Source organism: Dipteris shenzhenensis, chromosome 23 (assembly GCF_047967505.1).
Source record: "Dipteris shenzhenensis isolate YYH24624 ecotype China chromosome 23, Dip_SZ_1.0, whole genome shotgun sequence".
NCBI classification, from domain to species: Eukaryota; Viridiplantae; Streptophyta; class Polypodiopsida; order Gleicheniales; family Dipteridaceae; genus Dipteris; species Dipteris shenzhenensis.
In genome coordinates this window covers 50032732-50176910 of record NC_141618.1, presented here as the reverse complement: position 1 = coordinate 50176910, position 144179 = coordinate 50032732, and the positions used below count along the sequence as shown (strand labels likewise).

The 144179-nt window shown below is 42.5% G+C and overlaps 2 protein-coding genes across 2 annotated transcripts; both read right to left on the bottom strand.

Annotated features, from left to right (window-relative positions):
• Positions 1–55386: 55386 nt before the first annotated feature.
• On the bottom strand, positions 55387–85571 carry LOC147887496 (ALA-interacting subunit 1-like). Its single transcript, XM_087394118.1, has 10 exons — positions 85387–85571; positions 85160–85230; positions 76971–77071; positions 68573–68631; positions 68380–68454; positions 64456–64578; positions 64203–64273; positions 56756–57068; positions 56337–56626; positions 55387–56120 (listed from the first exon to the last, which is right to left on the bottom strand). Exons 3-10 carry the CDS (start codon positions 77047–77049, stop codon positions 56066–56068), a joined length of 1065 nt encoding a protein of 354 aa, XP_087250244.1. The 5' UTR covers positions 77050–77071; positions 85160–85230; positions 85387–85571; the 3' UTR covers positions 55387–56065.
• Positions 85572–123593: 38022 nt separating this feature from the next.
• On the bottom strand, positions 123594–141662 carry LOC147887495 (integral membrane protein (Protein of unknown function DUF92, transmembrane)). Its single transcript, XM_087394526.1, has 5 exons — positions 141015–141662; positions 140806–140922; positions 140392–140614; positions 123924–124172; positions 123594–123803 (listed from the first exon to the last, which is right to left on the bottom strand). The coding sequence occupies exons 1-5, from the start codon at positions 141161–141163 to the stop codon at positions 123672–123674; spliced, it is 870 nt and encodes a 289-aa protein (XP_087250652.1). The 5' UTR covers positions 141164–141662; the 3' UTR covers positions 123594–123671.
• Between the last annotated feature and the right edge of the window lie 2517 nt (positions 141663–144179).

The window sequence follows — 144179 nt, the reverse complement described above, 5'->3', positions numbered from 1 at the left end:
AAGAAGGCTCCCCGCAATCAATAAGCATCACATAGTCTTCCCCTGGAACAAACCTATCAGGTGGTCTAGACACTCTAGATAATCTTCTCAAGGGCATTTCAGCTTTCTGTCGCGCGTGCATATCAACCACATTTGGCTCATCATTTCCACCAATAGATGATGCATCATCTACCCTTGATTGTATACCCATGGGAGTACTTGGTGGTACCATTTCTTGCACATTTGGTGCATGGACAACTTGCTATCTTTCAACATATGCAAGTGGATTCACATCCTGGAAAGTGATTCTCCTCATTTCAACATCCCTCATGGGTGCCTTATGCATCTTCTTCTCATTGAAGGCTACATCATGACTGTGTATGATCTTCCTTTGCTTTTGGATCCCAAAGACGATAGCCCATCTCTCCACTTTCACCATAACCCAAAAAGATGCATTTCCTAGACTTAGGATCTAGCTTCTTTCGAAGCTCTTTTGGCACATGTCCATATGCCTCACACCCAAATATATGCAAATGAGAGTAAGAGGGCTTCTTGCCACTCCATGCCTCTTCAGGAATACCACCATCCAAACTCTTACTAGGTGACCTATTGATCACATGCACTGCAGTCTTCATTGCCTTAGCCCAAAAATCACCAGAAAGACTTGCATTGGAAAGAATGCATTGCAATCTTTCTTGAATGGTACGGTTCATCTTTTTTGCAACTAGATTTTGCTCTGGAGTATGAGGAGATGTGAGCTCCCTCTTAATCCCACGTGTATCATAGAAATGTTGAAAGTCATGAGAGAGATACTCTCCACCATTGTCAGTCCGTAGGCATTTAAGCGTTCTACCTGACTGATTCTCAACCAAGGCCATCCATTTCTAAAATACCTAGAACACATCACTCTTCCGAGCTATGGCATAAGCCCACACTTTCCTAGTTGCATCATCAATGAATGTCACATAGTATTCAGCCCCGCCTAATGACCGTGTAGGCATGGGACCACATATGTGTGAATGCACCAAATCAAGCTTTTCAAACTCTTTCTTTCCCCTTCTTTTATGGGCTGATTTAGTCTACTTCCCATAGAGACAGTGCTCACAAAATTCAAAATCAGAGAAACTCAAATGCAGTACATAACCCAAACGGCATAAGAGTTTCATTCCATTCTGGCTCATGTGCCCCAACCTATAATGCCACAAAGAAGTGCTTGGCTGCTCGGTTATTGCAACAACATGATCAAAAACCCCTAGCCAAAAGCATAGAGCCCTTCTAAATTTTCCAACTCTAAAAGCCAAAAGTGGTGTGAAAACCAGCATCATCTAGCTGACCCACTGAAATAAGACTCTTGGTCAACTTAGGCACATGCCTCACATGTTTCAAAATAAATGCAGACCCATTTGCAAAAGAAAACTTTATGTCACCTACTCCCACTATGTCACATGCATAGTCATTTCCAAGATGCACACAACCTGTCCTTCCACTGTCATAAGTGGAGAGCCATTCCCTATGGGGAGTAACATGGAATGAAGCACCAAAATTCAAAAGTCAATCCTGGGAATATGCATCACCTGAAGTGGTAAGCAACTCTACAGATAAAGTAGACATGAAGAGAACATCATTGTCACTATCATGTGTGACTGCATTGATCTCCTCGATCTTCACTTTTCCTTTGTCCTCCCTTGGACTCTCTTCCTTCTGATTTGCACCCCAATTTGCATTCTTTTTCTTATCCTTTTTCTCTCTTTTCAGCTTGTAGCAATCCTTTTTCATATGGCCCTTCTTGCCACAGTGGTAACACTCAATGTTCCGTGCCCTGGATTTGCTACGAGACTTCCCTCTTTCTTGGGACTTCCCCTTGAACAGTGATCTACCCCTTTGCACATTTAAGGCTGCATCCTACTTGTTGCCATCCATAGACTTCCGTCTAATCTCCTCGGCCAACAAGCTACCCACAACATCATCAAATTTTAGTACTCCACCAGATGCAAAGTTACTGACAGCTGTATGGAAGGTATCCCATGAGGATGGCAATGAACATAAGAGAAATATTGCCTTAATCTCTGCATCAAAATTCATCTTTTGAGCCTGAAGCTAGCTGAAAATAATATTGAATTCATTCAAGTGAGAAGCAATGGAGACCCCTTCCTTCATCTGCAGCTCAAACAACCTCTTCATGAGGTAAACTTTATTAGAGGCAGTTTCCTTCTCATAAGTGGCACACAGTTTCTTCCACAAATCTTTCGTAGTCTGCTCATTTACTACTGTGAAATAAACTGACTCTGCAAGATGAAGTCTAATAGTAGACTTTGCTAATGCATCGAACTCATTCCAATCATCCTCAGACATATTTGCAAGCTTAGCTTCAATCCCTGTGAAGGGTTTAATCTGCTTCTTTTGAATAAGCACATCCCGTATTTGTTCTTTCCACAAAGAAAAGTTTGTCCCATCAAACTTTTTAATGTTGAAAATCTCCTTTTCAGACATGGAAGAGGATGCCATGATGCAAATAAATCAAAATCCCAAATGCTAGTGCCTATAAGAGAGAATCACACTAAATACCAAAAGCACCCAAATGTGTATGCCATAATAGACTGAAATATCACCAAAACTCAAAGCTCAAAGCATCAAAAGATGCAGCTGACTCATGTGCATGTACTATGCATCCATATGAGCAAATTTGGCCCAAAAGAAAATGCCAACTACAATGGCAATCCAAAATGCCAATAAGTGCCAAATGGCTCAAGCATAAACACCATCCATGGGCATATGCATCAATAATATCTCATCCAAGAGAGCATAACACTATCAGTGCATCACTTGCAATGTGTCAAAGCTGTCCATTAGCATAAAATAGCATCCATGTGTAAAGCGTCCATAAAAATAGCATCCCACAAGGCAATCTGGGCCTATCAACACATCCGATAAGGATCGCAATGCATCCAAATGGCCTATAAATCATCCACTGCAACCCAATGCATACCACGAATGAGCGCACATGGCTCAAACTACAACCAGAGTGATCTACATAAGGTATGCTCAAAAAATCATGGTCCTATGGAAAAGACCGCTACTGAAAATAGAACCTGAGATGCCTCAAAACATGGGCGCCATCACATAATCGGACTTAGCAAGAAAATCTGCAAATATCTCTCTTCTGCCGAAACTCCAAAATCCCAACCGATGACTGAGAAATGGGAGTCAACACTTATCCACTGCCATGTGGCATAAATCTAAGGTTTCAAAACCTCTGAATGAAAAATGCATAACAGAGAGATAAAATCGAATACACAGAGATCTATAACTCTAAAAATACTCCACCAAATCATGTGAGAACTAACAGGTAGGGTTTTTGGGTGTCTGGAACGCAATGGGACAGACGGTTTTGGAAACCGTGGTCTCAATCACTGGATCCAACACACGGACTAAAAAACGTTTTTGGAAACAGAGCTGTTTGTAAACTCCACCGGAGTGCAAATGATGAGCAACATAGAGGTTTTAGAACTTCTGAGTCCACCAGAACTGACAGATGTGCAAATGGTTGCTCCAAACTTGAGTTCCAACGCCCGGGCAGAAAAACGTAGGAACTGACACAGTGAGTCAGAAATCCAATGAAATGATCCCAGATTCAAGAGTGAAGGTGTTTCCAAGCTCTTGAAGTGAAGTGGACACCAAAAGCAAGCAATATTTGCCTCTACAAGTCAATACGGAGTCTTTGTCATCGAACAGAACAGGGAAAAGCTCAAAAAACGACTTTTTCTTTGAAACCACTTAACAGGCTCTCAAAACCACTTCACAAAGCCAAAGTGACTTTTCCAAAGGTTCCTCCAAGGTCTCTACACACTCGGATGTAAGTAAAGTCACCCACAAAGCTTCTCCTTCCTCCCACAAAGCTGTTGAACTTCTAGGCATTCACACACGCTCAACTAGATCACATGGGCTCTGATACTAGTTGAGAGTGCTCTCAACGGAAACAAGAACGGAAGAGGGAGAGAGAGAGACAGAGAGCCACATAATTTTTGGTGGGTGCAGAACCACCCTAATCTTTTTCATTCATTTATATATGCATTTAAGTATTGTACATAACCAGGGTAAAGCCACAGTGACCTTTAACCCCCACACGATGATCATCATGTATGTAAGCATATGCTATGCAACCAAACATGCGGAGATGCCCAATGTGTGGCTTGTGTCCAGTGAATGCTTCATAAGGAGTCATACCCTGTATCGGTTTGGTAAGAAGCCGATTAAGCAAATAGTTTGCTGTAGCTATTGCTTCTGCCCAATACTGATTCGAAAGATGCTTTTCACTAAGCATTGCTCTAGCACTGTTTGCTAAAGTCCCATTCTTCCTTTCAGCTCTTGCATTCTACTGAGGAGTATCTACACATGTGAATTGTCTTCATATTCCATGATTTCTGCAAAAGTTTATGAATGTTGAAGACATGTATTCACTCCTCTATCTGATCTCATGACCTTGATCTTTCTGCCTGTTTGGTTTTCTACCATGGCTTTGAATTCTTGAAATCTGGGAAACACTTCAGATTTCTCTTTCAGAAAGTAGACCCAAGAATATCGACTGTAGTCGTCAATGAAGGTCAAGTAATAAAGTGAACCATTGATGTTGCGGGTCTGGGCATAACCCCATACATCTGTATGTATCAAATCAAGAATACCTCATGCACGAGAGGTACTTCTAACAAAGTTGGTTCACTTTTTTTTGCTGAAGTAGCATGCTTCACAAAATTTTCCAAAAAACTGTAGCTTCGGAATCCCAATTGCCATATTCTGATTCCTGAGATCTAACAAGTACTTGAAGTTGACATGACCATATCTCTCGTGCCATTTTGCAGATAGTGGCATCCGTTGCGGTTGAGATGACATGGCATGCTTATCTGGTCCTATAGCTAGCATTCTATATAAGCATCCTGCTTTGACACCTTTTGCTACTAGCTGACATCTTTTGGATTTGTCTCTGATAGTGCATTCATCACCATCAAAGATGACTTTGTAATTATGTTCTGTCATTTGACCTACTAACAAAAGGTTCTTGCTGAGCTTCAGAACATAGAGCACATCTTTCACTAATCCTTTCGTACCAGTGAAATTGTTCATAGGGATAACACACATCCCTTGAACTAGATTCGGTGTATTGTGTCTGCTGTGTAGATGACATTTTTATGCCCTTCTAATGGCTTCATTTCTGTGAACCATTCCTAATGATTTGTCATATGAGATGATGCACCGCTATCGATGTACTAAGGATCCTATTCCACTTGGTTGACTTGATAGTTGAAATCCTCTTTGAGATTGAAATCAGTGTCTAGGTACACTTGTCTAGGTACACTGTATCAATCTGATGCAATTTCTCACTTGCAAGAAACATATTTCCATGTTCATTTGCAAAATGACTGTGACTAGAATGTCCACCACAATGATTTCCTCTTCTCATCTTCTCTCTTTTCCTCTCTTTTCTTCTCTCTTCTCTTCTCTCTTCTCCTCTCTTTTCCTCTCTTTTTCTTCTCCCTTTTCCTCCTCTTCTCTTTTCCTTCTCTCTTTTCCTTCTGGCTTTTCCTCTCTTTTCCTTGTCTCTTTTCCTCTCTTTCCTTCTCTCTTTTCCTCTCTTTTGCCCTCTCCTCTGGGAATTCCCTCGATTATTGCTGGATTGACTGCCTTAGTCGCACTGCTTCTTGTGGAAATCTCTTTCATAGTATCCAAACTTGTGACAGTAGTTGCACTAAATGTTTGACACATTGGTGGATGCATTCCCTCATCCTTGGAATCTTCCTCAATTGGAATGATTCCTCTTTACTGATTCTGATGTTACTGAGGATGATGCTGATGTTGATGCTGACTCTGACTTTGATTTTGTTAATGATGACCACTTTTCTGGTATGATCTACCTCTGCCTTTGCCTCTGTCTCTACTTCTGTCTGAAGCTATGAAAGCCTGATCATTAGAATGACCTTTACGTGCTTGAATGGCCTGAGTCCTGAGTTCTTCACCAAGTAGGACTGACTGAAGTTCTTCCAGTGTTGGAATTTGTCGTTGGCTGGCAATACTCTAGACTAGATTCTCGTATCCCTCTCCTAGTCCATTCAAGATTACTTGAACCATTTCTACGGGGTTCATAGTCTCTCATGCTGCTGCAAGTTGATTGTTGTAGTCTTTTATGCAGAGTACATAAGCATGACCGGTTTCACTGCTATTGCGAAAACTCTGGTTGATTTGGTTTCTCAGGGTGAGAATCCTAGATGTCTTCTTGGACTCGTAGAGAGCTGCAAACATATCCATGCTTCTTTTGATGTCTTGACTATGTTGAGTTGTCCTAGCATGACATCTTGCACATTATGCTTGATCAAGTGATAGGCATACTTGTCTTTCTTATCCCATTCTGCTTGAGCTTGGGCAATGGCAGGATCTGCTATTGGTGCAAAAATTGTTTGTGTAGATGTAGATCCTGATGTAGATTCCATTGCTGGTGCTGTGACAACAGATGGAGTAGAGCTACTGGTAGTTGGATCATCCAATGGTCTAGGTGTAGACCCATTGACATACTCCCAATTGTCCTGAAGCACAAGAATGGTCTCCATTCGGTATTTCCATGTACCATAATTGGAGTCGTCTAACTTAGCATATGCCTCCAGATTGAGGTTGCTAGTCGACATGGTGCAAGAAATGTACTCAAAAGTGTCGTGAAGATCTCTGTATGAATCAACTGCAAATACACTGACTATGCCAAGTGAAATCTCTGTACCGTCGGTGAAGATAGAACTGTAATATATAAAATCTGATTTGTATTACAAGGCTTGTGGCAATGATGCCGAGAATAGCCAAGAGGCTTTACAAGGATGAAATGATGTGCACGATGCCGTGAGATAGCCGAATAGGCTTTACAATGGTGGCATGTGTGTGTGAAATCAAATGCTATCTGCCCACTGAAACAATCTTCAATGCCTCTGTACTCTTTGAAGTCTGCTCACTGAACTGATGAACGTAAGGTTTTAGGTAATGTAATGATGTGAAACCGTATGTGAGCATATGGACCGAGTAGGTACTAGTCGGGAATTTTGGGCATGGCTTAGATTGGCAACTTGGGGAAATTCAAAGCATCCCCTCTATGGCGATCTAGTCTACTCTGATCTAGATCTAAACCAATTGTCGATTGATGAAAGAACAGCAAATAAATCCTTTTCTTTTATTCTTTTTAAGTGCAGGGTCAGATGCATCGATATAGAGGCAAATGTGCATGAAGGAAGTGGTTTTGTTGGCGAGGCTCAAATGTGAGTGTAACTTGCACCAAAATGTGCATGTGATGTGACGAGTGCATAGAGCACAAAAAACCGAGCGACTTTCCTTTTTGGAGCACCCTCAAATTCTTCCTGGATCAAGAGATACAACTTGATCTAGGTGGAGGGGCAAAAGGAGTGCAAATGTGCTCAATGATGATGTGTCACTGTGAGTCACATGCAGTGATGATGTGGCACTGTGCCTAGCAAGAGGTGTGCCAGTGGAGCCCTATGCTGAGGTGGCAGGAGTGGTCACATAAAGTGACTGTGGAGCACTGTGTGTGCCTACAAAGGTCAGTGCTGACTGGACAGCTGAGGTGGCACAATAATGATGATGTCAGTAAGGTGATGTGGCAATGCTGATGTGGTTGTGATGATGTGGCACTGATGACATGGTAGAGTGATGTGGCCTGCTAAGCTGGCAAAGGTGATGTGGCAGTAATGACATGGCTACCACCATGGCAGATGATGTGGCTCTTGGAGATAAGGTTGCCACGTGGCACACTGGAGACCTAGCCTAGGTGCTATCTTATCTTGCCACGTGTCGCTTTTTGGGAAGCCAAAATCTTGTGAAGATTTTGACGGAATCAACGAGATTCCATCTGCTTCGTCTCCGTGTGGCCGACGTTGGAGATCATGCCTTGCTATGCATGGGCACTTTGAGGAGCCATGCGCCTTATTTTTGCAACTGTTGGGTGCTGGTGGAGTAGCCCGTGGGTTGTTGGAGCCTTGCACAACACTGGAGAAGCTTGAGCTTAGCATGCTACTGTTGTTGCCTTGCTGAAGTGTCTAGGATCTCAGTTGGGTCACTATAGAGGATCCTGATGATGGATCTGTGGAGAAATGCCTTCTCTGCTCCATGGATTCTCTAGACAGGCAGGTTCCTTCACTCGACGTATGACCTGTTGAAGTGGCACCCATGAACCCCTCCCTCAGCACAGAAATGCACAGTGATCACATGGCCCAACTCTCTGGCCAAACACTGCCCGCCGACCTACTCCCTCATAAGAAGAGCATGGTGGAATTCGAAGAACGTAGTTATCACAACTGCTTGGAGATTCTCTCGGCCGTGATGGAGGTGAGTGAGTTGTTTGACTGTAGCAAGGAGACGCGTCCCAAGGCAAAGGAAAACAGTCGGAAGTGAGGTGGTTGTTGATGGCACAACGTTAGGAGTGCTTGGACCTCAGTGCTCCCTTGAAACCCGTTTGGAGATGCTAGCTCTATAGTCGACAATGCTTGTTTGTAGGAGCTTGAGGTCGATGGATCTGTTTAAGGCTTCTGTGCAGGTCGTAGCACTGCCTTATTGTGTATAGATGCCATTGCAAAGTCATTGAAGGAGCCTACAATAGAAGGTTGAGTCGACTGGCTATATATTGCTTGGAGTAGGAGTCGAAGTGTAGGATAGGACCTGCAAAGAGACTCTATATCTCTCTCTCAAAGACTCTCTCAAAGTATAGTCTCTCTCTCTCATAGCAAAAATCTCTCAAGAAGGCTCTACCTATCTCGAACGGAAGTTTTAACTCTTAAGGATGGAAATCTCTCTCAAGGTTTCTCACAAACTCTCAAATGAGATAAACAGAAATAATAGACCGAAATTTTCTCTCAAATGGACGGATGAAGATCTCTCACCAGAAGTGACTTTCACAAAGAACACTCAAGAGAACTCTCAATCTCACAATCTTTCTCACACTCTCAAGAATCGCAATGCCTCAGTGGAAGGAAAGGGTGCTCTGATACCATGACAAAATATGAAGAGGGGAGAGGAGAAGAGTGGAGATGAGGAGAGAGGGCACAGCTAGAGAGCACACCACAAATGACTAACTGTACACTAGATTTAGTTGAAAAAATAGAATATATACAAACCCATTTAGGGTTAGGGTTAGGGGATCTAACCCTTTCCTTTATAGCACACTATAAGGTTAGTGCTATGCACATATGATCATGTGATGGTGCTATGCACACATGATCACATGATGTCAACACAGCCCATTTGGTAAAGTAATGAGTGACCACAATGATGTAGTGTACTTGTGTTCCCTTTGTTGCTACTGAATGGATGGGACCCACGTAGTCAATCCCCCATTTTTCAAATGGTTTTTGTGCAACAACTATTGTTAGGGGATTGAAGTCTTTGTGTTGGGGTTTAGTGGTCTATTGGCATACATCACAACCTTCAACATATTTATAGTCATCTACCCAAAGTGTTGGCTATCAGTAGCTTGCGAGGAGGACTTTTCTTGCTGTGGCTTCCCCTTGGAAGTGTCCTCCTACAATGCCTTCATGGACTTCACTTAGGATTTGCATGATCTCATGAGGCATTACACATCTTCTTAAGCCTAGTCCTTGCCCATCTTGTACAATTGTCCTGCAATGAGTTGATAGGGTGCAACCTTTAGAATCAGTTTTCTGGCATCTACTGCTTTCATTTCAGGGGGTGGTCTTCCTGCCATTAAGTACCCAATGATATCTCTACACCACTCTGGAACAACATTTATTTGAAATAGTGTGGCATCTGGTAAGTTGTCTTCTACTCCAGTGGCTTTTTCTCGTGACTTCATGTGATTGGCAATGTAGTGTTGGGCACCTTTGCAGACCACTATTTTGAAGTTGAATTCTTGAAGCAAGAGGATCCATCTGGTTATTCTTCCTATTGTACACGGATGGTTCACAAGATAAAGCAATGCTTGATGGTTAGTGTAGAAGACAAAATCATTTGCCAGTAGATAGTGCCAAAATTTCTTAACACGATACACCATTGCTAGGGCTTCTCTTTCTGTGGTGGTATAGTTGATTTTTGCACCATTGAGTTGTCGACTGGTGAAGAAGAATGGTTAGTCTTTCTTATGATTACCAGGTTGACAAAGCACACTCCCAATTGCATACTTGGATCCATCAGTATGAACATGAAAATCAATATCCCAATTGTGAGATATAAGGATGGGTGTTGTGATTAGGTGCCACTTTAAAAGCTCAAAGGCTTGGTCGCACTCTTCTATCCATAAGAATTCCACTAATAATTTGTAAAGTGGTCTAGATATCATGGCATACCGCACTATAAATCTTCTATAATAGCCAGCATGTCCCATAAAGACCTCTGCACTTTTGGAATTTGTAGGAGTCAATTTCATGATGATTTTGATTTTGTCCATGTCAGTTGCAATCCCATGTTGAGAGACGATGTGTCCCAAAACAACTCCGTGGCTGACCATGAACTGGCATTTTGTTGGATTTAGGGAGATGCCATACTCCCTACATTTAATTAGTACTGCTTCAAGACATTTGAAGTGGTCTTTTTTGTTTGAATGGATGCACAAATCATCAAAGAACACCTATAAAAACTTATTTAGAAATGACTTGAAAGCTGTGAACATGACTCGTTGGAATGTCGTCGGGGCATTACAAAGGCCAAATGGCATGACTCTATATGCAAAAATACCCCATTTTGTAGCAAGTGTTGTTTTTGATTGGTCTTTAGGAGCAATTTGCTCTTGGTTATAGCCACTGAAGCCATCCAAGAAGCTAGATATTTCAGAGCCTGCCACCTTTTCCAACACTGTTTCTGTTAAGGGTAGGGGATAGTGATCCCTAATTGTGGCGGCATTCACATTCTTTAAGTTTATGCATATTCTGAGCTTCTTGTTGCATTTACGCACAATGACGATGGGTGAAACCCAATCAATGTGCTCTATCTCGTAGATGAATCCGGCATCTAGGAGTTTTTCTAGCTTGTTCATAAACCATGGTGCCATACTTAGGATTTGTGCGATAAGGTCCACATACCTTAGGGTGGTCACTATCCCTTATAGGTGTTGTGTGTACTACCACGTCTAGTGAAATTCCTTCCATCTCTTTGTATGACCATGCTAGACAGTCATGGTATTCCATTAGGAGTGCTTTGAGTTTGGTTTCATCTTCTTGTCGAAGTTGCTTCCCAATGAAAACCAGTTTTTCTTCCTCCCCTTACAAGGGCGAGTTTTATTGTGCATATTTTTGCCGGTCCCTCGTAGATTGGAGTTTCTCCAATGCTATTGGTTTCTTGAACTTCATATTCTCTTAGTGGTCTTGGCATTGCTATTGGGGGGGCACTGCCACGTGTAATTCTTGAAGTATTCTGCCACTTCTCAAAGATTAGCCTCTAATGGTGTTGAACTAGCCTAACATGTGCCATGTGTACTGGGTGGCATAGTTTCATTTACCAATTTGTTAGGCTCTTTCTAACTTTCTTTTTCTGAAGTCTCTTGATCGAGCTTCATCCACACATGTGGCTTATATTTCTGAAACTTCTTATGTTGGGAAATGTGGGGTAACTTTTCCATTGGTAAGGTGTTCCCAAGTAAGGGTTCATTTGCTACACATACTCCTTCTAGTCCCTCAAGGGACAATTCAAGCGGTGGTGGTTCTGATTTTGAGTGAGCTGGCTTTGCAAGATACAATTCGACGATCCTTGTTTGGACTCATTTGAATTCATTGAAATGTGCGGCCTTGGCTTTTCTGCGATTTCCTCCTTAAGCTTTCTTGCGGAATCTTTTGCTATTATTCAACTTTGGAGGCTCAATTTTTGGGAGCTCGACTGCCATTAGGGCATGCAAAATGGCTATCATTATCAAAGATTTGATCTTCAATTTCAGCATTCTCAACCTCAGTTTGAAGGTCCCAAGGAAATCTGAGTCATCATTGGTATGGGTACCTTCTTCAGGTTCATTATCCCACTCGAGGTCAGCCATAAAGAATGGCATCTCTAGATTGATTGGTTCTTCATGTGTGAGTGAAGGATCTACCTGTAGCACCTTAGCATCTATCTGTGAGAATATGGGGTCTAATGAATGGCAGTTGTCGATGGTTGCTAATGTCTGTATCCAGTTATTGACATTGCTTTATGAATCGCCCGCTATGGCATGCTATTGCAAGGGAGCTAATTTGCTTGAGATTGTCGTTGAAGATGTGTTATCCAACGCTCTAGGAACAATTGGTTTTATACCTCCTATCCCCACATTCACCTTGACTGCAGTGTCATGATTCTAGATTGTCAGTCTATCAGTTCCCCAGCCATGGAGGACTGATGCTTCCTGTAACCAAGGACGTCCCAGTAAGATTTGATAGGATTTTTTGGGGAGATCCAAGATTGTGAATTGAAGGGAAAAGCGGACTTCTGCAACCTTTGTGGACACACCATTCACTATTCCCAAGGGTTTAGCCTATGAATCATCGGCAAGGCGTATGTTGAAATTAGCCTTTTGCATTGGTGGGAGACCCCATTCATCGTAGAGCTCCTTTGATAGGACATTTACACCTACTCCACCATCTACTATGGCTTGGACTTCATTATATACCTTGTGGATCAAAGGCACAGTAATGTTGCATATGTCATCTCTCTCACCCATCCACACAAGGATATCTTCGATGTCGTTCATAGGTGGAGGGGGATTTGCGAGTTCAATCCATCCTTTGAAACTCTCCCAAAGATTGGGACGATTCCATAGGAGGATTCCGATGGGAATCGACACAGGGCAACTCCGGATGCTAGAGAGTGCGGCTCCTTCAAGTAGATGTGGCGGTACATTATGTTCTGGAGTCTGTTGTTGGAATAGAGGCTCAAGTATAGTATCAATACTTTGTGGGGCCAAGTCATGGATTGGGTCTTGAGCTTGTTTCTCAGCCTCAAATTGAGCTTGTTCCTTTTGTACCCATTGTTGAAGTGCCTGAAAACGAGCCTTCTCCACTTCTACATTTGGGTATGGAGCTTCTTTTATTTGAGGCTTAGGAGCTAATGTGGATGAGCTTGGCTACTCGTTGCTTGGTGGAGGTGGAGGCACTTGTGCTTTCTTTTTAAGAAGTCGCTTTGGTTGGATTGGATTGTTAGGGTCCTTGGTGGCCTCTTTCTACTAGCATGAAATTACATTCACAGTGTGATATTATGCTTGCCGGCCCCAGACTTTGATGGTCCACCCCATGATGCCAATTGGGACATCAGGCTTAACCTCTGTTTGTTGTGGGACCTTATTTTTCATGGGACAATCCATACAGGCATGTCCTATGCCATAATCTCTGTAGAGTGGTTGGAAAGTAGCGGGGCTACCACGATGAGGGCACTCTGTGATGAAGTGATTTTCTCCACAACCATAGCACTTGATATGTGTTGGGATGTACTTGATTTGCATAGACAAGTATTAGTCCCTTTGTGCCTTCTACATAGTCCACTGGATACTCTGCTTCATACTCAAATGGCAAGTCTACTTCTTCGGCTTGTAATTGATGTATTGGAACTACTTGAGGAGCTAGATTTGGTGCTCTTGGATATGGTCATTGATTCAGATTCTTGAGTAATTGTGGGACTTGTGTTCAAACAGGAGCTCTTGGATATGGTCGTGGATTCGGATTTCTGAGTAATTGTGGGACTTCTATTTCATACTTAAATGATGAGTCTACTTCTCGGCTTGTAATTGATGTATTGGAACTACCTAAGGAGCTAGATTTGGTGCTCTTGGATATGGTCGTGGATTCAGATTCCTGAGTAGTTATGGGACTTGTGTCCGAACGGGAATAGGATTTAGCCTCGGAGCTGGGGGCGCTTGTGTAAGTGCCGGTTGCCTATACACTTACATAGATGCCGCTTGGTATTGTTGAGGTCAAGGTTGGTTGTTGCGCATGTTGAAGATGCAACTGTTTTGATCATGGCTGCCGACGATGCAGATATGGCACCATAACCTTGGCAGTGGATTTGCTTGTGTAGTGATCCTAGCTTTTAGGACTGGGCACTCATTTGCTATATGATTGGTCATGCAGTGTGGACACTAGACATTTTCTCGCCCTAGATATGTCTGAGTTGGCAGCTGAGACAAGTGAATTTTTAGCTCCATGGCCTGCATCATGTCTTCTTTCAACTTCATGGCCACGGCCTCCAGGCGATCTTCATTTGATGTTTCGGTAGTGGAGTTGGATTTTCCCTTTTTAGAGCGCTTATCTCGTGCACTAGATTTGCCATCGTCACTACTAGTGTCAGAGTCTATCATGCCATCCTTGATGTCAATGGCTGCCACATGAGCAGCAGTGAACGTTTCATAGCTACTAATCTTTTTCATATCCTTCCGAATTGTCTTTCTTAATCCCGTAATGAACTAGGCCATGAGGTACTTTGCATCGGGACGTGGATCACATTTGGTGATTAATCTTTTCATCTTGCCCAGGTACGTGCATACATCTTCTCGATGGCCTTGTTCGATCTTGCTTAGTTGTGACAAAATATGAAGAGGGGAGAGGAGAAGAGTGGAGATGAGGAGAGAGGGCACAGCTAGAGAGCACACCACAAATGACTAACTGTACACTAGAATTAGTTGAAAAAATAGAATATATACAAACCCTTTTAAGGTTAGGGTTAGGGGATCTAACCCTTTCCTTTATAGCACTCTATAAGGTTAGTGCTATGCACATATGATCACGTGATGGTGCTATGCACACATGATCACATGATGTTGAGCGTGAACTCTCAACACCTTCCCTCAAGATCAACATCATGAAGTAGGCCTTCCCTCAAGATGATGATTCTGGGGAATCGAAGAAGGACTGATCATTACATTCCATCACACCCCTTTAATGGGAATGTCCTTCCTCTGCATCAAACCAAAAGCTAGTCGGTGTTTCTCGAATAGCTCTTTACCGAGTGGTTTGGTAAAGATGTCTGCAACATTTTCTTTGCTATCACAATGCTGCAGTGTGATGTCACCAAGTAACACTCTTTCTCTGATGAAGTGCTCTCTGACATCAATGTGCTTTGTTCTGGAGTGATATACTGGATTTTTGGCCAATGCTTGAGCCGATTGATTATCACAGTATATTGTTGTTGGCTTTGACTCATCAAAGTAATCTGTTTCTGACAATAGCCTTCTGAGCCATATAGCCTCACATGCACCTGTAGTGAGTGCTCTATATTCTGCTTCAGTCGAAGACAAAGAAACAGTTGGCTGTTTGTTTGACAACCATGATATAGCACCTTGACCAAGGAAAAATGCATATCCCTGTGTCGATCTCCTGGTCTCATGATCTCCAGCATAGTCACTATCACAGTATCCATGCAACCGTGGATGACTTCCTCTGTATTCTATCCCAAATTGTCTTGTACCTCTGATGTATCTCAAGACTCTTTTGGCTGCATTCCAGTGAGACTGTTTTGGATTTGCCATAAACTGTGCTAGTGAGCTTACTGCATAACAAATATCTGGCCCTGTGATTGTCAGATATATAAGAGATCCAATGAGTTGCCTGTAGTATCTGTCATTGACTGTAGGCTTTTCTGAATCTTTAGTAAGTTTCAAACTCTGTTCCATGGGAGTGGCTGCAATCTTGCAATCTGCCATATGAAACTTCTTCAGGAGACTGTCAACATATTTGAGCTGACTCTTGAATGTGCTATCTGAATCTCTCCAGAACTCAATTCCAAGACAATAGTGCATAAGTCCAAGATCTTTCATGTCGAACTCTGCAGATAAGTATTATTTTAGCTTTCTGATGAAGCTATCCTTGCTTCCTGTCACAATCAGATCATCTACGTACATAAGTGCAATAGTAATATCTTCCCCTTGAACTTTGTAGTAGAGAGGATGATCTGCATTGGACTTCATGTATCCCAGATCAGCAAAATACTTGTCAATTCTGCTGTACCAACTTCTGGGTGCTTGCTTTAAGCTGTAGAGGCTTTTCTTGAGATGGCAAACCTTGTTCTCTTTTCCTGGTTCAACATAACCGGCTGGTTGTTGCATGTAGACATCCTCGTCTAGATAACCATTGAGAAATGCATTCTTGACATCGAGCTGATACACATTCCATTTTCTGAGTGTTGCTAGTGATATCAAGAACCGTATGGAATCCATCTTTGCTACTGGAGCATAAGTCTCATCATAATCTTGGCCATATTGTTGTGCAAATCCTTTTGCAACTAATCTGGCTTTGTATCTTTGAATACTGCCATCTGGATTGTACTTCACTTTGTATACCCATTTGTTGGCTATGGCCTTCTTTCCTGGTGGAAGGTCGCATAATTCCCAAGTGTTATTTTTATACAAAGCATCCATTTCTTCATTCATAGTAGTTTGCCATTCTGGCTTATCTACTGCGTCTTCGAAGTACACTGGCTCTTCTGTAGCCATGATGGTAGTCATAAGAGCATAGTTGGTGGTTTCCACCTGAATTGCTTTGCATTTCTGAGCATATGTCAATCTGGCTGGTGGTCTGCTTTCCCTAGTAGACCGTCTGAGCTGCTGTGGCACTGATTAGGGTGTTGCTGGCAATCCTTGCTCTTCTTCATCAACCTGTTCTGTAGATGACTGTGAAGTGGATGCTTCTATCTCCTGTGTAGGTGAGGTTTTCCATTCTGATTCCTCATCGAAGATTACATCTCTGGAGATAATGACTTTGCGGTTGATGGGATCATACAATTTGTATGCTTTACTTTCTTCACTGTAGCCAACCATGATGCATTTGCGTGACTTCGCATCCAATTTCCTGCGATGATCATCATGTATGTGGGCATATGCTATGCAACCAAATATGCGGAGATGCCCAATGCGTGGCTTGTGTCCAGTGAATGCTTCATAAGGAGTCATACCTTGTATCGGTTCGGTAGGAAGCCGATTAAGCAAGTACTTAGCTGTAGCTATTACTTCTGCCCAATACTGATTCGGAAGATGCTTTTCACTAAGCATTGCTCTAGCACTGTCTGCTAAAGTCCCATTCTTCCTTTCAGCTATTGCATTTTGCTGAGGAGTATCTGCACATGTGAATTGTCTTCGAATACCGTGATTTTTGCAAAAGTTCATGAATGCTGAAGACATGTATTCACCTCCTCTGTCTGATCTCATGACCTTGATCTTTCTGCCTATTTGGTTTTCTACCAGGGCTTTGAATTCTTGAAATCTGGCAAACACTTCATATTTCTCTTTCAGAAAGTAGACCCAACAATATCTACTGTAGTCGTCGATGAAGGTCAAGTAATAAAGTGAACCATTGATGCTGCGGGTCTGGGCATAACCCCATACATCTGTATGAATCAAATCAAGAATACCTCGTGCACGAGAGGTACTTCTGACAAAGTTGGTTCGCTTTTGTTTGCCGAAGCAGCATGCTTCACAAACCTTTCCAAGAAACTGTAGCTTCGGAATCCCAATTGCCATATTTTGATTCCTGAGATCTAACAAGTACTTGAAGTTGACATGACCATATCTCTTGTGCCATTTTGCAGATAGTGGCATCTGTTGCATTTGAGCTGACATGGCATGCTGATCTGGTACTGTAGCTAGCATCCTGTATAAGCGTCCTTCCTTGACACCTTTTGCTACTAGCTGACCTCTTTTGGATTTGTCTCTGATAGTGCATTCATCACCATCGAAGATGACTTTGTAGTTGTGTTCCGTCATTTGACCTACTGACAAAAGGTTCTTGCTGAGCTTCGGAACATAGAGCACATCTTTGACTAATCCTTTTGTACCAGTGAAATTGTTCATAGGGATAACACCTGTCCCTTGAACCGGATTCGGTGTATTGTCTGCTGTATAGATGACATTCTTTTGACCTTCTAATGGCTTCATTTCTGTGAACCATTCCTGATGATTTGTCATATGAGATGATGCACCGCTGTCGATGTACCAAGGATCCTGTTCCACTTGGTCGACTTGATAACTGAAATCTTCTTTGGGATTGAAATCAATGTCTAGGTGCATTGTATCAGTCTGATCCAATTCCTCACTTGCAAGAAACATATTGCCATGTTCATTTGCAAAATGACTGTGACTAGAATGTCCACCACGATGATTTCCTCTTCCTCGGGAATTCCCTCGATTACTGCTGGATTGACCGCCTTGGTCATACTGCTTCTTGCGGCAATCTCTTTCATAGTGTCCAAACTTGTGACAATAGTTGCATTGAATGTTTGACACATTGGTGGATGCATTCCCTCATCCTTGGAATCTTCCTCGGTTGGAATGATTTCCTCTTTGCTGATTTTGATGTTGCTGAGGATGCTGCTGATGCTGATGCTGATTCTGACTTTGATTTTGTTGATGATGATGACCACTTTTCTGATATGATCTACCTCTGTTTCTGCCTTTGCCTCTGCTTCTGTCTGAAGCGGTGAATGCCTGATCATTAGAATGACCTTTACGTGCTTGAATGGCCTGAGTCCTGAGTTCTTCACCAAGTAGAACTGACTGAAGTTCTTCCAGTGTTGGAATTTGCCGTTGGATGGCAATACTCTGGACTAGATTCTCATATCCTTCTCCTAGTCCATTCAGGATTACTTGAACCATTTCTGCGGGATTCATAGTCTCTCCTGCTGCTGCAAGTTGATTGTTGTAGTCTTTGATGCGGAGTACATAAGCATGACCGGTTTCATTGCTGTTGCGGAAACTCTGGTTGATCTGGTTTCTCAGGGTGAGAATCCTGGATGTGTTCTTGGACTCGTAAAGAGCTGCGAACATATCCCATGCTTCTTTTGATGTCTTGACTGTGTTGAGCTGTCCTAGCATGACATCTTGCACATTCTGCTTGATCAGGTGATAGGCATACTTGTCTTTCTTATCCCATTCTGCTTGAGCTCGGGCAATGGCAGGATCTACTACTGATGCGGAAACTATTTGTGTAGATGTAGATCCCGATGTAGATCCCGTTGCTGGTGCTGTGACAACAGATGGAGTAGAGCTACTGGTGGGTGGATCTGCCAATGGTCTAGGTATGGATCCATCGACATACTCCCATTTGTCCTGAAGCACAAGAATGGTCTCCATTCGGTATTTCCATGTACCATAATTGGAGTTGTCTAACTTAGCAGATGCCTCCAGATTGAGGTTGCTAGTCGACATGGTGCAAACAATGTACTCAAAAAGTGTCCTGGAAAACTCTGTATGAATCAACTGCAAATACACTGAAGATGCCAAGTGAAATCTCTGTACCGTCGGTGAAGATAGAACTGTAGTAAATAAGATCTGACCTGTGTTACAAGGCTTGTGGCAATGATGCCGGGAATAGCCAAGAGGCTTTACAAGGCTGAAAAATGATGTGCACGATGCCGTGAGATAGCCAAATAGGCTTTACAATGGTGGCATGTGTGTGTGAAATCAAGTGATATCTGCCCACTGAATCAATCTGCAATGCCTCTGAACTCTGAAGTCTGCTCACTGAACTGATGAACGTAAGGTTTCAGGTAATGTAATGATGTGAAATCGGATGTGAGCGTATGGACTGACTCCGAGTAGGTACTAGTCGGGAATTTCGGGCATGGCTTAGATTGGCAACTTGGGGAATTCAAAGCGTCCCCTCTATGGCGATCTAGTCTACTCTGATCTAGATCTAAACCAACCGTCGATCGATGAAAGAGCAGCAAATAATTCCTTTTCCTTTGTTCTTTTTAAGTGCTGGGTCAGATGCGTCGATGTAGAGGCAAATGTGCGTGAAGGAAGTGGTTTTGTCGGCGAGGCTCAAATGTGAGTGTAACTTGCGCCGAAATGTGCGCATGATGTAACGAGTGCGTAGAGCACGAAAAATCGAGCGACTTTCCTTTTTGGAGCACCCTCAAATTCTTCCTGGATCAAGAGATATGACTTGATCTAGGTGGAGGGGCAAAAGGAGTGCAAATGGTGCTCAATGATGATGTGTCACTGTGAGTCACATGCAGTGATGATGTGGCACTGTGCTTAGCAAGAGGTGTGCCAGTGAAGCTCTGTGCTGAGGTGGCAGGAGTGTGCACATGCAGTGTGTGCACAGTGTGCCTGGCAAGGGACTGTGCCTGCAGGGGTCAGTGCTGACTGGACTACTGAGGTGGCACAGATGATGTCAGCAGGGTGACGTGGCACTGATGACATGGCCTGATGACGTGGCCTGATGATGTGGCAGTGATGACGTGGTAGCTGACATGGCAGTGATGACGTGGGTAGGATAAGGTTGCCACGTGGCAATTGGATAGAGTGATGATGTGGCAGCTTCAAAGATAAGGTTGCCACATGGCATGTGCTGGAGACTGCTGACGTGGCAGTGGAGATAAGGTGGCACGTGTTTTAGTTTCTATGGGCACCACGTGTCTTGTAGAGAGAGGACCGACGGAATCTTCTCAAGATGCGTCGAAATCTTTAGAGATTCTGTTCTTCTCCGTCGACTGAAGCTATGGCGATCGAACCTCCGCTAAAGAAACACAAGCACTACGAGGGGGACTCTGGCCCTGTGCAGCAGTTGCCCAGCCCCGTCGCGCCTTCTGCCTCTGATGCCGTCCCTTCTAATGCAGTAGCACCTTTAACAGATGATGAGAAACTCCACAAGAAAAAAAACAGAGACGAAATCGGTTCATTCTACAAGATGTACCGCCGCCTTAAGTTTTGCCTCGATCGCAAGCGAAGCGTCGGCTCTAGCTACAAGCAGGACCTCGAGGACGCCTACTACTCCATCCTTAAGCTTTCTACTGGCTGCTCCGGTGTACAACGAATTGCTGCAGAACTTGCTGTAGTTGCTGCTGGAGCTCGGTGCTTGGCTGGTTGATAGAGGAGGCGTTGGCGGCGGAGCCCGTGAGCTTGGAGCAAGAGGCTAGCTACGGTCGTTGTCGGTGGAGAAGATGCATAGGAGATGCGGTGCAGTTGGATCTGACGAAGGCAATCCAACTGTTGTTGTTGTCGACTCGTGTATTTTGAAAATCTGTGAGTGTGCATTCCCATTTGGTTGGTCGGCAGCCGGAAGGAAGGTAGCCATGGGGGCCGGCAGAAGCAATATGTATGCAGCGGCAAACCAGCGTAGTTGCGGCCTGCAAGTATTTAAATCGCTCTATATTCTGTTGCGGAGGAAGAAGGCGCCCGAGCCATTCTTGGACCAGTTCTGCGATAGAAGACTCTTCTTAGATGGTGAAGGAGTATAACGCAGCCGCGAGTGCGCATGAACCAACTAATGTCAATACCCAGCCGCCCATGAAGATGAGCAACAAACAGTGAAAAAGAATGGACAACTGAGAACCACAATCCTCTTCAACAAGATCTCTTAACAATCTCTCAAGAGAATGAAGAACTCTTTTTCATCATAAGAAGAACTCTCAAGAAAGTTAATGGACGGAATTTTCTCTCAACGGAAGTGAAGGGAAGGATCTCACAATCACTCAAGAGAACTCTCAATCTCACAATCTCTCTCACACTCTCAAGAAACTCAATGTCTCAGCGGAAGACAAGGGAGCTCTGATACCATGACAAAATATGAAGAGGGGAGAGGAGAAGAGTGGAGATGAGGAGAGAGGGCACAGCTAGAGAGCACACCACAAATGACTAACTGTACACTAGAATTAGTTGAAAAAATAGAATATATACAAACCCTTTTAGGGTTAGGGTTAGGGGATCTAACCCTTTCCTTTATAGCACTCTATAAGGTTAGTGCTATGCACATATGATCACGTGATGGTGCTATGCACACATGATCACATGATGTTGAGCGTGAACTCTCAACAAGTTGGAGAGTGGGATCATCTTGTAGCCTCTTCGTTTGAAAGCGTCTTTTAAATTCAGTTTGAAGCAGGTCCCATGTGGCTCGCTCTTCCACTAGAAGGTCTAGGTGCCATTTAGACGCTTCATCTCAGTTAAGGCCATGGGAAACCAAGCCACATTGGTTTCATGGGATTGATCTCCACCTACTCAGCATGTGGCATCAAAATGCTAGAGGAAACGGGCTGGGTCTCCCCTACCATTATATTTGGGAAGTTCCAGTTTTCCCAAGGGGTGCCTGCCTTGATTGTTATTATTTCTTTAATTAAAGAAATTGTCAACCTTTGCATCAAGGTCAATATCCCCATCATTGTCATGATGGCATCCAGCCATGTTGTGGCGTGGAGAAGTTAAAGGGATTTCTTGAATTTCAGGGGGTGAATTAGGGTAGAGGATTTTCAAAGGCGGTGGTTGTAGCGGTGTTGTATGTGAATTTGGTGAGCGTTGGAGTCAGAGGCATTGGCCGGAGTGTAGCTGCATGTAGATTGGGCGAGAGTTGCAAAGGGTGTCTGTCGCAAGTGCAGGTGTTGATGTAGTTTTGTTTGGAGGGTTAGAGTTGTGTAAGTGTTGTAGGGACCATCGTGTTAATAATGTGCCTAAGATTGTCCCATGTGTGTAGGGAAATATGCTGGTGCAGAATGGATCATCAATCGGAGGTCACAATGTAAAGATACGAGCGAATTAGTGCAAAACGAGGCCCACATAGGGGCACGAATGAGTGAGTGCTAGGGATGCCAAAATGGTGTGCAATGGGCTAGAAAATGCCCCATAGTGTGCTGTTTTCATTTATGAAATTTTGGTTCAAACGGGGTCTAGTTTGGGTCCCAAATGGACAAAGTGTTGAAGTAGGGGTAAATTTGGCCCTGGGGGGGGGCCTTGGTCTTAAGGTTGGTGTGAATGGACTTTAAGTCCAACTGAGGGGTTTGAACCAAGTTAATTCTAGTTAGTCTAACTAGCCTATAGTCCTAACTACCCAGTTACTATAATTAGGTAGTTATTATAACTGGGCAGTTACTTTAACTAACCTAATTACTTTCACTAACTAGAGTTACTCTACTAACTGAATGTTAGTTAAGCATACCTAGATGTCAATAACTAATCTAGAGTTAACCTAACTAACCTAAGTAAAATCTAATCTAACCTAAGTTAAACTAACCTAGGTTAATACTAATCTAACTATAGCTAGTTGGATGGTTAGGTTAGGTTAGGGTTTTTTTATTTTACCTTTATTTAAAATTTAAAAAAAAAATTTGGGGGGGCGTCATGTGGGTAGCAGCGGCGTCAAAGAGGGGGGTAGCGCATCAGAGAGGGGGGTTCGCAGTCGAGGGGAAGGAGGGTGGAGAGGAGGGGAGGGGCTGGTGAGGGGAGGATGCTGGAGGGGAGGGCCGGGCACCGTCGTTGTGGTAGGCGCTGTCGGCCATGGAGGAGGTGTTGGAGGGGAGGGCCAAGTTCCGCCGTGTTAGCGGTTGGCTACGTCACTGCTGGCAGCCATTGGTAGGTGCTGCTTATGTTGTCGGCTGCCCTTCCACAATAAGGGCTAAAGCCCTTACTTTAGGAAGGGTCTTAGGTCCTTAGCATAGAGTAGGGAGAGGACCGTCGGTCAAGAGAGGGGGAGAGAGAGAGAGAGAGAGAGAGAGAGAGAGAGAGAGGGGGGGGTAGAGAGAGAAGGAGAGAAAAGAGAGAGAAGGGGGGAAAGAGAGAGAGAGAGAGAGAGAGGGGGGGTAGAGAGAGAAGGAGAGAGAGAGGGGGTAGAGAGAGAAAGAGAGGAGAGAGAGAGAGAGGGGGGTAGAGAGAGAAGGATAGAAATAGAGAGAGAGAGAGAGAGAGAGGGGGGGGAAAAGAGAGAGAGAGAGAGAGAGGGGTAGAGAGAGAAGGAGAGAAAAGAGAGAGAGAGAGAGAGGGGGAAAGAGATAGAAAGAGAAAGAGAGAGGGGGGAGGAGAGAGAAAAAGTGAGAGAGGGGGGAAAAAGAAGAGAGAGAAAGTGAGAGAGAGAGAGAGAGAGTGAGAGGGGGGGGGAGAAAGGGTGGTAGAGGGAGGGGGAGGGGGAAAGGGGTGGTGGAGATGGAAGGGGGTGGTGGAGATGGAGGGGGTGGTGGAGAGGGGGGTGGTGGAGATGGAGGGGGGGGGAAGGGGGTGGTGGAGATGGAGGGGGGGGTGGGGGGGGGGATGGAGGGAGGAGGGGGGGGAAAGGGGAGGGAAAGTGGTGGGGATGGTGGTGGAGGGGGAGGGGGAGGGGGAAAAATGAAAAAAGAAAAAACTTGACGAACAAAAAACTTTGACGAAAATCCGAAGGGAGGAAGAGATGGTCACCTGAACGCTCTCTAAGTCTTTCTTGATGTAACGGGATTGTTGAGGACCAATGGATAGTGGGTGGATGGCTAGGTTATCGTCACTGTGAGATGGGCTCGAAGTAACTCACCATGTGAGGATGGGAGTAGGGTGGTGGTTGATGGAGAGGGAGGAGTGTCTTGTGTACGGCTCGAAATGGGGAAGACGATGGAGGCAAGATGTGAAAGAAAAAGTATGAGAGGGATGGGTGATAGGGAAGGAGAAGGAGCTGTGGATTTAGTCAAACACATGTGCACCTTTGAATTTGTCCATGTTTGAGTAGTCAAATACATGTGTAGCTTTGAATTTGTCCACGTTTGACTAGGGAGGTGGTTTTAATTTTTCTTTTGGGTTATGGCATTTAGAACCTTTAATCATTGATTGCCCATAACTTTTGGTGGTTATGTCAAAATGTGCTTCCGTAAAAAAGAGAAATGTTTGGAATTTCTAGCTCTACACTATGACAACCATCACATGGTCTGATTTATTCCTTAAGGGGTTGTTTTTCTAGAAAACATGCATTTTCCTAAACTGGTAACGAAGAGTTTCAACCAGGATTTTTCTTTTAAATTTTTTTTTCTTTTACTAGAGTTGGAAAAATTTTAGCTCTCCTAGCTCTTGAGTACTATGTTCGTGAAAGTTTGAAGTAGTTTGTTTTCTACACATACATGTGTATGTTTACTCATTACTTGAGACGCTAGTCTCCCTGGCAGTGGCACCAAATGTTGTCTCTTTCCCATGGCTTCTGCAGGAAGAGCAGGGTATTCTCAGTATGCAGGGTTTCGAGGCTTTTTGTCACGTACAGATATATCGAGGTTGTTGTTTGTAATATACGTGTAGCTTATGACCTCGAGTCGTATTTCGATGAGAGATGTAGGCTTAAGTTTGGTAAGCAAACATAGTGCATGCATGTGTAAAAGGAACGTGTATCATCATGGTTGAGGTAATGAAGGCTTTTGCCTTCATTGGAGGTTGCAGTGTTTAGTAGGAGCTCAAGGGTTAGAGGGAGGTTTAGGGTTTAGAAGGAGGTTCCAGGGTTTGGAAGGAGGTTCCAAGGTTTAGAAGGAGGTTCCAAAGTTTAGAAGAGGTTCCAGAGTTTAAAAGAGATTCAAGGGTTTAGTAGGAGGTCCCAAGGTTTAGAAGAAGTTCTAGGGTTAGAAGGAGGATCCAAGGTCTAGGGTAGAGTACATGGTGGAGAACTCGTCTCCTTCATAGATCATGGAGGTTAAGGGTTGAGGAACTGAAGGTTTAGGGGGAGCATAGGAGTGGGAGAGGAAGAAGGTGTAAGAGCATGGGGGAAATAAGAGAGAGGAGGGAGGAGGAGGAGGAGGGAGGAGGAGGGAGGAGAAGGGAGGAGAGGGAGAGGATGGGTTGCAAGGTTGGAGGAGAGGGGAGGAGGAATTGTAAGGTTAGGACATGCTTTTGGACGTGGAGTGCAAGGAAGCATGGACACTTGAGACAATTGCTTGGAATACCAAAGTAGAACTCAACACAATGCCCCAAAGAGTCTTGGCTTCATTCCATTATGGGATATTTATACATGTTGGATAGCTTCTCTCTCTACATGTAGGAATTGTAAGACATTCTTTCTCTGCATGTAGAACTTGCATATAGAAGTTGCAAGTTGCAAGTCGCATGTTGCATGTAGGAGTTGCATGTAGAACTCGCATGTAGAACTTGCATGTAGGACTTGCATGTAGAACTCGCATGTAGGAGTTGCATGTAGAACTCGCATGTAGGAGTTACATGTAGAACTTGCATGTAGAACATGCAAGTTAGATTTCTAAGAGGGATTATTCCTAGCCTTATGCAAGTACAAGCAAAGCTTTGCCGCTACTCTACACACATTTTGTACTATCTAAGTCCATGTTGGCAGAGAGACAACACCAAGTTATGTCTGCATGCAAGCTTTCTAGAGTACAGATCCATGGCGTGAGTTCCTCGGGTTTTGTGAGTTGTATCACTTCATCATCCATAGGATAATTAAGGGACTCAGTGATGACATGGCACTAGCCTTGAAAATTGATAAGAATGGGATGGGAGGATATGGTTTGGAGATTGGAGAGGAGAAGAAGAGAGAGGGAGGTGGGCTAAAGGTCTAGAGAAAAATACAACATGGCTAAGATGGGGTAGAAGTGGCCAGGATTACGACGGAGGATGGTTTGAAGGGCGTTGGGCAGTAGTGGAGTAGTAAGGTCTAGGTGGAAGGTGAGGTTTGTGCACAAAGTGCATCGAAGTGCATTTGGAGGGTTTGGGTGATGGTGCATGGTGCAATTGTATACGTGGCTAGCTATGCAGACACCTCCCTGTACATTGTGAACTCCTACTGCTCATGGTCTTCCAACCCTGACTCCTCCAAGTGGCCAGTGGCATGCTATCTTTCAATCTATTCTTGGAGGGAGATCGTGAGGCTCCTCCCTTGTGCCAGGAGATCTTGTATGGAGTGGATCTATTCATCGTGTGGGTCTCTTGGTTGTGGGCATACCACTGCTTTGCCTGTGCTTGCTACTCTAGCGATGTGCGCAGGGCTGATTCTACCTTTTCCACCTATTCCATAAACGTCTGGACCAAGGATTTACTGGTGGTGAGGTCATCTTCAATTTTCATCAGAGTGAGCTCGAGCTCTTCCACCTTAGCTCGGTACTGTTCGGCTCGATGTAGTGTGGTCTGGCCTATTGCTTGTGCTGCGATTGTTATCAAGAGGTTTCCTGTGCCAAGAGCTGGGCTTGGATGAGGTTGGAGGAGACTTGTGAGGCTTGCTCTTGCCTCCTTTGTAAGATTGTGTAGGCGACTGGTGGCAATTGTGCCATGGCTTCAAAGAGGTTCATTTCCACGACGTTGGTGCATGACAAGTGTTCTTCTGCCATCATATGACTATAGCCTCCCATTGCCTTATACTAGGGCACGCTGCAAAATTGTATGGCCTTTGCTAGGCCTGACCATGGCATGGAAGAGGTGCCTGTGGCGAAGGATGCGGTCTCCTAAGGGGTGGTGGAGACTAAGACAAAGGGTGCGGCTGGGGTTGTTGGTGTAGTCTCAGCTCCTAGATGGAGGCCGATTTTGATTGTGTCCTCACCTTGGAGGTCTTCAATGAAAATAGACCCTTCTCGCAGTTGTTTTCCCTTATCCTAAGGACCTAGCCGCTGCATGCATAGTTGTCGTTGCACGAATTCGTGCAACTGGCTTTCCTCATATCGATCAAGCGGCTGACTTGCACTTGGGTGACTGGAGTGGCACTTGGTGTTGTCCTCGCTCTCCTGGGCCTAGTTTTTGTGTCTTCCTACTCAATCGGCACGGGACCAATGGTAGATTTCTTGACAACTCCGAAGTCAATGGGTAGATGCTAATTTTTGAGATAGTAGAGGATTGGCATGTACAACATGGGGTTGCCATGATGACATCCCCATGGGTGCTAAGGTCCTCTCTCATCTGGGTGCAGTAGTAGTCAGCCCAGTTCGTCTTTTGAAAGTTCACCATCCTCAGTAAGATATTGGGCACAATGGCTTGATGATGATCTGAGTGCTTTACTTGAGTGAGCCATTGTAGGGCTCTTGCTAGGCACTCTACCTCGGGCTTGTAGATGGTGCTGAACTGGATGCGGCCTCTGCACTTATGGCAGTGATAGGGATAGACCTTCTTCAAGGAGTCGAGGTTCTTCTTTTGCTGGGAATATTTTTCTGCCACCACTGGCATGTTGAATACTACCCGCACCATGTCTTGATTGATTTGGTAGTGGTGAGGGTTGCCTGCTGCATCACTCAAGACAGCGTTGGTGTTGTTGTATGTCTTGAGAAACTCCACAACTAGCTTCATGTCCAGGTGGCATGGGAAGCGGTCCGCTACTCTCTACAAGCTTGAAAAGTTAAGGGCTTCCACGACTGTCAAGTCCTAGAGAGTAGCATATGCTACTGCGATGTGGTAGTGGAGGGTATAGTCCTGACCTTCAAATGCAAAGCACGAGTGGACCATGCAAGCATCTAGCTCTTGGAGCCATGCTTCTCCTAATGGCGAGTGCACTTGTGAATGCACGATCTTGTACTCTCTAGCGGTTGGTGCCGAGGTGCACTTTCGTGTTTTCATGCGGGTTGTGCCTACTGTGGCTGGCTCCTCTTGAGTCGCCTGTCTGGTGGAGGTGTCTTCATCCCTAAGTCCTCCATAGGTATTTCATCTGGCATTCGAATTGTGGCTGAAGGGGTGCTCTGCGAGTCTAATGGGGTGGCCTCTTGGATAGGGCAAGGGTGGAGGTCCAAGTGTGACTCGAATTCAAAAAACTCGTGTTGGAACTCCATGGCAAACAGAAGTGGGAGTTGCATGATGAGGGAATCAGTGGATGAGGAAGAACAAGAGGACATCAATTTGCTGATAGGGATGGAGGGGAAATTTTTGGATAAATTTTGACGGAGTTTGGCTACAACTGCTATGGCAAGCGACGACCTGGTGGGGTAGGCATGATTTTATAGATTTTTATCCCCCTGACCGATGGGATACTGGTATGGCGACAGTCAATGCTGAATTTATGGTGACGATCGGTGTGAAAAGACATAGGTCATGGCCGGCGTACCCAAATGGCAAGATGGAGGCTAGACACTACATACTCCATTGGCATTACTGCCTCTACCCCAAAGGCTAATTTGAAGGGGGTACAATGCGTTGCTACCTTGTAGGAGGTCCTATAGGCCCATAACGTTGCTATGAGCTTATTCACCCAGTCGATATGACTGGCTTCTACCATACATGTGATAATCTTACATCAAGTTTTGTTGGAGCTTTCAGCCAAGCCATTTGCTCTAGGGTAGTATGGCATTGACTTTCTATGAATGATCATAAACTCGCTTGTTAGGATTGCTATGGTTTCATTGAGGAAGTGAGTTCCTTGGTCGCTAACTAACTCCAACGGGCATCCAAACTGCATGATGACTTGTTCATATAAGAACTTGGCAGTGGATCTTGCATCAGCCTTTATCGTGGCTCTTCCTTCTACCCACTTGGTGAAGTAGTCGGTCACTAGAATGATGTATCGAGCCCCTCGACTAGGCTTATGGGACCAATGAAATCGATGCCCCATTTCTCAAAGGGTTGGTTAGCTAGGATCCCGATTAGGGGCATCATGTTGGCTCTATGTGGGATTTGGATGCACTGGCAGGGATCACATTGTTTGATGAATTCGACCACATCTCCAAAGAGCATTGGCCACTAGAGACCAGCTTGCAGCAATTTTCGTGATGTAACCTCAGCAATGGGCAAAATGGCCTCCTACAATTCCTGAGTGTGCTTCTTCAAGCACCTCAATGTATTTGTGCTCGCACTTGCATCTTCATAGTATGCCATCCTTACCCATGCAGTAGAGTTGGCCTGCTATCAGCTGGTATGGCGCTACACCCTTAATGAGTTTACACGCTCTATCCTTCTTAAGGTCTTGTCCTAAGGGTAGTCCATTGGCCAAGTAATGGCCGATCTTGACGGCCCATTCTGGAATGATGTCGAGGAAGAAGAGGGAAGCATCGAGAAGATCATCTTCTACCTCGATCAGAGCTTAACTATCATTAGGGATCCTCGATAGGTGGTCAACTAAAATGTGGGTTTTGCCCTTGTGCACCGCGACTGTAATAGGATTAGCATCCACCTAGTGATGGTCCCATCATGTAGGGTTTGTTGACCAAGTACAACAGTGCTTGATGGTCCAACAAAGAAGAAAAATTTGGAGTGACACTAGTGGATAGCAATTTCATGCATTTCTCTCAACCCAAAGTAGCTTGGAGCAATACTCCATTGGCATTCCTACAATACCCCCATGACATGTGAGTCACCACCGGAGACTACACTTTTTTGGCACCGTTGTCGAGGCATTCTAGGTGCACATTTCCATTGCATTTACTTCTCTTGTTATCCACCCATTGTAGTGAAAAGTTGGTGGTGTTTGGTATACAGGAAGAAAGAGAGGTGTTGGAAGTCATTTGGAGTAATTTTGAAGTAGTTTTGGTGTTCAAAGTTTGTGGAAATGTAGTTTAAGTGATTACTAAGGTGTATGTGATAGAAAATCCCAAGAAATGATGGTAGGTGTGATTTTCAAAGTGGTTTGAAAGAACAAAACTATCACTTTTTGCAAAACATCCCATTTTTCCTTCAAAAAATGTTATTTCTTCTTGTTTGTTTGTTGTTTCATGTTGTTTACTAGGTAGAGTAGTTAGAAAAGTAGTCCCCAAACACTCCAAACACTGCAAAAAAGCTCCAAAAACTCAAAGAATTTTGAAAATTCTATCAGGCAGAGAGTTCCCAAAGAGAAGCTTCGAGTTAGCCTAATGTAAACACATCGGGTTTTAAACCAATGCATAACAAGATAATTTTCCATTGAGTTACTGTTGACTCCATCGAGATATTGTTGACTCTGTCGAGATAGTGTTTAATTTGCCGAGATATCATTGACTTCGTCAAGATAGTGTTGACTACGTGGGAATAGCATTGATTTTGTCGAGTTAGCCTTTTGACATCATATAATACTAACAAATAGCTTGACATCTAACAACATCTCTAACAACAATTGGCAAATAATTAATGAGAAAATCTTAGCCAAAATAAGGGTCAACCTTAACCCCACACACATTGAGATACTAAGCTGGTGCACATGTGACTTTATTAAACCCCCGCACATTGGGATATTAAGCCGATGCATGGTGCGTTAACAACCCAATGCATACCAAGTTAGTTTTGACCATGTCGTGCTAGCTTTGACCATGTTAGGTTAGCTTTGAGCACATCGAGTTAGCTTTGATCATTGCAAGTTAACTTTGATGATGTCGAGTTATCTTTGACCACATCGGGTTAACTTTGACCATGCTGCATTGGGCCCTAAAAATTGAAGGTTGGCCAATTGCAAATTTAGACAAAAATGATGAAATTTGCATGCAAATTGCATTGAAATAAAGGCCATTTTCCAAAAAACTCGATGTGGCGATGCCCTCGCACCCCATCGAGACACTGTCCTTGTACACTACAGCAAAGCGGAATCAACTTAAAATTGGGGTCCCTGCACTTAAGATTAGGAATATTCCTAAGAACTAATCCTGAGCCTGAGGGTAGTGTGTCAAATACCCTCTTATCGACCTATACACCTAGCTCTACATCCTTAGGGTCAACAAGCTCAAAAGTCAGTTCTTACATCTTATATGAACCACTACAAGGTGACCTATCTTACTTAGTAGAGCCCATGAGCTTGGGTGGAGACACGGGAGATCCCTCCAATGTTAGAGCCTCAGTGGCTTCAAGCACCAGCCTTGATGGTCTCTACTCTCCTACCCCTTCTACAATAGTTAGATTAAGGGAAACCTTTTCCAATTTTATAGGTAGGCTTGGACTAATAGATCCAACAGACATGCTAAACCCATTTTCTAGGGAGAATGGGATACCAATGGAACATCAGCTAGTCAATCTAGCCATTAGTGTCAGAAACAATGTTTAGGGAACCAGGTCCCATTGTATCTACTGGCAATATACTGCCACCAAGATATCCATCCTTTGAGAAAAGCCAATATTATAGGGGTGAATTTGGCCCCAAATGTCCCCAAGAGTTTCAAATGCCATAACAAAGGGGACAATGGAGTGGTCCAAAAGGTCCACAGATAAGACTCCCTACACTTGAAGTCCCTTCATTTCCTACTTGGTCACAAAACATAGGAGGTATGCCATACCCAATAACCGACCCTTATAGGCATATGCCTTGGGTGAGCATGCCACCCCCTAAAAGACCTCTCGCCTAGCCTGTTAGGCCCAAGCAACCCCAAGTCACAATGCAAATGCCTAATGGGTTAGGATCCTCAAATTCTACAATTGTACAACCACCAAATACATGGAACCCTCCATCGAGACCACCAATATATAGAGCAGGGTCACCATATCTACAAGCTCCAACTACTCGACAAATGCTACTCACCAAAGGCAATGAGGATCCTAGTGCAAGCATTAGGAAGGGGGGCCATGCCTCCAATATTTATGGGGAGAGACCAAAACCCTTCTAGAAGTAAACTGTCATGATAATCACCATGTTCTTAGGGAAAGGAAACCCAATCTCCCATGTTGAGCATTTTGAATAGATTTGTGAGACGTTTTGTGATATTAGAGATCTAGACAAGGTCAATGCTTTTGGCTTAATCTATGATGGCAAAGCTAGACAATGGTTTAGAGCACTGAGTTTGGAGGAGAAAATTAATTGGGACACACTGCAAAAGTCCTTCATAGTGGGGTTTGCCCCTCAATGGATCCAAGTGGAACCTTACAACTAGCTCTATGAGGTCCATCAAAAAGAGACCAAATCTCTTCGAAATTATATTGCTAGAATCAAACACTTGAACTTCCATTGTGAACCTCATGAGAGATTGAGTGATGCAAAACAATATTGCCAAACCTCATCATAGGTTTGTGGGACTGTAAGCTTCATGACCATCTTTTTACCCCATGAGTCCCACATTGTTTGAGTTGTGTAGCAAGGTTGCTTTGCACTTATATGACAACATGAAAGAAAAGGCCCAAGAAGGGAAGACCACATCCACCTTCTTAAAAGTATTTCAAACCTTGAATCCCACTACTTCAAGTGAAGTCAAGGAGACAGTTCCTCCCACCAAGTGTGTGAAGATGGAGGAACTAGATACTAATTTATTAAATCAAGTAAGCCAACAATGGGAGGGAGGGATGGACAAGAAATCCACTAGTAATCCCAACCTATTCCCAAGTCACAATAATGTGTGGTGTGGAATGTGTAGTCCTTTACTAGACTTAGAAGACTCACTAAATTGGTTACATACATTGGCCACAATAGACCTACTAAGGACTAAAGGAACTCAATTTATGGACCTTAATAATGATAAACCTATTGCCATTACACCTTTTCACACCATAAGAGCAGTACTAACTGATCAAATTATTCCTAAAATTGGTAATTCTACTGATACTAAGGAGATAGATATAAATCCATCTCAACTTTGGGTAGAGCTGACATTAATAGGTGGAACATGCCAAATATAGGCCTTGTGCCAGATGGTCAAGCAAGCAAGAACATCATCTCCTAGGAGACATTAAAACATCTCGGCTAGGTACTCCTTGAAGTCTATGATTTTGAAATTCAATCCATAGGAGGTACCTTAATAAAGATTGTTGGTTCTTTAATGCTGAAGTTTTCCATCGACAATCATGTTGCAGCTTGAAGGTTTTTTGTAACTCCTGTAGAGGTACCTTAAACGAAAGCCACGATTCTTGGTAAAGGGACACTCACAAAGGAATATTTGGTGATGAATTAACCCATAAAGATGTGCTAATAACGAGCAACTAACCCAACATTCAAGCATCAACATCAACATCCACTTCTCAACCTTGACAGGTACCAGGCAAGTACCTCACCAATAAAGAAAACAAAGAAGCAGAGCAACTAAGTAAGTGTGGGTCCAAAAGTTCTACTAGAGGCTCAAGGGTACTTTGAAGGTGAATCATACATTTGGATTCCAACAAAACCTTGACGTGTTGGTGAGGATTTTCTTTCCATGGTAGCAACAATTTTTCAAGGTCTCTAGTATCTTCTCCTGCAGCAAGTTCTTGTAGATCTAGTCCATTTTTAGGACATGGAAAATGCATCAAGGCCTTAAACTATCATTGCCTTGCCCTCAATGGACCTTGCAATAGGTTCTAATGTTACTACTCCCTTTTTAGGAGCAAGTTCTTGTGTTACTACTCCCCTTTTAGGAGCAGGTCCTTGTGTAGCTATTGCCGCTAAATGCTTCTTGGTTGGTGTTGTAGACTCAAAACTTTTAGGTCTCTCCTTTGACTTTTGTGGCTCTAGAGGGGTGAAGTTGACCATTATACAAGTAGGAGAAGGCAAGTTACCTTGTTGATGACACTTAGGGATCCACATTGCCATCATAAGATTCTTGAGCTTGTAATAGTTCCTTCCTTATTCCATCTTTTTGGTGCCTTTGTTAATTACATCCTCTAGCCTCTTCAAATTTCATTGTCTAAGCGTAATAAAGTGATGAATGTCCTTTGGGGACTTGGAGATAATAAACAGTGCCACATGACAAATCCCAACTATGCATTACATGTAGTTGAGATCCTTATTGTGCGAGCCTTATCTTGAAAGGAGATTTGCTATCCCAACCTCAACCATTTCCAAATGGATAATCTGATTTTTTAGTATCTTGAAAATTCTCATTCCACACTCACTTAAAAGATTAGATGCGATAAATTTGTTTCCACTATAATTGAGACTTAACAATTGGTAATCATATAATGCATATGATCACTCAAGAACTTGATGAGTCCCCTAGATTTAGTAGACTCATAGTAAGACCATAAGAGCATCAAATGCTTAAATTTTTAAATTTTTTGTCTGAAGATAAGAAGTTATGGTTGGCTCAATATGATTAAGGATTTCACATGGAAAGCTAGCATTAAACGTCCAAAACATTTAATATTCCCAAGGAACAAGTTTATTACATACAAAGAGCAAGGTACAATAAGGACATAAGCATTTGTGTTTGTCAATCTAAGCCCCCATAATCATTAGGAAAAAAGAGAGCTCATTTTGGGGTGCTTAGAGAAATTCACAATTTCATTTCTGTGCATTCGAAATATGAGGAAATAATAAAATACTCAATAAAATATTCAAAAGTCCTATAAACATGTCAGAGGATAGAAGAATAAAGATACTCCTCTATATTCAATACTTATATCCCACGAGCTTTTTCATTCAATGCTCCTACAAGCCACGTCTTTCTCTCAATCATTTTCTAGCCACCTTTGTGACCCGTTTAGCTTCTCTATCAGAAAACCATAACTAATCTCGCCATAGCATTGTTTTTCAAATTTTCTCAAGATTACTGCCATCATCAACTCCTTGCTTTAAGAAAAGATAATGAAACTGCAAAGCGATGGAGAAACTGTACTGTTAGAATGGCCTTTGGAACAAGCTAACAAGAGACATCAACACCATCTTCATATTGATTTATCGGAAGAATATGTGCCTCTACCAAAGCGATAATACGTAGGTGCCATGCAAAGAGAAAACATGAGAAAAGAAGGTTTACAACATATTGACTTCTGGTGTGATGGGAAGATTTATCCAAACTATATACTTTGAAACTCTACTCCACAATTCTCAAATCCAATGACATTGCTAAAGTTTGTGGGTGATAGAATGAAAGGTATGATGGATTCGACACTGTTAGACTTATTTTGAAACCCTTCCAGTTTTAAGCCATTTAAATTCTAACTAAATTTGAGTTCTTCATGTATTTATTCTCCATATGTGAATAATTTCTCTGTAATTTTTGAAGCTATTTTATGAATGAATCGATTGTATGGTTCATTTATTGATGGGATTAGTAAATCTAAACACACACACACACACACACACACACGCACACACACACACACACACACACACACACACAGATTTAAAACTAACTCTCTCTCTCTCTCTCTCTCTCTCTCTCATGTTTTACAAATTTTCAAAATAAACACCGCTCGAAAGCAATTTGGAGGTTTGGGTAATGCCCAAACCTCCAAATCGATTTCTTCTATACACTACTAGTATATAAGAGCATTTGAGTAACTAGTGAGTCCTAAGCACACACAGAGAGAGAGAGAGAGAGAGAGAGAGAGAGAGAACTATATTTAGAAGGTGGGGCCAATCTATATTTAGAAACAAAGGAATTTAGAGTTTCTAAATATAGCTCATCTTTGCATCACTCCTGCCGACCCCCACTGCGAGCTACATCCATTGTTGACGTTTCCTAAATCCATTGTGGATGTTTCATATGCACCGTCCGCCTCATCCCATCACTCTTGCCAACCCCCATTGCTTCTCTTCTCTCTCTCTCTCTCTCTCTCTCTCTCTCTCTCTCTCTCTCTCTCTCTCTCTCTCTCTCTCTCTATAATGATTTTCAATAAGGGTGTACAAAAGAAAGGGATTTGGACGTTTGGGCATTTTATTTTGGCTTTCTCTCTCTCTCTCTCCCCCCTAGATGTTGTAGAAGTGTAAAGAAGACAGCGATTTGGAGGTTTAGGTTATCCCCAAACCTCCAAATTAATCGCTTTCTTTTGTACATTTGTAATGAAAAAGCACACAATGAGTAGAAGAAAGCGATTTGGAGGTTTGGGTTTATCCCCAAACCTCCAAATCACTTTCTTGTGTACACTTGTAATGGTAAAGTGCCTTGAATTCTATGCAGCTCGAAGAGAGAGAGAGAAAGAGAGAGAGAGAGAGAGAGAGAGACAGAGACAGAGACAGAGAGAGAGAGAACAAAATGCCCAAACCTCCAAATCGCTTTCTTTTGTACACCCTTATTGAAAATCATTATAGAGAGATAGGGAGAGGGAGGGAGGGAGGGAGGGAGGGAGGGAGAGAGAGAGAGAAAGAGAGAGAGAGAGAGAGAAAGAGAGAGAGCACCTTGCAGTGGGGGTTGGCAAGAGTGATGGGAGGAGGCGGATGGTGCTTAGGAAATGTCAACAATGGATGTACCTTTCAGTGGGGGTCAGCAAGAGTGATGAGAAGACGAGCTACATTTAGAAGCTCTATATTCCTCGATTTAGGAGTCAAGGGCGAGAGAGAGAGAGAGAGAGAGAGAGAGAGAGAGAGTGAGACACATGCCACACTTGCACCAACGCTCTCCATATCAAGGTATAATCAGAGGATCAATAAAAAACAAGGGACAATCAGTGGCACCCATTAATAGTGACGACGAGGATGATGTTTACGGAAGGAGACGGGGTGGCAACCATTAACCCAAATGATTTAAATGGCACTGAGCCTTTGATGCATTTATGAGATGAATTAATTCACACATACGGAACACAATGACTAGTCGCATCGCCACGTGTAGGCAATCATAGCATTTAATCCCAAGGATGACCTTCTTAATGTAGGGGTTTTTTGGCCTTTAAGTGCTGTAATAGTTCCATCCTCTCCTACTGATCATCTCCATCATCTTTGTACTAGTATCAAATCTAGTGGTGAACATCCCATACCGATGGCACATATACCAACATACCTGCTTCCTCCTCCTGCTGTCGCTGTTGCGAGATTCTCTCTCTCTCTCTCTCTACTCAGATGTTTAAACAGTGTACAAAAGAGAGCGATTTGGAGGTTTGGGCAATCCCCAAACCTCCAAATCGCTTTCTTTTATACACTCTTATTATAAATAATTATTGAGCCTAAAAGACAAGAATAATGTGGCAAGAGAGGGAGAGAGAGAGAGAGAGAGAGAGAGAGAGAGAGAGAGCCAAAATAGAAATTGTACAAAAGAAAGCAATTTAGAGGTTTGGGTAATGTCCAAACCTCCAAATCGCTTTCTTTTGTACACATTGATTGGAAATCATTATAGATCCTACAAATATGTGCCAAGGGAAGAGAGAGAGAGAGAGAGAGAGAGAGAGAGAGAGAGAGGGAGGGAAAGAGAAAGACAGAGAGACGTAGGCCACACATGCACCAACGCTCTCCATATCAAGCTCGTTATACATTCAAGGATGAAGTCAACGACGAAAATTATTTATTGAAGAATCGGAGGAAACAATGAAGAACTAGAGGCAATTTTTAACCCAAAAGCTCTCAAAATGGCACGAAGCCTGATGGACTTATGAGGAATAAAATCACATGTGAACCTACCTTCTCATCTTTTCCTCCCATGCGGGCCATTATGACATTGATTTGGTAGCAACGCCGAGGATAAAGCTCTAAATATAGTTGTTTTGGCACTTTTAAAGCACTAACGTTCAGTCTTCTCTAGTTATCGATGCTCGCTTCATGATTATATCTAATCTAGTCGTACGCCTCCCATCTCGATCGACCGCATGATTTACCTCACCAACATCTGTGCTTCTTCCTCCCAGATGCCTTGCGAGGTTCTCTCTCTCTCTCTCTCTCTCTCTCTCTCTCTCTCTCTCTCTCTCTCTCTCTCTCTCTCTCTCTCTCTCTCTCTCCTCTCCCCCCCTCTCACTCACACTCTCCCTCCCTCCCTCCCTCCCTCCCTCTCTCCCTCCTCCCCTTTCTCCCTCCCTCCCTCCCTCTCTCTCTCTCTCTCGCTCTCTCTCTCTCTCTCTCTCTCCCCCCTGTCGTATACTTCTAGACTCCTAAGCTCTATAGTGCTTTCCAATAATAATGTACAAAAGAAATCGATTTGGAGGTTTGGGTAATTCCCAAACCTCCAAATTGCTTTCTTTTGCACAACCTTATTGGAAAGCACTATAGAGCTTAGAATTTTAGAACTATGTGATAAAGAGAGAGAGAGAAAGAGAGAGAGAGAGAGAGAGAGAGAGAGAGAGAGAGAGAAAATAAAGAGTGTGCAAAAGAAAGCAATTTGGAGGTTTGGGTAAGTCCCAAACCTCCAAATTGCTTTCTTTTGTACACTCTTATTGGAAATCATTATGGAGCCTAGAAGCCTATAATTATGTGCCACAGGAAGAGAGAGAGAGAGAGAGAGAGAGAGAGGGGGGGGGGAGGGAGGGAGAGAGAGAGAGAGAGAGAGAGAGAGAGAGAGAGAGAGAGAGGAGTTAACATTTGCTTTCAATCCTGTCTGAGTGTGCAGATCAACATATTTCCTAATGGCATGAATGAAAGCTACTGCCAGGGTAAAAGAAGAGGGTCTATCGATAGCAAGGATGGCAGCTTCAAAAGGACGAGCCACTAACTCACGGAAAGGGAAACCAATGCATCTTCTCAAACAAGGAAGAAGGAGGAGTTTCAGGCAAAATGTCACTACACTACGCGAGATAAGGAAAGCTTAAAAAGCCATGGAATGGTGCATTCCAAAGGCTCCTTTTCAAAGATTAGTGAGGCAAATCTGTGATGACATGACCCTTATGGAGCTTGGCTTTCGTTGGCAAAGAAAGGCAATCTAGACACTGCAATAGGCTGCAAAAGACTATTTTATTGAATTCTTTTAAGCTGCATTTTTTCTTGTAGCCCATAGCCACAAGGTTACAACAATAATGAAGAAGGACATCAATACTTTAAAGATGGTGAGATATAGGTATGACAAGCCACTCAAGGCCATAGGCATGAGTGACATCAAGATGATAGAAATTTTATTGATACCTCCTGCACAAACTCCAAGAGCAAATGCCCTGAAGATAGAGGAAGTGACAAACTCAAAAGACACAAGAGGAAAGTCTACTTTTGAGGCATATCAAAAAGGGAAAATGAAGGAGCATAGTGCTCCTATTACCTATTCTTATAAAGCTAAGACTAGACAATTAGAACTAAAGGTTTTGGAACGTTTAAATGTATTGGATCCAACTATACATATCAATTTTTGGGATCAAGGCTCAACACGAGAGTACAACCTAACAAAAGATTGCATTAAGGCGCTTAGAGTTAGAGAAGAAGAGGTTATCAGACACAATTATCCATGCAAGACTCAAGTAAGATCTTATATTCGTATATATCTCTTGATACATCACAATATTTTTAAAAGATTTCTAAATTGCTCTATTCATTTGCAACTTGTTGAAGAAAATGTTAGATGAGTCAAACCAAAGTCTTGTACATATTGTCTACCCCGCTATATGTCATTCAATCTAAGAAATCCTAGGGAGCTAGTAGACCAAGTTGCAAGGTGGTTCACATTTTTCGACTTCAATGAAGTCTTCCTTATTATCATACCATACCATTCAGAGTAAGTGATTATTGAGTTACATTGCAAAAAGAGTTTAATTGTTCTTCTTTTTAATACCCAAAGGCTAATCTCTTTAAGGATTGTCATCTGTAGTCGACATTGGAGTTTGGCTTCCATCCACCCACCAACTAAAGCATGTTTTTGCTTCAATTTGGCCGCTAAGGCTCATTGCAAGATAGATTATGAGTGCTCGTACATTGCCTTATAGAGGTACTTGATTTTTGAAAATAACCAATCATTTATTTTACAAAAACCTGCTAACATTGGTAAATGTAACTTTTAGTGCTCTAAAGAGACTGGCTATTGCAATTGATGTTTGTCCACATAACACAACTAAGTTGGGAGCAATTAGTCCAGTGCACATGGAGGTAAGACTCAAACTCATTTTTCCTATCAATACTATTTTATAATAAATCCAAATAGGCTCCAACTAACAATTTAGTGCATGGTTTAGAGACACCACTACAATACATGCCCACTCTTGTGGGTGGAGGATACTTCTCAATGCTGTAAAGGATAAAATAGTAAGTAACATCATTACTTTCCATTCATCTATTTAAATTTCATAGATAACATTAAGTTTAACCATTAACTTGAAACATTTTTTGATGTTATTTATGTAGATGACTAAAGCTAGCTATGATGAAGATTATGTGTTTCACTTCAGAGCAAGGATGAGATCCTGGACCTTCTAGATTTTTCCTCCTCTACTGCAAAAACAAAAGCTACATCAGAAGGCTCTAATATAGTAGCAGAGGGACAAAGCTCAAGAGGCATGGAAGACATCATTGTCGAGCATCACCCTCCTCCAACCATAGGGCTTGGTTCTAAAGACCCTAAGTCCCAATCTCAAGGTCCCCTCTAATACCACCAATGCTTATCACCCTCTCTCTCCATACTACATGGGATAGGCAGGTGATCAAAGGGCATGTCATGTGAATGGGACCATCTGGTGACCCTTGCATACAAACAATGCTTGTCACCCTTGGCTACAACTTGCATAGAAAGATAATAAGTATTGAACAGCTACCCTCCATAGCAATCTTTGTCTATCAACATATATCAAGCCATATCATCCATCTCATTGAGATATGTCATGATATAAAATGGGCATTAGTGCATCCACATCATACTATCAACTTTACATGTATGATGTCATATGAGCCTCTTACCCTAACCTTATGGGTGTACCTCTAAAGGTCTTACTTCAAATTGGCATGTATGATGTCATTGACGGTGCACCTCGAGCCCTAATCATTACCTCAATCAAAGTCTATGGGTTCCTTAGATTTGGGAAGTCGACCATGTACAATTGCCATATAATAGTAACTCTTGATCCATGCAAGAATTCCAATTCATTCTTCTGTTTATGAATGATAGTAGCTCTTTGTATTTGAAGCATGGAACTTCCTTTGGATAGGAGGGCAAAATTTTCTATATTTCTTTTTGATTGTCTAGGTGGTTCCATGTTTGCATGGTGGAGATGCCTTTTATAACTACTAAATCCAATTCAAAAATAATCGAAGTCTCCTCCTAATGGTCCTAAGGAGACCCATAGAGACTTAAATAAAAAAGATGTCATTGCATAAAAATAATGGAAATCTCCTCCTAATGGTCCTAGGGAGACCCATAGAGACGAGTAAAAATGTTCATTTTTTCTTTTCTTTGGTATTGCTCAAGCTATGCAAGTTAAAAAGTAAAGCTAGAGATCATAGGTCCAAATCCACAAATACATTCATTGGTTGCTATAAAACAAAGTTAACAAGTAAGAAGAGGGACTAAGAATAGCCCATCAGTTTTTGAATTATGTAAATTACACTAGTAGTGCGTATATGTCTTACATGGGCTAAGTTAGTGGACTAAGGAACCTAACCCTATCCACTTGTATAAATACTTATCATCCTTCATTCTCTATATTGAATAGCTAGTCTAAATGTGTGTGCACTCCTCCCTCTTGCTCACACTCACCTCTTTGTCTTAACATTGTTAGGAAATAGTGTTGTATTTGGAAGATGGGCCCTCATCTAACTTTCTTGATCCCGTGGTACCATAATTTCAAACAAATGACATGGATTTGGTGCACCATGTGCCATGCTTTCCAGTTACCATCAATCTCTCGGCCCTCAAAGGAGCAACACTCCATTTTTTCTTCTACGGAGGGTCAACAGTTAGGTTGGCCTTTTAATAAACCAGTCATTTTTAGAGAAGTTCCCAGTTGGAAGGCAAACTATATAGATAATATTTTAGGGGATTGCCACCCACAAGAACTTGTAGAAAGCCACAGAAGCTCATTGGGTAACACACAACCACCAAGAGCGTTTGTCCAAACCCAAAGTTACAAACTATCATCAAAGGATTATGGTTTGTTATGGTGAGGAAGGACTACACTAGTGTATTGATATTTATAGTTTTCACAGTAAGATCTTGGGATAAGTAAGATCTATCCCATGTTTCTTCTCTTCAACTAAGCTTACCTACTTGTCTGTTTGACCCCGTGAAAGTTCCAAGGGTGCCTAGATCAACCCGATGTAAGGCATCTTTAAATGAGTCCTAATTCTGTAGTTTTGACCCTCTAAGAATTGTATGTTTACCCAACCACTTATCCCTTCTACTTTCAACCATGTTAAAGTCCCCTAGCACAATAACATTACCATCTAGCAATTCTAAAGACTACTAAGTCCTCTTTGTGTCCTGACTACAAATTGTGGCATATATAAAGCCACAGTGAGTTGAATGCCTTTGACTAATCACTACAGTGCAAGCCATTTGTTTTTAATATTTGAGAGTTCCTTGATAATACCCTACTTGTAGTGTTATAGAATCCTAGGTGTAGTCCTCCTCTCACCTACCAAAAATGTATGTGGAGAGAGTTTTCTCTCAACCAACTAGCTAGAATCTCTCCACTGAAGGGCTCTAGAATTATACACCCATTAAGTGTGAGGATTGAGATATGCTTACTTACCATGCTTCTTTGGTCCCATTTGGCCTAGGATTAGGGCTCTCCCCTCCACCTACACTCGCCCTCTCTACACCTCTCCCTAGCTACCTCACTACATTTTGTGATGCACCCTTTGCTATTTTTTCCTCTCTACACACCCTACCTTTGCCCTTTCTACCTCCCCTCATCATGCATTCTCCCTCATCGCCCTTTTTTTCATGCATCCCTCCTCGCCTTCCTTCCTCATTGCTCTATTACACCTGCCCACCCTTTTCCTTGTCATTTCTCTTGCCCCCTTTCCCCCCCTTGGGCCTGGTTTGTATATAGCATGAGGGACCTTTTACCTCTAATTTAAGGCCCTAGCTTCTCTTAGAGCTACTATTTGTACCTTTCTCCAACTTGCTCACTATTTTGCAAGCCTGTAGCAAAGGTTTAGGAGCCAAGCCATCAACCCTACTCCCTCAAACCTTCTTTTTACCTATCTTCTATTGTTTCTTGGCAACTGAGTAGCCTTATTGGGTGGTTGCATCCCACAATATCTCCTCTTCTTTCCCTTTCCACCTCTTCATCTTCTTCCTTTTCCATCCCTCCCCTCATCTCTTCCTTTTGGCTAGTATACTTTCCCACTTGTTTTTTGGGGATTTAAACCTTGGTGGTGACCACTTGATTTGGCCAAAGGGGCTCTTGTGGTAGCTCCCTTGGCTCCCCAAGTCATTTGGATTTGCCTCCCCCTAGAGGACAAGTAGTTGGTTAGATAGTAGTTCAATCCTTGTAAGACAAAGATTTGATAGAATGCATCACAGGCCTCATACACACAAGGAGCCAATTTCATGATTTGGATCAAGCTTGGCATTGGAGGGTGGCTGCATCCAAGAGAGCCTAAGCCCTAAACCCTAGACTCTAAACACTAAACCATAAACCCTAGGCCCGAGATTCTAGTCTTTAACCTTATACACTAACCTATAAGCCATAAACCATGAACCCTAAACCATAAGCCCTAGACTCTTGAACCTAGACCCTTGTCTCTAGATCCTAGAAACTTAAACCTAGATCTTAGACCCTAGAACCAAGATTTGCTATTACTGGCATCCCATGACTCCTCTTTTTAGGGTGTACTCGTGGTGGCTCATACTCATTAGGTAGCTTAGAATCTCCGTACCACAATGATGTTACTCCTATTTAGGAAGGGGATGCTTCCTATCCTAGATAATGACCGTCTTCTCTTTGTACATAGCCAACGTCCATTTGCCCTAGATTCCATGACCTTTTTTATGCCCTTTTTATGTTATTCTATCTACATCTATGTGAAAATTTTATTAGAGTGAAGACTAGGGTAGCCCTTACATTTGCTCTCTTTACCAAGTTTTGGTGTCTTGTGGTTAGGGATTGCATATTCACGTGCACTTTTTGTGTGATTTACATACATGAACGTCATTTTAATGCAATGATGGATGCAATCATAGAACCTTACCAATCTAAAAAATATAGAGCCTAGTTAGCTAACATTGGTAATTTCTAATTCCCACCAGTATAGGTCATTATACCATCAATATAGATGCTCTTACCATTAGTATAGGGCCTAGGAAATTTAGTACCAAATGAATTATACATATTGTTGATAGCTTGCCAAGCAAAGTATTACACTAAATATTATCAATACTAATAGTAGTTCTAATATTATTACTTAGTCTACCCACCATAATTATATTATCACCAATGGTAACAAGAATAGAATCAATGGTACTTGTACTATTATTGGTGTGTAATACTACTACCTTGACTTTATAGCAAACTTGCTAGCATATTTTTGTTGCTTTTATTTGAGAGATAATTTTATTTTCTTTTCCTAAGCCCATCCTAGGCCCTAGCCTAAAGACCTATGCTCACAATTCAAGCGGCTAGATGGGACTACGTGTTAAGTATAACACCTAAAAACTCTCAAAGTAAGATTCTTTTTTTGGTCTTTCCTACATGCCTCTTGCAAGTACAAATTTTTTTCTATCATGTAGCATTCAAACATGTTTCTTCTACCATGCCCCACCATCATGCATATGCTTTTGCATTCATAATTAAATAATTTCATAAATTCATGCATGTTTCTTATGTGATGTATGCATGCTATCATAGGTGTGTGGTCTCTAGCAGAGTGACTCACGTGTCATGGGGACCTTGCAAGAAAACCAATGGAGTACTCCTCCAAACTACTCTGGGTTGAGTGCAATGTATGCAAATGCTATCCACACTAGTGTCACTCTAGTGACTCTCATCTTGTTGCAACCCTGAATCCATAAGGAGAAGAAGAGCAAGGGGAGAGGAACGTGGAGAAGAAGAAGGGAAGGGGAGAATAGAGCATGTAATTCACAAAAGCCACTATGAGGGAACAAGATACAACTCTAAATAAGAGGAGGAGAGCTTGCATTCGAATGTGGGCAACCAAGAAGTGAAGACCAAAGTCAACCATTTGGCCTTTTATACATGCCACCTTTTGAAGGGAGGTCCAACCCTATTCCCTTTATACCACTCTCTTTCCTCATTCTTTACAAATCATCTTGGGCCCATTTGGCTCTAAGGCACAATCCTAACTCTCGGACTTGCCCCCACGATCCATCAAATGACATTGCCAACTAATGTAGTTAACATGCCTCCCTTCCTATTCTTGATCTTGTCACCTAGATAGCTATAATTTCATTTTTGTTAGAGCGTTGTTGATGAAGATCATTCCTTGTGTGCATATGTTTAAAATTTCTCTGTTTGTAGTACTTCATAGGTCTTCACTAGATCCTTGGCTATGGAATTGTTGTTGCTGGAAGGATGGATATTGTGTCTTGTAGCACTATATTCCAGTGGAATTAGAATAGCATGGCTTGAGTGATTGCAATGGTTAGACATTGGATGGATGGATTGGAGCCGAGTACTTGTGACCTTTCAAAGAAAGAGGAACAAAAGTGAAAAATCTAAGGTGTAACTTAGTAGAAAGAAGGTGTGAGTAGGGGTTAATGTAAGATCCTAGTGGCATTAGTGTTAGGAGAGTTAGTAGGCTATATTCTCATGCTCCTCCTTAAGTCCCATATTTAATTTGAGTGATACTTTATTGGATTTTCTTTCGACTATGTCTTTGACATGCCATGTTTGAACATCTAGAGTTGTGCATGACATTTTGTCTTACTTCTCTACAGAGGATTTCTTTCAATATCCATTCTATGGATCATTGAGGGCTTTGCTTGGAATTATTTGAGCCCAATATGGTTATGGCACCATTTGAAGCTTTATTTTGTCTGAGTCTTCAAATCTAGAGGAGACTGATAATACACCATACAAACTTATAAAATGGGGACTATGGCTAAAGATTTTTAGATCATCTTGGGTTCTAGGAAATTCCTCTAAATTAAAATTGATATTACATTGGAAGGCTCAAATGGTTAAGCGGGTAGTAGTGTTAAGCATTAAAAAAAAGAAGAACAAGAAGAAATAAAAAGAGGAGGGAGAATTGGAGTTACCTAATGAAGGGTGGGGTCAATATATGAAAGTGAAGACAAACCTTTGAGGATCACAAGAAACTCATCCAATGCCATTTTGAATTCATCATATTTACCTTGCAATCAAACTCATTCAGTAGAACTATTGGTGTAGGATCATTTGTTGTTCCATATGTGGAGGAGTGCCTTGGGATAGTGGGGATGGTTATTTGACTGACCCTAGACCTTCATGAAGTAATTAGGGTTGTGTACCCCTTAAAGCCAACCCAATATGTAAAAAATAAACCAAAAGAACAAAATGATGGTATCCAACAAGGAAGGTACAATACCATTGGGTTTCCACAAGGTTACTAGAAGCCCAAGGATATTACCTTGGGAACACTTACATTTGAGTACCCAAGGTACTTAGTGCAGCAAGACCACCTCCATCATCTTCAAGTAGTAATGAGAATGTGCTCAATTTCATCAACAAATGAGAGGCAAAAATCACATTCAAACCTACCAACTATGAAAAATCAAGGCAAAGATTGGAGAGAAAAACCACAAGAACCTATTTTAAAAAAGGTAGAACCGTTCAGGGCCCCAGGTCTTTTTTGAGAGACTTGACTCCTCTTCGGCTCTTCACATCCGATGACACCTTGTGGAGTCGTGCTCTCTAGAGGATGTTTTGGCCACTCTCTTCAGGGCTGCTCATTCCTCGGTCGCGACTCTCCATGGGAGGTCTTAGCTAGCATTACAGCATGGCACATTTGGAGAGCCAGATGCACTAAGGCTTTGGAGGGTTCTTAGGTTCACCCTTCTCAGATCTTGGCCAGTACTTGGACAGATACGGTACACACTCTGATGGCCATTTGGGCAACCATGCAGGGGTCATCTCGAGCAGCCTCATCTAGGAGAGTTACTTTTCTTAGAGATTGGAGAGACTCTCCCTTCTTTGCTGAGACTTCTATAGGGTTGAGTTGGCATTTTCAGCCTCAGCCTTGGTTTCTTTCTACCTCATTCCTCTGAGGTGTTTTTTATTACATGCTTAGCATGTTGTATTTCCGCATAGAGCTTGCTCTAGCGAGTTTCTTTCTTACTTAATAGAAGTCTCTTTTTTGCAAAAAAAAGAAAAAGGTAGAACCACAAGAATCAACCTTAAAAAGGTAGGCCACAAGAACCTACTTGCAAGGACACGGGCAAAGCACCAATATGAGAGGATCACACACAAAGATCATCCTCTACCACATATCATGTAGCTACACAAGAACGTGTCTCAAAAAGAGAGACAGTAACACAAGAACCTACTTGACCACTAATCTATTGAGATGCCATTGAATTCAATGCATCGTCTTCAAGAGGCAAATGGCAGTTACACAAGTACCTGTCTCCAAAAAAGAGGTAGTAACACAAGAAGTTGCCATGAAAAGAATGGAATCTACTTGGGAAGTTATACAAGGGCCTTCCTTAGTAAGACATGGCATCAAGCATTGTGACATAGTGGAAGTCACACAAGAACCTTCCAATGAAAATGATGAATTAGTTTCACTGGCAAATTTCTCAGAAGCAACTTGGACTCAACAAAAATAGATCTTTGAGACACTATGGTCCTACTCACATTTTACCTTCCCCATTCATAAGATCACCTAGCTTTTCCTCATCATGCTAAAGAAGAATGGGAAGCTCCAAGTATGTGTGGATTATCAGAAGCTAATTGCTTAAACTAAGGTATATCCTTTCCCTTTTCCTTTTTTTTTGCACAAAAAAAGGTTGTATATTATTTACATAATCAATTTACATCACAGGAATCTATAAAAGATTCACAAAAAATAGAGTATTTCACAAATTAAGAGCATCCAAGATAAACAAAATACAAAAGACTTTCCCTTTTCCTTTCACAACTGTAATCTTGGATGTTGTTGTGGATCATGAGACGTATTCCTTCTTGGACAGTTTCAATGGCTACAATCAGTTCTGATGTCTCCAAAGGATAAGAAGAAAATAGCTCCAGACATTTGTAGCAAAAAAGCTCTGGAAAATTTGGTTCCTTCATCCCTTGTACGGGTTAACAAAGAAGGATCATCTTTATGGTTGCACAAAGGAGCGAAAAGAGGCATTTAGTGATTTGAAGAAAATGTTTTCCATGGCACCAACATTGAGGCAACCTATTGTTCTTGAGAGCTCCATTTGCATATGGATGCTCGGATATAACCATTGGAATGGTTTGGCTTTGGTTATTGATGAAGGTTGGCACATCTGATCCCACTAATGCAAGTAGAATGTTATCCATTACAGATGCCAATTACTCCAACACTCAAAAAGAAGCCCTAGGGATGATATTAAAAGTTAACCACTTTTAACATTATCCTTTGAGAATTTCTTTTAGTTCCCTGTGGACCACCAATTGCTCTTGTACCTTATTAATATACCTACCGTGATGGGGAAGTTTGCCCAATGGATTTTGTTATTAAGATTTTGATTTTTTTAATCAAACACACTCTAGGGGGAGAGCATTTAGTGGCTGAATTCTATACTAGTTCAATGTAAGTGAAGCACTAGTGGGTGTGTGGGATCTTTGTTCTAGATGTGGATTTGTTTACAATTACACCTAGCCATGACTAGTATGACGAGATGAATTTGTTCCTTAATGAAGGGGATTTTTTGGAAGGAATGAAAAGAGAACAACGATGATGACTAGCAATCTATAGTAGCACATTTTTTGTTATTGTGGGATAATCGTACCATATGGGGATTTTTCTAGTGTGCCAGAGTCATTTGCCAGTGTGCCAGAGTCATGAACAAAAAATAATATTGCAAGAGTCCCATCAAAGGATCATTGGGGGTCATTTTTCTAGAGAAGTGACATGCCACAAAGTTTGCAAGTTGGATTGTGGTGACCTATGGAGATCAAGGGTGCATGGCACTTTGCACATGATTGTGATAGCTATTAGAGGTTGGGGCAAGTTGTATCCAATGAGACATGCAATGGAATATATGAGTAGGTTAGGTGTTTCTTATTATAGGTATAAGGGTGTGTTGGATTTTTATCTAGGAGGTCCTTTGTTCTACTAGAGGAAACTATGAAGTTTATGCATTCATGTGGCATGGGATTTGGCACTACCTAGTACACCTGTACTCACTTGTTGAGATATCCCATGAAAATTCCAATTGAGGTTGGTTTTTTAAGGTGTTATGGATTGGATTATGCTTTTGATATGAAAAAGGTGATGGCAATGTTTTCTTATAATTCAACCTATTATTATGTTGATCATGTATTGAAGGGTTCCAACTCACCTAGATGAGCCAATTGTTATGACTATTGATGATTTATTTTTTCGAGTTCCAAAATTTAATTGGTGGGTTTATTTCTATGGAGTTGTAGAGGATGTTGAGTTGACTTGTTTTGGTTTTGGATTACCTTGATCCAAGATGGCAGAGAGAAGATATGACTTCTCGACAAGAGTCCTTCTCAAGATGATACTAGCTAGTTTATGGTAGAGTTCTTAATTTTTATTGATGTTGTACATGCTAGATTTCCTATGAGATAGATTGCCTGACCCACCCCTCCTTCCCCATCCCCATCCACCTTTCACCTCTGCAATTGAGAGAAGCACTTTTTCTTTTTGTACCCCTCAATCTGAATTTCGATAGACATATAGCCCTCTATTCAATTCATGCTATGATATATGGATACCTATGATCAATAGGGTCAATTTAGCTTGGGTTTAGATGGCTGGTTAGTAAAACAATAGTTAGCTATAGGGTTAGGTATCCCAATCAAGTTAACCAAACCTAGCTCCTAGTTACAAGTCAATTACATAAAAGGTTAGTTGATGCTAACTAGTTAGTCCTAGTTAGGAGGCACAATCAACAAGATGATATGGTAATGTGGGGGATCACATGGTAATCTAAGGGAATAATATATCAATTTAAGGATAGATGATGTGGCCAATTGATAGCTACCATGTGGCTTGACTATATGATGACACATGACAAAAGGGGTGCCTCCCCCTCAGTTGCCTCTGTTTGACCTCTACCATATATCCCTAAGCTCAAGTAACCCACAAACCTTGTGGTTAGTGGGGTTTCCTAGCATTATAGCCTTAAACAATAGTGTAGGTTCCAAGACTCATAACTTTCAAAGGGTAGCTCAGAATGAGTTGATATAGTCTTCCAAGAGGCTATTGCAAAAACCCTTTGTCTTAGAAAATTGTCCGTACCAATGATGAGGGGGGGATTCAAGACACTGTGCAATCCCTTCCACCATGACTCTAGGAGCATCGCGTCATGTGCTTGCCATCCTTGCCCTTGTACCTCTGCCTCCTCGAGAAGGTTGCTATAGGTTGGTTGGTGGCAACCCTTTGCGTCAGGGTGTATTGTAGAAGGCCATAGTTGTTTGGGTGATAGATCCGCTGATGCTCTTCACATTTGTGTATTCACATCCTACTTTTGGAAAATGTATGCAGATCATTTTTTAATTTTAATATATGCAAAGCATGCATGGTATGAATGTATATATCCATTTTTTTAAATTAATTAATTTTTATTTTTTTTTTGGGGGGGGGGGGGATAGATTGATAGACATGAATGATTATGTATTCGTTGTACCTTGGCCTTTTGGGAAGATAAACTATGTTAAATTTGAAAAGTTGTTCCTTGGGAAGATAATCATTTAAATTTGAAAAAAATATGATCGGTAATAGTGTGCATTTGGTGATTCCAAGATGTGCTTTGGATTGTTTAGTCTTGTTTGCATAAAGAGACAATCTACTAGGGCAACTATGTCCTCACTTTGATGTTGCATATCAGGAAAATTCTTAAACATGTATTCCACCATCAATAGATATCTCCTAATGGGAAATCAGAGATTATGAAGTTGAGGGCCTTAAGCTACCTAGTGAAGATGAAGACAATAAGACAAAATATAGATAGGGTTAAGCTAAGGCTTGTCTTGTAGCTTTCCTCAGAATATCCCTCCATGCAATATTGGTTATTGCACACCTTGCTGGTGTTAAAAACTCAATTCTTATTTTGAGAGGGACATAATTCATCCTCAAGTTCTTAGGCTAAGAGAAGAATCTAGAGAACCACATCATAAGAAGCATGGGCTAAAGTAATATTTACCAAATATTGTTGCATCACATGTGCTTTAAGAAGAGCGATATGATGACTCAAGACCGTGGTTTTTTTGCTTGACTCAAGGACAAATGGTAGGGTGTCACCCTGTCTAGAGAACTCTGTGATATCATCATGTATACTCTCATACAGGCTGTTGAGATGATGTGGTGCATGTGGCATTTGTTCCTCCTAAACCCTTTCCACCTCTACTCATTCCCTCTGCTTGAGAAGTTGCTCTTGTTTTCTTTGTTGCTCTAGAACATGAGTCCTCTCATCAAGCTCCTCCAATGTGGTAGGCGTTCTTTGGAAGGGGATCTTCTCATGCTACCTTCGTGGTGGATACCCATGCTATGATACTTTGATACTTGTGGGTCTCCCCCCTCAAAGCCAAAATGCCCATCTTAAGCCTCATCTTTCTTCAAACTAGGGGAGGATATAAAACCTAGCGCTAGTAGATGGTGGCTAGGATGATGTGGTGCATGTGGCATTTGTTCCTCTTAAACCCTTTCCACCTTTCTCGTTCCATCTACTTGAGAACCTACTCATGCTTTCTTCATTGCTCCAAAACATGAACCCTTTCATCTAGCTCCTCCGATGTGGTAGGCCTTCGTTGGAAGGGGATCTTCTCATACTACCTTCATGGTGTGGATACCCATGCTATGAGAGTGTCCTCACATTAAATTTTGGTCTAGTCATCCTATACTTGAGTGCTACCCCTTGCCTTCTCCTTTTGTGCATGCAATCTCAAGTGGTGAGGATAAAGAGGGAAGGCTAGAGTAGAGTAAACTCTCAATCACCAATGCTTGGACAACCATTAAGAAAAAAGTGAGCTCATTTTGGGACCCTGAGAGAAATTCACAATTTCTTCATTTTTATTTCATCTAAAATACTAAAATACGACATAACTCCACTGACGAGGCACGATGTAGAATTCAATACTTCTGACATCACCAGTGCGTCCGAAGCAAGCCAAAACCCTCGGAACGACATTTGAGACACTAAAAACGAGCACCCGGAGGTCCGAAAAAAACCAAAAAGGCCCCTTAAAAAAAGTACACTAAAGAAAGCGATTAAACAGATTGGCCCTTAGCCGACCTATCGAATCGCTTTCTTTAGTACACCTTTTTGCGGGGCCTTTTTGGCCTTTTTTGGGCCTCCGAATGCTTATTTTTAGTGTTTCAAATGTCATTCCGAGGGTTTTGGCCTGCTCCGAATGCGTCGGTGATGTCAGAAGTAGTGAATTCTGCACCATGCATCAGATATAATAAAGTACCTCAAGTATCCTCATTGAATGCAAACTTGACAATATTTCTTTTTTCTTCCTTTTTTGTATTTTTTCAACGTTATGTTGGCCCTCCTTTGATTGGTGGACAGCTATTTTCCTTCCTGGCTAAAAGGCCCCGAAATGAGTTTCCTTTTTTCCTAATGACTCTAGGGATCCTCCTATTATGGTTGTCTTACCTTTTAGTTTCTATAGCCCCTACTCAACCCACCTCTTCACTACATGATACTTGGCCTTGATGGCTTTTGAATGTGAATATGTCAATGAAGTAAGGTTGATGGAGGAGCTTGAGGGACCTTGGGATGAGGAGAGGGAGTAGTGTTAGTATAGGTAGGCTCTTCCATAAGATGCTCTTGTTTTTTAAGCATTTGGCATGCTGGGCTCAAGTCATCACATTTGAAGAAAGAGAGAATCTCAAGCAGCCTCATGCAAATTACCAGAGCTCCCAACCTATGAATGTTGAGAGCTAAGTGCAGTTTTGGTTTTTGGGGCAACCTACATGAAAGGTCAGAGCATGTCTTGAAGAGGACTAGCTCGCACTGAAGAGGATTCAAGCGACATTAAGACAATCCTATCTTGGAGAGCAACCCAAGTCCAATCCATGGAGCGTGAAGAAAGTGCCATGCAGTGAAACAATGTTGCCTAGAGAGAGAGATCTAGCAATTTTCTAGAGTGCTGCTCTACGGTGAAGTCTGGCGAAAGGCTTAGCCAACTTGCTAGCCTCTCTTTATATGCGTGGGTAGGGCGACGCAAAAATTTCTAGAGAGGGGCACGTGGCAAGTCGTCCTTCCCCTTAATTGATGTAATTTATCCCATCCTTCCCCCCCCCCCCCTTTTCACTTTCCTCCCATGGATTAATGGGCTAATCGATTTTTTTCTCTCATAGCCCCCCTATTGACAACAATTGAAAACATTTTAGCCATTGTGCAAAGACTATGGAGTAGGTCATGCATGCCTAGAGTTCCCTTGAGCTACAGCATGACTATGGAGTAGGCCATTATTGTCAAGACTAGCTCCCGCAAGGGAGGAGAAGGCCACACCCACCCAAGTCCTCATCGCCGACCCCCCGACCACCAATGGCCATAGCTAGTCCACCCAAATGACCAACAAAATCCATTCCTATTCAACATGGCTACAAGTAAGGTACTCTAGACTGATCTTGCTCAAGTCATCGTCCTAGGATACGTCCTTTGCTCAAGTTGTCGTGCACCCCGACTCTTGTAACCTTCAAAACAATAACATATGCCATTCAAGTGAAACCAAACAATTTTAAGGCACCAATCAAGGTTTTCTTTCATGCCTCTACTCTTGGTTGTCTTATTTTTTCCTCTAGTGAAGATCCTCCTCAACTCCTCTACACTCCCTTTCTCCAAAGCTTCTCCATTGCTAACTGAGCAAACCTTCAATTTTGACCTCCTACCATATGCTCTTTTCTAGTTCCAACTTGAGTCATGGTTGCTCCCTTGGTGGGCTATCGAAGCATGGACAATTTGACCCATCATGTCCATACTTCTTTGATAGGCTCTAAGCATGGCCACTATTTTTTATCTACATGTACTTCTAACAATTTTGGTCTAACTAACTCTCCCACTTGCAGTATGGAGAATGGAACCTCTTTTTGAACTATACCCCTTCTCCATTGCGTTCCATTCTGTATAGTTCAAAAAGAGGTTCCATTCTCCATATTGCAAGTGGGAGAGTTAAAGAAATTAGTGACAAATTCCTCACCATTTTATACATAACATTTTCTATTCGAAGGATACATGTATTCATTGGTCTTCCTTCCTTTATATTTGAGTCAAACAAATTTCCAAGTCTCAATCTAATTAGGAGATTGGTTATTGTACTTACATAGATCGATATGTACTTACATAAATTGATATCAATGCCATGAAGTTACCCTTCCCACATGGTAATGTTTAGTGAGTAGAAATTAAGACAGAAAGAGATCATGAACCTTGAATGCGAAACTCTCATATGACAAGAATTGTGTTTCAAGGCAACATTAATTTAAAAAATTCACAATCACATTTAATTTGCGTGGTTGGCTAGAATGATGGGAGGAAAAACCTTACACATTTTTAGTAAAAGGTGGTGATTAAATGAAGGGGAAAATGTTTATAACAGTAATGTAAATGCTATATTTGTTGATTGTTTCAAGTTGATTGGAAAATATTGTGTGTAAACAAAGCCTTTATGCCAACGAAACCTGCCCCAACAAGGATAAAAAACAGTAGCCTTTGAAAATTGAATTTCCTGTGGTTCAAGTAGCTTGAAATTTATAAAAATGGTTTTTTGTGATGGAGTCTAGTTTTGTGCCCTGCATTTGAAGTACCAAACCAAACTATAAGGCAACACCTTGATGTTTAACCATCTATAAAAAACACTTAGGATCAGCAGCAGGTACTTCACATCTGTCCCCCAAATTTACTCTATTCTTTTAGCACTTATGTTTTGTATTCTGATTGATCAGTTGATGTGAGTGGGCTGTCCAAATAAATACCTTACACGCTCTTTCTTATTCCCCCAAACATCTAGCATTTCCACTAAGCTTTTTGATGGTTTACAAGCATACGTTCCTTTTGTACATTTTGTGGTGGCTGTGCACCTTGTGGTTATTTGACAATTTAGATCGAACACATACAAAACACACTTTTCCCTTGTAGTTAAGACACTGCCAACTAGCCTTTGAAGATGAATGTCTTGGTTTGACAGATCCATGTCTATGGCACTCACCAAGTTGATCATTGAAAATATCGTTCCACGAGAAACTCCTTTGGTAGTGCATACGAATTTGCAATAAATAACCTATTCTTTTCACACCCTTTTTTTCGCTAGTGAATGCAGTTCACATGGATAGGGTCTATGAGATGAAGGTGCAGGGAATGGCAACATCAAAGTTCCCTTCTTTCTGCCACTTTTCTCTCTAACATATAAACACTTTCCTGTTGGAATGTATGCAACAGGGATGATACTGCTCCTCATCGCTAACAAAACAAAATGGATGCAGTGCCTAATCCTCAATCTCAACAGCATTATCCTCCTCTTGAATAACAAGGTGAAAGACCCCAGCTGCAAGAATTTGAAAATACAAGACAGGACCCAAGCTAAGGCTTTGCCACACAAGTCCTTGAAAATCTGAAACTATTTCAGCTCCTATTGACTGCATGAAGAATTTCCAAATTACTGTGCTCGTGATTTATATGTTCCATATTTTAGCTAACGTTCTGTCACACCTGCCCTTGGAAATTTGAAACTACTTCAGCTTCTATTGGCTGCATGATGAATTTCCAACTTACAGTTATGGCAGTTTATATGTCCCTTACTATTAAACATACAAAGGATGGTTTCCCAAGAATTATTACAATTAACCATGTCAGGAAGCTAAATCATGATGGCTAGAACCTTCTCAATGCCAGAAAGCGGCAAATCACGAACATCGCCCAGTCGGAGACCAGCTTTTCCACAACACCCTTCAAACCAAAACTGACATCGACATCTTACGGTCTTTGCACTGCATACTGCATCTCAACTGGATGATGCTTTTCTATTCCATGATAGATAACTTGTATCACCAAGTGGCCTGTTACAATAATAATATATACAGAGCTAACTTAGATCATCCACTGTCATTGTAATTGTGCTACATTTAAGAGAATGAGATGATAGAGAACATGTATGTAAGTATCATCACAATTTATGTCAAACAGCACGAATACATCAAAGTGTACCATATTTTAAAAAAAACAATCATCAAAAGGAGATTATAAATGTCAAAACCATGAAACGTAAACCGTACCTTGGAAACCTCAAATGCACCAGGAAGAACGTCATGGCTAGGAAAATGCAAAGAGCTCCAACTGTGATATAAGCGACACCCAAAAAATCATTTTTGCCACCCAACCAGCTGGTAGTGGAAAGCACCAACTTTTTCTTCCCACCAAAGCTGTAAGTATTGTAAACATTGTATATATCTACAGAAATGGAAGTATTAGCAGTGAGATCTAACTCAATCCTCCCATAAAGTTTTCGGAAGGTTGGTAAAGCTGCAGTCCGCATCCACACTATAAGATCCTCGTCCTCTTTCAACTGGAAACAACAGACAAGAACAATGTTGCCAACTGTTTTTAATATTTTCCAGGTGTAAACATTGCTTTCACTTGCATCAATACACAGTTAAAGACACCAGAAAAGGGTTTTTCTTTTTGGTTTACTCACAGTTTTGTTGGGATCCAGCTGTGCACCTCCAATTATACTCCCATTTATCTCTGGTGGGAAATTATTGGGGAAGTTCTGAGGTTTAACATTTCCAAATTTGTGTTCACGATCACTTTTCCATGATATACCAGTCTTGTTGACAGTAAGTCGTTGGTTGCTAACTGTGAAGTTGTAAGTATCGTTAAACAAGCTCCACGCAATTAAACCACATGGTACAATGGTAAGGCCTCCTAGGGATTGCTCTGGTTTACAATTTGATGTATCTGATGCATTTCCATTTAGCAATTGTGAATCACTCCTACTTTTTACATACCTGAAAAAAAAGTATGACATTAGTATCTGCTCATTAAATTACTGTGATTGTCGTTAGTTCAAGCGGTGAAAACTGCTAAGTGGATTTCTTGCCTTTAATTTGTTGCAGCTTGCTGATATTGTGATACAATCTCTCTTTCAGTGGTGTGTTCCCTATCAGCTAAAATTGTCTAAGCAATTTTTTCTTAGACGAGCTCATTTGGGAGAGCTGATATTGTGATACAATCTCTCTATCTTCAGTGGTGTGTTCCCTATCAGCTAACATTGTCTAAGCAATTTTTGCTTAGACGAGCTCATTTGGGAGAGACTAAAATGAAATCATTACAGTCTTCACAAGCACTTGTAGCTCGAATAAAGAATGTGGACCACTTTTTGATTAGCCTTCTCCTTTAGTGTTAGTCTTTGTCACGGCTGAGTCTGCCCTTCACCTCCGGAGTGCTGACAGAAAACCAGTACGAAGACCTATATATATAGATGTTCAAGTATGAGTGGGTATGTGAGCATAGGTTTATACTATGGTCTACACCACGAGTTGGCGCTGATAATGTCAGTAGGGATGTCATAGTAGCTATTCCCTATCATGCATGTGATGGAGTTTATAGCTTCAACCTGGTCACTTTCACGAGATTGAAACTGCACTATGTTGACCTTGGACATTTTAGTGTTTCCTAAGAATTTTCTTCCTCTGTGAGTGTTTGCTGTTTTCTCTCCATTGTTGCTCAGCACCGCTGCACTTCTCACAGAAGCGAGGTACAAGGGGTTCTAGAGCGACCTCCAAGCGGCTATGAGAGTTTCTACAAGGCTTTGCTGTGAATGCTCATGTACACTCTCACGGATTGAGGATTCTGTTGGTTATATAGCCTTCCGTACTGGATGCTAGCATCTGCTGACAGAATTTGGGGAAGCAGGCTGCAAGGCAGCCAGTTTCATGATTAGCTGACTCTATCGTTTTTTCCAAAGCATTTAATAGAAAGTACTTTTTTCAAGGAAAAAGAAAAAGAATGAAGCTAAACTATTATCCCATCTTTTACCCCCAAGTGAGCGAGGAAGAAGCTCACCTATGCAGCTGTGTATCTACATGCTCATGCCCACACTTGCTGGATACATTTAAGAGGGGAGATGTCTGGCACTTCAGAGGTCAGCCATTATCTGATGGTTAGAACTTTCGTTTCGTCATCCTTGTTGAGTTCATGAGCCAGTGTGACTTGATTCAAGCTGGTTCTCAATTCAATGGCTACCAAACCGAGGGTGCTGGCCACTCCCGAGATGAGGAAATCGGGGGGAGAGGAGCCCTATATAGGGGGGCTGCCCTAGGCTGGCCGACCAGGTGGACCCGACCCAAGGAGGGCCAGGCCGACCTGGATCTGCATGGGGTTGGGGGCCCAACTGACCCCCTAACTGAGGCACCACCTTACAAAAGGCCTGGTGACAGACCTAAACAGGGCCATAACAGGGCTCGGGGGTGGGCAGAACAGGCCCGTAACCCCCTGTGACAGTCCACCATAGATCCGGGCCTGGAAACGGGCATGGGGGAGGGTACAAAACATGACAGTGCCCCTCTGTACTCCCCTCCATCAGAGCAGCACCCACGGGACTCCTCTCAACCTCTCCTGGGCTGGCAAACCCAAAAGCGTGTCCCTCACTCAATCTCACATGGGCAGGCAGACCCACAACCAAGGCCCTCTCTCTATGATACAGAAGATGACCTCTAACACACCCTCTCAGCTCCTGGATCATGGATCATCCTGAGGGAGCTGGAATGATTGCCAAGCAGCTGCTGTGCCAAGGGCTAGTGAAGAGGTCCACCTTGTTGTCCTTCGTCTTGCAGTACGTAAGCTGGATTACATCATCCAGCACCTTCTCCGGGACATAGTGGTACTGCTTGGTACGAGCATGGAAGACGGGGTTCCAAGCAAGGGAAATACAACTCTGATTGTCACTATGAATGTCACTATGAATGACTGTCGGGGATGTCTGTGGGAACCCAATTTCTCCGAGTAACCGACGGAGCTAAGCTGCCTCACAAGTAGCGGAACATGCAGCACAATACTCAGCCTCGATCGAAGACAAGGCTACTGTGGGTTGCCTTTTACTACTCCAAGTGATGGCTGCTGAGCCGAGAGTAAAACAGTACCCAATGGTGGAACGACGAGTCTTTGAATCTCCTCCCCAGCCAGAATTACTCCAGCCTAAAAGCTGGATCTTGGAATGCTGCCTTGACTCATAGAACAACCCTCATTTGCCTTGAAGATAGCGAAGGATCCGCATACCAACGTCCCAATGGGTCTTCTTAGGTGTCTGCATGAAAGAGCTCAGAAGACCAACCAAGTAACATAGATCTAGTCTCGTATTGAGGAGCCAAATCAAGGAGCCGATCAACTGGTGATATCTACTTGCATCCACTAGATCAATGGGGTCATACTAGGACAATTTGGTAGTAGTCCATGGGTGAGGAAATGGCACGACAGTCTGACATATGAAAAGCCTCCAGAAGCTCATGAGTATAACGTTTCTCGGACACAAAATATCCTTCTAGCCCCTCTGAACTCTCCAAACCCAGGAAGATTTGGGTAAGACGCATCGGTTTCCTTTTCAAAAGAATTGTCCAAAACTCTCACACAGGAAATTGCAGCTAGTGCACAATGATGTCCATGGCCCAATGAGGACAAATGCCATTGGTGGGTACAAATATTTCATGACTCTCATTGATGATTTCACAAGATATTGCTGGGTATATCCTTTAAAAGCCAAATCTGAAGTTTTCTCATGCTTTCAGAGGTGGCTGAATATGGTTGAGAATGAATCAAGATGCAAGCTTGTCACGCTCAACACAGATGGGGGGGTTGAGTATATGTCAAAGGAGTTTGATGCATTTCTATCTTCACGGGGCATGAATTATTCACTCATGCACTACTCCTTACACTCCTCTGCAGAATCCTGTTTCTGAAAGGAAAAACAGGTCCACAATGGAGATGGCCAGATGCATGCTTAAGGCAAAGTCTTTGCCCAATAAATTTTGGCTTGATGCAATGATGTGTGCCAACTATGTGCTGAATAGATCACCTACACGGGCATTGAAGACTGTTACACCTTATGAAGCATGGAAAGGTAGGAAGCCTTCACACGTGAGAGTTTTGGGGTCTTTTGCATATGTTCATGTACCATCTCAGCTGAGACATAAGCTAGATGACAAGGCAATCAAATGCATATTTATTGGTTACAGCCAGGAGAGCAGAGGGTATAGGTTATTTTAACCAAATACTGGGAAGATTATTGTCAGTAGAGATGTAATCTTTGCTGAACATTCAGCTTCTCCTCTTGTGGACTGCAAAGCTAAGCCAGATGTTGACATGTTTGATGCTTTTGAATCTTGGTTACCTATGCCATCCTCAAAAGAGGACTTTGACCAGCCTCCTGCAGGCCCTCCACCAAGCAATAATCAGCCACTACCCCATGCTGATTTGCAGGTTTCTCTTCCAGCACAAAATGATCCCACTATTCATGATGCAGTCATTGAAGAAAGAGCTGTCAATAGACAGCAAAGGCAAGTTCCCAAATGGCTTCTTGATACATTGAGGGACAGCAAACAAGATCAGCCTTTTGTTGCCTGGACAAGATCAGGGAATAGACAGATGCCTGGTCACTTTCTTGAATTTGCACTCCTTGCTACCGCTTGCATGCCATAAAGATGCTTTTGACAGCAAAGAGTGGATGGATGAAAATGAGAGCTGAGTTACATTCCATTGCTAAAAATGACACATGGGAATAAGTAGATCTCCCTCCCGGCAAGCATGCCATTGGTACCCAGTGGGTTTACAAATTAAAAAGGAAATCTGATGGCAACATAGATCTATCCAAAGCCCATCTTGTTGCCAAAGGGTATGCCTAACAATAAGGCATTGACTTTGAGGAGACATTTGCTCCCACATCCAGGATTACTACCATTAGATGTGTCATTGCCATTGCAGCCCATCATCATTGGCAAGTGCACCAACTTGACATCAAGACTGCTTTTCTTCATGGGGATCTCCAGGAAGAAGTCTATGTCACACAACCTCCTGCCTTTGAGGCTGTTAATTCTGAAAACAAGGTATGCCGGCTTAGAAAAGCCCTTTATGGTTTGAAGCAGGCACCTAGTCAAAAGGCCTACGAAAGAGCTGCCTTGGTCTCGGAAATATGAGCGGCATGACTTCCTGTAATGAACAAATCATCAATATACAGGATGATAAGGTAAAGAAGTCCCCCTTGAACGAAAAATGTATAGGTTGGGATCAGCCCGTGACCTACGGAAATGCTTCCAAACAACAAACTCATCCATTTTATGATTCCATGCTCGAGGAGCTTACTTAAGCCCATATCAGGCTTTCCGTAACCCGTAGACCATACCTACTGACTTGGTAAACCCAAGTGATTTCTCCACATAGATCTCCTCCTTTAAATCACCATTGAGAAATGCATATGTAACTTCCATCCGATAAATGGGCCACTGATTATGAGCTACAACTGCTAACACTGTCCGAAGAGTGGCCATCCTGGCAGTAGGAGCAAACGTGTCACCATAATCAATCCCTGGTCGCTACAAGTATCCCTTAGCCACCACAAGTCAGGGCTTTGTGCTTCTAGTGTGTCTGACAAAGTGCTTCCCGAACATTCAAAGGCTCCTTGTCTTTGAGGATGTGGGACATCAAGGAATAATTGACCTAAAGTAGAACTACCTCCAAAACCTTTTCCTTATTCCGCTTGGATCACCGGGGTCATCCTCCTCTCGAAGCCATAAAGAAGGGATGTCGATAACACCTGAGTCGTGAAGGTTTTTAATCAACCAACATCGTACTTTCTGAGAGCCTGATCCGGAACTTTCCCCTGCTGCCTAGGGAGGTGGGGAATCATCCAAATCACTATCGGAGTCACTCTCAGGTGGAGGATCAAGAACGGCTGCCAGTGTCACAAGGTCCACATCTAGTCAAAACCCTGTTGATAGAGGGTGGCACACCGTGTTCATATTTTGTATATGACTTGGACAAATATATATTGTTGTTTCTACTCTCTCTCTCTCTCTCTCTCTCTCTCTCTCTCTCTCTTTCTCTTCAGAAGTTTATCTTCCGCTGTTGTTGCGAGAAGCATTCACTGTAGCAAGCAAACTATACCCCTCCTTTCTGACAAATGGATGGGTCAACTACCTGCTTGTAAGCCCCCAAATGAGGAGAGCATGGGGGAGTGACACATGGAGCGAGATAGGGGGAAGGAAAGAGGGATGAAGAAGCTGCCATGTGGCAGCACATAGGCTGCCACATGGACAGTACATTAGTGTCCTTGTATTTAATAGAGATCAACCTTTAGGGCAGATCTGTCCAAGACAGCACAGCCATGGTGTCGGCCATCCTTGGGGCCACACATGGACTTTGTTTTAGGGCAAGAATGCAGCCTCTTTGTGGCCCCATTAGAGGGGCATTGGCACTAGAAAAGTTTGATCTTTGTTGGGAAATATTTGAACTTTGAACTCTTGGAAAAGGATGACCTGTTGGAATCATCTTTGGCTTTGTCGCTTTTTGTTTGTTGTATGCTTCTAATTTTTCAAAATTTTCTACCTTGGCCACAGCATCTAAGAAGTCCTTGGATCCAGTCCCTAGGTGGCCTTCACATCTAACTTCCCCCTTTGCTTCTTTGGAATGTGTACAAAGGCATCACACCCAAACATACGGAAACAGGAAACATCGGGCTTCTTGCCAAAATAGGTATCAAAAGGAGTTGCTTTATTCACCACCTTTGTCAGACCGAAGGATTCTCACATGAAAGTTAGATTCATTCTTAACTAGGGCACACCATTCCCGGAAACGAGAATACGCCAAAGACTTGTAGGCCAGAAAGTATACCCACATGAATCTGCTAAAGTCATCATCCAGTAGCATGAAGTAGAGAGCCCCGCCAAGACTGGAAAAATCATGAGATCAACATCGACCAACTCCAAGGTAAGGAAGCCTGCCGTAAGGCCTGCTTGGGAACGCATCCCAGTGTTGCTTTCCTTGAATACATTATCGGCACTGACTATGCTTGCTGCCCACATCAGGTAAGCCGAGGACCATTTGTTCACTAGCAGCATGTCGGAGCGCTTCAACATTCAAGTGACCAAAACGAAAGTGCCACAAGTCACCTTGAATAGAAGACGTGATCATGAAAAGCACGAACAGAGTGTAGATGCCATGAATTATTGTACCAGTCTGTACCACTTAGCAGTAGCCTTATCCCGGACTTTCACAAAGAGTTCATCAAGCGATACCGTAGTACCAAGACAACAAGTCTCATAAACAGACAATAAATTGAATACGAGAGAGGGAACAAACAGAACTCACGAAGAGTGCATCCCTCCTTTTCCATTGGGAATGATGTCGAGATTGCCTTCACCACGAACTTTGATGACAGGTCACAGAGCTATCGTCGATACAAACATCCCCACCGGAGATCACAAAATCCTTCAGCCCAACTGGAGAAGGACTCATATTTCGGGATGCCCCACTGTCAATGATCCAAGTCCGAAAGTCTTTGGCTTGTAGAGACAGAACCCCTCTCCAACAAAGGAAGCAAGAGAATCAATCATTTCAATATGCACAAAAGTGGGAGTGCACCTTACAGTCCACTATAGATCCGAGGCTGGAAACAGGCCTCTACCTGGAGTTAGGGAAGGCTGCTTGAGCTCTACACATGAAGCCAATGCAGCGAAAATCCTCACACAAGGCACCTTTTGGCGTAATTGCCTCTTTTCATTCGAAATCATATCAATTTGCAGGAAATACACACTTCTAACCAAGTGGCACATGATTCCTCTAACTTCATATGCATGTGTGTAGCTTTCTCAAACTTGAAGACACTAGGGACTTTACTAGAATTCCAGAATGCATCTGTGCCAAAAGCTACACTTTCTGTTCTCCAAACCTAGTTTCAACTAAAAAGTGTCTAGAGGCCTACATGCACCACGTGTGTATACGCCAAATAGCCACTTCCCTACCTTGACGAGACATATAACTAATGCATTCCAAAACATTCATAATCTTCAGCTCTCCTTGCAAACTTGGACAAACACCATTCCCCATAATACAATCAAAGGACTCCAAAAGTTGAAAACTGTAATGATGCTTACCGCCTATGATTCTGATAAAAGTTATCCAGCTGATAGTACACATAAACTGGGCTTTTCATGTGCTTTGGAACCTAGAAAACAAATTAAACATAGGTTAATACTTAGCACCCACTAAGGCCCTCCCAATGAGAACTAGACTAATAAGTTCTGCACTATTGACTTATACACAATTAAAATTAATGTTCCAATAGTCACAACAACAACGAGCAACAATCAGCAACGTCCACTCCCAAAAAAGTGATAGACTACTTACAGTCAAAGTCCGAGTGCATGCCTTGTTGGTGTGAATATCTTGGATGTACTTAGCTCTGGACTCATTGTCTGTATAATTCCCAGGAATACAAGCTGATTGGTACTCCTCGACAATTTCAACCACCTGTAGCATTAAACAGGCAGCCCAGCTCATAAATTGTATCAAAGATCTCTCGAGATCCCTGTTCAAAAAACTTACATATGATTTTGTGTCTCCTCTCTCTCTCTCTCTCTCTCTCTCTCTCTCTCTCTCTCAAACATGCACACACACACACACACACAAACACGCAGCAAACACATGAGAGAGCAAGAGAGAGATGATGAGGATGATATTAGCAACCACACGAGACTGAATACAGACTATGGAACCAAAAGGCAAAGATACAGTAAAACGTAAGGACTAGTAGACTAGCGATAGTCCCATGAGTGAGTGCTAACTAGCTAGTATTGAGTAGTAGTGTGATGTGTGGTCTAGCTAAAATGATAGACAGGTGCAAGTCCATGTGAGTTTCCCACGCAAGGGAAACGTGTAAACCAAGTAGTGTCGACTCCAAAGCCAGAGAGCTGGTCTCATCTCTCAAGAACCTCAACAATGAAAGCAGCCAGCGTTGCTGTCCATCCTGGAAAGATGCAATCGATGAACCATAGGAATCTAACTCTAATGTCCTGTATGGGCTCTGCAGGTATGTAGAGTGTGTTGCTCGTCCTCAACTGATCCGTAGTCATGGCAGTGCAGATGCGGTCAGCAAATAATGAAGGCCGTCCTATGTCTACCAACATTCTGCCTCCTTTCGAAGGGGTAGTGGATGGTGGCACAGGCGGGCAGGGCTGCGCAGCGAGGGGAGAGGCTGCAAGGGCGCACCGGAGAGGCTGTAGAGTGGGGCAGAGAGAGAGAGAGAGAGAGAGTCAAAAAGTAGGTTAAATTTTCACCACAACACAGCCTAAAAGAAGAAGAAGAAAGAAACAACTACAACAACTAATGCTAACACAAGGGAAGAAAGATATACCTTTGTAAGACTAGAATATGTCCAATCATACAAATTTAGATTTTTTGTTGTTCTAAAGATCAAAAATCTACACAGAAAATAAAAGAGAAAAAGAAAGAGAAGAAAAAAGAGGTAAACAAAAACTTTTATGAAAGACATACTTAGCAAGAAAAGCAACACTTACGTCCTCATCAGTGTCCAAGCATAAGCAGCTATACTGGGTTTCTAAAAGGAAAGAAAGATAAACCAATGTACAATAAGAAAACAAATGAAACACCAATACAAACACAAAGAAACAATTATTATCATTATCTTTTAATTATTTCATTTTTTATTTGTTTTTTTAAATTTAAAATGATAATAAATAATAAAATAAGAGTGGGAGGCAAAACGTAATAAACAAATATATATACCTTCATAAGACTAGAATTTATCCAATCTTACAAACTAATAAAAAAATTTATAGAACAAAAGAGAATAGCATTTGGAAGAGAAAGGGGAATTCCTTGCCTATAGAGTTATGCCATTTGGATTATGCAAATATGTCATCCTCTGGAGAGAGAGCTACCTGGTTTTGAAGCAAATAGGTTCAAAACTGTCGACTTTCAATGTTATAAGAGACCTTGGACCCCTAAAGACTCTTCTACTTGGCTAGCAAAATTTGAGAATCCTTTCTCTATAGATTTAAGTAGGTATGAATCCTTAGAAGAAGAAAGTCAACATTTTCCGCAAATAGCTCCACCTCGACAAGGTGGAGCTACAGGCACTGAGCTCCATTCAGTCACAGATAGTCCCTCAGCCTTCTGAGGTTCTTACATAGGCCACGGGTCAATCACTTCCAGATCCATTGCTTAGCACTCACGCAACATTGGGGGCTTAAGGTCCTCCCCTCTTTTGATGTCTCCATCAGATCCTCCGACTAGCCTAGTCCTGCACAGGGTCCCCCCCTTGCAACCCCTCCAATGTCCCCTCCCTCTCTAGATACCCCCCGCCCTGCTTCCAACATACACATTCTTTTTTTTTTGTGAAACCATTAATGTACATGGAGGATAGAGCCAGTGTGGAGCTAAGCACAAAGAAATAAAAAACAGTGAGAAAACACATCCATGTCAGAATGATCCATGTCACCCTCATGACAGCTGTAAAAGCATAGGGCTGAAAAGACCAATGACCCAAGAAGGCATGATTCCAGTGTGTCCAAATTGTCCACAATGCCCAAAATCTGACCCAATAAAATAGAAGAGAGTATTGGGACAGCTCCCGAGTCCCAAATATCCAGAACAATTTCCCAAAGGTAGAATCAGGGAATCTGAGCCGCAAATGTTGGGAAATTCCATCAAGGAAAGAACGTGACTGAGGACAATGCCAGAGCAAGTGCGGAACAGTCGCATAACTGTGTGGGCATCTCAAACATCTGGAAGGGGTTATTTGTCGTTTGGCTAATCTGACTCCCACAGAAAGTACCCAAACCAGGCATCGCCATAGGAAAACCCGATGTTTGAGAGGCAATTTACTCTTCCGAAGTTGTTTCAAGTTGAATTGCCACCATCGCCGTGACGTCCTCAGGTGCCAAAGAGCATTTCCATGCGTCGCAGGGCTGCAGGGGAATAAGGCAATAGACCTTCATAAAAGTTAAAGCACAAAGAGAAAGAGGATTGGAACTGCGAATATTACGGAGCAGTTGCCAATCCTGCCATCTATCCTGTGTATGCAAAGGGGGCACTGGTTGCAATTATGTGCATATCTTTCTCCAAATCGGCCTGTGATGCATGCCCAATGCATATCTACAGCAAGCAGCTGGAAAGGAAAGCAATTGACCTTGCTGGTCCACCACATCATCAATGTATAGAATTCCCAGCTTCATAAGATAGGATGCCTTTACTGGTTCCTGTAGGGCCAAAGGAGTATAAAAACAGCACTCCAATGTATACTTTCCTGACACATGGAATCCCCTTGTAAGGAAGAGTCACCAGACCAACAAACACGATATAGCACCCTCTTCCCGTCATGCAATAATGCAGTGGAGTAGGGGCAGCCAGAAATTTCGCCCTCAAATTTGCCCAAAACCACCTCCCAATGATCAGTGATCCACCTTCCATATGCATGTGTCCGCATGCTCACACACACAGCTGCCAACATGACGGCCCAGGGCTGATCCTGCTGAAAGAAAGTCTGATTTTTCTGGCCAAAATGTGATACCGAATATTCAATATATTCAAATCCCAATCGTAAAGCCTTCCTGTGTGATGTGGTCTTCCAGAGAAGCTCCATAGCTTGAGACATAAATGCCGAAATGTCTTTTTTGGTCAAGTGAAGCAGAGGCAAATAGAACTGGACATAAGCCATGATATTAGACTGGACAATTCGGAGCCAAACATGCAGAGGCCAAGTCAAAAATTTCCAACACACACACACATAACTGTAGCTTCCCCACTTCCTATAGCAATTTAAATTGTCCTTGTAAGTGGTATCTGGCACCATTTTTTAAATGTAAGGAACAGATTCGTTTTGAAAATTATGAAATACAACATCAACAATACTTATAATATCCTTTCAATGCCTCAACAAAGCTGAACGAAATAGATCAGGTAGATGAAGTGTAGCAAAGCCTTCCTCATGTCCAGAAAGGTTGTCAGCTTCAGATGTCAGTTAGCTAAACACGCTGAGAATTCTGCCAACTATGTGTTAACATTGCTTGTGTTTCTTTGTTGTGTCAAATGTAAGAGAGAATTGAGAGCCATGAATAAGTACATGTGTTCAGATGTAAAACATTGTGCTATGTGATGTACCCAGGCACATCCATGCACACGGCACATTCATGTGGGGTGGAATGCCATACATGTTTGCACATCTGCATGTGTGCACACTGCAGTCATGTTTGTGTGTCTAGTTGAATTGCAAATAAAGCCTAGAGAAAAGGAACAGGGAAAGGTGCATACACTTCTTGACGCGAGCAACGCAGCAACACCAATAGGGATGAAAACCACTCCCACCAGCATGAAAATTGTTATCACCTGGAAAAAGTTAGTGAAATGTTGTCATGTATTGTCACATAGAATCATCATATATATCTAAGCTGAGCTTGGCAGACTAATGAGCCAACTTTGATTAACTAAAGGACACAGCACTCACCCATCCTGGCGTTAACAAGGGCTTGCAGGCAGGCAACTCCTGCTGTGTAAATGCAGAACCTGCACAATACATTACAAGTAATTTACAATATAAACAGAAACTAAAAGTCAACAAGAGTTCAGGATATTCAATAACTACACACTCCAAAACAGATTTGTGCAGCATTTTGAAGCAAGCTTTAGTAATCACATGTATGTTGCAATACATCGCATGGGCTTCACGTGATGTTTCCTTATGTTTAAGCTTATGAAAACAATCTTGTCATATCCTCTCTTCTCAATCTGCCAGTCTCCATTTCCAAATAAATCTCATTCATCTTGCAAACCGATATATTTTAGTCCCTCACACATTTCCATTTCTATTTCCATACTTAGGCCCGTTCCTTGCATCCCCTTATCCCAATTGCAAGCATTGCTCTATATGAAATCCTTTGGTACAATTTACTTTAACCCCTAACCCATATAAGGCATTGATTGCACTAAACAAAAATGCAAGCAAATCTATGTGGGACAGTTAGACAAGCCATCCTAGACTGGCATGTGGGTCTGTTAACTTGTGATGTGTTCCCCAAGTGACTATATAGGCGTGTCCAACCAGGGTGGTGGATATATGGGTGTGTCCACCCCAAGTAAGGATTCATAAAATACCGTTGACTCATAAGCAGACTCCAACAAAGGAATAAAACAAATCTCCTGCTGTGAAATTGTGTTATGATATATAAGGAAATAGAGAATCATAAATAAAAGTAATGTGTTCTCCAAGCAATATTAGAACCAGACTTTTCGAGAATGCAAATGTGTGCAATGCATGCAAAATTTGAATGCCAATTGGCCCTCCAATGGGGAAGAGCGCCCTCATGAGAGTACTTCGTGTTAGAATTATAGATATAATTTAGCAGTGACCAATGTAATTTAATAAGCTAGTTAGGCTCACTTTTCCCTCTTTAAGAGGTTTTTCCCCCTAACCGCGGTTAGTTCACTAACTATGGTTAGTGACTACTAAGGTTTTGTCACTAGGACAAAACCTTATCTCTAACTCTTTCAGTTGTACTCTTACACTCTTCTATTGCAACCAAGCTATCAAGCTTTCAGCTCTCAAGCTCACTCTCTCTTGCTCTCTCTCTCTCTCTCCAAACTCTCACATTTGGTATCAGAGCAGGTTGATCCTGCTCCCTACTCCTTTCTTCTTGCCCTCCAGCTCCAGCCCACAAGCTCCCATGCCAGCTCGTCGTATCATCCGTACAGATCTGTACGGACTGATCCCGTACAGTACCTACGTGGTCGTCGTACAATCTCGTCGCCCGTACAAGTGAAGCGTCGTACAGTCTGCAGCTCCATTCCGTACAGCAGATCTTCAACCGTATAGCCCGTCGCCAGACTGTACGGTTCGCCATACAGTTTCGTACGGTTTGTTGTCGCCAGCCGTACACCTGCGTCGACCGTACTGCTCCTACATCATTTTCATCATCAGTTCATCAGGCGTCCGTACTGTTCTGTACAACCTTCCGTACTTTCCGCATGCAACCCATCCGTACAAGTGTTGTACCCGCCGTACATGTCCGTACATTTCATACAACCTGCAGCAGACAGCTCGTCCGTACAGTACGGCCATCCGTATCTCTGTCGTACAGTCACCGTACAAGCCGTACAGTTGCATTTGGCCTTCTGAGTAGGTTTCATTCTTGCAGGCATTCTTGCAGATGGTCGTCTGGCAAACATTTCTTTGCAGGAAGCCATTGTTTGGCAGAGCAGTTTTTTGGGCAGATTTGAGCATATTATTTGAATTGGGCATTTTGCAAAATTTGGGACTTTGCAGATAATTTCAAGCTCGAAATTTGGGGCTTTCAATTCTGCAGCACAATTTCTTGAAGAAATTTGGGGATTTTGTAATTACACTGCAATTTCGCAGTGAAATTTGGGGCTTTTGCAGATAGAGAGCAATTTGTGCAACATTTGGGGCTTTCAGACCATTTGCCCCTTTCTAGTTGCAATTTCAAGCCACAAATTGGGGCTTTTGTGTTGGAAGAGCAATTTTGGAGTTTTCAATTCATACTGCCTTTCTTGAAGTGTTTTGCAGCACTTTTGGCAGATTCAGGAGAGTTTTTGATGCTTGGACAGATTTCTGACAGTGCAAGTGCAAAAATCTGAGTTGCATTCACAACCAGTGCTTGGCTCTGTTTTTTGGGAGTTGTGCATTTCATTCCCAGTAAGGGAATTCAGTTTTGTATCTGCTTAAATCTCTTTCTCAGATATGGCCCAGCAAAATCAGAATGACTTCCAGTTCGGTGGTCTTTCACAGGAAGACAAGTTGGATGGTACCAACTACTCCCTCTGAAGTTTTATGGTACGCAATATTCTGATTTCTCGCAATTTATGGGATTATGTGAATGGGGGTGAGATCCGACCAGCAAGTATGGCACCTAATACCCCTCCTCAGCAAGGAGGTGGAAGAGGTCGTGCACAGGGTGCAGCTGTAGAACAAGTTGTTGGTGCAGCTATAGCCACTACTCCAGAGCAGAAGAGATAGGATTCACGGGATGCCTTAGCTTTGTCATGCATCTCTCTTTCAGTGAAAAGATTTATCATTCCGCATATCCAGTCGTGTAAGACCTCGAAGGCAGCATGGGATATCTTCGGCAAACTGGAGTCAATGCAAGGTATGGCCATTCACAAAATTAGCAGACTGTGAGAAGGGTAGTCAAAGTATGGCCATTCACAAAATTAGTGGGATCAGGTGAGTGACGCTGGTCATGGACACAAATCTGGCGCAGAGACTATCTTAAAACTTGGACAAATCCTTGTTTTAAGGTCGTGTCACTCGTGTGCATGCATGCATAATCCATATGATTGGACTGAATTATCCCAAGATAGACATTTGCCGCCATCTTGCCTGAAGTCTTGCACACTCTTTTCCGAATTTGGGCTTCCCTTGATTTGGGTCCAACTTCCCCAAAACCATAGATTCCTTGAGTAATAAAAATTACCTCTTTTTTCACGCAAAAACCATCGTATTATACACGTTTCTCAAATTACAGCTTCAAGAAGAGCAGACCAGGAAAAACTTGGCTTCACGTGCAGGTGAACAAGCTATGCTCTCAAAGTTTATGTAAAAAACAAAGGGATAGGCTAAGACATCAGTAAATCAACCTTCCAGTGGATCAGGACAGCCTTCACAAAAGGCTAAAAATGATGCAAGTAAGCCCAAGAAGAAGGGTTTTTGTCATTACTGCAAAAAGCCAGGTCATCACATTGCAGAATGCAGGAAAAGGCTTGCAAAAGAGAAGAAAAACAGCTCCAATATGGCTGTTTCAGATTCAGCTCCTCATGCATCTGACAGTGGGGATGCTGCAGCCAACTTTGTTGGACAGGATTATGCCTTTTTATCTTGCATTTCAGATTCTAGGCTGGCTGCTCCAAATGCTCGGGATAGTACAGCCACTTGTAATGATGATACATATGCATTTTTGACTTGCACTTATGACTCTTCCACGGATGCATCTGCTTTCAGTGTCAATGAAACACTGAACACTTGGTATTTTGACAGCGGTGCATCCAAGCATATCACTTCTAGGAAGTGTCTTTTTACTTCCTTGCGTCCACCTCCCGTTGGTAAGAAAGTCACTTGTGCTAAAAACTCGTCATATTCAGTACGTGGCACAGGAGAAGTTGAGCTTACTGCCATTGATGGCTCAGTTTTCAGACTTTCAGATGTCTTATATGTGCCTGGTATCACCAAGAATCTTCTTTCAATGTCCACTCTTAACAGAGCTGGATTTCAGGTCATCTTTGAGGATGACAAATGTGTTGTCTGAGACAAGGAAAATGATTATGCCTTAAGATTATCTGGTACTCTGCTGCGTGGGCTTTTTCAGCTTGATCTTTTTGAGAAAAGAGCAGCCCATGCTCTTGCAGTTTCTACCCCTACTGCTGCCATGCAGAATGCAGAATTATGGCATGCCCGATATGGCCACATGCATTACAACAGCTTGATGACACTTCAGAAGCACTCTATGGTTGATGCATTGCCACCTCTTGAGATACCTCCTCCACATGCCTGTGAAGGGTGCATTTTAGGCAAGATGCATGGATTCCCCTTCAAAAAGGATGGTTCAGTTAAAGCTGTCCGCAAATTACAGCTTATACACAGTGATGTCTGTGGTCCCATGAGGACTCCATCATTGGGTGGTCATCTCTACTTTGTTACCTTTATTGATGATTACTCCAATTTCACTTGGGTCTTTGGGCTGAAGCGCAAATCAGAAGTATTCATGGTGTTTAAATACTTTTCAGCCATGGTTGAAAATGAAACCGGACTCAAGATATAGACATTACGCACAGATAGAGGTGGGGAATACTTGTCTCCAGATTTTGATGCTTTTCTGAAAGGCAGTGGTATTGTGCATCAGCTCACAGTGAGGCTGACCCCTCAGCAAAATGGCAAAGCTGAGAGAACTCTTATGGAAATGGACAGATGCATGCTGAAAAGCAAACACATGTCTCACAAATTCTGGCTTGAAGGTCTGATGTGTGCCAACTACATTTTAAAATCGGGCTTTCACTAAGGCTTTGAAAACAAAAACTCCCTATGAGGTCTGGAATGGGAGAAAGCCTTCAGTGGATCATTTCCGAGTCTTTGGATGCCTTGCATATGCTCCTGTGCCAGTTGAATTTAGGCACAAGTTGTCAGATAAGGCAATTAAGTACATATTTGTTGGGTACAGTGCAAAAAGCAAGGGGTACCGTCTCTACAATCCTGCTACACACACAAGATCATTGTCAGTAGAGATGTGATATTTGTAGAAAATTCAGCTCACACTCAGACTGAATTTCATATGCCTTCTTCTTCAGAGGATGTTTTTGAGGGGTTGCTACCCATTGCCTTGGGTTCCCCTGCTGATATTTATGATGCAAATCAGCATTTACAGCCACCTCCCGATGCTTTAGTTCAGCCACAGGATGTCTTGCCACCTCCACAGGTGGTGCAGACAGAAATTGCAGACATACATGCAGCAAAAACAGTCCCAAACTGGCTGTTACAGACTCTCAGGGAGAGTAAGATTGATGCTCCATTACCTGGCAGGACTCGCAGTGCAACAAGGCACATGGAAGGTGCTAATTCAGTGGAATCAGCATATGCAGGTACTCTTCTTGATGAGGAGGAGCCTGCAACATTCGAAGAAGCAAAGGACAATGTGCATTGGATGAATGCCATGCACGATGAGTTGCAGTCCATTGAAAAAAATCAGACTTGGGATGCTGTAGACTTGCCACCAGGTAAACATGCCATTGGCACACGATGGGTTTTCAAGCTCAAACGGAAGCCAGATGGCTCCATTGCAAAGGACAATGTGCATTGGATGAATGCCATGCACGATGAGTTGCAGTCCATTGAAAAAAATCAGACTTGGGATGCTGTAGACTTGCCACCAGGTAAACATGCCATTGGCACACGATGGGTTTTCAAGCTCAAACGGAAGCCAGATGGCTCCATTGACAGATACAAGGCAAGGCTGGTTGCTAAAAGCTATGCTCAAAAAAAGGGCATAGATTATGAGGAGACATTTGCTCCTACATCCCGGATGACCACCATCCGATCTGTTATTGCAATGGCTGCACATTTTGAGTGGAATGTTCATCAGTTGGACATAAAAATAGCCTTCTTAAATGGAGACTTGCTGGAAGAGATGTATGTCAAACAACCTCCAGGCTTTGAAATTACAGCAAATGCACTTCAGGTATGCAAGCTAAACAAAGCTTTGTATGGGCTGAAACAGGCCCCTCGTGCATGGTATGCCAAGATTCATGCCTTTTTGACCAGCAAGGGGCTGCACAATAGTCCTACTGAGAGCACCCTCTACATCAAGATGGATGGGGAGGGAATTTTAGTCATCCTTCTTTATGTCGATGACTTACTGCTCACAAGGTCCAATGAAGATAAAATTGCAGATTTCAAAGCTGATTTGCAGACCACCTTTGACATGTCAGATTTGGGGCTGCTTCACTTTTATTTGGGGATCCAGTTCTCTCAAGAGAGACGTGGCACTGTTATGCCTCAGTCCAAGTATGTGCAGAAACTCTTGGACAGATTTAACTTGCACGATTGTAAGCCCATAACCACTCCCATGGAGCCGGGACTGAAACTCACAATGCATGATGCAGGAGAATCAGTTGATGCCACATCTTACAGTCAGGCTGTTGGATGCCTCATATATCTCTGCAACACTAGACCTGATATTCAGTTTGCAGTATCTCAGGTGAGCAGGTATATGCACAGCCCAAAAACTATGCATTGGCAGGCAATTAAGTGCATCTTCCGTTATTTGCAGGGCACGAAGTCTTTTGGCTTGTTATTTCCCGGGGGGGTGACTTGCATATGCATGCCTATAGTGATTCAGATTGAGCTGGTGATTATGACACTAGGCAGTCCACTAGTGGCAATTGTTTCTTTTTGGGTAAATCTTGCATTTCCTGGCTGAGCAAGAAACAATCTACAGTGGCTACCTCATCATGTGAAGCTGAGTACAGGGCAGCTTTCACAGCAACACTTGAATGTGTCTGGCTGCGACGTCTATTTGCTGATCTTCATCTGCCTTTGGAGGGTCCTTCTCCAATTCTCACTGATAGTCAGAGTTCCATTGCAGTGGCAAAGAATCCAGTGTTTCATGCTCGCACGAAGCACATTGAGGTTCACTATCACTACGTCGGAGAGAAGTTGCATGCAGGAGAGATCAGTATGATCTTTGTGTCCAAACATGACAACGTTGCAAATATTTTCACCAAAGCACTATCACGTGAAAAGTTTGAGGCATTTCGCAGTGCCCTGAACTTATATCCGTTTGGTGATTGATCAACCTTGTACACGACATTGGCACTGCAGGGGGGTGTTAGAATTATAGATATAATTTAGCAGTGACCAATGTAATTTAATAAGCTAGTTAGGGACACTTTTCCCTCTTTAAGAGGTTTTTCCCCCTAACCGCAGTTAGTTCACTAACTATGGTTAGTGACTACTAAGGTTTTATCACTAGGACAAAACCTTATCTCTAACTCTTTCAGTTGTACTCTTACACTCTTCTATTGCAACCAAGCTATCAAGCTTTCAGCTCTCAAGCTCACTCTCTCTTGCTCTCTCTCTCTCTCTCCAAACTCTCACACTTCGTTCTATTTCGACCTACATGCAAGGTGTGTGTGAGATGGCGGATGAATGCAAGGTGAATGAAGAATGCTACGTGAGATTCACAATGAAAGGGTGATACCCTTTCATTAATGTCCCTCGAGATCACTCAAGTTCCATCTTCCCATTTACACCTAGCCTTAGCCTATGACCCATGCATCTACCATTCAATGCACCCTTCCCTTCCTATTGCCCCTAGGACCTAGACACGTGTGTGCACATTTTTATTAATAGAATAAGTATCACATGTCCAAATTCGATGCCGTCTGAAGCAGTGGCTCCAGCTCAACTAGTCCTATCTACTGAGATGATCCACCGCCATAACAAATCGGTCGGTGTCCATCATAAATACAAATACATGTTACACCATTGGCATATAATATATAATAATGTTTTAATGTCTACTAATCACAGATTAGTGATCTCTCTTGTCATGACAAGGATATGTGTATCAGGCCTGCTGAGTTCAATGTAAGATTTAACAAGAAAGGCAGCGCTTAGCCTGAAGCTAATTTCAGAGGTGGGTAGGAAGTAACATTTACATGCAAAATTAAGCATATACTGTAAAAAGAGATGATCCTTTTGGTGAATACCTTACAATGATCAAGGTTTTGTGAGGCCTGTTACAATTAACTTCAGCAGCTTCACATGAGGTAAATGGTCAAGGTTTTGTAAGGCCTGGTAAATACCTTTCAAAGAACTTCACCAGCTTCCTTATTGGTTTTAATATGCACTGGTCCCCCGTTGGATAAAATATAAAATATACGAGATTGGCATACCACCAACTTGGAACCCAGTATGTTTGTCTTTTAGGCATTTGTTCATTTTACAATAGCCAATTAAAATTGTCTTGTATTTTTGGGTGTGTAAGTAGTAGTGGAGCATCTTGATTCTTGAGTCCTGGTCTTAGTTCTGCATTGTAAAAACAATGCATTTCAAAAGCTCACAATCCTTTAAAATTTTCTGCAAACATAGATAGTTTCCATCATGCCTTTGCAAGCATACCAAGTGTTCTCTTCCTAATCATTCTGAAGATTGCCCCTCCAACCTATTTCTGTTTTCTTCTTTCTTTCATCATTTATAAAACCACTTTGAATATCAAAGAGTGTCATAACCCATACAAATGCATACTGAATTGGGGAACTTGGAGATTAAGTTTCAAAACAGTAAACCACCACCATAAAGCTGGACTGAAACACAGGAAAATGTGTGGAATGATACAAACTTTTTGGCCTCTTAGAGTCCTTCCTGGCTGCAGAAGCTCCACCAGGACCACTTGACGTACTGGCTCCATTTGAGTTCATAACTCTACTTCTGATGGTCAACCTAAAATTTCACAATGTTAGCAAATTCTTAAAGATGAAGGAGACCATAATCACATTTCAAAGCAATCAGTCGACAGCAAAACTCTAAACTGAGTAAATTTCAATTTGCACACCTAAAACAGAAGCATACCCAAAGGGTGTAGCTTAAGACTCCACTCAGCTATGCATGCCTAGCCAGGAGGCAAGGACCCTTGCGCATGACATGGTTGACACAGCTATCTTGAGACTTCATCTGAATCATTTCCTGGCAAGTGAGGGCAGCCGCACCTCTTACAGTTAGAGGCGTTCCAAGGCATCGAGGTACATGCTGGATGCCTCATAGGGTTAGAGAAGTCTAAAAACATTACTATTATTATTTTTAATTTTGTGGGATTGGCTTGCATGACATGCCTCGTATTTGTTATCTCGCTTTGTTTAAAAATGAATAACTCTAGGCTCTTGCATTATTGCGAATTTATATGTATACCCTCTAGTAAAGAGCCTTATCAATTTTCCATTCCAGGCAGATTGTTAATATTTTGACTCTCGAGCATTTGTAACTCCAAAATGCTCAGGATGTTCATTGTTTCATGTCACAATCTACATCCTATTCTCCACAGCATGATAAGGGATGATGAATGTCACAGGCATCTGTCAGCTGTGGCAATCTGCCCAACCACAGGGCACTCTAAAGGGTCACCAACCCTCAGTCAGGGTAAAACCAAGGATGCAGCAAAGCTGCATGCAAGACATCAGGACAGTAGCCACGCCAGCACCATGGCCCATCTGCCAACAAGCAGTCGTACAGGCCGCTACATCAGCAGAGTCCCAGATACAGCTTCTCACACGGTATGGGCTACCACACAGAAAACTATACAGCAAGGCAATGTCAGCAGCAGCATTCAGCACTGTCTGCAGCAGATGACACGTAGCAGTAACAGGCTGCCATATCAGTATCCATGTCCTCTCTCTGAACAAGAACAAACTTTTTTATAATTTCAAAAAATGATTTTTGAAACTAAACTAGCTCCATTGGATGGGTTTAACTATGGGAAAACCAATGGTGAATACAGCAAGCGTACTCCTCTCTCTCACTTGGACAGTCATTCGTGTACTCTCCCACAGAGACAGGCAATGTGTCTCCCTCTTGGCATTCTTCTCAGACATCAACCTTGGTGTCAATGCCCACTTTAGTGGCCCCACCCCTTAGCTTTTATTGGATCTGGTTTTTCTTCATAGAACCTTTGGTCTTTCCTTAGCTCCCTCCCTCCCTCCCTCCCCTCTCTCTCTCTCTCTCTCTCTCTCTCTCTCTCTCTCTCTCTCTCTCACACACACAGAGCCATCACTGTACTAGGCTTCGGTTTCGTCCCAGCGCCTGGATAGATTGATTGATATGATTATGATTATGACTATGATTCTGTTAGCATAGACTAGTACTCAGCAAGGGTCCTAGCGTACCCTTTGCTTCAGCCCAATGAGATTTGTATGAGTTCGCTTTTCTGTGCACTTTGTCCCATAGGCCCGTGAGGTCTCCCGTGGACGTTAATCTCTCTCTCTCTCTCTCTCTCTCTCTCTCTCTCTCTCTCTCTCTCTCTCTCCCCCCCGTACCTGCTTGTCCTCCCGTACCTGCTCTCCGTACCTGTTCATCGTGCATTTCCGTACCTGCTCATCGTACCCTTGTTGTATCTGTTAGCCTGTACTCTCCTTGCCGTACCTGTTAGCGTATCTGCCATACTTGCTTTGTAGGCCCAGCCAGCGCAGGCTTACCTCTAGCCTGCCCAGGCCAGCTCCTCGTCTCAAGCCGCTTGATTAGCTCCTCAACAGGTCAGCCGGTTCGTCTTTGAGCACTACACCCCTAGTTGGGCTGAACCCCCAACCCACCTAGGGGGTTAGCTCAGCCTGAGGGTGGCAGGAGAAAATGGCCAACAAGGATTGGCCCAACCTACCTTCCTCTTCCTCCAAAAATCCCTCGACTCCAACAGCCCTGCACAGCAGAGCCAGATATGCCATGTTGCAGCTCGAACACCCTCTCCGTATGCACATGTGTATGAACGAGGAGGTCTTTCCGACTGACCCATTATTGGGTATCATGAACAGATTTTATTCTTGCAGGCTGAGGTGCGAGATTTGAGACTACAACCAGCGGATGCAATAACCAGGATTCAGATTCTTGAAGGTCCTGGTAAGCAAGCAGTAATAGATGAGGCTGTCAAGTCCTGCAATGCGTCCCCCCCTACTTCTCAATTAATTTCTACTGTCAAAGATTTGGTTCAAAATGAAGTACAGACAGCCAAGCAAGAGGTCACTGTAGAGGTTGAAGCAAAGGTGAAAAAAACTGATATTCAAGAAGAGATCAAAGAACATGAAGCCAGACGGGACAATGCACTAAAAATCAGAATTGGGGGGCTTCTAGACGGATGGTACAAGGCGGAGGATTCCTTTGATAATACTTTAGCACATTGATTGGACCGCAGATGAAGATGATAAGCCAGACAATCCTAATGAAGAAGGTGAAGCTAGAATGGTCAATATTGGTTATCGGAGAGGGCATGCTGTAATTTCATTTAATTCACGAGATATACGGCTTGAAGTCCTCAAGTTGAAAGGAACTAAACTATGGATAGGCAAGGAACTCACAAGAGCCCAGCTGAAAGATAAAGCAGCGGAATTACCTAAGGTTAAAGCTGCCAGGAAAGATGGAAAGTGGGCAGTCTACCGTGGTGGAATAGCACTTATCAAGGAGTTTAAATCCAAACCAAAAGACTCTCAGTCTTAGAATGATGTATGGCCAATGATATATATGGTCTTAGAACATAGTCGAGGTACTCTAAATACATGGAGTTGCTTCTGCGCTCCTTGGGAGCTGCCATGTGCCCTCCCTAAGCTGATGTTCTGCATGGTTTTCTCTATTGTCCCATAGACCTCTGGTCTCCCGTGGACGTTAATAGATTCTCTCTGTCACAAGAGTTCTATAGTAATATGGGGGTAAAACAAGGATGTCCGCTCTCACCCACTTTGTTCAGCCTATGCATTGATAGACTTGAGGAGTTGGTGAATGAAGAAGCATGTAAAGATGAGTTATACAGCCCTCATCTAGCAGGTCTCGTGATTTGGTTGCTTCTTTACGCAGATGATGTGGTTGTTTTCACTGATAGTGAAAGTAAGATGCAAAAAATGATGGATATCTTCAGCATATTTTGTGCAGAGAGTGGGATGGCTATTAATGTCAACAAAACTAAACTCATGATAGTCAAGACTATACAGCCAAGCAGCCCCCTCCAAATCTTATATAAAGGACAACCCATTGAGACAGTGCACTCATTCAAATACTTGGGTATTGAAATCCCTGCCAATAATAGATGGAACAGCTGTGTGCAACGGAGACTTGATGCAGGATGGGCAAAATACTTCCAATTTGAAAATGAGTGCAACAATAGCAATACGAGAAGGTGGCAAGTACGAAATATGATCTTTGGGGCATATGTGATACAGACAGTACTCTACGGAGTAGAGGTATGGGGTGGGAGTATATCTCCATCAACGTGGAATGAGATAGAGAAAATGCAAAAGTCTTTCATTAGGAGGCACCGGGGCATCAAGGCTACTACACCATACTCTTTGTTACTCCTAGAGACAGGATGTATACCCATAGAGCTACATGCTCTGAAGAGAGTACTCAGATACATCACAAAGGTCAAGTGCATGGATAATGAAAGGCTACCAAAGAGAGCGTGGAATGAAAGTCAGAAGCTTCAAAAGACAAACAAGGGCAAGATTTTGACATCCGGATGGGCACAGGACCTAAAAAAATGGTTCAAGAAGTGGGAAGTAGAAGAGTATTTAAACTACTCTTCAGAGGAGATTGATGAAGAGGCTTTTCATTATGACCTGCTGAATGCACTACACAGGAAATGGCAAACAGCAGAAAACAAAGATAAATTTGAGTACTATCGCACATATATCAACCCCGAATATTGGTCAATTTATACAGAAAGGGAGACAACAACGCAGAAGTACATATGTACACCTATAGCAGTGCATAAACGGAGGGCTTTAGCCTCACTTCGCACCCGATCACACCAGCTGCAAATAGAAACAGGGGGATGGAAAAAGATGCCAAGGGAGAGTAGAATATGCCAACTATGTGATCAAGGTATGGTTGAAACAGAAGAACACATGGTAATGATATGCCCTCACTATGCACACATTAGGGAAGAGTTCAATCACCTCCTTGAGGGACATAACAAACTGGCTGATTTGCTGCATAAAGGGTCACCTTCAGCTTTAGGAACATTTGTGTATAAGCTCTTCAAGCATAGGAATCCACCTGAATCCTAGAAGGTGGTTTCTCTTTCCACCCTCCCATCTTCGGGAGGAGCTTTCATGTACTTGTGATATTGTATTGCTCAGGTCCCATAGGCCGGTTTTGGTCTTCAGAGGACGATAATATATTCTTCTTCTTCTTCTTCTTCTTCTCTCTCTCTCTCCCCCCCCCGTGGCCTCAAAAGACAAACAAAAGCAAGACGCTATCATCTGGTTGGTGGCAAGACATTCAGAGATGGTTCCAAAGATGGAGAGTAACATCCTACCTGGAGATGTCATCCGGGGAAATGGATGAGAAGGCATTTCATAAAGCTTTGTTGGGAATATTGCAGCAAAAATGGCAATCAGCTGAAAAAAGCGCTAAGTATGAGTACTATTGTACGCATGTCAATCCCATTTATTGGGACACCTACTCCAAGGAGGAAGAAAATGCACAAAAATACATAACTATGCCCATACCTGCAAATGCAAGGAGAAGCATTGCACTCATCCGCACCCGATCACACACTCTAGAGATAGAGAAAGGTGCTTGGGGAGATGTCTCAAGGGAACAAAGATTTTGCAAGCTGTGTGACCAAGAACAAGTAGAGACAGAAGCACATGTCCTCCTTACATGCACACAGTATGCCTGCATAAGGAGGGACTTTAACAATATTATAGAGGAACACGACACCCTAGCAAGCTTGCTCTCACATAGCGGGTAACTATATTGCCAAGGTTCTTAAATATCGTGAATGTTGTATTACTAATGTATTTCAAAATAATTGTTCTCCCCCCCTTCCATAAAAGGAAGGAGACACTTGTATCGTGACTTTTATGGGTCCCATGGGTCGGTATTTCGGCCCCCAGAGGACGGTAATACATTCTTCTTCTTCTTCTTCTTCTCTGTGCACGTGCGCGCGTGCATGTCAAGCTATTGCAGGCGATCCACCCTCTTGGTGCTGCAGTCTCTCCGCTCTCTTCCCTTGCGCAGGAGAATTTTACCTCTTCATAGCAGTTTATCACATGTGTTAAATTAAAGGACTAAGGCTTTCAGCCCCTTCATTATGCTGGAGTTGTCTTCTAATTTCACGATGAGATTTTGGTGATTAACTCTATCCAATAATGCTAAGTCTAGGACTAATTCTAAACTTTGTGTTTGGTCTTGCCATGTATATTCTTATTTTTCATGTTCAAAGGCGAACAACCAAGTCAAGCGTTCTATAGCTCCCTACTTCTCCTTATTACTAGCTTAATCCGTGAGCTTTTGCTCACAACTCACAAGTTTGCTTCTAGCAACCCTTCATCTTGGCACGTTCTCTCCTTCTCAACCTATTCGCAAGCCTTCTTGGCTCTCTTACAGCCTTTTTAGGACCCAGGCTCTCACTCTTATATTAATAATAGTATAGTGTGGCCTTGCTAGGTATCTTGGGTTAGGAAATTAAGGAGTAAAGACAATGATCATTGTGAGTTCGACCTACATGCCTAAGAGATTAGAGTATGATAGTAGAATTAGCGACAGTAGCCATAGTAAGGTAGTCCTCGATGGCCTAAAAGACTAGTAGTGCCTAAGTACGGCAATTAATAGCATTACTAGTAATTGGATGCCCCAAGTACCTAGAGCGGGCTTAAGTATCCTAGGACACATTTTGTTTGTGGTGCTCCTAGGAGTTTCTAGTAGTATGCTAACAAGAGATTGTTGAGGCGGATGGTGTAAGCTCCCAAATTGTTTCCATCATCGATTCCTACCGACAACAAGGTTGCCTTCCAGACTTCTAGAAGAAAGCGAGATGTATCAGCCTCTCGCCACTTCTCCCTCATTGCGTTCCCATAAGGCCCTATAGCACCTAGGATTCCAATGGGCTTCTCACTCAACAGTAGGCAGCTCTCGAGCTATCTTACACACCGAGCTATGCCTCAACCCTTTTGGGCTCTCTTTTCTGTTGCCTTAGCTAGCCTTTTCCCTCCTTCTCAACCCCTTATGCTTTCCTCTAGCGTTTCCTCTTTGCTCTTCTTTCTCCATTCGCTTCTCTCTCCTTTTCTCCTTCATTTCTTCTTAGTGGAGGTAGCAATTTGCACCTTGAAAGATTTGGAGTGGATAAGCACCCCCATCAGGCCTCCTCAAAGGAGCTCGTATGAAAACATCCGAGAATACCCCCACCTATAGCATTTCGTTTTTCCCTCCTTTGTTATTCAATTATCCACTAATGTAAAAGCTCTAACACAGCTAGATCCTCAATCTACGCAGAGCCTCTTTATCCCCTAGTACCATGGTTTCATGGTTGACATGGAGACACCCCATCATATCCCCAAATACCCGTGATCCTAAGATTCCCAAGCTTGCCACAAGAGTATAGGCACAATTTCTCAACAAGTGCAAGCTTCACATGGTCTTGGAGCCCCTCAAGACAACATCCTCAATCCTTTTGGATAGTGATGTATGGAAGGTCCTCCTAGTTGTTTCGAATCCCTCCTAGTTACCCTGGAGACTCTTTCTGAAAACTCTCTGAGTTGAACAAGTCATCGAGAGCTTGGACATTTGGCCAAGCCTCACCCAAAGATTGCTGGACACCACATGAAGAGTGACAAATGAATCCCTTGCTATAGAATTGTAAAAAAATACGATTTATGGTTGAATTAGTAAAGCAAGTGGACTCCAATGCTCATGTGTCCTCGTCACAAGCTCTATCCCATCAAATCTAAGAGTTTGTCATACCTTGTTTCTAACTCAAGGACCCTTACCGATCACATACACCCAAATTATTGAGAAATAGCTCCTTGATATGCTAAGTGTGGAAAAGGCCCATTCATGCAAGCCTTGGTAACTCTAAGTTAGCTTGCTCCACACAAGCCTTGCCAGGTTCTTGTTATCCTGATCTCACCCATTGGAACTAGATGGTCCCGAACTCGTTGAGAAACTCCACGACCTCTTCACCATCTTCTAGCTTTAGCGCGTAGAGTTGATTCTTAGGGTTCAAGATCCTCCTTGAGTTACCTATCTCGTGCCAATTCTTTAATATGTTCCAAACATCATGGGCATTAGTTGCCAGATGAATTAGTGGAACTTTCATGGTCTGTATTGTTAGAGTTAGTCATCTCCAATCTATCAATTAGGGAGAGAGGGCCTCTATGTGGGTGTGCCCGCCTAGAGAGACGAGTAGTGTATGAGTCACTTCCACTATATTTCAGCAGGTTAGGAGGGGGTTTAACCAGGGCATATGCTAGGGTTAGTGAGTCAGTTACCAGGCCTAGTTGAGGGTGGTTCAGGGCTTGATTTGAGGCCTAGTTAAGGCTGGTTCAGGGCCTAGTTCAGACCTGGTTGTGTCAGTCGGCCAGGTCAACAGACCTGGTTGGCAATTCGGCAGGCCCTGCCCCTTACAAATAGGGTCGTTTCGGGCCCTGGTTCCTCAGTTGTTTGGGAGTTCTTTGGTGCAAGCTTAGTGATTGACGAATTGGTCGTGCAGTCTACAGCCTACTCCTGCTAGTTTTGGGGTACAGTTTTCTACCTCACCATCCAGTGGTGCAAAACCTCAGGGAAAAGAGGCGTTGTCACAGAGCTCGTGTTCAGACTCTTTTTGTTGTCTTTAAAGGAAACAGATGCTTCCTACAGAAAACGATATAGTCTCACGCAGACTTTGTGTAAAATAAATGGAAAGGAATGAATGAAACCTTGGTAGCCCACAAACCCCAAAATGGATCTGCAAATTCCCTCTGTCATGACTTCCGACAACCCCCACAAATGATCGTGGACATTTTAAGACATATTCTCGAGGCCAAAAGAAGAAATATAGCTTTGATTTATTTGTACCTGTCTCGGTACGAGAGCTTCGCTACGGAAGAAGCTTCTTTCTGTCAATCGGCCTACGTTGATCAGAGGCCCTATATAAAAAAACAATATATCAGGACGTAACCTCGAGAATCCGTCGACCTAGCGACCAGGCCGAAAAATGGACACGATCTTCCCCGTCTAAGGCATTTCCAGGGGCGAGAGGGGCAGATCAAAGCAGCAAAACACAGAATGTTGGATGAAATTACCTGTGCTTGGGGAGGGAGGATTGTGCACGGTGGATGATGATGATGATGATGGAGGATTGCAGGCTCTGGATGCGAATGAATTTGGTGGAAAAGAAAAAGAAAAGGGATTGGTATTCCAGAAGGCTGGAAATTTTCAACGATCGAAGTTCCCTTCTGCCACCCGGCTCCCTCTAAGTCAAACCCTCTTGCTGGCCCTCCAAAGGGTCTTACGGTACTGTTGGTTTTTGCGGTCAAAAGGGCGGTAGGTAATCAAGTTGACCAGGTTTGCGGGACCGCATTGGTTGGGGTTGAGTTAGTGGTGTAGTTAGTAGGAGAGGGGGCTTAATTAACTGTGAGACTACAGTTAGTGGTTCAGGGTTTTTGAGGGTGTGCCCATGATACATACGTATGGGGCATCACCCTCCTTGTCGCCCCCTCCAACTTTTCTGCTTACCTTGCTCGTCACTCCACTCGCTTACCATCCTCCTCGCTGCACTCTGCTTACGCTCCCCCTCACTCCAAAAGCCCTGCTTACCCTCTTCCTTGCTTACCTTCTTCAAGCGGCCTGTTTTTGGTCGCTCCTCCTTGGGCGCTATGAAGAGCTCGAGGAAAGCGGTCTGTGTTCACAGCTCCTTGGGCGCTATGAAAAGGTCGAGGAAAACAAGCTGTTGTGGCACGCTGCTTGTCTGTTTGAAGTGTAGGCCGATTTTGACGCTGCCTTTGTTTAGGTGGAGCATTAGTTGTGCGCTTCTTTGGGCTGCGAATGCGGGTTCAATATGTCGATGCAAAAATCCATGCACATCTCGTGAAATCGTGCATGCAATAGCTTATTGTTGCATGTCGGTGACTAGGGATAGAGTTAATGGGCCTTCCAATTGTTGTTGTGATGTCGTGTGATGTGTGGGAAGTGAAGTAAGTCGGTGGCATGAGTGTTGATCTCTGGAGTCGATTGCTAAAGTCCCTAGAAGAGCGGATCGTTTTAGCAGATGTTATTTCTGGCTTTTGTTCATGAGAGCTCGCCTATAAAAGCATGCACGATGGTACAGTAACGGTATCTCGATTCACTATGCTATTGTAAATTTGTGGTCGAGCCTTCAAAGAGCATGCGGTCTTTTACTTTGGTGTGTGAGCATTTGAAAAGGAAGGTTTGTCCTTGGGATGGCAAGTGCTTGTGAAGTCGATATGTCTAAGTGCATGGAAGGTATTTTGCTTCGCTGCCTTTTGGTTTTCGTCAAGTTTTGAAATTACAGATGCTTGGACGTGCGTGCTTATAGATGATTGGATCTACTTGGCTACTATTTTGATGATGTTTCAAACATGCAAATTTCTTTGGAGTTTGCCATTTCCTATTTTAGCTCAGTCCACCATAGCCTCAAAACTCAAACTCCCGCTGGCTACAGCAGACTGAACTTCGCTAGGTTTCACGCACGAAAACTCGTTGTTTTTCGCTGTGACGCTCTCCAACTGATTGCGCCCTTCACGTCTTTGTACTATTCTACATTTCCCACTGCCTGGATTCCTCGCTCTTTGTTTCTCTTTTAAATCTCTAGTTTACAATCATTAGTACAAAGTGTTGTCCTGCTCCCGCTCGTCACAGAGTTGTTCCTTTGCTACCTCCTCGCCCTCATTCTTGATCTTGTCATCGCTACTCCTTGTATTACCAATGAGGGCCTCGCTTTTCTTCCTACTATTTCTGCATTATGTTGTCATTCTTCATGTTGCGCAACTGTAGAGAGTGGATGTTCTGGTCAAGGCTGCAAGTAACAGTGATGAGTTTTATGCTTTTTGTGAAGTCGAGCTAATTGTCAGTGTCATTGTTACATTGCTGTCTTTGTTGAGGCTATTTCATAAAGATCATTTACATAATGACACTGCACGGTTGTGTTGGCATTAGATGTGAAAACTATGTGTGTGTATTGCTTGTCTAGTGAGATTAATTTTACTGTTTAGGGTTCAGTTTATTTTTGTAACTCCAGTTAGTGAATGCTATATTTTGTTATGTTATGCTTGCTTGTATGAATGTGCCTATGCCTTTCAACATGTTTGAAAGGCATTTTTAATGGAAGACCCAACATGTTAGCTTTGCTGATACACATTATTTTGAACAGAAAACATGAAAAGTTTCGACTTATTGTAGAATAGTGCTTTTGCAGCTCCTATGTAGAAAAATGTTCGATGATTGCCTTTGGGCAGAAGCTTTTGTATTTGGAAAACCAATTTCATTAATGTAATACATATTATTTTTTTAAGATGAAAGCAGATTATTAAAGCATGAGTCTCATATTCAATTTAAAATTTTTAACGTAGTCTTTCGTTTTTGTCATTATTTAATAAGAACCATGTAGCATAAATACATTTTGCCACTAGTATTTATTATACAGTCTTCTGTGTTTGTCATTATTAAATAAGAACTGTGTAGCATGAATCCATTTTGGTAGTAGTATATATAATTTAATGTTTAAACTTCAATGGAACATCCAAAATATGTAAATATATTTATATTGATTAGTTCAACATTCTCGAAACAATTTTCTTAAAATTTTTAACTAAAGTTATGTTAAAATTATTCTATTTAGATCTTGTTACAATAAATTTTAATTTTTTGTTTTTTAAATTTGGTTTTTTTATAAATATTTGCAGCAAGTAAGCACTATTGCACATGTTTGTACCCTCTATTTGCAACTACAGCTGTTGCGTGGCATATTAAATGTAAATGACTATTACCTTACATAGTATTTGTGTAGTAAGCAGCTGTATCAAATTAGTAATTACATAATAATAACAACTTCAATAATTCTTAATTTCAGCATAACCACAAACTGTTTGCTATGTTAATACTTATAATTTTAGCATTTAGTCTTGAGCTTATTTAGGCTTTATTTAGCTAAGTTTGAATTAATTTGTTTCTTTAATTTTTTTTTACTTTTCATTCCTTTTATTAAAAAAACATTATACTCCATTAGGAAAATAGTATCAGCTATTACAGACCCTTCTGCAAGACAATATAAATTACTTCTAATCTGTATAAGACAGTTTACCATAGCTATAGAGTAATTCTAAAGTTTGATTTATATTTAGTTGTATATGTTGTTGGACTAGTTTTTTTATTTAAAGCTTAAAATAAACTTTAAGCTTTTGGAGACCATGTATCTCTTCAATATATAAATGATTGAATAGAAATACTTCTACTACAATTTTGGCTTGCTTAAAATAGTTTTAACATGACTTGCAGGAGTCGTATAGAAAGTTGTTGCTTCTAGTAAGTCTTCGGAATCGAAGTTGATTACAGTTGTAAAGAAGAAGCTAAAGCGTAAAAAAAGGGGAGAGAAGAATGTAATAAAGCTGTGGTACTATGAAAATGCTAGAGCTTTAGGGTTTTTCAAATTCATGAGCATACACATGCACCTATACAGTCAAGAGTAGTCTTTATATAGATAAGGTGCCATCTTTACGTAGTTGTTACCAACAATATGGCTTGATAAAAATAATATGGTATTAATGTGTCTGATAATTTGTATAATTAAATGCTTCTACTTTGTGTTGATCTTCTTCTAGTAAATGAAATTTTAAAATGAGTTTCAATCAAATATTTTGAATTTATAGAATCCAAACTTTTTAGAATGTCAAGTACAGTGAGATTTAGATGTGTAGTTTTTGAATGAGACGAAGATACTGAAGGTTTAATGAATTTAAAATTTTCAAATTCAAGTAGGTACTATACTAAGGATGATGCAGTAGTTCATGTTGAGGCCAATGGAGAATCTTCAAATTTTCCTATGGTCACTATGGACAAGAGCTCTGTGAAGAGAATGTATAATGAGGTAGACTATAGAGAAGATAAGCGAGTCAAATTAGAATCTCCACAAGAGGAAAGGCCTTACCACACTCTAACTATAGAGTGTTCGGATGATTTGAGCATTGAAAGTGAGTATTCGCCTAATGAGAGGGCTTTACGCATTCATGAAGTGGACTTATATGTTAAGAATGGAATATTCGAAGGTAAAGTACTAAACAAGTATGGCACTTGGGCCTTGCATAACGTCAAACTTTGTTAAAATGCTTAATATAGGAGATTGCATTAAGCTTACAAACTTCTCAGTTTGTAATAGAAATACTCAGAATGATGGGGGAACGTCTAATTACACCTTCGTGTTTGATCCTTCGACTAGAGTCGAACGTACCGAAATGTTTGCAATCGATCCAATTTTCGTCTCAACAACTAGCATTTGGAAATACAAAGAAGATTGTAAAGAGATAATGATTGAGTAAAGGACAAGGCAACTACCTACTGCTAGCTACAGTTGCAGTGATAGTGATTAAGCTCGGAAGCTCTATGCGTCAAATGGATGAACTAATCATTGGTGATGGTGAAAATGCAGAAGATCTCATCACGGTAACTTGTCATTGTTATTTTTTAGATTATTAACCACAGTCACTTTTGTGCTATTAGAAGACTAGTTTTTGACACATGCTAGTTTTACAGCTAAGTTTTTGGAACAACCGTCGCTCGAATTATGTCAAGATTGTGGATAGGTTTAAGGAAGTGGGTTTCTACCATTTTATTATGAGAAATGTAGGTGCGAAGAAAAATAGCCAGCCAATTGTGCTTAACATGCTTGATCTAACTATCATGGCACCTACATGAGTACCTTCAATATCTGCTAAATTAGCCCGAGTGTTCCATCGACATATTCAACAGATTGGTTACGAGAACTAAGTAATATTTGATTTGCATACATTAGCATATAATATTACAGAGCAGATTATAATGTATTGGTATTTAATACTCAACATGTTGTCTTAATAGACAAGTGGCATTCTCATTGTCATGGGCCTAAACTCAACATTGTATGAGCCTGTGCACTCATTTTGTAAAGAGGGGAAAATTTTGAAGGAGAACATAGTACCTCGATGCTTAACATGCGAGCAGATTACAATTTTGGAAAAGATCCCCAAAGTGAAGGTTCTCATTACAAGCTTAGATGGTGCAACTGTGGAGGTTACACTGAAGGGCGCATTGGTTGACAAAGTTTTAGATTTACCCCAACCTTTTATAGAGTTACTAGAAGACAACACACAATTCCTGAAATTAGAATTGTCTAACCAAAGGATTGAAGGGAGATTACTAGTCAACATGCATGGCTTCGTTGCAGGGTTTATCCCTCTAAGGCGTAATGGTGCTTGATGAGTTCACTAATTCAGTTTCTTCATAGCAGATTTTAAAGACTTTTGTTTCACAGCTTCAGTTTTCTTTCTTTCAACAATTGAAGTTATCTTGTAAGGGTGTTTTTTTGCAACTACAGAATATAAGCTTGTAAGCTTGGTTATTTCATAACATAGTAGCAATTGTTGCTACATGTTACTCTGTAAAAAAGTTTTCCTTAGGTTTTTTTTTATAAATTTTGTACATATCAAAAGTTTTTGTTTGCTTCTACTTTATTTTTTAGCCTTGCAAATGAATTTCATTAAGCAAATAATATATTTCGATGAATTAGGCGTAGCTACATGTATAGCTTTGCAAGAAATCTGAATTATTAGTTAATGATTCTTTTTATCATCTTTGTTTTAGACAAAACGACAAAGTCTCTCCTGATTAATAGACACTCTTTGTTGAGGTTAACTAAGTGGATTTCATGTACTAAATTGCTCATATTAAACACATGCTTACTTTACTTTTACTATAATTTGCCTCTTTTGAAACACAATTTATTATACTTCAAAGAGCACTATTTTAAAATGATGCTTACTTTCATTTAAAACATTACATAGATATTACTGTTGGCAACCAAATATCAACAATATAGCTTAATTAACTATATAACACTTTTCTATTACAACGTTTTAAAGCCACATTACTCTAACTAATCATAAAAGGTAGAGATTATTTCTTCTAACTCTTTATAAAAAACAAACAAATATATTTGCTATAACAAATTTTCCATATTAAACAGATTCTTGGTTTACTTTAGCTCTAAGATATTATTTCATATGAACTATTACTCATGCTTTACTAAACATACTACTTTTCATTAATAGCTATCAATTCTTTCTTAAAATGGTAAATATATTTTCTTGAGACTTTTGGTAAATATTACTATCCATAATTAGATAACAACAACCTACCTCAATTAAATATATAACATTCTCCATTCACAATTTCAACACAACACTAATGTATCTACTTGCAAGTCTTACAAATAATTCATTAACACGAGAACTCTAATGCAATATTCTTTGAATCATGCACCTCAAGAAGTAGTTATATTTATATTACCATATTTATGTTTTTGAAAATAGACGGTTGTTGGTGTGATTATTTATTCTCATCATTACATATAATTATGGTAACTCCAACAATAAGATAATGTCAACAACTCTTGACAAATTAATATTTGCCTCTTACAAACACAGTCTTTTAGTAATCTTTAAATAAGCGTACACACGATATATATTACTTTCCATAATTAGATAACAACAACCTACCTCCACATCTCAATAAATAATTATATTTATATTACCACATTTATGTTTTTGAAAAGAGACGGTTGTTGGTGCAATAATTTATTCTCATCATTACATATAATTATGATAACTCCGATAATAAGATAGTGTCAACAACTCTCACAAATTAATCTTTGCCTCTTACAAATACACTCTTTTAGAAATCTTTAAATAAGCATAAACACATTGCAGTTAGACTAATGAACATTACAAGTACAAACTACTCTGAACAAATGAAGATCGACTCGAAGTTTGTAGAGCTATATCCACAAAATAGGTGTATCTTCTTATGTATTTCATACACGCTGAAGTTCCATATCACACCTGATCCACTGAAAAGAGCCATCTACATGCAATTCATAGAACTTTCAAAACAATCTGAATTCCAGACAGCAGAATGGGGTCAACAATTTTTTGAATCTACACTCTTCCAACAACTATATCCGGAAATCAAAAGTATTACCCAATACACCAATGGATTTCTGCACAATCATTATTACTACTATGTTAAGGACTTGTTCTTGCGACATGCTTTCTCTTGTATATTCAGTTTTGAGCTTGAAATACACCATTCACTAAATGAAACTAATATAAGCACTTGCAAAATAACAAAGCATACACAAAAGCCACAAAAAATACACCTCCTTCTAATAACTCTAGAAACGCTAATTTTCCCATGTACAATCGAAACAACAACACCAAAGTATACTCGCTGGACCAAAGATGTGGGATGTGCTTTAAAAAACATGATTGATCTAACACACTCATTTCTACTATTGAGGCGACAAATATCTTAAAGTAACAATTTCCAAATGCATGTCTTTGAAATGACATTATCAAGCGTAAAATCATGGATATTAAGAAGAAAAAAAAAACTCAATAATGAAATACAAAGACGAATGTAACAACCAAGCCACTAAACAACATAATCAATTGCAATATGAAAATCAAGTAGAAGCAACAACTACACTACAACCAGTGTCAAACTCACAATTAAAGAAGACAACACGCAAACGAAAGCATACATACATAATAGATGAATGTAAAACAATGCAAAAATACTCATCAGCATTTGGAATTCCTTCAAAGTTCATAGAAAAATACATTAATACAATTCAGGATACACCAAAATACAACTGCTTGTCGTGTGAGTGTCTACTATTTAAAAAGCAAACAACATACATGAAGGAGACCACCCATGCTTGGATAATGTCCAAAAGACAGCAAAATTGTCCTTTCGAAAAAAAGAAACACCATATTTGTAGAGAATGCAAGGCAGCAATAAAATAAAATATCATCCCAAAGTATTTCGTTCCTCAACATATAAAGCGAAACATAGAGTCAGCAAATGTGGTCATTCTCAACAACATTGAGGAATGTTTGGTCACTCCAAGAATGGCATTCACTCAAATAAGAGAACTAACACACGGTGACCAAGTTGGAATACATGGTAGCATCGTAAATGTCATGGTTGATACAAGTAAATTCCAACATATCTTACCAAGGTTTATTAACGACGACGAAACATCTATAATAGTTGGAATTAAAAAGAAATTACAATAGAAAAGTACATACTTGATCGGTAAAGTTAGGCCAATCATTCTCATGCGAGCATTACATACACCTGTACAAACACCACTCTATAAATTTAACAACATTCAAATTAACCACCAATGGACATAACATTTACAAGAAATCCTACACTCTGATCAAAGTGAAGAAGAAGATGAAAATGACCAATCATGCTACCCAGAGGACGATGAAACATATACAGACACTCTAATACATAACATTATTACAACTGAATAGATCATAGATTATGAAATTGATATCAACTACGTAGCCCCTTGCGAAAATAATAGACCATTAGGCTTATTTCAAGACAAGAATAGTGAGAAACTAAACTTCCCTACGCTTTTCTTCCGCTCAAAAAGACATGTTGAAAATCCTCGACTAACATATCAAGACATTGTAAAATGGGAATTGATACATAAATCCATCAGCTTTTCTCAAAACATACCTAATTTGTTTTTCAAAACAATTAAAGTTCTCATTAATCAAGTTTGCAATCCATTTGGGTACGGTTATGCAAAGGTGCACTACAAAACAAAGTACTATATGCTAAAGATGTTTCAAATGACACAAACATCGAAGCTATTTTAAAATAAAAAATTGGCTACAGGGATTTTGAAAACCTACGGACTTCTCCAGACCACAAAGAAAAACTCAGAAAGGATGCGTTTGCAATGATGAGACAATTAGGCCCTCCATCTTTATTTATGACATTATCATGTGCTGAAAGAATGTGGGAACCTTTAATAGAATGCTTGTATGACATATACTCACCTACTAGGGAAAAAAATGGACCACCACAACACACGACCGTTGATACAAGAGACTTAATAAGAAATAATCCAACAATCTACGCAAGGTATTATACTCATAAAATCCAACAATTTCTCAAACTAATAATGAAAGACGACAATATACTCGCAAAAATACACGATTACTTTTTCATCACGAAATTCCAAAGTAGAGGAAGCCAAAATGAAAATGGATGGAAGATGCACCAACATACAAAATTCACAATAATGATATCATCACGTCTTTTGTTGATAACTACATAACGTGCGACAAAAATCTTTTGCCACCAAAAATCAAAGACATCCAAACACACAAGCATACATCTACATGACATGAGAAGAGAACTAATACTTGCAAATTCCATTATCCAAAGCCTCCACTACCTGAAACAATGATTCTAACCCCTTTAGACACTAATGATCTCCATGTTAACAGAACAATGTACGCAGAAATTGCCACACATTTACATTGTATAGATAGCAAAACAAATATCACATTCAATGAATGAATTGCTAGTATCGGAATAGATATATCAACATATGTGCTAGCAATACGATCACAAATAGGAAAACCAACACTATTCTTAAAGAGACAACCAAAAGACATTTTTACAAATGCTTTTAATTCAAAAATGAGTTCCCTATGGCAATTAAATATGGATATACAATACATTATGGACCCATATTCAACCACAACATATTGCACCTCATATATTACAAAAATGGATGATACAATAACAAAAAGCCTACAACACACAATTAAAACTTGCATACAAGACAACAGCACTACATATGATAGATTATGGAAGATGGGGAACACTTTTTTACACGCACAACAAATAAGTGCACAGCCAAGCATCTTTCATTACTTTGTCTCTACCATTACATCAAACAACACAGGGCTTCTATTTTATAAATACAAACAAAGAAGAAAATAGAGCACTCATCCTCAAGCGGAAAAAGCACCATACCTCCCAATGAACTCCACTAACATCACATGCGATACTATTATCAATAAGTACACAAAAAGGAAAAACATGGAAGACATTTGCCTCGCAACATTCGCAACAGAATATAATCATGACAATGGCAACACCAAGAAAAGGTGCACTCCAAGAATTATAAGATTCGTAAAGTTTAATATCATCAAGGATCCGAAAAATTACTATCGAGAACAAGTCCAGTTATACTATCCTTTTAAAGATGATGAGAACTATGAATTGTTAGTACATGGTTTCTGGCAAAAAGCCTACGAATTTGGGCATAATGTTATACAATGAAATAAGGCTTTATATACAAAGGAAGACAGAAACGATGACAATACAGAGCAAAGCAATACCCATCAGCCACATAACTATGACAATATTAATGCAAATAGATTTGAGCAAAATAATTTCCCTACATATGACTTTGCATCTAACATGCGCATTACAGATTAAAAAAAGAGAACCAACAACTTCATGATTCCAATTAAGAAACAAATCCTCATGCACAATGATGAGTACTTCAACATGATCCACTCCTTAAACACTAAACAAAGACAACTATTCGATGATATTATGCTATGTAAAAGGATTCAACCAATAGAAAGAGTTCACTTGTTTCTAATTGGTGGAGCTGGCATAGGAAAAACATACCTTCTCTTGCTTATAGTCCAAGGATTACTATGGTTTTATAATCGAACCATCTCAAATATAGATTATGTGCTACTACATGTACTAATGCTAGCTTATACAGGAAAAGAAGCCTACACTATAAACGGCCTTACCATACACGGTGCATTACATTTACCATTACAAACAAAAAACTTAACCCCCCTCTCAAGGGAAAAGCTTTAGATTTTGCAAACCTTCGCATGAAAACATTTAAAAGAAACCATTCAGAATACTTTGGAAATGTCGACGTCATTTGCTGTGGGGATTTATATCAAGCCAAACTAGTACGGGACAGTTGGGTATTCAAAATAGAAGAAGACACATTGCAAGCAATTGCTAACACGTACTGGCTCACAAAACCTCAATGCTATGAGCTTAAAAAAGCAATGCGGTAGAACGATACTGAGTTCATTCAGATGGTGAACTCCTTCAGAAACTACACACATGCAAATGAGCAAATACAATACATAAACTGATGTTGCCTTCACGCACCACCTAAAGACCATACTTTCCCTCACCTTTACTATACCAACCTTGAAGCAAACAAATACAATGACAAAGTATTCCATCAAATAATAGGTAAAGTATACAATATTAGGGCAATTGATACATTTAATAGTGATAGTCGTATCTCGTCTAAAATTTTAGAAAACCCTAAAGCAACAGAAGGGCTTCGAATGATTATACAGATCAAAGAAGGAATGCTAGTTGAACTATGTGTAGGAAACATTAACCAACAAGATGGATTAGTTAATGGTGCAGATGGAGTTTTTATGAACATGTCCACCTATAATAATAATGATATCGTGTAAACCCAAACATTGGGAATGGAACCAATTATCATGCATATAGTTCAAACATTGACCACAAATGGATACCTATGTTCCAAATTACAAGAGAAATACAAATTGGCCTTTCTAAAACAAGTATTCTTACTCGACAACAATTCCCAATCCAAGCCGTTGTTGCTAGAACAATACATAAAGCACAAGGCCTAACCATGGATAGACTAGCTTTCTCACTAGAAGGAATCTGAACACATGGCCTAGCATATACAAGCCTTTTATGTGTAAAAAACATCGACAATCTTTACTTACTTTGGCCACTTCAGCAACAACACCTCCTTATAGACAAAGATGTTCATAAAGAAATGGAAAGCCTAACAACTCAATCAAAATGGGAAACATTAAACAACAAACTCTACAACCGTACAGATGCAACTATACTAATACAATCTTTAAACACTAGGTCATTGCATAAATACAAAGACGATATACAAGCCACAGAACCATTTATCAACGCTGACATCATATGTTTTCAAGAAACCAAAACTGAATATTGCCAACCACATCTAATGTCTAACTTCCAATACATACATAATCACAATAGTTGTACCCTAGTTCGAAACAACGATTCCATTCAAAATTCAGCCAAAATTTCATTACACAAAATTGAAATCACTACCACTATAATTAAAACTAGACAGAAAACATACGAAATCATAAACATTTATAGACCACCATCTAAAAAGTCAAAAAAATTCTTTCAACTACTCTCCAACTACTTCAAGAAAAATTACCGATAATTGCTAGTACACAAAAAACAATTCTCATAGGAGACTTCAATATTAACATATTGCAACAAACAAAAAAATCTCAAACACTCCAAAACATCATGAACACTTTTGGTTTCATCCTTTAATATCAACATATCACAACAATATATGGCTCACAACTAGATCACATATGGTCTAACATACCTGACCAAAAAAACAACTGCGGATCTGTGCATGCATACTGGTTAGACCTGCCTCAAACAACCTTTAAAAAATTTAAAAAAATCAAAACAAAAACACGGCTAGGCCAAAACAAAAACAACTCTAAAATAGACTAATCCATATGCCTTCTACTCACCTTATACCAAATCAAACAAACTTCAACATGCTATAGATTTATAATACTTGTACAAAACTACAAAATTTCACAACTACAAAGGGCTTTTAGTTATAAAACAACACTACAAGCATGTACGTAAACTCTCAAATGAAAAAGATGTAAGTGAATTTTGAATCATAAAAATACGACTACTATAGCATTTGCATCATAATAATGAAAGGAAACCATTGTATAAACAAATGAATTATATAGTACTTATGTTTTGTCAATGCTAATTACACTTAATATTCTGGGATCTAACTAATCACTGTATTGGTATCCAGATATGTTTAATCAAAGGAGTACTCAACTCTTACAAAAGCTCCAAGCAATATATATATTCAAAATTTGCTTCTATACATTTTAAACCAGCTCAAGATTGAAGTCATGACAAAAAAAGAAACTGTAAAAAAAGAATCACCATATAGCTGAAGTTTTAAGACATCAAGTGTGCCATCTTTGAATAACTTTATATTCAATCAAAGCTTTCAAGACGGTGGCACGACATAGAGAGCAATGAGAGCCTTCATCAACATACTTCACAAACTATGGGTCCTTGTAATATTGAAGGCCCTCCCACAATTCTTCATGCAATTGGTCTCTCCTCTGAACAATAGCTTCATGTTGATGTTGCGGAATACTAAGCTCTGCCTCCAATTGATCAATTTCATGTACAACAACCTTCGGTTGCCGAGGAACCCATTGCGAAATGCCTTCATCTTCCATAGAACAATGAGCTAAAGAAACATCTTTGTTGCTAGCTTGGCTTTCCATGTATAGTAGCCATTTCATAGTCTCTTTATGTTCTGACTCAATTCCACATGTATAGATAGTTATGAAGTTTTGACTATGTTGTATGCATGAAAGTAGAGAAGTGTTCTCAGTTGTGTCTACCTACAACACATTTGGCGATCCTACTACATGTTCGAGCCTAGAAAGATGGAGTACTGTAGTAGAAGTTGAAACATATCCAGACGTGATATGACCCCTTTTCCTAGACAAGGCTACAAATAGTTGATGACACAAAAAGGCACCAATACAAAGCAACAAGGTAACAATCCATGAAGAACAGGCAAAGAAAATGAACAAGTGCGCTGCACAAGTAAGCGTGGCACTAGCAAAAGGAACTCGGCAGTCGCAGTTCGATTATTGCATCAACAACAAATCATCTACAGAGACATAACAAAAGCCGATAATCAAATTGGTTCACTATGCCATCAAAGAAGCAACATGGAATCACAAGAAGGTTGCGCCACTCGAACTAGTGAAACAAACAAGCAGGCCCAATATCAAGAAGACGGTGCTCCAAGCCGATAATGCTCCAATAGGCATTTCTGACAATTGTAGGTGCATGACAAAGACGGACCGTGATAAATGACAAAGACATAATACAAGTAACAAGATCGAAGTTTGAGAGGGTCACCACGAACTACCCAATGCAACATGGATGAGCCAAAGAGCTACGATGGTGCTAAGGAGTCTCTAGAGACATTCCCTCAAACAAAGCTGAGTGTAAGACGAAACAAGTTTTGATTCAACAACAGTAAAGGCCAACAGTCCAAAACTCCAACAAGCTCAAGACAAACTCTTCACCAGCATTTGACTCAAGTCAAGTACATTCTGATGCAATCAATCTATTTCATGGAGGCACTCCCAGCAAATGTCGGACAAAGCTGAGTTCCCACAGTCACCCAACCCAGTTGGCTCAATATACTTCACAAGAAATAGAACACGAGTTGAAGTTGGAAGTTAATCGATGACAGCATCTTCAAGGACCGTGACTACCTATGAAGTGGAGAAAGTTCAACAATCGATTCATGTCATAGCTCATAAATACAAGAAGCAGCAAATGAGCTTGGAGTGTTGAATGTTTTAACATCAGCTAAAACTTTTCTTCGAACCACATTTGGAAGGCATCCAGCTATTAGCATATGCATTACTGCTCAAAGACAACTCAACTACAATCCCTTGCCATGCCAACCAAAGAGAAGAGTGCCAGTTCCACAATGTGCTAGGATGAGGAACCCATTAGTCAAAGTAATGAAATTCAATGGGAAGAAAGAACAGGATCTAGATAGCCATGTTGGACAATTTGAGACCCCTATTGGGGGCTTTGGAGCGCTACCTGATGCAGTTAAGAAAGAACACTTTGTAGCTACCTTTGAGGGTAAGGAAATGATTTGGTTTATGCAATATGGATGTGCTAGCATTCTGTATTATGATGCTTTAAAAGTTTCATTCCTAAGTAAATTAAGAAAAGAAAAGACTCCAGAGGCAGTGCTTAAGAAGATTCAGAATTGCTCCTACAGTTGAGAGGAGATGTGGATATCACAAAAAATCGAAGAAAAGGAAGAAGAAAAAAGCTCATGACTCTGACACAGATTCAGACACCAAAACTAATTCCAATGCAGAGGATGAGGACGGTGATGACTCAGCATTAGACATCTCTGATGAAGAATCCAAAGAGGAAGAGTCTAGCAAAAGAAAAAAGAGGAAGAAAGACAAGAAGAAAAAGGCCAAGGACAAGGCAAGGAATAAAAAGAAAGATGATAAGAGCTCAAATAGAGACTCAAGATTAGAACAAATGATCAAGGAACAGTTATAAAATCTTAGATTGTCACCCAACAAGGATAGTAGGATATCGTAAGACTACTGTGGCAAAGATAATCATGACAAAGAAAAGTGTTGGTACAACTCAAACTTCAGCGGGAGGGTACCCCGACACATTCAAGCAGCAAACAATGTCACCCCACCACCAGTAGTCAATTAAATTGGAGTGGGAGGACCAATGCAGCAAAGATTCAACAACATTGCACCTAGAAGACAAATTTCATTGAAAATTTGGGGAACTAACCTTATCCAAATTACATTGGATCAACTACTAAATTTGGTACCTGCATGAAGAAGATGAGAGGACATGTTCCTTCGAAGGAATCCTTTAGCTATACCCCTGTTTGAGTGAGCATTGTGGAGCAATACATCAGTCCAAACAACAAACCACAACATTATGATCCGACTGTTCCAACCACACATGCACATGTAATTGGACAGAAGTCGGGTGCAAACTATGTCAAACCAAAGCATAATGATACAAATGAATTAGACACTAAGGATGATGCCTTGTAGGACAATCCTAAAACATGTGCAGGACATTATTGAGGTAGAGCAACAATTTGAAGAATATATGAATAGAACTGCAAGAGTCAAAGAGGATGACTTAGAGGAGATGAACCTTGGAGATTGTCATCAATCACAAATAGTGCTTGTAAGCACTGGGCTTCAGAATCCATTCAAAGAACAACTTAGACATTTGATGTTAACATCCATAAGTACAACCGCCAAATGCAAGGTAATTAATGAGTAAAGGTGACCAAGTGGAATGATCGACTTCAATAGGACAAGCTCAAGGGAGTTTGATATCCAAATACACCAAGGCCAATGATTACAAGCAATGTGCACACGGAAGGAGCATAGCTCAAACTCAGGGAGTTTGATCCCCAAATACCCCAATGTTGAAACACTGAAAGGAAAGAGTAGAGTGGACACAAAATCAGAGTACTTGCTTATAGAATGAAGAAGAAAGAGGTTCTTAAGTAGGCACCTCATACAAGGTCACTGACATCACTGATGACCTCAAAGCTCCACAATCATCTCCTCAATCTGCTCCTAGATTCACTCAATCATCCTATGTGGCTTTTCCACCACCTAACTATGCTTGTGGGCACCTAACTGTGCCTCTAGCACTCACACATAGAAACATAAGGTGTGCCTGAGGCATACACCTTGAGATATCCCAACAAACCCCCCCTCAAGGGAATGCCTCAAGCTATGTCAAGGATACATCTAGTCTCATAGTTTCTCATGCCATCTCATGGTGGTCAAGGATAAATCTATGGCTAGGTTCTCATGCTAGCAAGGGTTTCCTTGGGTGTAAGGTAAACAGAAAGGGATACAAACAGACCTTCCAATGGTTATCTCCCCTACATGTACATGCACACAATGTCTGTAGGAGGTACCATGGAACAAACATACACATGGCCTACATCATAAGGTGACCAGAGGTGTTTACAAAACACACACAACACACAATAATTTATTTTCATTCATTTTGGAGGACTATCCAGGCTGAGTACCTTGACATAAAAAGAGTGATCTGGAGCATACATAGAGATGATTTAAAATGCATAATCTTCATGGGATGCCTCATCTTGTGGAGGCAAATTCACTGTAAGTAGATTTGCATTTTCTGTCTTTGCTTTGTCTCTGCAGAACTTCTCACTATGGTTGTTTTTGCCACAGTGCTTACATGGATTAACTTTGAAGCAGTCCTTTGAAAGGTGATTTGTCTTTCCACAGTGATTGCAAGGAGAGTACTTGCCCTTCAGGAATTTCATAACATAAATAGTGTCATTGCCTTTCCTTAACTCCATGTGTCTTTCTTCTTCTTGGAGAGCTGAGATAATGCCTTCAAGGTTTGGATTGGGAAGATTCTTCAAAGTGCTTACAATGTGATCAAAGCTTTCAGGCATACTCTTAAGTAGTACTGCCATAGCATCATCAGGGGTGATAGGAGAGTTGATAGAAGCTAACTGAGTCATAAGACTCCGCATATAGTTGACATGGGCAGCTAAAGTAGTATTACTTGCCATTTTTAATTCAAAGAAAGAGATTTTAAGTGATAGTTTAGAAATATGAGAGCTTGCACCAAAAATCAAATCTAGCTTCTGCCATGCTTCCGATGGAGACTCCAAGTCAGATATATGATGTATGTAATCATCACCCAAAGCTAAAGCAATTATACCATATGCTTTTTCTTCTCTTGCTGGATCCCTTGCCGGTCGTGTTGGAGCTGAAGATTCCCCAGCATTTGAGGCCGTAGAAGAAGCGGTAGGAGAAGGTTTGACAAGTCCCCATAAGTTCTCCCGCATTAATGCAAATTTTACCTTCATTTGCCATGTATGGAACCCCTTTCCATTGAACTTCTCAAGATTATATAAAGTAGCCATGAGAGGGTCTAACCCAGATATTGGGCAGTGTCTATCTCTCTTACAAGGCAAAAAGAACTGCAATACTTCCAAAGTATAGCCACTTGATGTAGCAAATAGTAGTGACTAGTTTTCAAACAATGATGCTACTTTTTATATGCTTCATAGAAGTGGATGAAATAACCACTTTCCAATCACAACCAGGTCTAGCAAGTCAAAACAAAACTGAAGCAACACTTGTAGTGAAGTTATTAAAAACTTCAAAAGACCAGAAATGCTAGAGTAGCATTTTATGTAGCATCATTTTCAAAAGCATGTAAAAACTGTCAAAACTAGAGAGCTGAACTTGGAGGGCTCATAGCACACTCTTCAAAGCAAAAGAAAGGGGGCTTTCTGAGGCAAAAGAGAGCTGGTATACCACAGTAGATCCTCTGGGAAGAAGAGGCGAAAAAACGCGTCAGGTCGCCTTCACCTTCTTGAACAAAGTCGACTGGTTTTTCTCTGTTTTCTCCTTCAATATGCAGCCATTGCTGCTCAGATTTCAGCACAAGGTAGCTCTAGGTATGTAGAAGCTTGAACTGGAAGGAATTAAGAAAAGACAGAGCAGGTGCAGAGAAAACGCAGAAGAGAAAAACGATGACTTTTCTGCAATGGCGACCAGCAGCGCGGGTTGTTCTCCAATTGCTTGCAGCCCGAAGTTCGCCCTAACAAGAGGGATCTACAGCAGAAAGGGTGTGGGAAATGGTTGAGGATTAAAGGAGAACAAGCTCAACCAAAATTTTTGGAGAAGAGGGAGAGGTGGTGAAGAAGAAGAAGAAGATGATGATGATGATGTGGCAGAAATGGGCTCAAGGGGGATGAAATGGCTCTGATACCATGTTGAAACACTGAAAGGAAAGAGTAGAGTGGACACAAAATCAGAGTACTTGCTTATAGAATGAAGAAGAAAGAGGTCCTTAAGTAGGCACCTCATACAAGGTCACTGACATCACTGATGACCTCAAAGCTCCACAATCATCTCCTCAATCTGCTCCTAGATTCACTCAATCATCCTATGTGGCTTTTCCACCACCTAACTGTGCTTGTGGGCACCTAACTGTGCCTCTAGCACTCACACATAGAAACATAAGGTGTGCCTGAGGCATACACCTTGAGATATCCCAACACCCAAGCCCACCCAAAAGTCCAAAGATTCCACACAACGTGCATAGGTTATATGTTCTAGCTGCCCTTGCCTAGAACATGGAGGTGTTGGAACAAGGAGATGCACACTTTAGAGTGCATATGCCTTGCACTGTTCAGCTTCACATCCACAAGAAATAGCGACGCCAACGAAAATAGCCATGAAAGGAGTACAGCTCAAAATCAGGGAGTTTGATCCCCAAATATTTTGAAGAAAAGGCTTCCCAGCAACATTCAACTCAGGGAGTTTGTTCCCCAAATATCGGGACAGGGTTACTCTTGAGTGTCCTGATGAAGCTGAGTCTCACCACTCCAAGTTTGAGTCTCATGTACCATGCATGACACCAAATAGGTGAAGGTGTGAGGGCACTCAAGGAGTTTGAGCCCCAAATCACCCGAGCCTAGGAGTGGTAAGGCTAACACAAGTGCTATTTGGGAACCTATTAGGATCACCTCCTAATACTAGGTTTGTCCCAAGCACTTTAATATGGTTAACACAAGTGCTATTTTCGCTATTAGGGAGAGTCGGTAAGAAAAGCAATATGCCTTGGTGCCCTATGAGCCCAAGAGCCCATGGTTGTAAAGTGAGGGAGAGTGCTAAAAAGGAAAAGGTTTGGCCCTCCCTTCAAAAGGTGACTTGTATAAAAGGCCAAAAGTTTAACTTTGGTCTTCACTGTTGTTTGCACAAGTTTGAATACAAGCTCCCTCTTCTCTTTCAAGAGAGTGTTTTGGGTGTTCTCTTGTTTCCATTGTAGTGCCTTTGTGGTTGTCACTCTATCCCCCTTCACTCCCTTCTCCTTCTTCCCTTCCTCTTCCTCCCTTCTCCCTTCTTCTCCCTCTCCCCTCCCCTGTTCCCCTTCCCTCTTTCTCGCGTGAAACCACATTGCAACAATCTGGAGGCCGCGTGAGTGACACTTGCAAATGGCTCGTTATGCATTGCTCCCACAAGGAGTAGCCGAGAGTGGAAGCTCTGTCGGCATATCTTCAACTACCCCATGAAACATGAGTCACTGACGAGACCCACACTACATTTTTGGCACCGCTACCGGGGAGAAAATTTATGCTTTTGCATTTGCACTTGTCTTCCTTCATTATATTCCCATTGCACAAGTTCTCAAGCTTAACTTGGAGCTTGTTAGTGGAGTTGTAGGAGAGAAGAAAGGTGGAAAGAAAGAAAAAGAGAGAGAGAGGATGGAAATCAATTTTTTCATGCAGGAATGTCATTTTTGAGGTTAGGAAGCTTGTTTTGGTTGCTTTTTGGTGTTTCAAGTTGATAGGAACGTAGTAAACTTGATTGATAAGGTGTGTGTGTAGTCTAATCACCTCAAAAAATAACAAAACTAAGGATTTTTGTTAAGTTTTGAAGTAGTTTCATGTTCTAGAACTTGCCTCTTCTGAGTTTTTGCATTTTGACTTCCAAAAAGTGTTTGTTTTCAAGTTTTTTTTCATTGAGGACTCCTGGCTTGTTGTAGTTGTGAATCCATAAGTAGAAGAAGAGGGAGGGGAGAGGATGTGAAAAAGGGAGAGGTGGAGAAGAAGAAGGGAAGGGGAGACGAGAGCATGGCATTCACAAAAGGCATAATGAGGGAAATAGAGGCAATTCCAAAGAAGAGGAGGAGAGCTTGCATTCCAATGTGTGCAAGCAACAAGCGAAGATCAAAGTCAACCATTTGGCCTTTATACATGCCACCTTTTGAATGGAGGGCCAACCCTATTCCCTTTATACTACTTTCTTTCCTTATTCTTTACAATCATCTTGGGCCAACAACATAAGGCTTGGTAAGAAATATTATAGAGTATAGGTAGTATTAGAGATGCTTTTATGTTCCCACTACTGTGCAAAATCTTTAAATTTTAAAAATATGTATGTTGTTTTCCTCATAGTATACTACTTTGTTTTTAAAAATCAATCATGTTTTGACTTGTATTTGTGTTTATTATCAGTTTGTGTGCTTACACGTATCCAATAGTATGTATCATAATGTGAAAAAAATCATATAAATTATCTACCATGTTGAACATATACCTTCATAACACTAGAATATATCCAATTGTACAAATTAAATTTTTATAAAATAAGCAAAAGAGAAAAGGGGAAAATGGATTTTGTCCACAACTTAAAACAAATTAAGAGTAAATGACTTAATAAGCAAAGCTATGCTTATGTTTTTGTCAGTACCCAAGCATAAGCTACCATCTAGGTTTTAAACAATTTTGAAATCTCTAGGTAAACCATATGCTTACTAAGCTTGAAAATCCTAACCCAAAAAACAAAAACTAACATAGCAAAAGGGAAGATAACCAAGAAAAACAAATCCTATAAGATAAAGTAAAATGAGATTACGCCCCTAATGGGGGAAACAAGGGTGTCTAGCACACTTCCCAAAGCCTATTGATGATGAGACAAAATGAAAACTAGAATTAGCATTAATCTGGACAAGATGGAGCTTTGAGTATCGAAGGAGCCCTTATCATGTGGTGGTGTACTATCCTATCCTAATCATGAGTAGTGGAAGCTTTGTGTGGGCTGACTAGGTCCATTAGGAGTCTACATGTCTACAGAACATGTTCAAGATCTCTCACTAACATCCTCAAGCGGGATGTACTCATGGAGCCTAACTAGGGTCCACTAACTAGGGTCTTAACTAGGGTCCATTAGGAGTCCTCATGTCTGCAAAACAACATGTTCAAGATCTCTCAGTAATTTCCTCGAGTCCTCTGCATAGGATGTACTCTTGGGGAGCATGAGGTAGCCTACTTTCGAGGATGATACCTCTAATGAGGCATAAGGCCCTTTAGGACCAAGGTGACTTCATATACAAGAGTGACACTCTCTTCTTTGGGTAGTCAATAACTCTGCTCATGTTTGTATATCGATAGGTGAAGAGGTAGTGGTGTTCGAGATCAATACACCCATCTGTGAGCCCTCGATTATGGGGACAAAGGGGCATTTGATCATAGGGGCTGGGTGGGATTTAAGTCCAGTTTTGTGGAGGGAGTAAGGCTACCACATAGGCACCTCCTTGGAGGGTTTGCAGGCTACAAAGAAGCAACACATAAGGGCATCTAGGAGCCGCGTTTATGGGGATGCCTAGCAAGCCTATTAGCTGACCAACCAAGTTGGCTAGAAGGCCCTAAATGAGTCGGCCCCCTTCCTAGTTAGCTTGAGCAGTCCTCGATGGAGCCTATAAAGGCCCCTCCCCTTCTTCATTTCTCATTAGCCACCATCACTAAAGGAACACAGTAGCGTGGAGCAAGAGGAGTAGGAGAGTTTCTTAGCCTTCTAGATACCCAACCCTTTGCTAGTTTCTTGTGCTCATCTTAAGCTTGTGCTTTGCCCACTATCCAATGGAAGAATATATCTGAGTTCTCTCATATTCTCTCTCTTGAATGTGCTGTCTACACTCTATTATCTGAGTGAGGTTCTCTACATCATTGAGTGTGTGAGATTGAGTTGTTCCTATTCCACATAAAGGTTGAAAGGTTAGAGTGATTCTATCCCTCATTTCCAGCATGGTATCAGAGCACGGTTGCTAGCTCTAGACACTCTCCCATCGAAGGAAGTAGTTCTTCTTCAAGAAAGTTACTCTGATTCACAAGGTTTGTACCATTTCATCTATCACACATTTATTTGTTGTGTGAAATTTATAGTACACATGTCGAAGTCAGATGCCTCTTCTACCACTACTCTTCATAGTCCTTCCACAACTCATGTTCCTACTTATACCATCACTAACTTTGGAGAGTCTGGGAAGTTGGATGGGACAAATTACCCCACCTGGAAAGTAAATATCTAGAGTCTCCTTGTGGCATGGAAGATGTGGAAGCTCATGACGGGAGTGGACACAAGGCAGGAGGCTGTTGTAGATAACAAGGGCAAGATTCTAATGTCAGTGGACAAAGATGAACTCGAAGCAATGGGAGGATAGAGATGCTCGAGCTCTGGCTTTAGCCATAGGAACGATGGCAGACTCTGTGATTCCTCATATCTAGATGGCTAAAATGTCAATAGATGCATGGGCCACTCTAAAGGACTTGTACGAGACAGATAAAACTTCTCATATCTTGACTCTCCCCAACACCAACTTTTCAATATGCAGGTGGTCATGTGTGACAACTAGAGTTGCATAGCCATCGCAAAGAACCCAAAGCTTCATGTAGGAACAAAGCACATCGAAGTCCATTACCACTCTGTACGAGACCTCATAACAGACATCTTGGAGCTAATGTATTGTCCAATCACCAACAACCTTTCTGACATTTTCATGAAGGCTCTCCCACAGGAGCAAATGGCGCACCTCATTTGACACATGGGGATCGGCCCACAGATTTGCTGTTGAGAGGGTGTGTTAGAGATTAATGGACCCATCTATGAGCCCCCGATTGTGGGAACAAAGGGGCATCAAATCATAGGGGGCTAAAGGGGATCTTTGTCTAGCTTTGTGGAGGAAGGAAGGCTGCCACATAGGCACCTCCCTAGAGGGTTTGTAGGCTGCAAAGGACTAGCCCTTTCATAGAGCTTCCTAGCAGCCCTATTAGCTGACCAGCCAGGTCGGCTAGAAGGCCTTGAATGGGTCAGCGGACAAGGGTCGGCCCCCTTCCTAGTCAGCCTGAGTAGCCATTAATGTAGTTTATAAAAGGGCAATATTCCCTCCTTCATTTCTCATCAACCACCAACGCAACATAGTAGCATAGAGCAAGAGCTAGAGAACAACAACAACCTACTAGTTGAAGTGCGGATCTACCATCCAAACAAATATGGCCTTCTACAATACACCCTGACGCAAAGGGTTGCCACCAACCAATAGCCTGATGCAAAGGGCTGCCTTTAGCCAACAACCTACAAAGAGTGCTATAGCCAACGGGCGAGCTCTTTTACACGGGTTGACACCAACCCTCAACAACTTTTGTCAACTCAGATCTGCAAGTAGCCTTTGCTATGGGAAGCCCACGACCACTCAGCACGAACGATCTCCTGGGCTCATGGTAGCAGCGCTCCATAGCCAACTCGACTCGAGCCTCAACAACCCTCCAAGACTCTACACCAACCGCTCTAAGCAACGATCTCCTTCAATGCTCGGCTCCTTCGCCAATGACCCTCCAAGGCTCCTTCATGACACGGCAGAACCGATGCAATAAAACCTTGTAGATACTGTGTAGAATCTTCAAGATTTTGGTTATCCCCAGGACAACCCCTGTGGTTATAACAATGACATGTGGCTCCATAAGATTGTGCCATGTGGCCATATACTCCATGTCAGCAGCAGCAAGCACCCGTGTACCATGTCATAATTGCTTATCTGCCATGTGGCACTCGACTACCACATCAGCAGACAAATCAACCCATGCCATGTCATCATTGACCAGTCAACATTGACCATGTCATCTACCACATCAGTTGCCACCTATCATTACCATGTCATCAATTGAGACCCTAGTCAACCTGACCTTGGGTTAGTTAACCTAACCATGGTTGGATCAATCTGACCTTGGGTTAGGTCAGTGAGTGCCACCTCAACTATCCTATCAGCACAATTCCTAGCCAGGCACACGGTGCACACACTACATGTGACCACTCCTACCACCTCAACACAGGGCTCCACAGGCTCAGTCCCTGCTAGGCACAGTCATTGCATATGTGACCCCCTGACTACCACATCATCATTGAGCACATTTGCACTCCATTTACCCCTCCACCTAGATCAAGTCGTATCTCTTGATCCAGGAGGAATTTGAGCCTCACCCAACAAATCCACTTCCTACATGCACATCAGCCTCTACATCGTGCATCTACCCAGCACATAAAAAGAACTAAAGAAAAGAAATTATTTGTTGTTCTTTCATCGATCAACGGTTCGTATAGATCTAGATTAGAGTAGACTAGATCACCATAGAGGAGACAATTTGAATTTCTCCAAGTTTCCAATCTAAGCCATGCCCAAAATTCCCAACTAGTTCTTATTCGGAGTCAGAGTCCCTATGCTCACATACGATTTCACATCATCACATTACCTGAAACCTGACGTTCATCAATTCAATAAGCAGTCTTTAGTGGTATTGGCACATTGTTCAATGGGCAAATAGCACATGGTTTGATTTCACACACATATGCCATCATTGTAAAGCCTATTTGGCTACTTCACGGCATTTGTTTGCATCATTTCTAGCCTTGTAAATCCTCTTGGCTATTCTTTGCATTATTTTCCACAAGCCTTGTAATTCAAATCAGATTATATATTGCAGTTCTACCTTCACCGATAGTTCAGATTTCACTTGCCACCACAACACTATTTTGCAGTTGATTCAGACAATGATTTTCACAACACTTTGAGTACATTTCTTGCACTAGGTCTATGACTAGCAATCTCAATCTAGAGGCATCTACTAAGTTACACAACTCCAATTATAACACATGGAAATACCGAATGGAAACCATTCTTGTACTTCATGGCAAATGGGAGTATGTTGATGGATCTACACCTAGACCATTAGATGATCCATCCAGCAGTAGCTCTAATCCACCTGTTGTCACAGCACCAATAGCAGGATCTCCAGCTACACCAACAATCTCCACATCTGTAGCAGATCCCACCGTTTTCGAGCACATACAGAATGGGATAAGAAAAATAAGTATGCATATTATTTGATCAAGCAGAATGTGCAAGATGTCATGCTAGGATAGCTCAATATAAACAAGACATCAAAAGAAGCATGGGATATGTTTGTAGCTCTCTACGAGTCCAAGAACACTTTCAGGATTCTCACACTAAGAAACCAAATCAACTACAGTTTCCGCCAACAGTAGCCAAACCAATCATGCTTATGTACTTAGGATCAAAGACTACAACAATCAACTTGCAGCACAGTAGGAGAGACTATGAATCCAACAAAAATGGTTCAAGTCATCCTGAATGGACTAGGAAAGGGATACAAGAATCTAGTCTAGAGTATTGCCATTCAATGGCAAATTTTGACACTCGAAGAACTTCAATCAGTCTTACTTGGTGAAGAGCTCAAGACGCAAGCCATTCATGCACGCAAAGGTCATTCTAATGATCACGCATTCATAGCTTCAGATAGAGGCAGAGGCAGAGGTAGATCATTCCAAAGAAGTGGTCATCATCAGCAAACAAAATCATCATCAAAGTCCGAATCAGCATCAACAACATCAGAATCAGCAAAGAGGAAATCATTTTAATCAAGAAAGATTCCAAGGACGAGGTAATGCATCCACCAACGTGTCAAACATCCACTGCAACTACTGTCATAAGTTTGGACACTATGAAAGAGATTGTCGCAAGAAGCAATATGACCAAGGCGGTTAATCCCAATAGCAATAGAGAAAATTTTCGTAGAAGAGAAAATCATTGCGGTGGACATTCTATTCACAATCATTATGCAAATAAACATGGGAATATGTTTCTTGCAAATGAGGAAATGCAGAATACTGATACAGTGTATCTAGACATTGATTGCAATTCAAAAGAGGATTTCAGCTATCAAGTTGACCAAGCAGATTGGGATCCTTAGTACATCAATAGCGATGCATCATCTCATATGACAAATCATCAGGAATGGTTCACAGAGGTAAACCATTAGAAGGTCAAAAGAATGTCATCTACATAGCAACTAATACACTGAATCCAGTTCAAGGGACAGGCATTATTCCTATGAACAATTTCACTGGTACGAAAGGATTGGTGACAGATGTACTCTATGTTCTGAAGCTTAGCAAGAACCTCTTGTCAGTAGGCCAAATGACAGAACACAACTACTGAGTCATGTTCGACGGATATCAAAGACAAATCCAGAGGATTTCGGCTCGTAGGAAAAGGATCCAAGGAAGGATGCTTGTACAGAATGCTAGCTATAGTACTAGATTTGCATGCCATGTCAACTCAACCGCAATAGATGCCACTATCTGCAAAATGGAACAAGAGATATGGTCATGTCAATTTCAAGAGCTTGATAGATCTAAGGAATTAGATTATGACAATTGGGATTCCCAAGCTACTGTTTTTTGGAAAAGTTTGCAAAGCATGCTGCTTCAGCAAACAAAAGGGAGCCAATTTTGGCAGAAGTGCCTCTGGAGCATGAGGTATTCTTGATTTGATACATACACATGTATGGGGTTATGCCCAGACCTACAGCATCAATGGTTCACTTTACTACTTGACTTTCATCGACGACTACAACAGATATTGTTGGGTCTACTTTCTGAAAGAGAAATCTGAAGTGTTTTCTAGATTTCAAGAATTCAAATCCATGGTAGAAAACTAGACAGCATAGAAAGATCAAAGTCATGAGATCAAACAGAGGAGGTGAATACATGTCTTTAGTATTCATCATGAACTTTTGCAGAAGTCACAGCGTTTGAAGACAATTCACCTGTGCAAATACTCCTTAGCAGAATGCAAGAGCTGAAAGAAAGAATGTTTCTTTAGCAGACAATGCTAAAGCAATGCTTAATGAGAAGCATCATCCGAATCAGTATTGGGCATAAGCAATAGCCACTGCAAACTACTTGCTTAATCGGCTTCTGACCAAATCGATTCAATGTATGACATATTATGAAGCATTCACTGGACACAAGCCACGCATTGGGCATCTCCGCATATTTGGTTGCATAGCATATGCCCACATACATGACGACCATCGCAAGAAATTGGATGCGAAGTCATGCAAATGCATCATGGTTAGCTACAGTGGAGAAAGCAAAGCATACAAGTGAATGATCCCATCAACCGTAACGTCATTATCTCTAGAGATGTAATCTTTGATGAGGAATCAGAATGGAAAACCTCGAACACACAGGAGATAGATGCACTGATTTCACAGTCATCTACAGAAAAGGTTGATGAAGAAGAGCAAGAATTGCCAAAAACACCCCAAGCAAAGCCACAACAACTCAGACGATCTACTAGGGAAAGAAGATCTCTAGCCAGATTGACATATGCTCAGAACGGCAAAGCAATTCAGGTTGAAACCACCAACTATGCTCTTATGACTATCATCATGGCTACATAAGAGCCAGTGTACTTCAAAGATTCAATAGAAAAGCCAGATGGCAAACTACTATGAATGAAGAAATGGATGCTTTGTACAAGAATAATACTTGAAAATTATGCGACCTTCCACTAGGAAAGAAGGCCATACCAAACAAATGGGTATACAAAGTGAAGTACAATTCAAATGAAAGCATTCAAAGATACAAAGCCAGACTAGTTGCAAAAGGATTTGCACAGCAATATGGTCAAGACTATGATAAGACTTATGCTCCAGTAGCAAAGATGGATTCCATATGGTTCTTGATATCACTAGCGACACTCAACAGATGGAATGTGTATCAGCTCGATGTCAAGAATGCAATTGTCAATGGTTACCTAGATGAGGAAGTCTACATGCAACAACTAACAGGTTATGTTGAACCAGGAAAGGAGATTCAAGTTTTCCATCTCAAAAAGAGTCTCTACGGCTTAAAGCAAGCACCCAGAAGTTGGTATAGCACAATCGACAAGTATTTTATACATAAAATCCAATGCAGTACTCTCTACTAAAAAGTTCAAGGGGAAGACATTACTATTGCACTTTTGTACGTAGATTATCTAATTATGACTGGAAGCAAGGATAGCTTCATCAAGAAATTGAAACAAGACTTATCTGCAGAGTTTGGCATGAAAGATCTCGGACTTATGCACTATTGTATTGGTATTGAGTTCTGGAGAGATTTAGACAGCACCTTTATGAGTCATCTCAAATATGTTGACAGTCTCCTGAAGAAGTTTCATATGGCAGCTTGCAAGATTGCAGCCACTCCCATGGAACAGAGTTTGAAACTTACTAAAGATTCAGAAATGCCTTCAGTAAATGACAGGTACTATAGGCAGCTCATCATGTCTCTTATATAACTGACTATCACACGGCCAGATATTTGTTATGCAGTAAGTTTACTTGCATAGTTTATGGCAAATCCAAAACAATCTCACTGGAATGCAACCAAAAGAGTCTTGAGATACATCAGAGGTACAAGACAGTTTGGAATAGAATATAGAGAAAGTCATCCAAGGTTGCATGGATACTGTGACAGTGACCATGACGGAGATCATGAGACTAGGAGATCCACACAGCGATATGCATTTTTCCTTGGTCAATGCTATCTCATGGTTATCAAATAAATAGCCAACTGTTTCTTTGCCTTCAATTGAAGTAGAATATAGAGCCCTCACTACAGGTGCATGTGAGGCTATATGGCTCAAAAGACTATTGTTAGAAACAAATTACTTTGATGAATCAAAGCCAACAACAATATACTGTGATAATTATTCGGCTCAAGCATTGGCCAAGAATCCAGTATATCACTCCAGGACAAAGCACTTTGATGTCAGAGAGCACTTCATCAGAGAAATAGTGTTACTTGGTGACATCACACTGTAAAAATGTAATAGCAAAGAGAATGTTGCATACATATTTACCAAACCACTTGGTAAAGAGCTTTTCATCGAGAAACACCGACAAGCTCTTGGTTTGATACAGAGGAAGGACATTCCCATTAAAGGGGTGTGATGGAATGTAATGTTCAGTCCTTCTTTGATTCCCCAGAATCATCATCTTGAGGGAAGGCCTACTTCATGATGTTGATCTTGAGGGAAGGTGTTGAGAAACCACACTCAACATCATGTGATTACCTGTGCATAGCACTAACACATATAGAGTGCTATAAAGGAAAGGGTTAGATGCCCTAACCCTAATCCTAAATGGGTTTGTAATCACCAATGCAAACACAATGAAACAATTATTGTCATTATTTTTAAATTGATTGGTTTTTTATTTATCTAATTTAAATTATAAATAATAATAATATAAGGTGGAGAAAAAAACAAAATAAACAAGTACCTAAGAGCGAATGACCTCCAAAAATAGAGTGATCTTAAGAAATACAAAGAAAATCAGTTTTGAAGCTCCCCACTTTCGATTTTGATATTTTGTTCAAGGATCCTAAACTACCCAAAGAGATATAACATAAGGCAAAGCGGACTTTCTTCATTACTTTTCCTAAAACATAGCCCTTTCAAAGAAGTGATAGGATCACTAAATTGAGAGAGAAAGGTACTCTTACTTGTGCAAAGATGAGAAGCCTAGAATTGGAAAGTACTTACTACATATTAGAGCCATATTAGAGATGTTTGAGTCAATGTGAGACATTCGTATGACATACAAAATAGCAAACTTAGCTTGACGTCATTTTATCATAGATATCAAGTTCTAAACATGAAGAGGGTGGAGTACTGCTAGGATACAAGAAACTCCAACAGCATGTATTGGCTAAACAATTAAGTTTACAAAAGTCTAGAGGATAAACTCCATAAAATCTTTGAAGTTTCGAACGTCCAGGACCAAAAAAGTCATCTATGAATCTCCTACCCGAACTGAGTTTATGAATAATGATTTTGGACAAGTCTCACAAGAGATCAATGCTCCATAAAAGACATAAGCTTGCTAAGAAAACCACACAATTAGTGCCCATCAGAATATCAATTTTTTTGTTGGAATAAAGAGTCTGATAGATTTATGAACAAATTATCTAGAATAAAAATTTAACCAATCAAGGATGTCTTCAACATCTACAACCTTTGGTGCACTTTTATTTATTTTTAACCAAGGTCTTGCTCTCCTCTACCACAATCTTGTTTCTTACTTTCAAAAATTAGGACAATTTACACATAAAAGAGAGATTAATGCAATCCACTCACAACCGGTTGGAATTGTTTATTATGTACTATCCCCAAACAAACCTTTGAAGCAAAAAGCATACGAAAGCTAGCTGATGAGGCAACAGCCTACTAAAAATCATAAAATTGACCACCATGCGCATTAAATACAAAATTCACGAGGCGAATTCAATAGATGATATGTATCAAGAACTCATCATGTAGAAGTAAAACGAGCACTTTGGATCCGAACTTTAATCCCAATGAAGCCATCCAAGTATAAATCATAGTTCTAATGTGCATGCATATACATATCCAAGATCTACAACTAAATATGAAGATGATTATTCCATATGAGACTCTCCCAAAAAGTGTTAAGCTGATACAAGGTAGTAATAGGTAAGATGCACAAACCTGATAAGAATTTTAAAAATATCTACAACATAGTTGGCCCGAAACGCGTTTCGGGTAGCCCTAAAATGTATGAAACGTTTTGAAATTAAAACTCACGTTTTGGAGCACCTAAAAAACTCCAAATCGTCCAAAACCCTCCAAAACATGTGGAATTCAAAATGCATGCTTAAGAGCACCTAAAAAACCCCCAAATTGGAGTACCTGGCATTATTTCAACTTTGAAGATTGAACCTCTTGTCATGTGACATGGATCATGTTTCATGTATCTTTTTCATTTCTTAAATATGACCATTGACTCTTAAATCTTCAATGATACGAGAGAGGGTTTAGACTAGAGTGGAAGGACTCCCTAGTCCATCCAAATGAGCTACTTGCGAACCTGGCTGCTCCCGCTACCCACTATCGCCATTTTGCCCCTAGCCTCCTCTCCACCTTGCCTCACCCCAGCTTTCGCCCCTAGCCTCCTCCCCGTCTTCCACCCCGCCTTGACCTTTTGCCCCCGCCCCGACCGTCGCTCCTCCCTGTCTCCTCTTCGCCCCTCCTTCCAATGCTCCACCCTTCCGCCTCCTCACCATCCCTCTCCGCCTTTGCCTCCCCTTTCACCTTCTGCTCCACCTCCTCGCCTGCTCGCCCTCCTGCCATCCGCTTCATCCCACCCTCCCCTCCCGACTCCGCCTCCCTCTCTTCTCCCACTTTCTATTCACCGCCCTCCCGCCCCCTTCAAACCTTCACCCCACCTCCTTTTTCGCTCCCTCTCGCCTCCTCTCCGTCCCCCCGTGCTCCCTTCCCCCTCCGCCTCCCTTCCGCCCTCTTCCTGACCCCCCCTACTTTTTCATCTCGCCCATTCATCTCCCTTCTTTGCCTCCGCCTTCCCGCATTGTCCATCCCCCCTCACCCCACCTCCCCCTTTTTCCTTCCATTCTTCACCAACAGCAGGAGCATTTGTGTTTGTCAGAAGGAAGATCTTGGTGGTGACCTTTGGTCTGACCAGAGGGGCTCTATGGCAGTACCCTCGAATCCCACAGCCGTTAAGGTCCTTCTTTCTCCAATCGACAAACAACAGGTTTAGCAAGCAGTTCAGTCCCTTCAGGACAAGGCTATTGTGGGCAGAATTGTGGGCCTCACACCCACAAGGCAACAGGTGTGAGAGTGGATCCAAGCGAGCTTGGCACTAGAGGGTGGCCACATTCAGGAGGTCACCATCTATGGAAGAGGCGTCTTCCTCATCCAGCTGAGCTTCCTCAATACAGCCTTGACACTTGTGGAGCAGAGCCCCATCCTCCTTGGCCCGCATTTGGTGTACCTCTTTCCTTGGTACCATGGCTTTATAGTGGACATGGACATGACACATCATGTTCCCCACTTCCCGATTACGCTTTGCTTCCCATGGCTCCCAAAGGAGTACAGAGCCATCCTCCCCTCCATTGGTCAAGCATTTGGCACTGTGCTCGAGTCTCCTCCAGATTCAGCCACAGCAGTGGTAGCAATTGACAAGGTCCCCAAGATCAGACTGGTGGTTGAGAGCCCAGAGTCCCTCCCAGAGTTGATTCTTCTAGAGACCCTTGAAGAGGGTACACTTCGCCATCAAGTGGAGATTTTTGGGTTACTAGGCTAGTGTCTCTGTTGCAAATTGATGGGGCACTTAGCTAGAGATTGCCCCCGTGGCCATGGTTGAGTGCCTCCCCCCCCACCCCCGCAGAGCAGGCAAAGTCAGCAGGCCCAAGTCTAGCACCCTCTCAGGCAAGAGCAGCAGGAGTCTCAAACCCTCTAGGTTACCCCCTCTGAAGGGGACAAGACCATGGTTGAAAAGAAAAAGAAACCAAGCAAACAGGCCCGCAAGAGCCACAGTTAGAGAGCTAGATGCAGAGAGAGGGACAGGGTTGACCAAGAGGCCCCTAAGGAGGAACAACAGGAGCCACCTCCCCCAGCAGAAGGGGCCACCGCCCAGCCAGATGATCCTCCTGTTTTGGAGGTCCAGCCTCTGCACTCACCCTTGCATTAGCAGTGAGCCCTAGGAGCTCCAGATGCAGCGATGGTGGAAGTCGTGGACGCTAGCTTAACAGTAGCTGCAAAGGAGCTGCTCCAGAGCCTTGGCGAGCCTGATCAGTAGCAAGGGGGGCCTATAGTCGCCCTTATCCCTCCTCCTCCCCCTCCCCCTCTTTCTTTCCACTTCCCCCCTCCCTCCATGGTTCCCCCCACCCCCAGCCCCTCTTGCTATCATCACTCTCACCACCCGCCTCCCTCCCTCCACCCCCCGCTCTCCTACCTCCCCCGCCGCCCCCATCTCCACCTCTGCAGTAGGTTCTTCGTCCTCCCTTCCCTCCCTCACCTTGACACCCCTGCCAGCAGAGGCAAGGGTAAGACGATGCCCCCTGCTGCTTCCTCATCGCGCAGCAACCGGTCCATCCGGGAGGGATCCAGAGGGACGGGGCTCATCCTCCCGGTCAGCAACTCCCAACATCCAGCCGACGTCCCTTACCATGGGACTTCTCGAGGTTAGGACCCTGGAACTATCTGGATATTCCGAACTTGTATCCTCTACCATTGGAGGTAATGCTCATGGTCCTACAGCCCCGGAAGGGGGGTTTAATCAACGTAGTGGGTTCTCAGACACACCCTGTTTGGAGATTCTAGTTTGCCTCCACAAGGTTTGAGAAGTGGTCCCTAGAGGTGTTTGATACTATTATGGGAGATCAGATTTCATGCATGATTTCATGCATGATGGATGAGTGGATGGGGCCACAGGGACTGGACCTTTGGCACGCTCATGGTCCTACACCCTGGAAAGGGGGGTTTGATCAACACAGTGGGTTCTCAGACACACCTTGTTTGGAGATTCTAGTTTGCCTCCACATGGTTGGAGAAATGGTCCCTAGAGGTGTTTGATGCTATTATGGGAGATCTCATTTCACGCATGATGGATGAGTGGATGGGGCCACAGGGACTGGACCTTTGGCACGCCCATGGTGCAAAGGTGAACTTTCAGCTAAGCTTCACGTGCGAGGAGCCAACGTGTGGTTTGGCAGTAGGAGTTATCAGATTGCCACTGGACGCAAAGGTGGAGCAGGCATACTACTGGCCCCTCCAAACGTGTGCAAACATGTTTGGGGTGGAAGTCTCCTTCATGATGAAGTGGGCATGGAAGATCGGTATTGAGCCGGTATCCACCCTAGTGCGTCGTCGCACGGACACAGACTATTCGTCCTCCAAACCCCCAGCAAAGTCACATAAGGCAATCTTCCTGGAACAAGCACCCACCCACAAGAGAGCCTTGTTCTCGACACCCCCGTCATCATGAGCTGAACCATAGTGAGTTGGAACGTGCACGGGCTCCACGATCGTGCTCGTAGCCAGCCGCAGCTCATGATACTCTGGCAGGAGTTGCAGAGGGCAATGGTACGGCGGACAGTGGACATCCTTTTGATTCGGGAGTACATGTTTTCAGCATCAGACATCAGATAACGACACCACCTTCTCCCAAGGAGAGGTCGAGAGGAGTGGTCCCCAACACTAGGACTGAGTGGAGGGCTCCAGAGGTCTACGATCAGAGCGAGCTCATCCTAGGACAGGCAGTTTGGATGGGAGTTTGGGCGGAAGAGTCCAGGATTGGGATCCTAAATGTGTATGCCCTAGTGTGCAGACAGCACCGCTCGGCCTTTTGGAGGAGGCTGTCAGAGTGTCTTCCGAATGTAGACTCTTGGAGTGTTAAAAGGGGACTTCAACAATCTAGAGTTTGGGGAGGACAAGCAAGGCGGCGCCTCCTCTGAGATGCCAACACCAGAGCATAGCACTTGGGAGCAGTTCATTTTCATGATCAGTGGAGCCAAAGACCCATGGAGAGAGCCAGATTTTAGTAGGACACCAAGCAGCCTCCTCTTCTCCTTCGGACAAAGGAGACATGATGGACTGCTTGAGAGACTATACCGTTTTAATGTGGGGGACTGGGCACTGCACAAAGGCGGCTGTATCAAGATTCTGGCAGGTACCACAATGTCAGATCACTCTCCAATAGTACTTCACTTAGATCAGCCCCGTCAAGGTCTCCCCCAAAAGGGGGTCTACATTCCAGAGGACCTTCCTTAGGACGAGGAGATCCAACAGGTCATGGCAAGGATTTGGGAGCAGTCACAAACGTCATGCTCCACCCAGATGCAGAGAGGAGTATGAACGTCAGCCCCTTATGTGGCACCTAGAGATCAGAGATCAGGAGGGACATATGCTCAGACAACGGAGTCACATTGGTTGGGCAGAGTGGGACAGTGGTCCGGCCAGGTCTTTTGGCTAATGAAGCAGATTACCCATGGAGGCAGAGGCGAGGCTTGACGCCCTAGCGCATCTGCAAGGGGTAGGGCAATGGATGAGAGAGATTGACCTAGTCATTCCTGAGTTCTGGAGGAGGGACTTTGCATATGAAGAGACAACAAATGGTTGGGGCACTGTTCTTGTACTGGTGTCCCCTTGAGGATGTTGATGCAACAAAGCAACACATATTCCGGCTTCTTCCGTGTAGGACCTGAAGGCCTACTTTAGCCACTCACTAAGAGAGACCCTCAAATGGATGGGAGTCTTGATGGGATTCACTTGTAGATGATTAGAGTGGTGGGACGTTTAAGGAAGGAGTGGCACATTGATCCTCCCAATATCTCACAGTAGGATGCCCCTAGATGGTGCCTTTGGTTGTGGGAGGGTAGACTCGGGGCACTCTCTGGGTCACCCAATGCCTCTCCCTCGAGGGAGTCCACCTCGACGAGTCCATCTGAAGCCTCCTGCCACTCCGTGTGGTGTAGGAAAAGAAGGGCATCTCAACCACCTGCTCGGTTAGGCTGCCCTAGAAGGCCAGAACAACTTTCCAAGATCCCATTGGACCTCTGTTCTAGGTTTTGCACGCGGTTATGGTCTAGTTTGCGGCCGAGGAAGATGTCCTACTTCTGGTTGACATGTCCTACTTCTGGTTGGCTGCCCACGGAGGCTTGCCCATCAAACCGTGGTTGGAGCAGATGCGAGTGGAGGGGCAGTGCCATTGTTGCTCCAATGGTCTCCTAGAGACTGCACATTGCCTGTGGAGCTATTGCAGCGCAGCGAGGATTTGGATGGGAGCCCTTAGGATCATGACACATATGCAGAGTCTTCAGAGAGACTACACCTACGGGATGATGGCCTAGTTGACACAGGGAGCACAGGCTTTTCAGATTGATGGGATCTCCCCAACCTACCAGATACAAGATCAAAGCATCCAAAGGATAGCACTCCATGAGGCAATCTGACAACCTAGCTCCTCCTAAGGAGGACAACGTTTGGGAGGTGGTAGCCAACATCACGACGTGGAACATTTAGGTGACTCGTCGTAGTCTCGTCATAGGTGAGCATCCGGTTCCACCGACTATCCTAGTCGCCATCTGGCATGATATCATACACACTATGATTCACCTGGGAGCGTGGGACTCCAAGCTCCAAGGTAACTATCGAGAGGTGTGCTCGTTTCTGCAAGGCTTGGCCTGTAGGAGTTTTTTACATCACCCGCGAGGGATTGTTAGTTGTATAGCCCCCCACTTGGCTGTTAGCCCTAGTACCAGAGATCCCCTAGGCAATGAGTTGGGTTTCTTTCTTTCAACCTTTTTCGATTTTTTCCGTACTCTAACACCTTCGGGGCTGCTACCTTATATGAAATCTTTCAAGCATTAATAAAAGATTCCATTGGAAAAAAAAGAATCTTCAATGATACGTTGTTAACTATCTAAGTTAGAAATTAGTAATAGGAATCAAATTTCAAGTTCTAAGTGACAAATCAAATGTCTGTGCACTATGTTTCATGAGTTTTTTGCAAGTATTGGAGTTCTAGTGGTAGTAATCAAAAATTTTTTATTTTTTGGGAAAAAAGAATATATTTATTATGCAAGAAACATTTTTACTGTCGTTTCGGGATGGCCTTGAAACATTTCCAAAACCCCGAAACCCATTTCTTGACGTTTTGAAACTCCTTGACTTTGACTACTATGATCTACAGCCACAAGTTAAACAACGTGCACTTTCTCAAGGTAAGTTTTTGCTATAAGAATTCACATGGCCAAGCTGACTTGAAATTAACACTCAACATTGTGTGTTGCAAAGGAAAGCAATGAAAATGTTGGAAGAGGCAGCCCTGAACGCAGGCGTATTGCCAGCAGGCTGCCCTCAAATGAAACCAATAAGGAGATCTATGTGCTGCCCGTGTGGCAGCAGGATTACTGCCCACGTGGCAGCCCTAATCCATCCTCTATCATCACAACCTATGCTGTATGTCATCCTTCCCCATATCCTCCAGCTGGAACCAGCCCAGCCATGTGCCCATGGAAGGGGCATAAGGGCTGGGGAAGGACCAGCAAAGCAGCAGCATTGAATGCAAGGGCTGGGCCATTCATAGGCCTGGCCCCAGGTCAGCCAGTAGCAGATTGGTCGTCTAGCACAGTAGGTCAATGATGCCACAGACTATCAGCCCGCATGTGGCAGGTCGGCAGTACACAGGGACTGGTAAGGGCACATACAGGGCCAGGGACCTGTTCTGGACAGTTTCACAGACTGGCCAATCGTCCAGTTCCAGAGAGGCTCCAAGCCTATAAAAGGAGGCCATTTGGACCTCTTCACCAGTTGAGTCTGCAGTGTCTTTGGCCTTCCAGAAGCACACCAAACAGGGGCAGATCTACAGGCAGTGGGAGCAGGCGGACCCACATCTGTGAAGCCTCCAGGAAGGCATGTGACATAGAGGGATCACCTACCTCAGTAGGACAGCATACGGAGCCGGTTTGGGTACCTTACCTTAGCAAAAGTGAGCTTAAGGTTGGTACATGAGTCGGCAGATTTTGCATTTGGTTCCTCGTATCAATACATATTCTCTTGGCTGCATATCTGAGTATTCTCTCTCTAGATCTGAAGTGTCTTTTCATACATGCATGCACATGGAGTGGATTGGTGCTTGGACTGACGTGTGATCTCAATCTATCTTTTTCCAATGCATGGGAGTTGGCTACAGAAAGCAATTCCCTTCTCTGACAGGATTTGAGTAGATGAGACATGAAGCAAGTTACTTTGAGACCATCCAAGTCTTATAATGTTGCGACTACCGTACATTGCGTTCCATTACAGATGAACATACATTATATGAGAGAAATACACTTGACCCTCATGCAATTTCCTCGATGTGTTAATAAAAAGACAATAATAAACAATATATATCCCACTGTCCTTGAATGGGCCCCTTCCCCTTCTTTCATTGCCCCCTACTTTGCGTACTTACTTTGATTATGATACATACTACACATAACCAGCCATGCATATAGTTCTCTATAGGCATGGCGTTTGTTCAAAATCTTGATTCAAAAAGGAGAACTACTCCTGAATCATGCGGAGCCTAGTTACAGCTACGATGCCCAACTGACATGTCAAACAGCAAGCAGGTAAAAGCATTGCCTTCACTCCCTCCAGTCCTCTTAATCAGCAGTGTCAAGCTCTCTGAAAAATATAGGCCCTGTAACCTATAAATTATGCTTCTTAAATTGCCATTTGTTATCTTATAGCAGTCAAACTTACATTAGAACATGTATAGGCAAACAGCAGCAGTTGCTAAAGTAGTTATCAACACAGAGACTAAGTTCACTCCATTGTTATCAAGCATGTCTTGTCCCGCTATCCTCTTTACAGTTGGTCCTGGCTTGTCAACCACCTGCCAAATAAGACTATCAGCTTAGCAAAAATGCAGACCATACAAACTGCCCACTTTAAGGGTGAGAGACGCACACGAATGCTTCAAATTTTGTTAAACCTTCTTGAGACTTGTACTCACTTTCTTTCGTACAACACAGTAACCACTATACTGAACTGTTGCACCCAACAGTGAATCGCAGACACTTCCAAACAGGCCCGCCAGAGCACCTATTGGAAGGGCCAACCATTGTTTCGTTGCGAGTGGACCATCGCATCTTGCAGTGAGCAACCCAAAGAGAGCAAAGATGAGACCTATCAAAGCTCCACCTGCAGTTGCTGCAACTAGGCCTGATATACTCACTGCACCATTGACACCTCGTTGAACCGGCTGCACAATAAAATTTTGATAATAATGAGAAGGGAGTCAACCGTAGGAAGGCATAAGCCACAATAGGCTATGTTAGTCGTATATATTTCAATAGCAAACAGACAGTCATGATGCCACTTAACAAGACCAACAATATTGATAATTTGAGCATGTAACATTTGTATCTAGTATGGATTTAAAATTGAAAATATTTTCCCAGGCTATTCACCGTCAAAAGAAACAACCAAAATACCAGCTTGGGACACCTGATAGTCAGCGATGTTGACAGCACATGAAATGAACCAGAAAAAGAGCACTGAATAACCAAATTACTCAGATTAACCTATGAAGCATCTCTTGAACTAGGTGAGGAATGGTTGGGGGGCCAGATGTCACCTTGTAAGTTGCATAGAGGTTCCAAACTCATTATACATATCATTAAAGCTCTGGTATAAGGACAGGATATAACACATAGCATGACAGAATCACAGCCAAAGAAGCAACTTATATAACTATGTAACCTTGTAGAGTGCTTCCTGAGCCCATTCAAGAAAGGAGTAAGAGCTTCCTGAATCTCGATGGGATAAACATATTCACAGTATGCAACGAACATGACAGAACAAGAAGAACAGAGCAGGATAACCAATGGATGTAAACCTTGATCGAAAACATGAATTGAGTGAAAGGGAAGGTACAAGCCTTAGACATGTGCACACTTTGAAGTACTCAAATACACCAAGAAGTGATTGATAGGAGTTATTCTTGATTGAATGCACTATACAGACAAATCTGCAAGAATACTGCATACAGATTGAAGGCCATTTGAAATGAATGGCTCCTCGAATGAATTAATGCTGAATGAGTATGTGCTTGGTATTGAGGTGGTCTATTGGATTTTTGCCAATGCAATGCAACTTTGCTTGTTGCAAAGCATCCTGATCGAGCTGTCCCAAATATAGATGAAGCTATATTCTCTGATAGTACTCAAAAAACCTTGTTACCGCTGCCATAAGTTTGCCTTTGTCAAGACAATGCTACTGTACATGTCTCCTATTGCATCAAGAGTCAGTGGCTCAGCCAAGGGTCAAACAATAACCCCTAGTATATCTTTTGGTCTCATCCCGAATCTGAGTCACAAGAAGCCACAAGTCCAATAGCCTATTCTTTGCCATAATGTATGCACATATCTTAGCGTACCTGAATATTCTTTTTGCAGCTTTCCAATGGGCAGCCTTAGGATGAGCTCTCAGATAGCAATCAATGTGTTTTGTGCATGCATGAAACACATGATTCAGTGCCCCTGCAAATAGCACTCTGACTGTCCGTGAGAATGGGAGTAAATGGCTGCAAACCACCACGAAGATCTGCCATAATCTCCTGAGCCAGAGTCACCCCCTGGCATCGGACAGACCAACAAGCTGAGTACCCTGTAAATACCTAAAAACACACTTTACAACAGTCCAATGCTACGTCTTTGGGCTGTGCATATACCTGCTCAACTAGGATACACTGAACTAAATATCTGAAGGGGTATTGCAGAGATACTGTTTCAGCACAATGCATTCATTTGATTGCATAAACTGAATGCCCAAATAACAATGTACCTGCCCCTTGGAGACTCCTCAAATGAAGCTTCAAGATCATTCTTGAAATCTGCAATTTTCTTTTCACTTGCGGGTTGAGCAGCATATCATCCACATAAAAAATGACAAACAGCAAATCCTTCTTGTCCTTCACATTAAGGGTACTCTCAGTTGGACTATTCTGTAGACCCTAGCTCGTGAAATATGTATGAATCTTCTCATACCAAGCCTGTTCCTTGAGCCTACTCTTGTTGTTGGATATTTGTTTGGAGTCGCCATTGTATGCGGACCAGCCATCACTATGTGAACTGAGCAATGCTGAATGACTTTGGTACTATCTACCTGACTCAATTTCACATATGGAGGCAATGGAGTACTTACTACCTTCCCCCCCTCCATATTGAAATGCTATGGCCATCTGGATGGAAAGCGCTTCCTGTCAAAAGTGATTGGCAAAGACAATCCCCTCAGTTCACCTTGTTTATGGAAACAAGAGAGCGGAATATAAGAGAAGAGAAAACCAGCGTCCAAAATAAACACTCAAGATTTTGTCAAGCAGGTAATCTCAAGTCATTCCAGTCCAGCCAATCTGAACTGGTCATCATGCGACGGAGGCTTTCTTTGGTCTTAACCTATGAGAATGAAGCGGCAAGCCCTTCATGAGTACTTGGTCAAGAAAAACATTCCAAGATAGAAAGATAAACAAATTCAAACAATTAATAATTCGATGAATCATGAATTGGATGATGAATCGTGACTCTTGAATCTTACCCGCTAAGAACCAAGAAAATGTAGCCAAATGGAGTCTTCGATGGTCTCACAAGCTCCCACCTGCACTCCCTTCTAAATAGGGCCAGTGCATGTGGCTTACGAGTGATATAAGTCACTAATTGCATGGCTTTATCAACCACATCAGACACCCAAGGCAACTTCCCAATATCCTCGATCATCGGGTCAAGAGAGTATGAAGCACAAAAGGGGTCCACACTATCTTGGGATACTTCTCCTCAAGGAGACTTCCCAATTCTCTTCACCAACCTCCTTGATGGTTGCCTCAATATGGCTCCATATCCACTCTCCGGTGATGTGAAGGCCGGCATGTGATGCGTCAACCACCCTCGGGAAGTTACTTCGAACACAAGAACTGACCAAGATATTAATCATGTGTCTCCTCTTTGTGTCACTCCATCCATCGGAGACTATGGTACATCCATACCGACTCCAAGCTTCCTTGAGTCTCTCCATGTCTTTCTTAATTAATCCCACCTGCTTCTTTAATTTTGTGGTGCGGAGAGTCTCAGAACTAGTAGGCGACAGGGATGATGCTCTTGCTCTACTAGCTACTACAAGTGCATGGTAAAACTTTTTGTAGGCAGGAGTCCTTGCAACATTGAAGGGAATATTGCAAGAGTAGAAAAATTGCTCCTCTACAATTTCAGCCTCTTGATTAATGGATGCTGCCCAAGCACCCTGTATAGAAGTAACTCTCAGAGTGGGCTCTTGGACCACGTGTCCTCTTGGCAAGAGGTCGTGGAGGAGCTGATGGCATAGCGGACAGCCCAACTGACATGGATGTCCATGAAGTCGTGCCATGTAAAGGCACTCTCATGCACTGTGATGATGATGCAGCCTGCCCGCATCCCTCCTGCTATGACTGTGGTATATCCACATCCCCGGTATATGACTGGGATGATGTGGCAGAGGCAGTGGCAGTGACGGTTGCCTGTATGCCCAACTTTTGCTGCTCTTGCAACACATTAGCTTGAAGAACCTGTTCTGTGACCACAAGATGGAGGAGGGGTCGAATCTCTACAAATTTGGATGGGTACCTCCATATGCCAAGAAGATTCCCTCTTGAATGGCTTGGCAAGGACCTCTACCTTGGCCTTCCTCTTAAGAAATGCGCTTGAACTCAAGGGGCGGATCACGACTCTGTCTGACCACAAAACTTGCATACTGACCTCCTTGTGCCAGATGACCCATATCTCTTTATAAAATGGTATCCTGCCATACTTCCCGCCTTGGAAAAACATTGGCACCACGACTTGAGGCCATGGTATTGATAATGGGAATCGGGATGAAGAAGGGCTTAGAAGTGTTGGAGAGGGAAGGCAAGTGCAAGGGATTGACAAGGCTATAGGCTAGAGCAAGGGTTGGAAAGGATAGAGAAAGAAAGAAATAAAGAAAGTTTATTAAAGTCTTTAGAAGGCCGATGGGTCTATGAGACTGTGAAAATCCTGAAACAATGAGTTGTGGTAGTGAAGCTACTAAACGAGCATCCATACCAATGCAGAATGCAAAAAATGCAAAATGGCAATACTAAGTCCTAAGTACAACAACATAGTCATATCCTGACTATATATATCAATCTCAGCATCATCGTCGGCATCATCATAACCATCATCATCATCATCGTCATCAACTAGACATCAAGATGGATGAGGCTGTGGAAGTGGAGGCATGAGGTCAGCAATAGAATGTTGTCGCCCCCTCAAGGGTGCAGTTCTGGTACGTCTCCTAGTCGTAGCTCTGCATCTAACCAAAGCCATTGTGACCCCCGTTGGTTGGGCTCCGACCCTAAACAAGGAGGGGATGTCCCCAAGTGTGATCTGTGAGTCAACCCTCTGTCTGAGTTGCCGGGTCACAGGCTTCGGGTCACGTAATGTCGAGGTCTCGCCTCGTGGGGGTCTATGTGATAGAGCTCTGAGAGGTATCAGTCAAAGGAGAAGTCTGCTCATGTCTCCGTGCTCGTAGTATCCTATCTCGGTGTCTGAGCATCTCATGAATGAAACCAGCCAAGCATCGTTGGTCTTGGTAGGAGAGGACACAGGCCAACATCCCATAACTATCTCTGAAGAGGCAGTAGAAACGTCCTCGAATATCATAGTAAACACGACACCTAAAGATAAAATGCTCCTCTGTCTCAACCTCCTGCATGTCACACACTGTGCATATGCGCCTCTCCTTGGGTAACCGCTCTGCTCGGCCACTCTCGATACGAAGTCTGTGTGAAGAGACCAAGAATTGCCCAAGGGAGATCCTCAGCAAGTGGGGTAGGTGAATCTGCGTGTATCTTGGTGGATCAATGAAACCCTCCGCTGTGATATGTAGGAAGTGATCTCTGTAGAAGCCCAGCTTCATTGAAAGATCACTCGGGCCCAACCATGTCTAGAATGTGTGTAGCTGTAGTAGATCCTCATGGATAACCTAGTTGACTTCGTGTGATAGGAGGGAAGAGAAAGGAGCATCCATGCTGTACTGGAAAGGAGGTAGTCTGTCCATGTGGAGCCCTAGTCCTGCAAACCATCTCTCTGTGCGTGCATACCAACACCTCTGATCTCCCCCTGCTACAAGTGCCATAGAAGAGAACAGTGCTAGCCATGGTATCCTGCTACGCCCGGATGTGTAATCCCCATACTCCCTAACTCAGTACAGATATGTAATGACCTAAAATGCAACATCTAGCTATAATGGGAGTGACCCAAACTCTGCCCGAATAATCTGGTGAGGGATAAATGGCTTACCATGGATCATCCGTGATAACATAAGAACCTGTAGCCACTCCACTTTGTCCCACTCTGTATCCGACAAATCTGGCTCCCACCATGGGCTGCCATACATCCCTGTAGGGCGGACCAAGGAGTCAAAAAGCAACCCTTTGGTCCGTGGATCCTAAAAATGAGAGCGGAAGCATTGTCTCTCTAGTCTAGCCAATGAAGCATATCCTCTGCTTAGGCGCACCTGCATCGTGCGTCTCACGGTGAAGGTGGGTCCGAAAAAGACGACCCCCAGATAAGTGTATGATGAAACTACCTCAACCAGGGACCCATCAAATGTAAAATGCTTATCGCGCATGACAACTCGAGATGTATTGAAGATCATAACCTTGGTTTTACCTAAGTTGACCTTCAAATCATGAGACTCACAAAAGGACTATAGTGCATCCAAGTGTCTCTAGAGCCTCTCTACTAAGGAAGACAAGAGAGCCACGTCATCTGCATAAAGTAATATCCGGATCAGCGTGCCCGCGAGAGAGCAGCCTACCCCACCCTGTGCCTACATCAATGTCTCGAGCTCGTCAATATAGAGGCCAAACAAGGTAGGTGATAATGGGCACCTTTGTTTGACCCCGATAATGCTCATGATCTCGTCTGTCCATCCAGATCCTGTCCGAACTCTGCCTGAAACTCACTCATAAAGTGCCATGACAGCCCAAATGATCTCCTGGTCATAACCCAAATCCTGTAGGCATCGTATGAGGCAGGCTCTAGGAACGGTGTCAAATGCCTTGTGGAAATCCACAAAGCAACAGTAAACCCTCTACTTCCATGCCCTCGCCTCCTCGATGATACATCTAAACGCGAGAATGTGGTCCATGGTCCCATGATCCCGCCTGAAACCAGCCTATCGTGCCGCTCTGAGTCCTCAACACTCCGTAAATCTGCTAACCTCAGAATCAAGTACTGATGCATAAATCTTGGACATGACATGTCCAATCATAATGGTCCTATAGTTCTCCGGGTTCATGGGATCCCCTGCCTTGTGGATGGGTGAGATAGTGTTGATGGTCTAGGTGCGTGGAAACCCCAAGCAAACGGCTTCATTAAATAGCTTGGCTAAGATCGGGGCTAGGAGGTTAATCCCATATGCAATGAACTCAATGCATAGTTCCTCATGATCCTTCGCTCGGCCATTATGAAGTTTCATTACGGCATCCTTTACCCCCCTAGTGAAGAGGGTGCAGGATGTGGAGCGTGGCATATGTGATAGGTTAGGGGCTGGCTGATTTGGGATATCATAGAGCGTGCGTGCATAATCAAACCATACTTGACTATCAGTGAGTGGTGGGGGGACCGTCCCTCAAGAAATCTCCGCCATAAGTCCTTAGAGTTGTTACTGAACAGAATGTTCAGTAGCTCCTCCTCGTTCCGACCCACGAAGTCAAGTTTCTTCATGCGTACCAGATGGTGGTACTCGTGTAGCGTCTTTGGTTCGCTCGGAAGGTTGTTTTTTGTTTCGAATCTGAGCTGATGGCGTAAATCCTTACACTCATCATCGTACCAACTATTACAGGGTATTACAGGTACTGCCTCAGGTTCATTTGGTGAAGGGTCTAATGCTACTTTTGGTGCAATTGCATCTTCCATTACAAGTGCTTTGCCTCCTACTCAGAAGCAGATTCAGCAGGATGGACATGATGCTAAAGCACATGCCTTGATTGCTCTTTCAGTTAAAAGGGTCATTATCCCTCATTCCGGTCTTGCAAGACAGCAAAGCATCAGCTTGCATCCTTATATGTAGTGTGGAATGAGGCGAGGGTTGCCTATCTCCGCAAGCAATTGAAGGACTTGAAGCTTGAAGAGGGTGGTAATATGGATGCCTATCTTACCAATGTGAAGGATTCGAAAGAGCAGTTGGCTAACATTGATGAGGTGGTGCCTGATTCTCAGCTTGTTTCTAATATCCTTGATGGGTTGCCTGACTCCTACCAGAGCTTTGCCACTACATTGAGGTTGGTTGCAGGTGGCATTATTCCTTTGCCGAGCTGGTTGCCCTCTTACTATAGAAGGAACAAAGCGTGCAAATAGAAATGCTTCTATGGCTAGTGATCGAGCCTTTGCTGCCCAGCATAAAAACAAAGGCAAAGGCAAGGTTTCAATTGGTAAACCCCCTCATTCACATGCTGGTCACTCCCATGATGCTTCTTCTTCTGGGGATAAGAAGAAGAAAAAGAGATGCAACTATTGCAAGAAACCTAGGCATGATATCTTTGAATGCAGGAAGAGAATTGCATCTGGAAAGAAGAAGAAAGAGTCTCGCCTTGCAGTATCTGATTCTCCTAGTCCAGATGATCGACATGAGTCAACTAACTTTGCACATGATGAGCATTGGGCTTTTCTTGTTACATGTCAGTATAATCCTGATGTTCATGATGCATGCATGACAATTTCTGAGGTATTTGATGCATGGTTCTTTGATAGTGGTGCTAGTAAGCACATCACTTCCTGCAGGAAGTTATTCAGCTCACTTGAGCATGCACCAAGGGAAGGACAATTACATGTGCCCATCATATACAGTAAAAGGCATTGGGCAAGTTCATTACTTCTATTCGTGGTAGCCTAGTCACTCTAGACAATGTGCTTTATGTTCCAGGCATTCGCAAGAACCTTATCTCTATTTCAGCCATAGCTACTTGTCGCTATCAAGTTCTCTTTTATAGTGTTTGGTATGCGGTTTATGATGCTACACATGCTTTTACCATGGTGTTGACTAGGACATTGACTAGTGGGCTATATAGACTTGATGTCTATGACAGATGCTTGGATGATGCTGGACTTGCAGATGCCTATGCCGTTGATTGTTCTACCATGGCAGAGACTCATTTGTAGCATGAGAGGTTTGGACACCTCAACTTTGGGGCTCCGGTGAAATTACATAAGGATGCTATGGTTATTGATCTTCCAAAAATACATGTCTTCAAAGCATGTCTATGAAGCTAGCTTGCTTGGTAAGATGCAACGTTCTACATTTCCCAAGGACGGAGAGTTGGTGCCTCATGCAAGCTGTATTTGATTCATAGTGATGTTTGTGAACCCATGCAAGTTGCAGCTCTTGGGGGATTTTATTATTTTTGTCACATTCATTAATGACTTCACCAAATATACTTGGATTTTTGCCTTGAAATCCAAATCTGAAGTTTTTGCATGCTCATTAGAGCCTAGTTTTCACTTATGGTAGTGGTGCATGTGATGTCACCTTATATCAGCAAGCAGTTGGTTGTTTAATTTATTTATGCCATACCAGACCCGATCTTCAGTATGCTGTCTCACAGTTGAGCAAATATATGCACATCCCCTCTACATACCATTGGTAGGCCGTGAAGTGTGTCTTTAGGTAGCTCAAAAGCACTCAGCATTTGGGTCTTCTCTATGAGGCCGATTCTTCACTTGTCATGCATGGATTCACTGATAATGATTGGGCTGGTTGTTCGGACACCCGTGTGTCACATAGTGGCAACAGTTTCATGCTTGGTACTTCATGCATCTCTTGGTTCAGTAAAAAGCAGACTACAGTTGCTACTTCTAGCTCTGAGGCTGAGTACATAGCAACTTTTGCAACTACAATGGAGTGTGTTTGGCTCCGGAAGTTACTTGCAGATCTTCATGCATGTCAGACTGCTCCTACCGTCATCTTCACTGATCATCAGAGTGCTTTGGCTATTGCACGGAATCCAATTATCCATGCCCGCACAAGGCATATTGTGTTAGAAACTCACTGTGCCCACCTGTGAGCCCCCGATTTGAGGGGACAAGGGGCAGTGAGAGGTAGGAGGGCTGGGGAACGAGAGAGACTCAGGCTGGCATCATAGGCAACCAGCACACGGGCTGGTTGCTGCCTGCAACAGCAGGAATATAAGGGGCCTTAGGCTTCACTTGGAGGCTTCTGCAGCTGCGCAGACTGGCTGCACAGGGCACCCTTAAATAGGGGCCTGTGGCAGGCCAAGTCGGCCCAACCAGGGCCAACCCTGGTCGGTTTTCTAGGGCCACCTGGTCGGCCACCAAACAGGGTACCGACCCTGCTGGTCGGTCAACCCAAGGGGCCTGGGCAGTGCCTATAAAAGGCCCACTCCTTCATTGTTTCCGGCATCCAGTGCAAGACTGAAAGCCTCCTTCCAAGGCTGTGCTGTGCACTCAGTTCTGGAGCAGTTTGTGAGAGAGAGAGTCCTTCAGTATTCTCCAGCACTTTGCTGTATTTTGTATTGCTCCCTGTGAGCTGTTTTTTCTGCCCACCATCCGGTGGATGAATATACTCTCTCTCTCTCCATCCAAGTTATTTCTGAGTGAGTATTTATTGCATCTGTGATCATCTATCTGAGTTGAGAGTGTGTAAGAGTTGGAGAGATCTTGGGTGGAGGTTTGAGTGATTCATTCCCTCCTATTCTCTAACATGGTATCAGAGCCATAATCAAAGCACTCTCTGAAGGAAGGTATCCCTTGGCAAAAAGGCGATTCAACTTTCAGCTCAGGCTAGCACGGGAGGTTAGTACATCTTTTTTGCTTCAGTTTTTCAGTTTGCTATTCACCGAGATGGATCAGCCTTCACAAGCCTCTACACCCACTGCTCATCCTTCCTCCTTCTCCAATCATCTTCCTTCTTCATTTATTCCCAATTTTTGTGAAGCTGGAAAGCTCGATGGGACAAACTATCCAATTTGGAAAGTCAAGATCCGAAGCCATCTGTTGGCACGGAAGCTGTGGAAGATAGTGATTGGGACCGAGGAGAAGCCGGAGGACATTGTGGACAAAAGAGATGAAGTTTTAGTTGAAGCAGATGCGGATGATCTCAGTGCATGGGAGGAGAGGGATGCTCAAGCCTTAGCAATGCTACTTGGCACCACAGCAGATGCTGTGATTCCTCATATCCAATTGGTAGAGACGTCTTCAGAGACGTGGACCATACTGAAGGAGCTGTATGAAACCGATAATACAGCCCGTATCATTACTCTTCAGCATCAGCTTTATAATCTTGATATGAATGAGGGTGATAGTGTGCATGACCATCTAACAAAGGTGAAAGTCGTGCGGGACCAGCTCGCAGCGGTTGGTCAGAAGGTGGACTGGAGTCAATTGGCGTTGCTCACACTCCACAAGTTGCCACGGAGTTTCAAAAGTTTTGTGACTACGGTCACTGTGGATCAACGGACTAAGCCAATCACCTTTGAGGAGCTTGGCCCACTCCTGCTTCAGGAGAAGGCTCGAGAGAAACTCTTTACGCAAACTGACGAGAAGGCATTAGTGGCCAAAGACAAGCCTGGAAAGGCAAGCCAAAGGAGTCCAAGAAGTTAGAGGACGCTGACCGCAAGAAGAAAATGAAGTGCTATTACTGTGAAAAGCTTGGCCACTCCGCCAAAGAATGCCGAAAGAAGAAGGCGGATCAGAAGCGGAAGAGAGAAGCCAGGAACAAAGAAGAGCCTAAGAATGATTTTGCCAATGTGACGACTAGACAGTTGTATGTAATCAGTGAACATTGTTCAGCATATGCAGTCAGTGAAGGTAAAGAGGGTTGGTATGTTGACAGCGGTGCTTCCAAGCACATGTCCAACACAAGGACTTGATTCAAAACCATGGAAAGTACACACCCAGATTCCAAAGTTTCTGTTGGGGATAGCCGGACATGTCCTGTGAAGGGCATTGGTAGCATTCCTTTCATTACGACCGCAGGTGAGGAGAAGGATATCTCTGGAGTACTTTATGTACCCAACCTTTGCAAGAACTTACTGTTTGTAAGTCAGATGGACAAAAACAACATGGCAGTTCTCTTTCAAGATGGCAAGGTCACCATGACATCCAAAAAAACTGGACAGATGGTGGCTCAAGGAGTTGAAGAGAACGGACTGTACCGCCTCAGTGCAATGTTGGTTCATGAAGACAACGGAAAGTCCAAACTTTGGCATGAGCGCTTCGGTCATGTCAGCTATGGAATCTTGGCTGAAATGTCAAAGTCGAAGATGGTGGATGGACTTCCACCAATTACAGGCAAGGATGATGTCTATAGGGCTTGTCTAGAAGGCAAGCAGCACAGGGATAAGTTCCCACAAGAGGCCTTGTTTCGGGCCAGCAAACCACTTGAGTTGGTTCATGCCGACATTTGTGGCCCAATGTCTACAGCATCGTGGGTAGGATCCAGGTACTCACTTCTCTTTGTGGATGATTTCAGTAGAATGACCTGGGTGTATTGTTTGGCTAAAAAGTCACAGGCTTTCGAGAAGTTCAAGGACAGGAAGGCCAGAGTTGAAAATGAGACAGGGGAGGATGTCAAGACGTTCCGCACAGACAGGGGGGAAGAATCACCTCAAATGAGTTCAACACATTTTGTCGCAAGCATGGGATCAAGCGACAACTCACCACAGCACATACTTCTCAGCAAAATGGGGTAGCCCAGAGGAAGCATAGAACCACCACAGAGACAGGGCTTGCTGTGCTCCGAGGGAGGAATCTTTCTAAAGCCTATTGGAGTGAAGCTATCAATACAGCCGCACACATTCTCAACAGGACCAAGACGAAGGCCGTCAAGGACAAGACTCCATATGAGGCATTTTATGGTAAGAAACCCTCTATCACTCATCTTCGCATTTTTGGTTCTAACACATGGGTGCATGTGCACAAGGAAAACAGGACCAAGCTTGATTCCCGGAGCAGAAAATGTATCTTTGTTGGGTATAGCGAAGAATCCAAGGCCTATCGACTCTTCGACCCAGTAAAGAAGCTGATCCTTATCAGTCGAGATGTTGTCTTCGAGGAAAAGGAACCTGAACCCTAGGAGGAGCCTTAGATTGAGGAGGAGGAGATTATTCAACCCCCAACCCCACCCCGCCCCAGGTTGACCATCCAAGAGGTGGCAAAATCGGAAGCTGATGTTCCACAAGATACTGAGGAAGAGCAGGATGTTCCAAAAGCAGTTCTAGTTCCTCCTCCCACTGAGAAGCAGAAGAGGTTGCCCCAATGGTACCTAAGGACATTGGAAGAGTCTCGGGTCACCGAATTACCTGAGAGTAGCGGTTCCGGATTGCATCGGTCCCAACGTCTTCAAAAGACCCCATCCGTGAATTTTGCGCTGGTGGCTCAGCTTGACGAGCCAAGGACCTTCGAGGAGGCGAAGGACAATCCATAATGGCAAGCTGCCATGAAGGCAGAGATGGATGCTATCCTGAAGAACAATACCTAGGACTTAGTGGCCAGGCCCCCGCGATGGAAAGTCATTGGCACTAAGTGGGTATACAAACTTAAATACAAATCAGACGGCAGCTTGGACAAGTATAAAGCAAGGTTGGTGGTCAAAGGTTTTGCTCAAACTGAAGGCATGGATTTTAATGAAACTTTTGCTCCCACAGCTCGCATGGTTACTATCCGGACAGTGATTGCCCTTGCTGCCCAATTTCACTGGCCCATTTTTCAAATGGACGTGAAGTCCACATTCCTTAATGGAATCCTAGAGGAGGAGGTATACGTGGAGCAGCCACCGGGCTTTCAAGATCCAGGGTCCCCATTAAAGGTCTGCAGGTTGAAAAAGGCGTTATACGGGCTGAAACAAGCCCCCAGAGCTTGGTACCAAAGGATTGATGTATTCTTTCAAAAGATAGGGCTAAGTTGGAGTCCTTCTGAGGCAAACCTTTACTTGTTCATTGAGAAGGGGTTGCGATTGGTACTCATCCTCTATGTTGATGATCTTATCTTGATAGGTGACCATGTCAAGAAGATTTCTCAGGTCGAGAAGCTACTCATGTCTGAGTTTGAGATGACTGACCTTGGGTTATTACACTACTTCCTTGGGATAGAAGTAAAGCAGGCGAAAGACAGGATCTTCATTTCACAGGAGAAAAATTCCAGAGAACTTCTGAAGAGATTTCAGATGGAGGATTGCAGGACAGCAATAACTCCCATGGAGGTCGGGCTCAAGCTAAGTGTTCACGACACATCTCAGCCGGTTGATACTCCCTTGTACCGACGATTGGTAGGAAGTTTGCTTTACCTTACCAATACTCGACCTGATATTTGTTATGCAGTTGGGCTATTATGCCAGTTCTCTGCTTCTCCCAGGAAGAGTCATTGGGATGCAGGTTTACAGGTGTTGAGGTATCTAAAGGGTACTTGCACCTATGGGATCACCTACACCAAAGGCATCGAACTAGGCGGATTCTGTGATAGTGATTGGGCGGGTGATGCTGACACCAGAAGATCGACAACAGGGTATTGTTTTTTACTTGCATCTGGTGCCATCTCTTGGCTGAGTAAGAAGCAACCCACAGTGGCCCTTCATCTACAGAGGCAGAGTATAGAGCTGCGTGTACAGCAGCCTGTGAGACACTGTGGTTGAGGTGGATTCTGGAGGACATGGACGTGTGTCAAGAGGACGCAACAGTGCTAATGTGCGACAATCAAAGTTGCATAGCCATTGCCAAGAATCCAGTGTACCATGCGCCGACCAAGCACATCGAAGTTCATTACCACTTTGTCCGAGAGCTCATCATCGACGACGTGATCAAGCTCATGTACTGCCCAACTGCCGATAACTTGTCCGACCTCTTCACGAAGGCACTCCCTCGAGAACAGATGGAGCACCTCATCAAACGCATGGGGATTGGCTCGCAGTTGTGACATTGAGGGGGGGTGTTAGAAACTCACTGTGCCCACTTGTGAGCCCCCGATTTGAGGGGACAAGGGGCAGTGAGAGGTAGGAGGGCTGGGGAAAGAGAGAGACTCAGGCTGGCATCATAGGCAACCAGCACACGGGCTGGTTGCTGCCTGCAACAGCAGGAATATAAGGGGCCTTAGGCCTCACTTGGAGGCTTCTGCAGCTGCGCAGACTGGCTGCACAGGGCACCCTTAAATAGGGGCCTGTGGCAGGCCAAGTCGGCCCAACCAGGGCCAACCCTGGTCGGTTTTCTAGGGCCACCTGGTCGGCCACCAGACAGGGTACCAACCCTGCTGGTCAGTCAACCCAAGGGGCCTGGGCAGTGCCTATAAAAGGCCCACTCCTTCATTGTTTCCGGCATCCAGTGCAAGACTGAAAGCCTCCTTCCAAGGCTGTGCTGTGCACTCAGTTCTGGAGCAGTTTGTGAGAGAGAGAGTGCTTCAGTATTCTCCAGCACTTTGCTGTATTTTGTATTGCTCCCTGTGAGCTGTTTTTTCTGCCCACCATCCGGTGGATGAATATACTCTCTCTCTCTCCATCCAAGTTATTTCTGAGTGAGTGTTTATTGCATCTGTGATCATCTATTTGAGTTGAGTGTGTGTAAGAGTTGGAGAGATCTTGGGTGGAGGTTTGAGTGATTCATTCCCTCCTATTCTCTAACATATTGAGGTTCACTATCACTATGTTAGAGAGATTATCAATGGCTGATATTCAGTTGTCTTATGTTCCCACTGAGGACAACTTGGCAAATCTTTTTACGAAGGCTCTTCCTCAACCTAAGTTTGAAGCTTTCCGGCAAGCTTTCCGGCAACCTAAGTTTGAAGCTTTCCGGCAAGCTTCAAACTTAGTACCTTTTGTGACTTGATCTATTATGCTCTATACAGTCATAGGTTGCTATATCCCTACAAGATGAACATGTGCAACCATGACATTAGTTATTCAGGTATTCTGAGACATGCCCAAATACTTCAGCCCATACCATGGAGGGAGGTTTGTAGGCCATTCTATGGGCTATCCAAAGGTGCCACTCATTCCTTGGTATGTGCCTTGTAGGCCTAGTTATAGGCAGTTCGGACAGCTGGTACAGGTAGTACATGTAGCAGTTAGGACACTTAGTCCAGTTAGGGCACCCTGCCCTAGGTTTTGTTATATTGGGTGTCTCTTGTACTTTCACTCAGTTTTGCAGCAACTCATTACAGCAGCTCGTTTTTGCCTCCATTTCTTGCACTTTTGAGCTCTCTTTGCTTGCCCTAGCCTACACATCTGGGTTACGAATCTCTCCTCACCCTCCATACAATACTTCGGCTGAAAAAATTGTCTTGTTCTGGCACAATCTCTCTACCAAGGACATAGAGAAGAAGTTCCAATCAGTTACCTCGGACTCCTTCCAAAGGAGACCCTCAAACTCTTGGATCTTCATTCTATGCTCACCTTGCTGATCAAGTTATCCACGTATAGAACATGGTCATCCCCATGTTCCCTTTTGCAAAGATACAAGTCGCATTTGATGATCTACATGATATGTCCCCCATGTATGGTTGTGGGCTCTTGGGGCCTGTTTCAGCCTGTAAAATGCCTTGCAAAGTGGACATCTTCTGTTTTGATCCTGGTTATAGAAATCCTTGTGGCTTGGACAGCAAATATAAGTGATAGTAACCTCATGCACTAACACTCAAATGCCCAACCTAGACATTGAGTACAAGTGTGGAGCTTGGTAAGCTCTCACATCTAGAAACATTTACTATAGAAATTATCTATCTAGAAGTATCTATCCAGACACTACTTGTGTACAAATGGGGACAACTGACTTTCAAAGTTCTGGGACGTTCTCAGAACATGGTGTCGTGCCTTCTAAAAGTACACGAGTCTGCTAATGTGGTGCTTCATGTTGATGTGGATTACTGCTGCTCACGTGGCCTCCCATTGACGCAAGAGAATCCACTACAGTCTTTTTAAAAGAATCCACTACAGTGTTTTTAAATGAATTCGACGATGCACTCCACTCAGCCAATAGACAAATGAATGAATTTTAAATTCAAGGTACAATACATCCATTAGAGTTTCCAGAGGCTCTCGACGCGTTACACGATATTTTTAGCCCCACTTTCAAGGTTCTGATCGCAGCTACATTCTCTCTCGTAGACTCCATGCGTTTTTCATGAATTGTCTGTACACAACTGCCACTCTCTTCTGTCAAGTTCTTGATGCTTTTTTGACAGTCACACATCTCCGTTGGTATTATGGACCAGCACGTGCTTGCCGCTTGTTTTATGCACAAACCAAATGTGTTCGATTCTATACATGCATGCAGTATCCATAAGACTAGAACATGTCCAATGCTACAAAATTTTGTATGTTTGACTAGCAAAGGAAGACTGAAAATCACAAAGTTTTCTAACTCCAAAAAGTTCGAGAGACCATAGAGCAGTAGAGATGCAAGGATAATTAGGATTTGAAATACCAACCCGCATGGTGGTAATCAAGCGAGGTTGACCAGGACTTAGAATCCCAACTTCGGATGACCATGTATCTCCGTTACAGCACGCATAATGCCCTAAAATCCCCCCCAGGAGGCCTGTCACAAATGGAGAACTCACTGAATCTAGGCATTTGTCTTCCCACTTTGTGTAAAAGGCGATGCCCAAAGACAGTACAGTAGCTATGGAGCTATTCACCAGCACCTGCAACCTGTCCTCAATAGAGACAGGAAAACTGGAATAAAAGAGGTAACCGAGAAATATGGCAACAATATCAAGTTTGCTGTGAACCCGTAAGTTCCCAACACGATGTGACTAGAACTTTCTGCCTTACAAGCATAAAATTTGTGGGTGAGATCAGCTTGCTAACTAAGTCCACCACTAGCCGCGATCAACACATACCAATCACGTTGCCCCCCCACTTTATAATCGTCCGAGTCGATTTTTCTCTTGGCCTCCGATCCGTATTTGGTGAGCTTAGAGGAGCTAAAGAAAAAGCCGAGAATGAGGGCCCCAAATCTGCATGTGAAGACAAAACGAGGTTCATGAGTGAGGACAACAAAAGCGAAGGCAGCATAAATTGTTAAAAAGAAGGGCAGCAATACAATCACCTTAGACCCGTTAGGACAGAGAGCGATAGGACTACGAATCCAGCAATGGCGCCCGAACGAGACAGGGATTTGTGGTGCAAAGCTCGGGCCGCGGTGGCTGCAGCGATGAGCAACGAAACGACGGTCCACAGCAAGCTCAACTCCCCCATCTGCCGTCCTGGACTGGCCTATTCTGTATGTGGGCGTTTTGCTACGCCCTCAAAATGTCTGCGTTCTTCCGGAAAATTTGTGCGACGAATGTGTGGGATGAAAACCAAAATGAAGCCAAATGAATGGGGTGAGAAAAATACGGCGGACGCTGAGGCTGATCCGCTCCTCGATTGACTGAGTGGAGAAAAATTCGGAGACGATGAAGGTAGCAGCAACGAAGAATTCTTCTTGAAAGACGACGACAATCGAGAAGAAAACAACAAAGTGAAAACAAAAGAGCAAAGCAAACAACCCCCTCTCTCGTCAACCCTTAGACGTTGACTTTCCTCTTCAACTTTCAAGTACAAATCTCGTTCCAAGTACATCACGTACTAGGCAACTCTTCCTGCCTTCCGACTCCCGAGTTACTAGGGCAAACAGCCCCATTTGAATTGCACAAGGGACATCTCTTTAGTTCCCACGCTTGAGCCTTTACATGGCAAATGGAGCGAACTATGGTCATTTGGACCCAACAAAAATGCTTGGATCCAAATGGCCTCTTGGGTGCAGCTTCCCTTAAAGGGAGAGCCTCAGCCTCGTGGAACTCATCCAGCCAATCCCCTCTCTCCCATCCCCCAATGCACAGCTCTGCCTTGCCTCTGCAATGGTCTGCAGTGCAGCACCCGAATTCTTGGTGTGGAAACACAATATAGGGTGGCGCTTGGGAACCCCCACAGCCACCGGTGCCAGAATGGAAATCTCCCAGCAGGGGAAATGGCGCTTTTTCCCTTGCGTGGAAACAGCTTGTGAGTGCACGACCGAGGCTCAGTAAGATGCCTTTCCCGCGTGAGGCCACACTAGCAAATATGCTAAGCTTTGCCTTTTGCCAACAACAACGAGGCCTCGCAACCAGTCCCATGCAGTCGTTTATGCCATGCTTGCCCATTTTTGTAGGAAATCATTTTATACAGACAGGATCTCTCGTAGCCCCGTAATGCTAGGGTGGACAAGTCCAAAGGTTGTCTCCAGCGAGGCGCAAATTTGCCAAAAGTGGGGATTCATGGCGGAACAATTTCCAACAATGGCATATCCTGGTATTCCTTAGCAAATATGCCTATTTCACCTTACAGAGGAACGAGCTCTAAGCATGATGGGCTAGCCTTGCAGCTCCAACCAGGCATAAAAATTTCAGGATTCTAGCCAACCTTGCACTGCCCAAAACACTGTCATTGGCCCAAAATACTATGACGTTCATGCAATTTGCAAGTTTTTGCATTCATGCTTCATTAAATACACTGTGGAAGAAAGTGAGCCTTCATGGCCATAGCTTTTGCATTGTCGGGTGGGTAGAGGATTGCCAACGTTAAGTGCTAGCATGCACGAGGAAGTGCTCTCAACTCTCTAGTTCACCCTCACTTTGATACCCTCTCTTGTCACATGGCATGCATTAACACATGATGACCATGAGAATCATGAGAGTTTGAAGAGGGATCGGTGTGATGGTATTTCAAATGGTCACTTTGATGCCCATGTAACTCATGAAGGTTTACATCATGTCCCTCCTCCCATGACATAGGAGAGTGCCCGTCTCCTGAAAAAAGCTTGATAAACCCCACACTCTTGATAAAAGGGGTAGATTTTGCAACCAATAACAAAACTATGCCATGTACCGTGTTCTCCTTTTATCATCCATAGTCTTAGTAGCTATAACCAAATAGTCCAAGCCAACCTTCCTTAGAGCATGGTCATGAATGCAACTCAAATAGTGGAGGGGTATGATCTGCAAATTTGAATTTTTGAAGATGGCCAATAGAAGCTCTAGAATTTTTAACTAGCATTGATCAACTTTCAATAGCCATGTTCCTCTTCGAGAGGAATCTATTCTCATAGAATGGCTTTTTGTTATTGACTACTAAGCTGGAAATCCACCTCTACAATGAATTAGTGGAGGATCTAGGTGTTGTGCTATGGCAAAACCTTGCATTATACTTGGTAGGAAAGGAATGGGATTTGCTACTAGGTCAATGGGCATCTACCCTTTGGAGCACATTTCATTATCAATTCCTCCTCCAACTAAAGTTCTAGTGGCTTTGTGGTTGGATTAATATCTTTCTTGTAAAACTCTCCACAAAGTGTCCATGGCTTTCTACTACACAATGTCCCTTATGGTCCTATTCTTCTCAAGTAAATCTTGGCTTGAGATATGCCACCTTTCCACTTCTTTGAAACATCCTTCTTCTCTTGTGGCTTCCATCACTTCATAAGGGTGTCCATTTTTTCCAGTTTGACCATATAAGAGATCAAAAGACACATTGCTTCACCCTTAAGAGGTAGCATTCTTGCAAAATCATGGGATAAGGACTTTGCACATTTACTCCTAGCTCTTCTATTGGAATTTCTCTCTATGTTTTTTTGTATTTCTTTTGCTAGATTTGTGTCCCCTACTTGACGTCCATAAGCTTTTAGGCCTCCAAGTATCCTCTTTTCTACACATAAATTCTATTTGCAGTTCTCCAAATCCAATCCTAGACGCTTGTAAGATTTCACAACTTTTGACTTGCTTCCATCAACCAAAATAGAATCAGGCTTATCTTTTTCCCCAATGATCATCAACTTAGTCTTGTCAATATTTACAATGCTTTTGCAGAAATCTAAGAGACCATTGAGGTGCTTTTAAATCTAAGTTGCATTTTTGGCAAAGTTTGCATAGATAAGCAATAAAACCACATATCTTGCAATTTGGATGCCACCTCCATCGATTTTTCTTATCAATTCCTCTAATGCATCTATGAAGAGTCTAGAGAGTGGGGGAAAGGGGGCATCCTTGTTTCACTCCTATATCATTGATAAAAGAGGCCTTAGGGGTGGAGTTTTCCATGGAATATGTAAGATCGATAAGGACCCTTGCATAGAATCTGGTTGTGGTAGTAGCCCTTAGTTAGAGAGGGACTTTAATTTTATATGTTCTTTCTCATATGTTTTGCCTTGGTACCATATCAAAAGCTTTCTTGAAGACTACAAGCAACATTACACTAA

What these genes read in the sequence shown, in the direction of transcription:
- LOC147887495 (XM_087394526.1), bottom strand. Translation starts at nt 141,163, where the DNA reads ATGGGGGAGTTGAGCTTGCTGTGGACCGTCGTTTCGTTGCTCATCGCT. An exon ending in TCTGTCCTAACGGGTCTAAG is followed by an intron (nt 140,923 to 141,014) that starts GTGATTGTATTG and finishes CTTCACATGCAG; the next exon opens with ATTTGGGGCCCTCATTCTCG. An exon ending in ACTGTGTTGTACGAAAGAAA is followed by an intron (nt 123,804 to 123,923) that starts GTGAGTACAAGT and finishes CTTATTTGGCAG; the next exon opens with GTGGTTGACAAGCCAGGACC.
- LOC147887496 (XM_087394118.1), bottom strand. Translation starts at nt 77,049, where the DNA reads ATGAACTCAAATGGAGCCAGTACGTCAAGTGGTCCTGGTGGAGCTTCT. An exon ending in GGACTCTAAGAGGCCAAAAA is followed by an intron (nt 68,632 to 76,970) that starts GTTTGTATCATT and finishes TGTATTGTGCAG; the next exon opens with GTTCTGCATTTACACAGCAG. An exon ending in AGCTGGATCCCAACAAAACT is followed by an intron (nt 56,627 to 56,755) that starts GTGAGTAAACCA and finishes TGTTGTTTCCAG; the next exon opens with TTGAAAGAGGACGAGGATCT.